Here is a 144,179-nt window from a genome sequence, read left to right as displayed (position 1 = left end):
TTATTTTCTGTATTTATTTATATTTTTTGAGAAATGGTAAGTTGGTGATCCGTTTCTGTATTTAAAAGAAATACATGATTTTCAGTTTGAGAAATGGTCAAACTTATCCAAATATGCTATTTTTATGGAGAACAGTGCAGCTGCAACAGATGGCACTTTAGTGATAATTTTCTGTAATTTTATTTAAAGAAATATGCTATTTGATTTACTACTACAAGCAGTGTAATGTCAACAGTACTAAGCCATTTAGACCTGAAACACCTGTTAATAATGCATTATATAGCCTGCATATACACACAAATGTGTTTCCCGGTTTCTTAAATAAACATTATTTTGAAAGCAAGCACTTTTGTCATCATTGTAGCAAAAAAGACAGGACCGGAAAAGTCTTTATCGTATGTAGGGGTGCCCTGGAATATTGTATTGAACACAGGGGTGCCTTGGCAGCAGAAAGGTTGAGAACCCCTGATTGAGACCATCATAAAAATAAACGGCAACGACTTCCCAGACTGCTCAGACAAAATTGCCTAGATTGCAGTTCCATATCCTCAAAATAAAATACATGCATTCATGCCTAGGGATGACCCCCGGACCCCGGTTCTAAACGGGAACCGGTACTATATTAGAAAAGACCAGAGTATTTATAAGCTCCGACGTCATCGGTACTGCTATCGATACTCTAGAGAAATTATTATTATTATTATTATTTAAAAGTTGCGAACGATCTCTCCTCTCTCTGTCTCTGCATGAGAAGCGAGCCGCAGCGAGCCATTATTATTACACAAACTCCTCGCGAGTCGCGATAGTCATACACATACGGGTACTTCTTAACTTAAGGAAGGTGCTGTCTCCGTGCTGGTGCGACACAGACAGCTCTGCCTCTGCATGCACTCGTGATGGCGGATAGAGCGAAGCGATCGAAAGTATGGATATACTTTACAAGAGTCGATGCCGACAACCCACGTTGCCACAAGTGCAACAAAACATTTGCCAGTAAGGGTGGCAATACGAGCAATTTATCAAAACATCTGTTGGCAAAACATGATATTAGTGTGCAGAAATGCGCGTATTCGACTGCCTTGCACGCAGTGTTCCATCTGCATCCACGTCCACTGCAGCCGGTAAGCCAAGATACGGAGTTGCCTAGGCTAATAACGAATTATTACAAATAGGCTAATAAACAAAATAATTGTTTAGCTACAAATACAATCTAAAAACTTTGTATAGATCGTCAAGCTGAGGCGTCAGCCACCATGTCCCAGCCCAGTGAGCCCAGGGCCACCACACATCCTCCCTCTACCTCCCTCCACCACCCAAAGTCCTTTCTCCCTAGCAGGAAGGATGACAGAGGATAGGGTGAACGAGTGTCACAGTTCTGTTAGCCTTTTGCATTTGTTGTTTATTATAAAAAAAAGTCTATAATTCAGAGTCAGACACATTTAAAACATTGTTGCTGAAGAAATTATATTCATTTATTATATTTATTTATAAAGTTATATAAAAGAACATTGCTGCTGCTGTTGCTGAAGAAATTATATTTATTTATAATACTTATTTATAAAGTTGTATAAATAATAAAGCAATGTCGATTCTGTTCTTAATTAATTGTCTTTTTTTCTTGCAAAAAAATAATCAAAAAGAACCGATAAGAGTATCGATAAAGTACCGAACCGTTAAGCAGTATCGATAAGAGTAGTAGTATCGATAAAATCCGAACGATACCCATCCCTATTCATGCCAGATGCGTACGAATATATTAAGTGCTCTTAACTCGAACGCCAAAAACGAGTATACTCTGTTTTTTTTTGGTTGATATTATTATGATATTATTATACTAAACAGTCAGGCGGACCTTGGTGTGTGATGAAGCTGAAGCTCTGAGGGAATTGGAATTGAAATGACGACCGATAGGTGGCAGACTGGCAGTATCGCCTTCCTTTTGAACTGGGCTAGTTTAGTGTGGGGGGCTCACACGCCGGCGTTGAGAGCACTCGAGCAGTGGTAGAGAGGTACCAATGGCGATCGCAAACTTTGAGATTATTATGAATAGGACAAAACGATCACACTTATGGGTGATAACGTGCGTTTTCACCAGACTACATTGGACTCAGCACTTCTGGTAAATCATAAAAATACTATAGTCAAACCGGCCGAGGAGGTAACATATTCTGTTCAACGCTCGTGGTATAGTCGCCGCCGGGATAGCACTCCAGAGGCAACTGGTACCGGCAATGGTGACCGCAAACTAGGGGTGGACGGTATAAACGGTATACGGTATAAACGGTATTAATTTGCTCTACGCCTTCTACGGTATGGATTTTGACTATACCGTGTAACCGGTACAGCAGCTCTAAAATAGCAATGACGTCATGTAACCACAGCGCGACTATTTCAATCGCATTTGCCCCTAAAAATAGATAGAATTAGTCATAGATAATAGATATGTGCAAACTGGAAAAAGTTATTTAGGAGGCTTCGCGCAGTGGGCGTGTCAACACGCAATTGTCATTTCATAATAAACACATATCACTGCGGCGCACAGCAAGTTTCAATTTCAGTTCCTGGCATTTTTAACCAGTGGAGAAAGGTAAGAGATGTCCCTATCGTTTTTCTTATATGAATTATTCTACGTTAATAAAACATACCTGGTGATCAACTACAGTTTGCTGTAAACATTACGATATGTGTGTAGTGTTATGATAACGACGGCAGCAGCGGGAGCCGGGAGGACGGCTGCAGCAGTGGATTTGCGAATAGCATGCAGCTGCAGAGCCGCAGAGCCAGGGGCTCTTTCAGGTCTGGTCACAGGCCCGTCAAACAGCGCCCCCCCATCACCATTTTGTGTGTCAATTTGTTGACACATGTGTCAATTTGTTGACACATGTGTCAATTTGTTGACACAATTGTCAATTCTTAAAGCTGAGGATGAGTGGCACCTTTGTCTCAATTCGTATTCAATTCAATTCGCTCTGCGGCTCTGCAGCTACATATGCTTCTAGCAAAATCCAGCCCCGCTGTTTGCAATGGGAGCAGGAGTCTCGACTCGGGACTTATTTTATTTGGAATATAATGACTTTATACGCAAAAGTAGCCTAGTTTTAAGTTAAAATATTATAAATCTACATGCCTTGAGGATGTCATTCTTTATATAGCCTGCCTATCAGGCAAAAAAAATGATTCTAACAGAAACACTGATACCGTGATATATACCGTTACCGTCTATGCTTCAAATTATACCGTGATATCAATTTTAGACCATACCGTCCACCCCTACCGCAAACTATTGGAGATTATTATGAAGAGGACAATATGATCACACTTGTGGATGATAAGGACTATGTTGGATTCTAGTATTTTCAAACAGGCTGTTTGGATGTAACGTTATCTATTCTGGATGTAACGTTACCCTGGCGCTGCCAGGGCCAACTAATGTTTTTTATTTTTTATCCGCTTTTTCTCCTATTTTTAAATGTTTCTCCCATCCCAATTCCGCTGTGCCAATTCTTCCCTCCCCTGTCTTGAACGTTGCTTGCATATGCCCCCCACTGGCCGGTTGTAGGGAGGATAGAAGCCTTGCATCACATGTCCCCTCCGGTACACGAGGAGGCAGCCCGTCACATCTTTTCACCTGCCAGCGCGGACTCTCATTGGCGAGGTGTAACGTGTGGGAGGCTCACACTACCCCCGCCATTTCCTGTCTCTGCTGTGCAGGCGTCCCCAACCGACCTGTAGGAGTCGCTGTCCACAATGTCCAGATTACCAACCATCGACTTCCACCCGCTAACTCTGCCAATTGAGTTAGTATGAGGGCTGGCCCAAGCCGGAGGCAACGCTGACAGCCGGAGTCAAACCCGGTGTCTCTTGCGTTGGTGACGAGTGCAATGTCCGCTGCGCCACCCAGCCGCCCCCAGGGCCAACTAATGTTATATTTATTGTTCCTGTTCTGATCCAAGACACTTGGAGCAAGAGTGGACAGGGTTTTGGTGGACCTGCTGACAAAGGTAACGTCTATTTTACCGAACCCCATCATAAAACATGCCTTTGTAATGATCCCAGCGTTGGAAAGCGAGTCTTGGGAGGGACCCCCCCCTTGGTGGCTTTTGTGAGGTCCCTCCCTTGGTGGCTTTTGTGAATAGAAACATTCTATATATGGTCGTGTTTACCTTTGACCTGGAAATAATATAGTCATCAGGCGGGCAACCCGCACAAAATGCGCATGCTGCACAACACACGTCATATCTTGCGTTCCAGAAAACGAGACTGGATTATTTTGAAATGGGACGGGTTTTAGCCTGGGATTGCGCAGGAACGAAGGTATGTATAAATAAACATTGTGGAGTATAAATATTGCCTGTCAAATGAGCCATACTATTGTCTCCATAGCTATAATATAGAATATACGATGGGTCTGCAAACATCGTGAAAATGGTCAAAAACGCTGGCGCCAGGGAGTAAAGATGGAAAAACAGCGTGGCAGTCAAAGAGTTAACAGCTTCCAAGTCTCTCCCTGGATGCACAACACAGAGTGCTTTTAATGACAGATCTAGTATTTCCCGGCAAAGCCTGAGAGTCGACTAGCTACACCGTCCTCACGGCCTAGTTCTGAGTCTCATGTGCGAGGACTGAAGTCCATTCAGATTTCCATCAGAGATTCCTCACTGAAGCTCTTGTTGCCAGCTTAGCACTTGTGAGCCCCTTCTCCAGGGGACAGACTCCAACTCAGTTTTAAACGACATACTGGTGAGAACTCACCCCACCCCTGTCAGGAGCCCAGAGAGGGCAGAGGGGAAAAACCAAATACTGAATGAATCAAAACAGGGTGAACCCACTCCACCCTCGCAGCCTTGCTGGAGGCCAACACACACATGGGCACAGGAACACACACACACAGACACAGATAGTAACAAATTTATTACCACCAATAGTCTAGTAGAAAGAGGGGGGTATCATGCAGCCCCCGGAAATATACTTCTAACCAGACTTTCTAGATTGGAAAAAAAGTGAAAAAAATTATAGGCTATGTTAACAAGTTGTCAGAGTGTCCCATGTATCATTTATGTGTGTGTGTGTGTGTGTGTGTGTGTGTGTCTGTGTCTGTGTGTGTGTGTGTGTGTCTAAACTGTATATATTGGGGATGTACTGATGTCACTGAGTCCTAGACCTTTAGTAGAGGCCCATACAGAGCATCAATCTAATCAAATTAGACTATTAGTAATCCACTACCTTTACTGAACAGCATAGGCTTAGCCAGACCATTAGTAATCCACTACCTTTACTGAACAGTAGGCTTGGGCGGTATCATGGTATTATGACGGTATGACTTTCATTTTCATCAGCGGGAGGGGCGGAGCTAACAATATACTTATCACCATACATAACGCTTATATTGAAACACGTTGACATTAGGGCCGTTCTTTCAACCTAAAAGTGCACTTTCTTCAACCTCGAACCTAAATTCCTTAGCAACCCGTGTTACCAAGTAAACAAATCACGGAACGATAGCCAGTTAGCCCGCACCAGCCTAGTACTACCAACGTTAGCTCCCAGAACGATCGCCAGTTAGCCAGCACCAGCCTAGTACTACTAACGTTAGCTCCCAGAACGATAGCCAGTTAGCCCGCACCAGCCTAGTACTACTAGTTAGCTCCCAGAACGATAGCCAGTTAGCCAGCACCAGCCTAGTACTACTAACGTTAGCTCCCAGAACAATAGCCAGTTAGCCCGCACCAGTCTAGTACTACTAACGTTAGCTCCCAGAACGATAGCCAGTTAGCCAGCACCAGCCTAGTACTACTAACGTTAGCTCCCAGAATGATAGCCAGTTAGCCAGCACCAGCCTAGTACTACTAACGTTAGCTCCCAGAACGATAGCCAGTTAGCCTGCACCAGCCTAGTACTACTAACGTTAGCTCCCAGAACGATAGCCAGTTAGCCCGCACCAGCCTAGTACTACTAACGTTAGCTCCCAGAACGATAGCCAGTTAGCCCGCACCAGCCTAGTACTACTAACGTTAGCTCCCGGAACGATAGCTACGTAACCCTCTGCTGGCGCGTGCTGTGCACTACAATCAACTCTGTGTCAGTGTAATAGCAGTCTGTGACGTCACGGTATTGAGAATCATACCGGCGGGATTTCGAAATATCCTGGTATACCGTAATACCGTCATACCGCCCAAGCCTACTGAACAGCATAGGCTTAGCCAGACCATTAGAAATCCACTACTTTTACTAAACAGCATAGACTTAGCCAGACCATTAGTAATGTACTGAACAGCATAGACTTAGCCAGACCATTAGTAATTTCATTGTGCCAACTTTGCATGTTACACAGAGCTCTTGGTATCAGATGTTATTTGGGGAAATTCTCTGATATCAATACCCTGTTTTTAGGCTGGTATCAGCCCCAGTGTCCAGTACCAGTATTGGTGCATCCTGTGTGTGAGCCCTCATGAACAAAAAATAATCTTGTGTCATGAAGAGAGCAGAAAGAACAGAGGAAGTGAGAGTATGTGACAAACAGACAAGATAGACAGACAGACAAGAGTACTCACCGCCACAGCAATCATGGAGTCGTCTGGTTTCCATTCTGCCTGCTGGTAGAAGCCAAACTGGGCCGCCGCCTTTGCAGATTCAATATAGCTGACTATCAAAACACTGGGCTGGAGGGAGAGATCGAGAGAGAGATCGAGAGAGAGATCGAGAGAGATCGAGAGAGAGAGAGAGAGAGAGAGAGAGAGAGAGAGGGAATAAAGCATCATACATTTATAAGAAACTTATTAAAACAGCAACGGGTAAGTTATATTAATTATTGATTGCATAGAATCATAGCAAAAGGTGTGCATAGTTGGCCTCAGTGATGCTAGTTTTAACCCCCTCCCCTCGCATAGCAATAGAGACAAAGAGGTTATGTAATAGAAAGTAGACTTCATTACAAGTACACCTGAAGAACAAATTAGACTGGTCGGACAACACAGAGGCCCTCTATAGGAAGGGACAGAGCAGGCTGTTCTTCCCGAGGAGAATCAGGTCCTTTAAGGTGTGCAATAGACTGCTACAGTCGCTTTACCAGTCTGTAGAAGCCAGCGTCCTCTTCTTTGCCATTGTATGCTGGGGGGGCTACATCAACTCAAGGGACACCAACAAACTGAACAAGCTGGTGAGGAAGGCTAGCTCTGTGGTGGGAGTCGAACTGGTCAGACTAGAGGTGGTGGCAGATAGGAGGTTGAAAAGGAAGCTGGCCACTATCCTGGAGAATCCCTCCCACTCACTCTACGAGGAGCTAGCCAAGATGAGGAGCACGTTCAGTCACATAGTGTTACTTTACTTACTCATAGTACTTTACTTACTCATAGTACATATTCAAATACTAAGTGCTTTATTGCCCATATTTATTGTAAGTGTAACGTATAATTAACAACTGATGGGGCATACAGACCCTCATCTGCACCTTTGATTACACCGTTTACTTGCTCATGTTCTTATATTCAGAGTTAATTATATAGTTTGTTTATTTGTATTGCCTATATTTATGTCTTCTACTATTACCATGCCCATACCTGTACCTCCCCTCCCCCCCATGCTGCTATGACGCCCCGATTTGTCCAAGGGGACCAATAAAATAATATTATATCTCATCTTATCTTACACACTAAGCTTGAGCGATATGACGATGTTACCGTTTATGTATCGTGCAGTGTGCATGTGGCCACGATAATAGCCATCATTGTTTTTCTTAAAGCAATATCATCAGTAGGGGAATTTCAATATCGCCCAAGCCTATTATATACACACACACAGGACTACATTCCGCATGGAAGCACGGTCTCCAGCCTTGTCAGAACATGTTCGGGAGAAGGAGTCATACCTCCATGCAGGGGAGGGAGGTGTCAGGTGTGTGTTTTAATATGATAATAGTCTTTTATAACCCCCCCAAAAAGAAAGGCCTGCAGAGAAAAACAGATTAAAGGTTCCTGCTAGACTGGGGCTGTAGTCCCATTAAACTATATTGCATTATTACACCATCACATTCTGTCCCTCTCACAGCTGGAGTCCAGTAATACATTATTACACCATCACAACTCATTCTGTCCCTCTCACAGCTGGAGTCCAGTAATACATTATTACACCATCACAACTAGGGATGGGTACCGAATTCGGTTCTTTTGAGGTACCGAACCGAAACACGTCGGTACTACCGAGTATCGATTCAAGTGAGATACCGAGAGAGAGAGAGAAAATATATTATTATTATTATTATTATTTTTTGTACACTTTTTTCTTTTCATGTCAACGTTCACACGCACAATATATGCTTACCTCAGGGTTCGAAATTAACGGGGGCTTGGGGCAAAATGCCCTCGAAAATTGACCAAATGCCCCCGAATATCAGTTAAGGGGGGCAAAAAAAGCCCCCGACAGTTTACTAATTATATATATAATTATATATATGCTCTACAGTGCGAGCATTTCCCTCGTATTGCCCCTAATAATATGTGTGTGTGCGAGCCGGAAATCATTTACTTGCAGTGTGCGAGACAGACGAGTGATTGTGAAGAATTACAAAACAGCTCCGCTGTTAATAGTTCAGATTGAAACTGGACTGAAATTCAGTTTTTGGGTGGAATGTTTGTTCCAAGGAGGAGGGAGGCGGGGCCCGCTGCGTGTTACAGGCACTTGAGAGGTGCTGCGAACACAGAGAGGGCGCTCTGCTCTCATCAAGCATTACACTGCTATCTTAACGTTAGCAAGCTAAGCATCTGCATAGCGCGACCTGGCTGTGTAACGTTAAGTAACTTGTGTTCGGCGGGGAAAGACCATTCCATTTGTAACACAACTCCAAAAGAATAACATCCAAATCCGATCCCGATGCGCATTTCCTTCATTCCACAGCGCTGAGCGCGCAACGTATTTCATTGATCGATCTGGCCAGAGCCTATACTCACAAACGTTGCGTGTGTGGGGTTTTTCATCAATTTGAAACAAGCCTCTTGACTGTTGGAATTAGGGATGTTAAAAATAAAATATCTAATAATATTATTCAATATTAGACATTCATTGATCCAGAGGCAACCGGTTATTATATCAAGACAACAACACAACTTGCCCTCACTCAGGGACAATAATATGTAATCTATTTAGATAGAGTATGTATGTATTATTTACAGATAATTGAAGGTACCTCAAAACATGAAACCAAGCCATGATGTCACACATCGTGTGTGTGTGTGTGTGTGTGTTACTTGAACAATTGTCACTGTGCTCCTAAATTTCTGTGTGCTCCTAAATTTGTATTTAGATTTTATTTATTAACATTTTATTTAGGAGCACATGTGCTCCTTGGGAAAAAGGTTAGCGTAGAGCCCTATATATGGAGACATTAACATTACGTTATCAAACATAGGGACGAAGACTGTAAAAAAAAGTGTCAACAATGTTTTATAATCTTTGTTAATTTTCATTATAAAAATGTTGTGCCCCCGAAATACAAAAAAAAGCCCCCGAAAAGCAATTAAGGGGGGCAAAAAAAGCCCTTGAAAAAAAATGTTAATTTCTAACCCTGACTTACCTAGGACTTGACTTGATTCAACAACAAAGCAGTCGGAGCAATGGCAAGCCGAAAACTGTCGAAATTGTAGTTATTTGAAGTTTGGATTATTTTTTTTTCACGACTGAGGTAGGTAAATAAAATTTCTTGAGACTAAAGTACAGAAAAAAGGTACCGTTGGGTACCGGTATCGATTCACAGGTACCAGTACCGGTATCGGTTCAAATGTGAAAGTACTACCCATCCCTAATCACAACTCATTCGGTCCCTCTCACAGCTGGAGTCCAGTATTACATTACATTACACCATCACAACTCATTCTGTCCCTCTCACAGCTGGAGTCCAGTATTACATTACATTACACCATCACAACTCATTCTGTCCCTCTCTCAGCTGGAGTCCAGTATTACATTACATTACACCATCACAACTCATTCTGTCCCTCTCACAGCTGGAGTCCAGTATTACATTACATTACACCATCACAACTCATTCTGTCGCTCTCTCAGCTGGAGTCCAGTATTACATTACATTACACCATCACAACTCATTCTGTCCCTCTCACAGCTGGAGTCCAGTATTACATTACATTACACCATCACAACTCATTCTGTCCCTCTCACAGCTGGAGTCCAGTATTACATTACACCATCACAACTCATTCTGTCCCTCTCACAGCTGGAGTCCAGTATTACATTACATTACACCATCACAACTCATTCGGTCCCTCTCACAGCTGGAGTCCAGTATTACATTACATTACACCATCACAACTCATTCTGTCCCTCTCACAGCTGGAGTCCAGTATTACATTACATTACACCATCACAACTCATTCTGTCCCTCTCACAGCTGGAGTCCAGTATTACATTACATTACACCATCACAACTCATTCTGTCCCTCTCACAGCTGGAGTCTTTGGGATCTGCAGTAACAGAGAGCTTTGGTGTTTTTGTGTGGGCCATATTTCACCCCCCCCCCCCACACACACACACAACATTTTCTCCCACCACTTGAAAGGGGTCAAGAAGTCCCCACTAAAGCTCCCATGTTGGTTGTAAATCTCTAACAGGTCATTTGAGGGTTGAGGGGGAGAGGCTTGGTGGGGCCGCTACATACGTTTCCTGTTCATCTGAGGTAGTTGTGGGCCATATTGCAGATTCAATTTAGAAGGTAAAACCAATGTGGAGACTGGCCGGCATGGATCTCATCTTGCCCTCAAACTGACACTAGGCTATTCGGGTATGAAACAAAGTATCTGACAAACTTAGATTTCTGAGTGCAATGGACCCCGAGTGGCGTGTTATCCAGAGTACATAGACACATGTAGACAACGTCAGGAAACAGTGACATGCCACCAGTGACTCAGTGATAATCAATACAACTGAGGCCAAATTCCACCGCAGGAAGACAAATTATGCAAGCTGTGTTTTTCACAGAAGCTGCCATCTCTAGTTAGGCTAACTGTAGAACTATGCTAACCTTTGGCACTGTTGCATTATATAGTCATCATGCCATGGGAAACAGACAGGGCTGTAGTGAAATTAATATGCTGGTTTTACAAAGCACTGGTAAATACATACTGGTTGGGTACCGAACTCTGTACTTTTAAGTAGGGATGCACGATAATTATCGGGCCGATATCAGCAATTATGACGTCATCCCGATAAACCCGATAACGTTATTAATAGCTGCGATAATATAATATATTTTTTGGTAAAAGAATTATGCGGTGTGGGTGAATTGAGGTGAAGGGCGTTTGTTTTTACTGTAGGCTCCTCCCGTTTTGCCAGTACTGTGGTGCGACTGATAGCGTGTGGCTGTGACGTAGCCACGTACGTTTCTGAAGCAGCGCGGATGTAAACAAAGATGGCGTCGGTAGTGGGAATAGTTTCAGAGGAAAAAAGTTTGCTTGCTATTTGTAACAAAAGCAAAGCAGAAGTTCCACGAGGGAAAAGGGCAACCACTTATAATACATCCAACCTAACAAGTCACCTGCAACATCACCACCGCTACGATGGTGTGTTATTGTGTTAAAAGCCTACGACGACGCGCGAACAGCTAAAGCTGTTGCAAATCTAGCCCCTTTCATGACTGTGATGAAACACTCGGTTGAATACGCAGTCACTTATTGCTCCGTAGTAGCCAGGTTAATTTGCACCACCAAGCACTGCTTAAAAGCTAGCGGCTTGAGCCCTTGGGTCATTTCTGTCAAACTTCTTTAATTTAGCAAACACCTCGTCAATAGGTACAAGCGCCGCGGGTTCCTTTGTAGCTGGCTCTGGATTCACAGCTCGCGCGTCGTCGTAGGCTTTTAACACACACCATCGTAGCGGTGGTGATGTTGCAGGTGACTTGTTAGGTTGGATGTATTATAAGTTATTGACGGATTGTGAATTTTCTGATTCAAATTATATTTATTTGGAAAAATAAATATGGTCACTTTATCAGTCAAAACTGTTGTCTTGGCTTTGTTTTGTTCATAGTAGTAACGCTCATGTCATGATAAATCTGGTTAGGTCAAAACTACAGGAATATACATTTAAAAAAAAAATTATAATACAATAAATATCGGGTATCGATATCTGGCTTGAGGAGCATAAAGTTATCGGTATCGGGGTCAATTACGTCGGTACTACAGAGTATCGATTCACGTTAGGTCAATCGGTTCCACATTTCGGTACCTAAGACCCGCCCAGTTAGAAAATAATCTGAATTCCATTCCAATGACGTGCAATTGTCATTTCATTATAGACCGACCAGCACGGACCTTCACTTCAATGACATGCAATTGTCATTTAATTTCTTTTGGTAGATCTTTTGTTTTTTTGCTACCAGGCAGTCCGGTAGAGAGAGAGAGGGAGAATGGGAGATAGATGGGGGAAGACATTCGGCAAAGTTCAGCAGACCAGCACGAGCAACAGGTCCAATGCTTGGCATCCTCGCCATTCCTTCCACATCACGGTAAACCGGCTAACGTTAGCCGCTAACTAAGGTCGCTTTCACACAGGGGCTGTTTGGTCCGGACTATCGGACCAGAATTCGATAGTCCGGTTTTTCGGGTTTGTGTGAATGCGTGTCGAACTTGGTCCGCGGACCAAACACACAAACTCTGGTTCGACCAAAAACATAGGTCTCGGTTCGCTTCATCGGACCAAACGCGGACCAAATATAGGAAGTGCTTATTATTATTACCACTGCGCGCGGCATTCACTGCAAAACAAGCACACTGCATCTATCTATCTATCTATCTATCTATCTATCTATAATCTAACTGTGCATCTTGGGTAGAAGGAAGAAAAAACGCTGCTTATTATTATAATTATTATTATTACCGAGGCGCGCGGCATTCACTGCAAAACAAGCACACTGTACACATATGGGCAGAAGACCAAATAAAACAGCTACTTATGGGCACTCATAAAAACAATGCGGTGTACAAGTTGTTTAGCGAGAGGATGGTGGTAATGGGCTTCAATAGAACAATGGATCAATGTCACGTCAAAATAAAGAAACTCCGCCTCCGCTGATCTGGAGGGCTTGCAGTCCACACACAGACACACAGACACACACGCGCGCGCACACACAGGCTCGCAGCCACACACACACACACATTTCCACTCTCTATTGTCCAATAGACGAGCGCCATTTTCGACCGCGTGACATTGTTCAGAAGTTTTGGTGCGCCTGACAAATTGCTGTGTGAATGCAGACGAACTAAATGATGAATGCAACAATGTTGCAACTTCACCACCAGAACCGCACAGAGTCCACCAAAACTATATGTGAAAGCACCCTAAGTTAGCCGCTAACTAAGCTAAGCTAACTAACGTTAGCCATTAACCCTGGAAACGCTTACAGCGGAGTGACTCCACAACACCAGTTCCATTAGTGAGGAAAGGGGGGGGGGGGGGGGGGGGGGGGGTAATATTGACGAGGCTTGACAACTGAGGTTCAAAGATAACTTCACATTTATTGGCTGTTTCTATTATTGCTTCATGCATCGGGCTGCTCCAGGTTCCAACTCTGTGTGTTGACTTCAACTACGGCACAAAGACGCTCAAACTCAAACCTAATACATCACGGGGGAGGGCGAGTCTCTCTCACTCTCTACGTTCAATGATTTAAAGTAGCCGAACGTTACACTATAAATACTAACTGGATAGTTGATGATATAAACATTTAATTTCATTATCTGAAATATTCTAAAATCATTAAGTCTGCTATAAGCCATTATCCCTTTGGTGTGTGTGCACGCGTCCCATCTCTGGTCTTTGGAAATACCAGATGAGGTCAGAGGAGTATTTACTGAGGATGGCCAGATAATGTTGATATTTAAACTTAAAAAATAATACATAATAAATGTATACATGATCATGCAACATTAAAAAATCATTGTAATCATTGTAGGAACAGTTTGGGAGAGGTAGGTACTAGGTAGGGAGGCCGAGGGGTTTTAGTTGGTGTGGTGTGATAATAATGTTGAAATTGAGAAGTTTAGACTTTAGTTTAGTTTTACAACAGAAATAATTGTTTTGTTATAATGAAAGTACCGGGGGGGGGGGGGGGGGAAAGGTACCATCGGATACCGGTGTTGATTCCCAGGTACCGGTATCGGTTCAAATGTGAACGGTACCCAACCCTAATACATACCACACTAGCCAGAGACCACTAGCAGTCATTTCCTACTCAGACAGACACAGCAGTGCTTGCCTCAAGTCCCGGTTCACACAGGAAGAGGTAACTGTGGATCACAGAGGAAATCAGCGCCATCAGTTGAATCCAATCATCTCATATGACACTGCTAAGCCTAATACAAATCTAGTCTACGTCCGTCCGTCCGTCCGTCCGTCCGTCCGTCCGTCTACTCCTGGCCATTGGAAACTAGAACTAAGTGAACCTGCTGCCTAATGAGACCTTAATAGGAGAGATGATTACTAATTAATTAGTTAGTTACTGAAAGGATATCTCCTGTTCATCATGTATTCATTTAGCTCTGTAGAGTACCATCAGGTCAAAGAGCCAGCTAAATATCACGTGAAAAAACACAGAAATGACCCTTCAATGCCGCTAATGCTGTTATATGACAATATATATATATATATATATCATGGGATGAGAGAAAAATGTCTATTGATAGAGATTTTCCTTGTTTCCTTGTATTGTTGCAACAAAACAAAAAAAAGCCATAACACATTTTTGTCAAATGTGGTGACTTTCTTCAGTTCATGGTGGTGTTTAAGACACATTTTGAGATACACTGGAAGCAAATGGATGTGGTGAATATCTAACAATTTTTATGATAAAAGAAGGGCACCTCGATTTCAAGGCATTGAACCCATATTTCAAAAAGACTGATTTACGCACTCAAGCACGGGCCAGGAGGTGAGCTAGCCCTTCCTCCTCTTAACACAATGGCCAACCACGTGATTGGGAGCCAGCGCTTGATGGCCAACCACGTATATATACGTGTTAAACTCGGTTTTGCTTTTATTCCATTTTAATATCCTACTCAATGTCACAGAGCTGTATTTTGGCTGGAAAAGGCATATTAGGACTCCGAAAGTGCAGTACCGGCCAGATCCTGGTATTGGTATTGCCGTCTCGAGAATGCAGTTTCCCCTGTTGCAGACAGGGTGTCACTTTTTTTTCGCTCCGGGTTAGCTTTTCTGTTAGCCTACAGCTATGGCTTCACCAGATCGCCTGGAATACTTTTTGCGACGCCGAATTCAGTATGCAGTAAAGGAATATAGCATCGGCCAATGGACATATCAATCTACCAGATGGCAATCAAATAACTGGGAAATTATTTTTGGAATCAAACCGGCCACAGGTAAGAGCGATTTGACGTAAATTTCAGCCTTGTTCTCATAGCCATCCACCCGGTCAGCGTATGATGATGCAATAACGAATGCTGTTATTAGTAATCAATAATCAGAAATGATTTCCCCTGCCCGCCCCCTTTCATGCATTCATGGTGGAACATGATACCAATCATATGCATTTAGATTTTTAACTCTAGCTTGTGTAGGGCCAAAACGCCAATCGATTTAACTAGGGGTGCACCGATATATCGGTCGGGTATCGGTATCGGCCGATAAGTGCCTTGTTGACTGCTATCGGCCGATAAGCTCAAATGTGCCGATAGCAGTCGCCGATAAATAACCATCAATTTGTGTAGCGTCAAAAGGCAAAAAAAAAATGTTCACTCGCGACATACCTGCACAACGCCCGCCGTCCCCCACACACACACACACACACAAGCTACTGCATCAAAGTTACTACTTATGATTAACAAGGCATTCGTTTTGTGGCATTAACGTTATATAGTTAGTGTTACACAGACAATAACATCAGCATATTATTATTACTGGTGAAAATGTGATTTACGTTGGAATACTCCTTTGCCAACTTGCTGTACTTTGCTTGCAGGTCTGCAGCCATTATTGCTGGATTATGAATAGCCCCAACTTTAGCCAACGTTATGGCTAAACCTTTAACATTAGTTAACGCTAGCTTTCGGTTAGCTGTTCAATGCTAATAACACAACCAAGCGAACCCATCAGAGCTCCCCATCAACACCGCTCTGTCGGGAGGATGGCATTTAAGAAAGTATCTGCTGTTAAAATGACACAAACATTCGTTTTGTGGCATTAACGTTATATAGTTAGTTACACGTTCAATTACATCAGCATAGTATTTACCCGAAGATAGCAAGCAAGCCGTTCATAGCTCGGTTCCATTCCGTACCCAACTACCCATTCTGCAATCTGTTAATAAAGTTTTCAACCAGACAAATGTATAGAAAGGCTTTGTTTTATTATAACATTTGTTGCAGTACTAAAATCATTGTGTCTCGTTTGGCAATCCTGTGGAGCGCGCTGGTCGGCGGGCACTGCCGGGCAGCTAACGTATTAGCTTGTTGTGGTTCTGAGTTTGACTCGCAAGCAGATCAATGGCGGCATGCCCCGAAGTAGAAAATGAATAAACGCTTGCCGATTGGTGGTAAGAACAGCAGAAGGTGGGTGCTAGCGGTGTGGCGTAATTGGCCGAATCGACTGTCAATCAAAATGGTTCCATTGCATTGGTTGAAAGCTCTGGTTGAGAGAATAGTATCCCGCTGCAGGCCGCCAGAATGGTTCCATTGCATTGGTTGAAAGCTCTGGTTGAGAAAATAGTATCCCTCTGCAGGCCGCCAGACGATACTGGGAGAGGGATAGTGATACCATAAACATATTTCTTGATGTTTCCTTTTTTTAAGTAAGTAAAGAGGCCTACAAATACAAACATACACATACAAATATACAGTAGTTTCATTTAAAAAATTTAAAAAAAAATATTAAAAAAAATTACAAATACTTATTTTTTGCCACAAGTATCGGTATCGGCCGATTGTGTTAGTTGAACAATCGGTATCGGTGGCCAATTTTCATATCGGTGCATCCCTAGATTTAACGTTATTAGCTAGCGCCCTATAACTAGCTTTGCAGGAATTACCCCAGACCATTCCGATATAACTTTCATATTCACGAGTCACACCGGTATAAAACGGGAACGTATTGATGGGAAAAAAATGTATGGCATATTGAAGGGGAAGGTTTATACTGTCAATTGACAATGACAATGGACACATAGCAATAATATAAAATATAGATTTAGCTCTACAAACAACCTCACGCACAGTGAAAACTAGAGAAAAAAAGATAGCGTGTCTAATCCCAATGGCCCTGAATGTGTTAAAGCGAGGAATATCCTCCAATTTTTCAACAACATATGAAACCGGTCTGAAGATTATTTGAAAAGTAGGACATTTTGGCGGTACTTTTGGGTAGCAATTCTTAAGACATACAATTTTGAGCCGGGTTACACCTCCCCCATCATTGCAACTTGATAGCGGATCTACAGTAATTCCACCCTGTGGAAGAATCCTTTACCCTACAATTACAACTTTACACTGCCAAGGAAACTGGTGTGTTGGTGAGACTGGCTCAGAGGGAAGAAGAACCCTGAGCTCAATGACAGAGAAACAGTCTCTGCATCAGACAAGGTCAACACTCTGGAAGACAGATGCAAGTTGCAACCCCTTCATGATAAGGTAGTGAGAGGGGCCAGACTCAAAATCACATGAGATGAGGTTATATGATTAAGCTCACCTAAAAGAGTAACATTCACAATTGGATCTATGCTGCAATACAAGACGTCATAATATCAATACCATCATTCCTCTGCACTGGAACATTTTCTGCCTTGAATACATGCTTGGTTTGGTCTGGTTAAGCGAGAGAGAGAGAGAGAGCGAGAGAGCGAGGATATCATATCCGGCAGGTTGGAAAGAGAGGATGGAGAAGGCAACAATAGAGAAATCATCACCACATCCAATTCTACGGTTGTGAATGGTCTCTTAAATCTGCACATTTCCCGTAAGTAAAAAATAAAGGGGTTCTCTCCTTCTCTGGAGACTGTGTGTTCTGCCCCTACTTTAGACCAACCATTTCGTTTGGCCAAATAGCAAACATTATAAATACTTCAGCGTTGCCTAACTAACACAATCTTTGTTGTGTAACTAAAAGATATGCTGGAATAATTATTTGAAATTTCATGCATGGCATGTTGTAGAGAGAGAGAGGGGGGGGGGGGGTTAGCGATGTGACTGGGCAGCCTGTCGCACACTATTACTGTAACGATGCCTGACTAAGACTGGATAGAGGGAGACACAAAATTATTCTACTATAATAAGCTAACCAATGGTAGAGTGGGAGATGTGGGAGGGTAAACAAGGTTCTACATGGGAGGGGGTTGGGATGGTTACACCCTCCCCCACCTTGACCATGAATTTCAGAGTCAACACTGACACAAAACTTGGGCATTAATGATGCTAATTAGAACAATGCCAGAGGGCTCACGCTGGGGGGAAAACATTCCTAGTCCTGGATTTTCATACATGAGGAACTCTGAGCATGCTTTTCAGACAGACATAGGAAAGCAATCAGATGCCAAGGCTGTTTCCGAATTCATTGCATAAAGTATGTCCATGTCATGATACTACATACTGTTCAGTATGGAGTATCTGCCCGCACACCCAGGTGGAAGTGGCCGTTCATAATACCAGAAGAACAAAATTCAGGGCGCTTTCACATATAGTTTTGGCGGACTCGGTGCGGACTCTGTGCGGTTCGGGGGGGTGAAGTTGCAACATTGTTGCATTCTTCATTTGGTTCGTCTGCATTCACACTGCAATTTGTCAAGCGCACCAAACTTTCTGAACAATGTCACGCGGTCAAAAAGGGCGCTAGTCTATTGGACACAATAGAGAGTGGAAATGCGTGTGCGTAACTGCGAGCCCAACGTGTGTGCACACGTGTGTGTGTTTGTGAGCCGGAGGCGGTGCTGGTGATGCCTTCTGATGGGTAGGCCTGTCGCGATAAGCAATAAATCAATTTATCGCCCGATAATTAAAATGAATGCAATGATTTTGACGGGCGCGATTAATTGCTATTTGCGTGTTTGTTTTAATGAGGCGGAACCAGTACCTCTCGTCAGTCACTCTCCCGTGTGGGGAGGCGGGCCGCTGGCATTACTAGAGTACAGCACAGGAGCTCCTGTGAGCACCATGCGTATGTTGGGCAGTAGCAACGCTACATAGCTTAACTACATTTCTCAATAGCGTTGCTCCTTTTGAACCAAGTAGCGTTCTTTGTAGTGTAGCTATTTTTAGACCCAAGTAGTTACTCGCTACTGCCCGGAGAAACTGGACTGCTAAATAAAGATTAAAGATCTAGCTTTGCTATTCAATGCTATCAACATTAGCTAAATAGCTAACCAACGAAATACAATGTATAACATAGCTACAACACACAATAACGTTAATACAATTGCATGCATCATTGTTTACAATGAACTGGAAGTCAAAGGACTGGACACAGGGACAAGTTAAACATGAATTAATTTATTATAACAGGTAGATTCGAGTTGCGATGTCGTGCCTACGCATTAAGGGCTATTCTATTGATTGCCTGTAGTAGCTGCATCTAACGTTAGTAGCTAACGTTAAAACTAACCTAAAGTTAGTTGTTCACCAACAATCTCAACATTTGTTTCATCATTAGCTCAAAAACACAGAACCGGACAAGACAAGTTGTCCGCTCATAGGTTCTGCTAGGATAATAACAATACTTCCGCTCCGGTCGGTTTCAAAATAAAAGTCTAAAACACCGGAAAAGACGTTTATTAGTACATCATGTGATCAATCGATCTGGATTATTTTTGCCCATCCCTAGTTTATCCTGTGCTGAAAAGTCTCCATTCCAATAGAGATGGTATATATTTTGGTGTTTATTTGATTATGGTTTCACTGCCTTTTATTTATTACGTTTCCACAGTTTTTTCCTCACTTTATTAACATTTTGTACATGGTACCGCAAGGTACATTAATAATACAAGTACATGTTAAAAAGATGACACAAAAAGCCAGACAGAGGGCTTGTTTCCAGTTTCAGTTTGTTTTATAATAAACAATCAAACTGAGAATTTTTTGCCTGCCTATTTTTTTGGTGGAAACTTGATCATGAAGTTGATAAAAAAAAAAAGTAGTGCCGATGTAGCTAGCTATTTTTGCCATGTTGCTTGTAGTGTAGCTTGCTAAATTTCTCTGGGGATACCTATTGTTGTAGTTGAGCTATATTTAAATCGAGAGTAACTGGTAGTGTAACAAGGCTTGCATCACAGTCACGAAAGGGGCTAGCCTATGACTGCCTTAAATTAGCACACAAATCATCTCCAACTAACGTTATTTATTTAAATTGTTCCTGTTCATAATTTTTAATAGACCGGTCTATCTCTCTCTCTTGATAGACCGTCTATCCCACATTACGAGCAACCAATGAGTCTATCTGACAGCCACGGATAATAAACTATAGATTTAGATTCAATGTCAACGTCTTTTAAATATAATCAACACGTTCCCGCATTTCTGTCCGCTTTATCGTTTTATGACAGACATCCGATAGTGTATGCGCCAATAATAACGATAATAGTGTGTTTTGCCTATATTAAATAGTCTAATTGTTTTTTCAGCCGGTTAGTGTTATTCGTTTTAACTTTCAGCCTGTTAATAAATATGTCGTTAATTCAGTATTTAACTTCTTGAATTCATATTTATTTAGGCTATGCTAATTAAAAACAAATGTTATGGACATCTAATTTAATTCTCTGCTTATTTATTAATATATTGCTGACGCAGTTTGTGGCATTGATCCATTGTTCTATTGAAAACATTACCACCATCCTCTCGCTAAACAACTTGTACACCGCGTTGAGTGCCCACAAGTAGCACAAAATTCTGGTCCGATAGTCCGGACCAAACAGCTCTGGTGTGAAAGCACCCTCAGTCATAGTTGTTTCCATTTGCTAGTAATGCCATCAGGAGGACATATCGCCAGTTTTGCCCAAAAAATACACAAAGTATGCTTCAGTGGCCAGTATGTTTTTTATTCAGAAAACTCACTGGAACCAAAAATGGCACTGGAAATTACCTGGCGCAAAATATTGTGGGATTGAAATTACTGTGAAGCAACCGGGTGGGAATCACCAGTTTCATCACGATACGATATCGGTTCTTTGGACAACGATACGATATTTGCCGATATCACAAAGTCTGCCACGATACAATACAATACGATTCGATTCAGGTGCCTGCGATCGAGTCTATGAGACAATATTATATGCCATTGCCCATTTAACACAATCAGTAACGTTTAGATAAACTCAAAAAAGGCAACGGAAATATCATTTGACATATTTTTTTTTAGCTCTTCCAGACATTTAAATGACAAACAATTAGGGATGGCCGATATTATCGGCCGACCGATATTATCGGCCGATATCGGCAGTAAAATGTGATATCGGAAAATATCGGTATCGGTTAAAAAAAATAACAATATTGCATCCAGTGAAATTATTAGTTACCTGAAATTATTCAGTTTTTTTGGGGGGGAAACCCTGCATATATCGGTATCGGTTGATATCGGTTGATATCGGTATCGGAAATTAAGAGTTGGACAATATCGGAATATCGGTATCGGTAAAAAAGCCAATATCGAGCATCCCTACAAACAATCTATTGTTTTTAATACAATAGACATCATGTTGACTGTAAAGTGCCACATTTTGATATATTGAGCTTTAAACTTTAAGTAAAAAAGTTTGGAACTCACAACATGCAACCTAAAACCCCTTCCTCTCCCAAACCGTTCCTACAATTGTTTTATGTTGCATGATGATCATGAATACATTTATTATGTATTGTATTTTTTATGTATAAATATCAACATTATCTGTCCATCCTCAGTAAATTTACTATCAATATAATATACTCCTGACTTCATCTGGTCTTTCCAAACGTGCACACACACACAGAAAGGGAGAATGCCACTCCCCCCCCTTCCCCAGTCCCCACTAATGGACCTCTGCTGTTCCCTCTATGGCTCTGATCAGCGTTAGCTTAGTTAGCTTACGCTAACGTACCGTTAATTTCGGTCTTTAACGCGATGTGGGCATAAAGGAATGGCGAGGATGCAAAGCATGTTAGATGCATTTGACCCGTTGCGGGAAAAAACAGCATTGACTTATTTTGGGTCGCAAAATAGGCACACATGGCATTTCAAATGAGACTGCTGTGCTGCTGGGCGGATACGACTTGCCACGGGATTTTCAAATAAGAGTATCGCAATATGAACCGATCTTTTTACGTTGCATCGATCCTATTGGATCATTGATAATAGATCGATATATCTATCTGGATCGATGTATCGTCCCACCCCTCTGCAACCATCCGCTCCATACTTCAAATGTTGGTACTTTCGGTTTGCATACAAATCTCTGTTTCATACATTATTTGTAGGGCTGTCCCCGACTAAGCATTTGGATAGTCGACTATGATTGGCCAAAATGAGCCGATAAAAGTCATAAAAATCATTCCATTTGGGCTGTGGGGGTGCTTAATGTCTGACGGAAGGCTTATTGTCCTCTGCAAAAGCATGCAATTGGTCCACTGATGGATACATCTTGATATTTGTCTAGTCTAGTGTGTTCATTAGATGGGTGAAATCATTTCAGTGCCTCTGTGCCTGTTTTCTTAGGCAGTTAGCCTTTTCTTTTGGAAAGAATGATAAAAAGAAATTAAACTATATATATATAATATTCTCTTTTTTTTTTCGGCTAAGGTTGGCGGCAGTCGACTACGGCTCCTTTCGATCGATTAGTCGACTATTCGACTAGGGGTCAGCCCTAATTATTTGCAACTGAAAATTGCATACAATATAGTATGGAGAATTCTGAAGCGGCACATGTCACATCTGATTAAAGGGGAGATGAAGCATTGAACAATGTGATCCTAGTTTGTTTGTTGTGTACCTTGTGTAAGACAGGGTCCTATAATCAAATGTGAAATCCTGCTTATTTGTCTGAAAGCAAAACTTGGGGTCATAGTCCCGGGTCAACAAACACGGGATGGTCCAGTTGTACCGACAGCTGACGAGGTTATTCCTGGGTAACTGTGTTGGGTGTAAAAAAACAAAACAAAAAGTTATAGACTATATGACTGCCGTTACCTCAAGTGACCTTACTGAGACAGGATTATAATTGATGGCTAAAGAGGAAACAGATATTTGACACCAAGGAAAAGAGCCGCCCTCTAAATAGTCCCTATACACAAGCTCTATAACAGCCACATCCTCAGTCAGTGTAACTAAAGAAATCCCACGGGTGCTCAGGATTATTACACACACGCACAAGTACGCACACACAAACACAGACACTGTGGATCACACATACACACTCACAGTTCCTTGATATCCCCAGCAGTGTCCCAGCCACCCACGTCGGCGTGACAGAGTGGCAGTACAGAGCGACTAGGAGGCTAAGCTGCTCCTTTACACGGACACAGCGTAGCCATTACCACCTCGCCTGACACTAGCCAGGACGGGACTGGCCGGCGTGTCCGAGCAGAGATGGGGATTAAGAGTGAGGAGACGATGGATGGCCTGATAAAACACGGGAGGAAAAGGAGGAGGGAGAGTTAATCACCTACAATCACACACAGTAAAATGGAGTGCAAGCAGGGAGCGAAATTTACTTTTTGACTCACCGGCCAGTGGCTGGTAGATGAGAAAAATCTATCCGCCAAGCATATTTCTTACCAGCCAATTTTTTTTATTTTTCTTTTTTTTTATAAAATATATATATTATATAATCATACTTGTAGTTGTATTATCTGCGAGACATCGCCACCACGCAACAAGTCAAAATGCTCGCTATCTGCAAACGTTCACCGTCTGTGTGTATACTCGAGTAGCCTCCAGCTCCAGCAAGGATTCTCCAGTGCTGCAGCTGGACCCTATACTGTAGCCTCCAGCTCCAGCAAGGATTCTCCAGCGCTGCAGCTGGACCCTACTGGAGCTAACGTGTACTAGGTAGCTACCTATCCAACGGAGGTATTATGCACTACTAGACTTGCTGGAGCATTTGTTGATATCGGGAGCTATCAGTAGCTAGCCGGCTAGATAACGGACAATGCCTCAGTATTAAACTAAAAGTGAATAGTTGACTGGGTCATTTTGTAACGGTAGCTAACGTTAGACTCTAGCCTCTGTTTACATGGGGTTGGGAGGGGCTGGAGGAGGGAGGAGCAGCGCGTTGCATGTCTGTGTGCTTGACAGCGAGTGAGAACTCCGCTAAGAATTGGATCATGTTATTCGATCGGTTTTCACATGACTGTTTCGTTGCCCGCCACATAGCGGACAGACCTCTCAGTCCCACCCGCCAAACGTAAAATCTGCCCGCCAATGGCGCTTGGCGGGCTTTAATTTCGCTCCCTGAGTGCAAGGCACAAATGGAAACTCAAAGAGTCAAGGAATGATGAAAATGTAAACAAGGACAGTGTCTTTGTCATATCGCTGCAATAGGGGGTTTTAAGTGTTGGTTCACTTAATAACAATAGTCCTAAAAACGTGCTACATCTTCAAAATATCTCTGTTTTGTTATCATGTAACATTTCTTCAGCTAAACAAATACTATCGCTTTGACATAGGGCTGTACCGAATGCCATTTTTTAACATTCAAAGCTTCTATTGAAGTATTCGAACGAAGCTTCGAATGTCTGTCAAAAAGAAATGTATTAAAAAAATAAAAATAAAAAGATTCTCAAACTAAATACTCAATTTGAATAAAATGATTAATCTGATTAAATGAGTATTTTTTTTATTAAATCAACTTTCTTTAATGAATATAACTAATCAGTTTCGTCAACAAATAATCCAATAAGGGCACAGTTGGTACGAAAGTGATTGTGACGTCTTATAGTATAATACTATAATATTAGTGTAGCCTAAACTTTATCTGCAACTGTGAAGAAAAACCCCATTGATTTTAACAGATTGAATAGACATACAAAAAAGATTAAAAATATATATATATTTAAAAATGTATTAAAAATTCTAATGTTGATTTAGAATTTGAATGTCAACATTATGATCGAAGCTTCGAAGCATTCGGTACAGCCCTTGACATAACAAGAACTCTTTGTTTATTTTTTTGTCATTCTGGTGCTCATATCGAGAATCCTGTGCCAACTGCCAAGTAATAGACGGATTAAGATACATTTTTGGACATTAAGTTGTATGAAATACTGGATGTAAAGCGATTAGCTTACTTACAGAGTCCAGTGGTCAAGAGTTCTGGCCGGTTTCCAAGCGAACTGGAACAGGGGCTTGAAACCAAAACGTTTCAAACCCACACCACAACATGGTGGCTAAAAAGTTAGCCTACCTATTTCTAACACAAAATCATTGTCCTCCAGCACTTCGGATTCTGCTATCACTTAGCACAAATCTTTTCCTTAGAAAGAGCTGGTATATTACTATGTGCGGGAGCCGTTTCACAGGTAACGCGGCAACAGGGAACAAAATTAACTTTGACTTAACAGCCATTTGGCTGGTAGATTTAAAAAACTACCAGCCAGGCAGATTTTTTACCAGCCAAAAATTATAAATAGCTTTTTAGTATATCGCCATGTGTTATTATTACTATATAATACTCTCATATGCTATTTTCAATTAATATCATAAACAACATAAGGAATATTAGCATAATTTTGAGTGGACTGAAGGAATGAGTCAGCGTTAATAGTTTTAAATGCAAATAATTTATTGAAACATAGAAGTGGGGTCAGGACACACACACACTGTTTCAACTCACCACCCCTGCATCATATTGTAGTCTAGTCCGTCTTCAAACTTCCACTTAGGCCTGCCGCGATAAGCAATAAATCGATTAATTGCAGCGATAATTAAAATGAATGCAATGATTTTGACGGGCGCGATTAATTGCTATTTGCGCGTTTGTTTTAATGAGGCGGACCCAGTGCCCCTTGTCAGTCACTGTCCGTGTTGGGAGGCGGGCCGCTGGCTTTACTACAGAGCACAGCACAGGAGTCTTGTGTCTATTCTACTAGCATTAACGTTACTCATACAAACAGAGTAAACACAGTTTTCAATCAATCAATAACAACATTAACGAGACCCTCGTTGTGTCTATTCTGCTAACGCTAACGTTACCTCTCATTGTGTCTATTCTACAAGCGTTAACGTTAGCTAGGCTGTCTATGCTAACGTTAACGAGCATTAGGCTAACAAGCTGTAACGTTACCAGTCGCGTCTATTTGCTAACGTTAGCATTAGGTAATAACCGGTTTAAAATGGATGGTGATTACCTCACGTTGTGTCTATTCTACTAGCATTAACGTTACTCATACAAACAATCAATAGCGAGTTATATTGATCACGCTATGTACGATAGCCATGCTAAAACGCTAGCACAACATTAGCACCTAACCTAACAACAAGCCTTAACAAGTCAGCGATCTTTTTGCGAGACTAAACTCTCCGCTCGGTGGCAAATTGTGTTGATGTCGGTTTTGTTTAATCAATAAATGAGGCAGAATACACAGTGACTGTATCCTTTGTTTATTGCACTTGTGCCTGCTGCAAACATAATGATTATGAAATCCTAGAGACGCGTCTCTATTCAGTGGTCTGCAGTGTTTCACGTGACTTTTCTGGTACCCAAAAAGTACCTATAATCACAACAATACTTCCGGTCCGGTCGGTGGGCTTCAAAATAAAAGTCTTAAACACCGGAAAAGACGGAGCGGTGGGCTTCAAAATAAAAGTTTTGGGAAATAAATTTCTCCAAAAAAAAAATTCTCTAACCGGTCGCAATAATATCGCTTATCGCGATATTTTCGGGGGCAATTAATCGCCCAGCAAAATGTGTTATCGTGGCAGGCCTACTTCCACTCCTCTCGAAACTTTTTTATATTTGAATATCAACATTATCTGTCCATCCTCAGTAATCCTCAGTTTACTATAATATACTCCTGTCCTGAGTCGTGACTAGTGACTTCATCGTCTTTCCAAACGCACACACACAGAGAGATGGAGAGTGCCCCCCCCCATTTCCCTTTCCCCAGTCCACACTGTCTTCTGTTCTCTATGGCTCTGCCGCTGATCAGGATTAGCTTGTTAGCTTACGCTAACGTAACGTTAATTGGGCGATGTGGGCATAAAGGAATGGCGACGATGCAAAGCATGTTAGATGCATTTGACCCGTTGTGAGAAGGAAAAAACACCACACTTATTTTGGGTCGCAAAATAGGTGCACTGCTGTGTAGCCAGGGAACAAAATAAGTACCAGCCAACCGCCAATGGCTGGTAAAAAATCTGCCTGGCTGGTCGTTTTTAAAATCTACCAGCCAAATGGCTGGTAAGTCAAAAAGTTAAGTTTGTTCCCTGAGAGCAGAGCTACACAGCAGTGCGCCTATTTTGCGAGCCGAAATAAGTCTGTGGTTTTTTCTTCTTCTCACAACGGGTCAAATGCATCTAACATGCATTGCATCGTCGCCATTCCTTTATGCCCACATCGCCCGAAATGAACGTTATGTTAGCGTAAGCTAACAAGCTAATCTTGATCAGCGGCAGAGCCATAGAGAACAGCAGACAGTGTGGACTGGGGAAAGGGAAATGGGGGGGGGGCACTCTCCCTTTCTCTGTGTGTGTGCGTGCGTTTGGAAAGACGATGAAGTCACTAGTCAGGACTCAGGAGAGGAGTATATTGTAGTAAACTCAGGATTACTGAGGATGCACAGATAATGTTGATATTCAAATATAAAAAGGTTTCGAGAGGAGTGGAAGTTTGAAGACAGACTAGACTACAATATGATGCAGGGGTGGTGAGTTGAAACAGTGTGTGTGTCCCCGACCCCACTTCTATGTTTCAATAAATTATTTGCATTTAAAACTATTAATGCTGACTCATTCCTTCAGTCCACTCAAAATTATGCTAATATTCCTTATGTTGTTTATGATATTAATTGAAAATAGCATATGAGAGTATTATATAGTAATAATAACACATGGCGATATACTAAAAAGCTATTTTAAATTTTTGGCTGGTAAAAAATCTGCCTGGCTGGTAGTTTTTAAAATCTACCAGTCAAATGGCTGGTAAGTCAAAAAGTTAAGTTTGTTCCCTGTGTGTAGCCCTGCTCCTCTGCTTGACCGCCCTGCGCCACACAGACATTAGTACGGACTGGGCGGATATGACCTCGTCGAGTTGCCACGGGGTTTTTCAAAATAAGAGTATCGATATGAACCGAACGTTGCTAGCTGCCGGAGCCATAGATATTATGACTGGAGCTGCGCTTGGGGCAGAAATGAGACCCGGCACAGGATTTTCAAAATAAGAGTATCGATATGAACTATTTTGTTACACGCCAGGTGGCAGGCAGACCTCTCATTGTTACTCGCCAAACCTTAAATCTGCCCGCCATTGGCGGTTGGCGGGTACTTGTTTTGTTCCCTGGCGGCCTATGAGCCATTTCACAATTCTGGGGGATGATGATTTTGTGTTAGAAATAACCCTTTTACCGCCATGTAAAAAAAAATCTGCCCGTCTAAAGCTTCCCAGTTCCCTCGGAACTCGGCCAGAACTCCCGGCCACTGGACTCTGTAAGTAAGCCAATAGCTTTGCTTCTGGCAAGTATTTCATACAACTTAAAATGTCCAAAACTCCAAACTATCGCTTTAAATCGTACACGCCTACTGAGCCCTATCCTCCAACCCAAACAGGTCCAAATTAGATGCTAATTTACTGAAGGGATGGGGTGAAAGGGATGCCCCGATCACGTTTTTTGCCACCGATACCGATCACCGATCGTCTATGAGCCATATCGGCCGATACCGATCGTTTTTGGTTTTATAAATTATATATTTTTTTATATTATAAAAATATTATATAATTATACTTGTAGTTTTTAATCTGAGAGACATCGCCACCACGCAACAAGTCAAAATGCTTGCTATCTGCAAACAGCTCCACTGTCTGTGTGTATACTCTGCTTTGGTCAAACCACATTCAGCATGCCCTCAGCGTCCCCAGTCAGAGCGATAGTTCAACTTGACTAACAGGGTCTGAAACGTATAAGATGTTTGCAGTGTTCAGTTATGAAGCATGATAGCTAATTAGCCAACAGCTGCAAAAACTAATAATGTCAATTATGTTATAAGACATTGATATCAGGAGCTATCTGTAGCTACTGCTAGCCGGCTAGATAACGTTAGACAACGCCTCATTAAACTAAAGTGAACTATTTAGTTTACTGGGTCATTTCATTTAAACAGTGAGCCAACGTGAGCTAACGTTAGCTACCTAGCTAACGGAGGTCTCATGCACTAGACCAGGGGTCTCAAACTCGCGGCCCGAGGGATGATATTTTGCGGCCCCCTACTTGACATCAAAGTGTAGTGTTAATGCGGCCCGCGCGCCAGGGTTTCCGTTAGAAAAAATTGTTGCCGGCCTCAGTGTCCGGTAGATTTCAATCTACCGGTCAAATGAGAGAAATTCCGGTCAACGCAACGGTTGTTTAGGTTAGATTTGGGGGACATGTACGCAACGTCCAAGCAACACAGTCTACAAGACCCTCTAAAACAACCGCGCTGAAATCGCGCCGATGTTGTGTTGCAGTTGCTCTGAAGTTTCTGTAGCATGCAGGCGTCGGTTACACCTTTCGTATAATTTTCGTATCGTCGTCATATGCGTTTCGCCGCGACGTCGTGCGCCTCGAGTCACACTTTCGTTTTTTTTTTTTTTTTTTGTCACCCGAGCACACTGATGTAGTACACTGCCAAAGCAGTAGGTGGCAGTAGGTGGCAAACATGAAGGCAATTTCAACCAATCAGAACTTGAATGTGCCTGCAAAGCAAATGTCAACAAGGCGGCCACCATCTTTTGCCTAGTTACCCAATGCAGCAATTATTTTTCAGCAAAGCCTAATAAAAGTGCAATAAACAAAACGGATACATTCACTGTGTGTTCTGCCTGTCATTTGTTGATGAAACAAAACTAACATCAACACAAGTGACCACCAAGAGCGGATAGTTTAGTCTAAAAAAAGATCGGTAGCATTGTTAGCTGCATGCTAACGTCAATGGAGTATGCCATTATAACAATATAGCATTGTGGCTAGAAGCTAACGTTAGCTCACACTACTTAGCCAGCACCAAACTGATGATATCGCGAGCTATCAGTAGTTAGATAACATTAGAGACAACGCTGTGTGTATTAAACAAAGGTGAATAGATGACTGGGCCATTTTGTTTAATGCTTGTTAAGTTGAAAGAGGAGCTCTGAGCTAACAGGGTCTGAATCCTGATAACTCACGTTAGCCAGCTGCTCATGCAATCGGTAATGCTAGCAGAATGAATGGATGTAAACTTTATTTAACATATTGCATATGGGTACAATACAATACGGCTCAATAAAAACAATTGTTAAGGGAATGCAGACTGTTGTAGCTTGGACTGGGGTCCTTATAACAATAACTTGACAACACATGGTAGCTGAAGCTATTTGGGACACGGAGCTATGTCCCAAACACAAACACACACACACTGTTGTCACCGGAAGGGCACGCAGATGGTATCTACTGCGCATGGGCGTTTTCGCAACAACGGCTCTGTGCAAACTACACGCTGTTGTCGGCGCGTTTTTTAGCGTATCTCCAAAACGCAAACACAATTTTGCGTTTCAGCCGTATCCACAAAAAAACGCCAAAAAACGCATTTCTGTGTAATAGGGACATGAAACGTATTCAAAAACTTATAAAAAAACGCCAGGAATACACTAGTCTAACCATGGCCGCAGAGGCCTTTAGGCTGCATCTGTTTTTCTCTAACATTACTCATTGCCCAGACTCTACTACAGTACACTGGCTTGAAGTGAACTGCTGTGAACTGCCACCCCCACTCCCAAGGCAGAGGGAAAAAAGCTGCCTTTGAGGCATGCAAGGATTTCACAGCTACATTCCACAAGGACTAGACCCTATTTGCATGTATGAACTTCAAGCCACAGGGCACTGCTGGGGTAGTAGGCACTGCATCACATCAATAGGCATGGTTGTGCCTTTGTGGATGTGGTTCAGGAGGACACAGTGTAGAATATAGCCCAGATCAAGTAAGTCTAAAGTCTTCACCTGGAAACAAACTTACTTAAAATGGTATGACGTGACTGCTTTTATACCAGCCCCAGATGATTCATACTAATTATATGAATTGTTTAATTAATTGTTAGCCTATAACAGCCCATGCAGTTATAGTACCAGAAAAAGTACTCAAACCTCTACTCTCTTTAGCGATGAATGAACACAATAATCTAACTTACCATCTTTAGATAAAAGTTTGAAAACATTTTTCCTCTGAAAACGTCAAACGGACTTATATCGTTCTTCATCTGAGGCAGCATAATCTAAATGACTAGGCCTAAAAAACACATTCATAATATTAAATCTCAAAGAAATGGGCAAAAAAATTCTACCTTTAAGATTAAGATTTTCTGAACATACTTTGAATAGGCTATCTTTAATGTCTGTGTAAAGGGAATTCAGATATTTGTTTCTGAACACATTATACATGTTAGAAAATAATTTCTGAAAACATGTGAAAAGACTTGTCTATGTAGTACTGAATTATGGAGTTAGACCGTTAAAGGGATATTTCACTTTAGTAGAACATGTCAAAATTCAGTAGTCTTACCCCCATCTGAGGTCATGACCACTACTGTCCTTGTCAACAACACTGCTATTACTCTCAGGTGTCAGGATCCTACTTCACTTCCATTTATTGGACCAAGTTTAAATTTCATACTTCTGAAACAAAGAAACTAGGGATACACCACCGAAAATAGCTATTAATAACACATCTGGTGCCAACGTCAGCAGTACGTACCGTCGTACCCTGCAATACGTTTAAGTTACCCTTGTGCTTATGTTATAATAAATATATATATATAAATATATTAGTAGGTAGTCCAGAGTAACTACTGAATTGTGTAGGAGATGCAACCCCCTAACATAATTTTACAACATGTAACCTAGCATAATTTTCACACAGCTAAGGTTAGTGGACGTGATATTATATTGGCCTCGTTCCCCGAGCGGAATCCATAGGAAAATACACTGCTAATCCGCAACAGATGGGTAATCTTTTATGTGCATCAATATAGCCATGACAAGGAATTATATGTAGGGATTTTACGTTTTTACCAAAAACGTAAAATCTCGCCTTCCCGAGAGGGTGTAGAATGAATGACCCAATGTTAGCATCCACCACCTGCCAAATGTGCTTTGCTTTGGCATGTAGAATTACTGAACCACATTGGCAGATCGTTTATAATAGGGTTCCGTAAAAAAATTACTGTATGGGAGTAGGGGTGTAAAGGCAGTGTTTCCCCTACCATTGCCTCCAGAAAAAAAATAAAAAATAAAATGTATTTAAAGAAGAAACACGTTTTTTCTTTTCTTTTTTAAGTTTGCTTTAAATCACAGTAACGTTGGCGAGCTAGCTAAATTATACATAAATCGGTTTTCATATAAATCAATCTTCACTAAGACTTTAAAACAGTGGTGGGGCACAGTCTACGGAAACACAGAAAAAAAGCTACCAAATCCATTCCGAGACTGTAGCGTCGCACGTAACAAGTCTGTGTCTCTCTCCCTCTCCTTCAAGTAACCAAACGTTACACTATAAAAACGAACTGGATAGTTAATGTAAGTTGATATATCAACTGGATAGTTCATATAAGCCATTCTCCCTTTCTGTGGTTGTAAATAGTTATGAGTGTTGTATGTGCCTCCCTGTAAATAGTTCATATGCGTGTTGTCACTACTGTATGTATAATTGTAAATAAGTAAATGTATGTGCAATAGTTTCATTTCAGCTCAGTGTAGAGAAATGCACAGATACTAACAACCGCCTTACTGCGTGCGTCTATGACGACTAGGGATGGGTACCGAATTCGGTACTTTTGAGGTACCAAACCGAAACACGTCGGTACTACCGAGTATCGATTCAAGTGAGATACAGAGATAAAAAAAAAAAAAAATTTCTTTTTTACTTTTTTTTTTTTTCATGTCAACGTTCACACGCACAATATATGCTTACCTAGGATTTGACTTGATTCAACAACAAAGCAGTCGGAGCAATGGCAAGCCGAAAACTGTCGAAATTGTAGTTATTTGAAGTTTGGATTTTTTTTCACGACTGAGGTAGGTAAATAAAATGTCTTGAGACTAAAGTACCGAAAAAAGGTACCGTTGGGTACCGGTATCGATTCACAGGTACCGGTATAAATGTGAAAGGTACCCATCCCTAATGACGACACTGTTGACACCACGTATCCGTGACACGCGCGCCCTGCGACAACACTAGTCGTTTTAGGGGCCTACCACCCCCCCTGAAAAAAATCCTAGGGGAAACACTGAAAGGTACACGTATCCGTACCGAACCGTTTCAGTGTGTACCGTACCGAACGGCTGTGTAGTGTACCGAACGAATACAGCGGTATGTTAACCATTAACTCTTTCAGTGCCACTCACGAGATTTCTCGTGTTTTTTTATAGGTGGTTGCTAGCCACTCACGAGATTTCTCGGAATTATTATTATTATTATTTTTTTTGCGATCTGAAAAATTATTGCATCACCCGAGCCTACCCGAGTATTGCCGAGCTGCGCCGGTGATCACTGTGGAAAAAAGCGCCCCCTGTCGTCTCCCATATGACATAAGTGATTTTGGAATGGACTCAATGAAAATGAATGGGGAAAAAAATCCGGTACTCCACATTTTCCAGTTCACTGATCCAGCCGGGGTTACTAGAGTTCATTCTGGAGCCTCAGATCCCCGCGGATCATGGAGATCCACTGTGTCGCGTTGGATCCATACACGTATCGATTTTTTCGGATGGTGATCAGGAATTGGAATATACCAGTTGGATACCCTCTGATGTCAGGTAAGGACTCTATGTTATCAGTGGTAGGATAATCAGAGTAAGTTTGATGAAGTTATAAGCTGTTTTGTGAAATGTCTTCTTTCGGTTTCAATGTAAAACTCCGAGAGGAAATCAACGAGGCGATTATCCGCGCGCGGCCGTAATGTGCGTGCGTGCACGTATAATATTGATCATCTAGCGTTTATTTGAAAACGATTCATAAAAAGGCAGACGAATATCAACGTTGTGGAATATTCTACTAAAAGACGATTTTCATAGAATGCTCCAGAATGAGCTGTTTTTTATATCAAAACGGGGGCTTTTCTAACTGCTCTGAAACGGCAACAACGCGATAAAAAAACAATCTGCCTTCACAGCACTGTCTGGAAAATAGTCTTTGATAATGCGATGGGCAGATTAGACACATAGCCATAATCTAAAACATAGATTAGGCGATATTAACGTTAACATTGGCGCGGATGGTGGCATTCAAGCGGTAAAATGGAAAACCAGGCGTGGCACTGAAAGAGTTAACGACCGCCCACCGGGGGGCTGTTTTTCCCACAATCTAATATTATTATTATTTTTTTTTTTTTTACAAGTCGATTATTAATTTCAATATAGAATATTCGTTGACAGCCCTACAAGTACAATTAGTTAGTTACTGCACACTACATCACCCCTGAGTGGAACATGGAAAGCCAAACTTTCCCCCACTGTACCGAAAACCCGTACCGTGGTTTTTGTGTACCCCTATATGAGAGCAACAGCCACAAAGTGACGAAAATGTCCCGTATCTACAGTGTGCATTGTTTCACTGAGGTAAGAAATTATTATTGAGACAGAGAGAGAAAGACATGAGAAAAAAGGGCTGTACAAGTCCAATAGAGCTGCTAGATGGAGCATCCATTGTTCAGGTCAGTGTTATTTGACACTTGCAGCTGTAACTTTCTCACGATTGGGCGTGGTTCCATCGCCTTCAGTGGACACGCCTCCAGCATCTCAGAGCAGAGAATACTGCTTATTTTTTCACCATTTTGAAAAACCTTTATATTACGTGATTTCTTTTTTTTTAAACAATTCAAATTTGTGTGGTTAATAAGATTTTTCTGTGGTGTGACAAAATCAGAACACATTTATTATTGCTTTAGACTGACTTTAAAACAATCCACAGAATGAACCAAGCAAGCTTGCCTTAGTCAAGTGCACAATCCAAATCGTTCCATCATAAGCATGTAGCTTGCTAGCTCGAGTGCTTGTCGTCGTTATGCATAGACCTATTTGCTGTGTATACAAACATACCGTGTTCGAGCCAAACAGCTGGATGTAATTTTGCCAAATCAGCATGGCTGTGAGTCTTTCACCTTTTACATAGCTAGCTTTGGCATGGATTGATTGTTTATATCGCTAGCATGGCTAACAAATGCAAATATATTGTAGTCTGCCCCATTGTTCTGACCAGGATTATGTTCCTTTTGCCCCCTTGATGCACGCGACGTGGAGCGAACAAGTCTATAGAGAAAGGATTTTATGATGGCAACACACAGAGCGGAGGGGAGACAAGAATTAGCCAGAAGGAAGCTTGTAAATAGTCAGCCAATGGGAGCCTTATATGCACAGTCCATATCCTTTCAGTCAGACTAGCTATGCTGTGACAAAGAGCTGCTTGACCACCCTGCTTGGCTGCTTGCACCAATAAAACCATTTCAGTGTGCCTGGAGGTCCCAGGGCTAAGAAACAGACCTAGATGTAGACATGATCACAGTATGGGTTGCAATATGAGCCTGTTTGGTATACTGTGGACTGAGCCTGGGTAGCAGTGTGGCTGGAGTGTGGACTATCACGGATATAAAAAACGAATTGGAGGAATACAAGAATAAAGTGGAGAAAGAAATAAAAGCAAGGAAAGTGTGGAAATTCCAAAGAGATGCAAAAGATTATGAAAAGAATGAAGTTTATATGTGGAGAATCCCAAAGGACAAGAAAGAAGAATATATTCGCACTGCCAATGACGTGATTCACTCCTCCACTACAGATCTTGACACAACTTCAGAGACCAGCGGACCCACATCAAACAGGGCCGCTTTTTTAGAACGAGGCGCCGGTCAGAACCGAGGAGGCCAGACACGACGAGGACGAGGAAGAAATGCCGCAGGGGGCAGAGGAAGAGCCGGAGGCCAGAGGACGTACTACAACACCCGGAGCTCCACGAGATAATCAACATCATGAACCTGAGTGACAAACCCCTCTCTACTGCATGTGAGTCAGCCCTGAAAAAAGGCCTATCTTTTGTGCCAACAACTGACTGTAATGAATTCAACACAATCATTGACTTTCACAAATTCTTTCGATCTATAAGACTACGAGAATTTTTTAAGAGTAATAAGGATGATGGACCAACTGCAATGGATTCAACAATTAGTGAAATTAAAACACCAGAGAACTCTAGTAAATTTCGTGGAAAATCCACTTTTATTCCACCGAAACATAGAAATGCATCCGTTGACACCTATTGCAGATTGGTAGAACAAGACGTCAGAAATACTCTTAAGAACAGAAAAGAATATAAGGTGTACAACAATCTATCAAAGGAAGAAAGGGAAGCATTAAACAAACTTTCTAAAGATACTACTTTGATTGTGAAAAATGCAGACAAAGGAGGGGCTATTGTTGTTCAAAATAGGAGTGATTATGAGAAGGAAGTGCACCGTCAGTTAGGAGATGCTAAGAATTACAGAAAACTTTCTGGAAATCCAACAGCTATTTTCAAAAATGAGATTCATCATCAATTAAAGAATTGGTTGGACAATGACCTCTTGACCAAAAAAGAATATGCCTTTCTGAAGATAGATCATCCAATGACTCCAGTGTTCTATTGCCTGCCAAAAGTGCATAAAGATCCTGTTCAACCTAAAGGTAGACCAATAGTGGCAGCAATTGGATCTCTCACTGAAAACATCTCTTCCTATGTGGACTTCTTCCTACAACCAATTGTGAAATCTCTCCCATCCTTCACACAGGATTCAACAGACCTACTGAAGACTTTGAAGTCCGTCCAGGATCCGACCACTGTGACCTACATGGCCTGTTTGGACATCGAATCCTTGTACACTTCAGTACCCCATACAGGGGCTCTAGAAGCCCTGACACTGTTCCTGAATCAACGTCCACCGGATTCAACACCAGAAACACACGTTCTTATAGAACTGACAGAGACTCTACTCACGCATAACTACTTCATGTTCCAAGATGAGAACTATCTACAAAATCAAGGGCGTGAGTATGGGAAGCAAAGCCAGCCCATCCATAGCCAATATTTATATGGGTCTTTTTGAGCAGAATTATGTATTCAATTCCTCAGAAAATGTGTTTTTACCATACATTAAGATGTGGAAAAGATATATAGATGATATTTGCATACTGTGGACAGGGGATGAAATGACACTGATACAATTCTTTAATTTCCTCAATGCCAAAAATGAACATCTAAAGTTTACTATGGAGTATGACCAACACCAAGTGAATTTCTTAGATATTATAATCAAAAAAGACAATGGTACATTCCAAACGGATGTATACAGAAAACCTTGTTACAGAAATTCTCTGTTGAGAAGTGATTCATTTCATCCTACTCCGCTAAAAAACAGTTTACCTATCAGCCAGTTCTACAGGATCCGTAGAATCTGTAGTACAGATGAATGTTTTCAGGAACAGACAGATACTTTAAAAACGATGTTTAAAACCAGAGGGTACACACAAGACATTGTAGAAAAAGCAGCTTTGAAAGTGGGTCATAAAACCCAAGAAGATTGCTTACAATCTACAAGAAACAAAACTACCTCTGGACAACCTATACAGTGTATTACACAATACTCGCCTCTAGGCAACCTTTTTAAACATACTATTAAAAAACATTGGCATCTTCTCAGTTCTGATCCAACATTGGATAAATCTTTTCAGATCCCCCCTAGACTAGTCTACAGGAGAGCACATAACATCAGAGACATTGTGGTTAAATCAGACCTGCCTCCTAAGAAAACACACAATTTTTTAGATGACTTACCAGATGGAAACCGACGTTGTGGTTCGTGTGCTCAATGTCACTTCACAGAAAAATGCACTGTTTTCTATCACCCAACAACTGGGAAAGAGATAAAAATAAGAGGCAAAATAACATGTACAACTACCAATGTAATCTATATGCTTAAGTGCCCATGTGGTAAGGCATATGTCGGTAAGACAACACGTGCTTTAAAAACACGCATTGCTGAACACAGGAGTACGATACGGAATGGGGATGAAAAAAGCCCAGTAGCTTTACATTTTAAAAAGGCACACCACAATGTCTCATCATTAAGATACCTTGGAATAGAGAGAGTGCATCTTCCAAGACGAGGGGGAGATATAGATAATCTCCTACTGAGGAGAGAAGTATGGTGGATCCATTATCTTAAAACGATGGCACCAACAGGACTTAATGAGGACTTTGACATTAGACCTTATTTGTAAATTTAACTTATAGAGGGAGACAGTCAATGGACTTTGTTTTTGTTTTTTGTTTGTGTTTTTTTCATTTTTGTTTTCAGTGACTAACACTGCTGCCTATCTGTAAATGTCTTAATGTTGTGTTTAACATAGATATTTCTCAAATCTTCTAAAAAATGTCAAATGAAAAGAAATTGTTACTTAATTATGTATAGAATGTATCATGCAAATATTGGGACCGCCCCTGATCACCAGGTGGGGCTGATAATCAATTTAGTTCACTTCCTGTATAAAAAGATGTCAGTGTGTTGTTGTCTTCATGCTTGAAGAAGACCAGAAGGGTCGAAACGTCGCATCTGCCTTTTTTTGTCAAATAAAACACCTTGGAACTACGACTGAGTTGCGAGCCCTGCTTTATCTTTTGGAGTGTGGACTGAGCCTGGGTAGCAGTGGGGCTGGAGTGTGGATGGGCCTGGGTAGCAGTGTGGCTGGAGTGTGGATGGGCCTGGGTAGCAGTGTGGCTGGAGTGTGGATGGGCCTGGCCGCCTGGGTAGCAGTGGGGCTGGAGTGTGGATGGGCCTGGGTAATGAGTGCAGCAGATGTGGCGGTGTACAGCAGAGGAAAGGACCTAGCCTATTTTCTTGCACATTCCTAAGAGGAACCTCTTCCTGGACAGCTAGTTGGATCTCCCAGGCATAAAGGCTAGTTTCTCAAGGGGGGGTAGAATGAGGGGAAGCAAAGCCTCTTCCGGCATGGGCTTTAGGGAAATAAACAATGACCCCAATTCACAATGACTGTTTGCACTATTTCTGCACTACAGAAAAATATACACGCTATGTAGAAATAGGCTGCTGCACACAATGTGCCTCAATCATGGGTTATCAAATCAAACAGCCCCCCTCCATATCATACCCGCAAGATAAGTAATCCTTAGTAGAGTAATAGATATAGGTTTTTTTCTGTGGACTAACAGATTAGACAAATTTTAAATTGTGTTTCCTACATTATTGGCTTTCTGCAAATTAATATGATCATGCAGAAGGACTTCTTCAAATCTAATCAGTGCCAAAACGAATTTGTGAACAGTGACACCATTGGTTGCTTATTTTACTCTGTATGGAATACCTTGACCCTGATTTCATTTCATACCTTTTTTTAACTCTGAAAAACTTAAGGTTGCCCTGATTTGCAAGATGTCAAGTTTACATGCCAGTTAGATACATATTTGAAATGGTAAATGGTGCATTTATACAGCGCTTTATCCAAAGCGCTTTACAATTAGTTCCTCACCTTTTACCCATTCACTCACACATTCACACACCGATGGCCGAGGCAACCATGCAAAGTGCCAAATTCTAGAGATGTTCCGAAACTTCCGATCCAATTTTTTCCTTCCCGATCCGATTCCGATACCTAAGCTTTGGATATCGGCCGATACCGATACTGATCAGATACCAGTGCATACATTAAAAAAAAAATGTAATTATAAAATTGTTTTTTTAGTAATAACTATAAAGTAATGGTATTTATTAAACAACAGGTGATTGTATAGATTAGTATTAGTATCATTAATTGACAACTATGCTCAATGAGTTCACCCACGGAAAGGTTGTTGGGACATTGATTCCGCACGGACGTTATACGTTGTTGCACTTGCTACCAGAAGGCTCCGGTTCAGTTAGCTAGTAGGAGAGGCTCTGTTGTGATTTTTGCACAATAAATATTCAACATTCCCCTTTGAGACTCATTTGGCACTAAAAGCTAAACATTGACATTGCTAAACCCAGTGGTGCAGTCGTGGTCACACGCGGTTACACGCCGTGTTACCAGATCACTGAGGCAGAAGTACGCGCGATCGCGCACGGATGTGTACTCGCACACAAAAATGCGCTGTATCCATTCGTTGTGACAAAACCCGGCCACCGTTTTACATAACAAAAAGCGCAGGTAGACTAAGTGTCTGGGTGTTGGCTATCTGAATGCATCTCCCCCTTCATTCTGTGTGACACAGGCAGTGGAGGTGAATACTAATGTGGCTCGGAATTCGTGATGGGGTCTACCTGCTTATGATATTGAATCAAGCGTCTGTGCTGCGCGCCAGCTTTCCACGCGCACATTCACACAAATAGAGAGCAAGAAGAGCTTGTATGATAGAAAGATTGCACTTGCGTATATGCGCTTGTGTGTGTGTGTGCGTGCGTGTGTATAAATCAGTTCTGTGCGCATGCACGTACCCGCGCGCGCGTGCACGTGGCGTGGCGTGTTACCAGTTCCCATATTACGACTGCACCACTGGCTAAACCGGTATGGCTGTCCGCATTATGTCATTAATTGCGTGCATGTGTGGGAGAGGTCGATCAGCCACGTTAGCGTGAGCTAGGTCAGCCAGTTAACGTGAGCTAACGTTAGATGGAAACAAGACAATGTAACGTTACTGGTGAAAAAGTTATTTACCTTGGAATACTCCTTTGCCAACTTGCTGTACTTTGCTTGCAGGTCTGCAGCCATTATTGCTGGATTATGAATAGTACCAACTTTAGCCAAGGTAACGTTAACACTTTGAGTGCGAGCCACGAGAAATCTTGTTAGTTCATGCCATGCGTTGAGTGCCAACCGACGAGAAATCTCGTTTTTAATCGTTATTTTTCATCAATCTAGCCTCACGTTACCAGTGGGGATCTGTCTGAGCTCGAACAGAGAAAATACCGCCCCCTATCGTCTCTCCGGATGGTATTGCACATTGGACTGCTCTACCTCCTGAGCTCCTGTCGCCCCCCCTTATTATGATCTTCCATTCACAGGCAAGGGAGGTAGGTTACTTTTCCCTTCATGCGGCGTGCGCCAATGCACCATGCCCTCACTCTACCTAGGTGCCAGCCCCTTTCTAAACCAAGTTCATGTTTGAAAGAGGCTACTGATGGTAGAGAAGACACGTTTGGGGACGTTCACTTTAGATCCGACACATTGCTGCTGGGTGGTGCATTTGTGTGGATGGGAGACATGATGTGGTGAGCTTTTTACCCCCCCCCCCCCCCCCCCCATTCAAAAGAAATGGAAAACTGAAGTGAATGTGCCCTTCCTCCTTGCGCCTGATTGAGAGGTGGAAGTGGGGGCATGAACATAATACTATGCATGCCTCGCACATGCAGCAGCATGATTGGTTCCTTAGATTAAGGATAACATTGACTGATTCTGATTAGTTTGCAGAGATTAGGGCAATTGGGGCCAACTCTGATATGAATATATAGGAAAAATGCAAAAAATGAATGAACAGCGGTGCAACCTGAGGCCTTGGATTAAAAGACAAACGTGCACAGAACACCGATAGACCCTGGGCTAAAGGTCGACCTTCAAGTCGTAGATCAAATTAAACTGCCCTCTTCTCTTCACTAATCACAGTCAGAGAGACAAGGCATTCAACAGGTAGGTAGACACCATCGCTATGCTGTTGGATGCGAGCCATAAAGCCTTTGTTACGATGAATGAGGGAGATGAGAAGAATGGTGCAGATGAAAAGGCCTTCACTCAGTAGGCGTTTGTATATTATTCACACACTTACATAGATGGATATTCTAAATAGAAAGAGTGCACTACAATGCTGCCTTCCTTCCGGCCCTTTAAATGCCCGCGGGCGTCATGCCCTTTTATGATAGTCATCACTCACAGTTTGTTAAATTAGTCACTTGATATCCTGTAACATTTACATATGCAAAATAAGCTAACTTAGCAATGCAACGCTGTCTAAACCAACTAGGATCTAACTAGGATCTAGAGATCATGGATGTGTGTACACTACACTCATGGATAGGGAAGGCAGTGCCACGCAGTGATATGAGGTGACGCAGCAGCGAGTACAGTTTAGCACACACACACGTAGAGATGGCATGCCACGCATTCTTTTTTTAGGACAACTAAACCCAACATACAGTATAATCTAGCAACTCGTCGCAGCGTTGATTACTTACCCGACTGAACCAGACGCTGAGTTGTGTCTCCGACAACACGGCGAAGTAGAACCTGTGGGCGCTGGGCTGGATGTGAAAGGGCTCCTCTTCACTCCTCAGCGGGCAGAGGAGCCTCCGAGGCCAGCCGGTTAGAAAATACATGTCGGCCACTCAAGTCTCTCCGACTCTCTACAGTGTGTGTCGCAATGCCAGATCAACGGCACGTATTCCCCCCCAACCAGTGTTGTTTAGCCCGCGTGGTTCATGAACAGCTGGTGGTGTAAAAAAAATACTTTGAGCCGATCAAATGCAATCCGATGTCGAGAGACTGGTGCAGCTAACAAGCCATCAAATCCAAAACAACGGTCCAAGCTGCCGACAAAGCTAACCAGGCTAACGTTTAGCCAACTTGGAGCTGACGAGCTGTCCTCCGAGGCGAGGGGCGCTCCTCCGCTCGAAAACAACGTCTTCTGCAAGTCGTGAACACAGCGAAACGATGTCCGTCAACCAGCAGTTGGTCGCTCTTGAAGTCACTAACGAGACAAACCTTTAGTTATCTCAAATAACAATGCGTGTTTTGAAGAACGCTAAAGGACTCAGTTTTCACCACAGTGGGTCGACCCGTCGCCATCTTTGCCGAGTATGTTGAGCTCACATCTGATTGGCTCTCCCTGCTGGGGAGTTTGCGTCGAACGAGGTGTTGACATCCGACGTAATTACCCCCCCGCCCCCATGAACTTGAAATCAGAATGTTGCTGACATCTGATCTGATTATGAAATTTCTGAGGAAAAAGAAAGCACATTTGGGTGAGTGATGCCATAATTATGTGGCATATAATAATAACAATTGACAGTGCGACACCTGCTGGTCAGTTTCTGTAAACAGTTTTAGATGGTATGTTTTTCCACACTTTACTGTAGTGTCTACATGTATGTATTTACACACAGTTAACAAAGTCCATGTCATATTTTACTGCACGTTAGAATACACAGAAGTAACGATGGACATATACTAATGCGCCAAAATACCTACATTATATGTAGTTACGATTATTTTGCTGTTGATCAAATAAAAAGCCTGCCTACTGCAAATCAATATGATTTGTCGACTATGTCACAGCTTATTGATCCATTCAACAATCGAGGTTGTAGTGTAGGCTACACGGACCACACAGGCTATTTCCATATTAGGCTATTACTTCACATAAAATATAATGTCTAAATGAAATGCACAAAACAAAAAATGTATGTATCATAACGTTACCCTGGTATAGATCTGTATGCATGTATTTATTCATAACGTTATCCATATTTGTTAACGTTAGATCGTGTAGACACGGACCACACAGGCTATTTCCATATTAGGCTATTACTTCACATAAAATATCATGTCTAAATGAAATGCACAAAACAAAAAATGTATGTATCATAACGTTACTCTGGTATAGATCTGTATGCATGTATTTATGTATTTATTCATAACATTATATTTGTTAACGTTAGATCGTGCATGGCAAATCTTTCCATGCACTCATTCAAGGGTACTACGACTATGCTTGCACCTCATGGTACCAAAGCACCTCAAAGGCGCTAAAAACAAAATTACAAACATCTCAAAACAAACTGGTCAGACTACTGCTTGACCTTACTCCTAGAACCCACCTCACCTCTGCCCACTTTGACAACCTAGGATGGCTTAGAGACAGAGTACAGCAACTTGCAATGGGCCTGGTCTACAAGATACACTACACCACTAAGGTACCCATGTACATGTCAAAATACTTCGCAAAGATCAGTGAATACCACGATCACAGCTCCACAAATCATGTTAAACCCAGATTCGGCTCAAACAAGGGACTAAACACGTTTCGCAATTATGCCACATCAATGTGGAACGCCCTACCCAAAGCTGTAAAGGAATGTGAATCACTACCCACTTTCAAAACTACTCTCAAAGAACACCTACGGGAGACTGCAATTCGAAACTGGCCCCTGTAAATGTCCTAACCCAACCCCCTCCAATGTACAGTAAATGACCAAGTATGGTTGTCAATATTCCAATGTACAGTTTTGCTTGTACAGTTGTACAGTGTGGTTTCAAACGGAAATAGGAAAACACCTTGTATCTCAGTTTTTTTTCTTTTTTTCGTATATCCGTTTGAAACGAAAAACGAACTATCAAGACGTACACGGAAAAAACGGGGAAAAACAGAAATACAGAGCTGTTTTTCGTATTTTGGTGTCAGAATCAAATACAAATAAAAATAAAAAGGAGTAAATAATGGGCCGATTTTGGTTTTTGACAATTCTTTATTTCGTTATTCCTTTTTGATGTGAAGAATGGAGAACGTAACCACGTGACAAGTACATTTTTCAATGTAAAAGCCATGCACAATCTAACGTTAACACATTGGTCGCCATAAACGACTTACGCAGTTTTTGAAATCAATATTAAATTTTTTCGCCATGGCATTCATAATTCATCCAGCCAACCTCCGGTGCTGCAGCGGGACCCTGAATGAGATTGCAACGCCTCAATACCGCCGCCTGGTGGATGGTCGGGCGAGTTACACTCTCAAAACCGGAAGTTGTGATCGGTGCGTCGAGGAAATCCCTCCGGCAGTCATATCTTGTTACGTGGGTCCAGACAAACACTGGCGTGCATATGGATCGCTCCATAACGCAATAATCGATATGATTTCGGTGTTTATTGCACCATACAAACCGGAAATGGATCTAGGCGATCAGCGTCAAATAATTGGGATATCGGTAAGAGGACAGTAACGTTATTTTCAGCCCGATTGAGCGTTTCTTTGTTTGCAAACAATCTGATCAATATATCAACCCATACTACATAAAGCCGTTACTGACGATAAAGGAATTATAGACGACCCCGCCCCCCCTTTCCTCCACGCATGATGAAGCATAATGTATACCGATCATATACATTTGAATTTTTTTATATAGCGTGTATAGGAAAGAAACGGCAATCGATAATCTATCATATGCGTTTGGGCCTATAACTAGCGTTTTTGGAATTACAGCAGAAAAGCTTATAAACATACTTATATTCAAGACGGTATTAACACAACAATGTATGAATGAAAAAATATAACGTTCCCACATCCGGAATGATAGCTAATCGATGTTGAATGGGCCATAGTAATGTCAATATAGCAATACAATTTAAAAAGTTATAGCCCTGCAAAGAAGGTAAACATCTCCATAGGCTTTCAACGGTGGCAGACTGGCTATATTGATGGATATAATAAATACATAAATACATGCATACAGATCTATACCAGGGTAACGTTATGATACATACATTTTTTGTTTTGTGCATTTCATTTAGACATGATATTTTATGTGAAGTAATAGCCTAATATGGAAATAGCCTGTGTGGTCTGTCCCAAATAGTGTTGTCTAAACGCACGTTACCCAACAGATATCCTAGTTCAGTGGTCGGCCGAAATAGGTCCGCCAGCAATAATATCTGCCCGTCAGATTATTTTGAGAATATGATTTGTGATGAAGATTCGCTTTATTGTATCGGAATCGAGAGACTTAGGTAAAGTTAGAAAGATATTCACAGAATCGAATTGCCGCTGTCAATAATTCTTTACTAATATTCACTACAACCCAGTTGGGGGGCTCTTGCAGCAGCCCAGGGGGGGCCACACATTGGTGCGTGCGTGTGTGTGTGTGTGTGTGTGTGTGTGTGTGTGTGTGTGTGTGTGTGTGTGTGTGTGTGTGTGTGTGTGTGTGTGTGTGTGTGTGTGCAAGTTTACAAAAGATCATTCACATGGAGATCATTCTCATACTGTATCTCTTCATGGAGATATACGGCATGTTATTTGCTTAGACAGTATTCATAAATGATGTTCTCTTTGTTTTAATAAACACACACAGTGTGTCGACGGTTTTTAGACGACTGACCCTCTGGAGAACCTGTGCTTGTCTGCTCCGCCCCCTGGTGGCTGCTTTGCTACCGCCGGCTTCTCAGTTACAGTGGGTGACAATATTGTCACAAGGAAAGATGAAATTACATACCTAGGTTCCATCCTAGAGGCAAATCTTTCCTGTGACAAAATGGCATCCAATGTAATAAAAAAAAGTCAACCAACGAACTCTATTCTTGTACCAGATCTCCTCTCTGGTAAACAAGAATACCCTGAAGACTCTGGCAGGAGCACTCATTCAAGGGTACTACGACTAAATTCATTGTAGTCATGTACATATTACAGTAAAACACATTGAACCTGTTGTGGAATATTTTAAATGAGCCAAACAGTGAAACTGTAGAAATTCAGATGAGTCAAATTGTATCAAAAATAGAATATAGTTTATTATCTGTTTTCTATGGCCATAGAACCATTATGCACAGTTTTAAATTTGACAAATTAAGATGACAAATTAATAACAGATAATGACAAGAAAGGTAAACAAAGATGAGATTATGGGTTTTGTCGTATCCGTCACAAGATTGATATGAAGACAAAGAGAAAAAGAACAAGATGTGATTTACTTGGACATGTCATATCTAAGTCAAGCTGGCCTGACCTTTAAGTTGTTGTCTGAGCTGTATACTAGTTAAACTATATGAACTAGTCAACCTTTTTCTTCTCCTGTCTGTGTCTTTTGGGAAGCCAAAAGACATACATCCGAATCCCTTTCTCGGACCGATTGGTGCATCCAAATGCTGCACAGCCAACCATGGTAAGATGTCGATCTATAAAAGTTAGATGTTATGATTAAGCAAGCAAAATATGTATACTAAAATACCAAGTTTCCCACAGCAGAAACTGGTGGGTGAACTCTAAACCCTCTAAAATATTGAAATCAAATCGAGTTTTATTGTCACATACACAATCATACACCTCTTGAAGCAGGATGCTTGCATGCTGTGGAATGGAAATGTTAGAGATGAGAAGAGATACAAGATGTGTGTTGTTGTAGAGTGCATGAGCAACTCCATAACTCTCTATCTCCCTAGGGGCGGCTACGTGGCGTAGTGGGCAAGGCGCTCACCACGAATGACAGAGACGCTGGGCTTGCCTGTTCGAGCCCAGCGCTCCACATTGCTTTCAGTTTAGCTGGTCGTTCATACTAATACACATTGGCCGTATTAGGGGGTGGGAAACTGATGGGTGGGGATCGGGCGTTGTGGACAGCGACTCCTACAGGTCGGTTGGTGTGCCTGCGCAGTAGAATCAGGAAGTGTCGGGGGCAGCGTGAGCCTCCCACGCGTTACTCCTCGCCACTGAGAGATCGAGCTGCGCAGGTGAAAAGATGCGACTGCTGTTACCTCAAGTACCGGAGGGGACTTGTGCTATGTATGACTTAGTCCACATTGCAGCCGGCTTGTGGGAGGCAAGAAACAGCGTTCGTGACAGGGGAGGGTTGAATTGGATGATACGAAATTGGGATGGGAGAAAATATAGAAAATGGGAGAAAAAGTGGATAAAAAAAAAACCTCTCTATCTCCCTGTTTTGTTTTCTAGGATAAATTACCACTATAATGACGTGCGTGCGTGTGTCCAGTCTGAGGTTTGTGAGCAGCAGTCGTGACAGCAAGGCCCGAATCTAGCACTACCAACAACTGGAGTGGAAGACTGGACCTCTACCTGGACATATTATAGGCCTGTAATAATAAAAAAAATTGTGGAATGCAATTGTTTGCCTTGTATTTTTTCTACTGTTGACCAAACTTCTTTCTTGGCTTAATTGAGTAGTTTCTGGCATGATTGATATTTAGATTAGATTAGATTCAACTTTATTGTCATTTGCACAGACTACAAGTACTGAGACAAGGAAATGCAGTTTAACATCGAACCAGAAGTGCAAAAGAACCAGTAAAGTGCAGTGTAATTTAACGTACATATTATGTATAATATATAAAGAGAAGGAGACTCGTGTGACTTGTGTGACTTGGAGACTTGTGTGACTGGGAGACTTGTGTAACTGCGAGACTCGTGTGACTTGGAGACTTGTGTGACTGGGAGACTTGTGTGACTTGTGTGACTGGGTGACTTGTGTGTCTGGGAGACTTGTGTGTCTGGGAGACTTGTGTGACTGGGACTTGTGTGACTGGGAGACTCGTGTGACTTGTGTGACTGGGAGACTTGTGTGACTTGTGTGACTGGGAGACGTGGTAAATACACAGGTCACAACATGTTTACAGGAATGTTTGGGAGTTGTATTTTGATTGTATTTGGAGTATATTTCCTGACTGTAGTGAACTAGGCTAGATGTCTGCCCCACTTCCAGTGATGAAGCTAAGCTAGGCTAACGGTCCAGGCGTTCCCTAAGCCCAATGCATGCAGAGACACGAAAAAGGTATGTATCTTCTTGTCTAACTCCAGGGAAGATGTTAAATAAGCTAATTTCCCAAAATGTTGGAGTTTTCCTTTAACATCTTCCCTGGAGTTAGATACACCTTTTTCATCTCTCTGCATACATACGGTGGGGAGGAGACTCTCTATTATTTAGGAGGGGGTGGGGGGTTTGGACATTTACGTGGCCAGTTTAGAATAGCAGCCTCCCGTAGGTGCTCTTTAAGAGCGGTTTTGAATGTGGGTAGGGATTCACATCTTTTTACGGCTGTGGGTAGGGCGTTCCACATTGTTGTGGCATAATTGCAATGTGTTTAGTCCCTTGTTTGTGCCAAATCTGGGTTTCACATGATTTGTGGAACTCCCTCTGGTGTTGTGGGCGTGGTATTCACTGACCTTTGGGAAGTATTTCGACATGTACATGGGTACCTGTGTGGTGTAGTGTATCTTGTAGACCAGGCCCATTGCAAGTTGCTGTACTCTGTCGTCTCTAAGCCATCCTAGGTAGTCAAAGTGGGCAGGGGTGAGGTGGGTTCTAGGAGTAAGGTCAAGTAGTAGTCTGACAAGTTTGTTTTGTGATGTTTGTAATCTTGTTTTTAGCGCCTTTGAGGTGCTTTGGTACCATGAGGTGCAAGCATAGTCGTAGTACCCTTGAATGAGTGCTCCTGCCAGAGTCTTCAGGGTATTCTTGTTTACCAGAGAGGAGATCCGGTACAAGAATCTAGTTCTTTGGTTGACTTTTTTTATTACATTGGATGCCATTTGTCACAGGAAAGATTTGCCTCTAGGATGGAACCCAGGTATGTATTGTCACCCACTGTAACTGAGAAGCCGTCGGTCTTGCTGAGTTTGTTATTTGATCCGAAGAGAATGGACTCTGTTTTAGCCAGGTGTAATGATGTTATCAGCAAGCCAGGTGCATATTCTGCAGAGTTCTGAGCTGAGGGTTTTTTTCAACCTGTAACTTGTTCTTGTCAGAGACCAGCAGGGCTGAGTCGTCCGTGAACAAGAACAAGTTGCAGTCACAAGCTGACGACATGTCATTTGCATAAATTAGGAACAGTAACGGTCCTAGTATGCTTCCTTGTGGAACACCACAGCTCACTGTGAGGGGGGGGGGGGGGGGGGGGGGGTAGAGTACCGTTTACCTCCACCATCTGTTCTCTCCCCTCCAGGTAGGATTGCATCCAGCTCACTGATAGACTATCAAAACCAATTGCTTTTAGCTTGTCAATCAGAATGGAGTGATTGACAGTGTCGAAGGCCTTTTGTAGGTCCAGCATGACCATGCCGCAGTATTTGCCTGCGTCCACCTCTTGTTTGATGTGGTCGTTCAAATAGAGAAGGCATGTGTCAGTGGAGTGGGATGTTCCGAAGCCAGATTGGAATTCGTAGATTAGATATTTTTTTCGCTAGGTACTTTTCGACCTGTTCGTAGACAATTTTTTCCATGACTTTCGAGATGGAGGCACGAATAGAAACAGGGCGGTAGTTGCCTGGGTCTAATTTGCTGCCCTTTTTGTGCAGGGGGGTCACTCTCGCTATTTTGAAGTCCTTGGGGATGTGTCCCTGTTTTATGGAGAGGTTTATTATGTGTGTGATGACTAGGGTGATGCGGCTGCTGAGTCTCTGAGGAATTTGGAGGGGATGTTGTCATGGCCAGTGGCCTTGTTAGGTTGGAGGGCGCTCAATTTTTTGAGTACCTCATCTGTTGTTGCCATTTCCAGTTTGAAGTCGTCTTTGCGGACCCCTAGGTTTTTGTAGTATGCTACTATGTGTTCTACCCCATAATGCCCTGAGTGGGAGGGTAGTTTATTAACCAGTGTTGTGGCTATGTTTGTAAAGAATATGTTTAGGTATTTGGCCACATCCAGTTTGTCTGTGATGAGTATTTTCTGTCTTTATGTTTATGTTTGTAAATCTTGTTTTTAGTTTTTTGCTGCAGCCTAGTTGGTTGTTGAGTAATTTCCAAAGTTCGCAGGGTTTGTGAGTTTTGTCATTGATGAGATTTTTTTTTGCGGTTTTGATCATGGTGTTTATGTCATTTCTTAGTCTGTTTCTTTGAATTTTTTGTTCAACCACGTGGGCTTGGAGTTCACTGTCCGAGCATTCTTTGTCTCTGGTTTTCACAGCGGTCAGTATTTCAGTGTGCATCCATGGCTCAGCGCGATTTTTAACCCTGGTGGTTCTTAGGGGTGCCATGTTGTTAAGTATTGTTGTGAATTTGGTTTTGAATCCAAGCCATGTTTCTTCAACCAGTGTACCACTCAGCTCATCTGACCAGTCCATGCTCTGGATGGATTTTCTTTGAGACCCAATGAATAAGGAGGAGCCGTTTGCCTTTTTGACATCAACGATCAAAGGGTTCAACTGGCCACCAGACAAAGCTGTATTGTCTTCTGTTAGCATCATGGACTGTTGCAATCATAAGGAGGCAAACACCAGGATGGTGGTTCATGTATGGCATGCACTGGAACAAGGAGCAAGCAGGGTCCTCGTGTGTACTGTGGACACTGATGTCATTGTGATCTTTGCAGGCGTATTCCATGATTTAGTTGAGATTCGACATTTGAATGACATCTCGGGCGGCTTTTGGCATGGGCAAAAAAATACAGATTTGACCACATCAACAACATATGTAAAAGTCTAGGGGAGCAAAAGTCTTGAGCACTGCCTATGTTTCATTCATATTCAGGTTGCAACACAACATCTGCATTCAATGGTAAGGGTAAGAAGTCAGCTTGGCAGGCCTATGATGATGCAACAGAAATATTTGTTCATCTGGCCAAACATCCCTTCCAGCTGTTGGATCTCGACTGTCAGCAGTTCCAGAAGCTTGAGACTGATTGTTATCCTGTACAACAAATCCAGTCCTTTGAGCTCAATCAACCAGACGAAAAAATATTCTTCTGTTCTGTCATGAGAATAGGGTGATGGAGAAACTGCCACCCACCCAGGATGCACTCATACAGCATATTAGACGAGCAGTGTATCAAGCAGGAATCTGGGTGACCAGCACAAAAACACAGCAAGTTATTCCTTCTCCACAGGACTATGGATGGACCAAGAAATTAGGGTCATGGGTGCCAGTTTGGTCAACAATTACTGAGGTCTCCAGAGCCATGCAGAGAGCTGATCAAATGTTCTTGTAAGGAGGACAAATCCCATGTTTTTCTCCTGTGCCTTCAGATGACCTGCCTGCCACCTGCCTCTCCTCTGGACCCCTGTCTCTCCTCTGGACCCCTGCCCCAGCCTGCTTTGGCCCCACTCTCCCTGAACCCTCTAGTCTAGCCCTTCCTCTCAGCACAGTCTTTTCCCCTGGCTCCCCTCACACCGAGACCCCCTCGGCCTGGACATTATATTAAATGTACCCAGTATTGGGTTTGACCTTTTGCCTCCCTGTCTGTCTCTGTGTTCTGAACCTGGGATCCCTATACTAGAGCTAGTATATAGAGCTAAGTCCATTTTAGCTCTATGGGGCCACCTAGGGCCAGCAATGCTAGAAATATGCACTGAATTGTAATGTGCCTTTATCAACCAACAATTATCATAGGAATAATAGAATGTAAATTACATTTGAACTGATAAACCAAACTTATAGCGGATTGTTTTAATTAAGCAGTTGCTGTATTACAACATAATGCATAACAATGCACTATGCCTGTAATTATATATATATAAAATGTATGATACAGGGGACTGGTACAATGTTGCGAAGGACACAGCAAGACATGAATATGAACTTATTTCTCTCCAGAAATACACAAATGATTGGAAGACCATAAATCCCTTTATGCCATTCAGAATAGGTTTAATATGATAAAGGTCTGATCAAATATTTGACATTTAACATTAATATTTCAATATTATATAATATTCTGTTATCAAAGTATAATAGGTCACAACATTGCAGGGCTGCCATGCTGGGTCAATGTGGTCTTAGTTGACCAAGAAGTTGTTAGTTGCTTAGTCAAGTGGTTTTCAATACTTTCTTCTATGCTGAACAATGATGCTCTGGTAAGCACTACATTTAAAGAGGTCATTCTTGGATTCATCGATTAGCTAACTAAATCCTATGATTATTACTAGACTTACTTACTAGAAGAATTGAGGACAGCCCTAAACATACATAATTCTGTTAATTTTTTATAGAATCCAACCATATCTTTGAGTTCTGGTACATAATGATTTACTAGGGTGCATTGCATTTCATCCTTTGTACTTGTCAGTTGTCAGACAATGTCCACCCCCCCAACAGGAGTTTACAGACAAGTCATCATTATCACAAGCATAGAGAGACATTCCAGTTGCAAAACCTAGATCAAAGTGCTTCTAGTAGTGTGCGACATCACAATATAATGTGGACGACATGGGTGCAAAAGTGTGGATTCTACTCCTCTGTTCATCCATCCTTCCATGAGTGGAATTAGGAAAGGTCCTCGTTGGGACGGCTTTGACTGGATAGCATTTCATCTTTAGAAACTGTCCACACTTTCTCTCCTGCAACATGGGGGGAAATAAGTGTTCAAGTGTTATTGCTCAAAATTATGCTCATATGCCTGCAGATTAGCCATAGAATTTTTATCTAATTCTAACCAAATAATTTTGAATTCAATCTGTATTCCCTTTTTTAGGATTAACATTCACATGAAACCACAACACATATTAAAAGGATTACCTGATAATCCTGTAGCCGACCTCACCTTTGAGGGGCAACAGCAGACAACTATCCAGTCAGCTAGGTTGGATAGTCCTGAGGAGAGATAGTTTGAATCATATTTATGGCTATACCTCTTTTATATGTTTACACACAGTATAGGCATCACTACCCTCCAGTGTTTTCAAACTGCATGTTGTGCCAGCCAGGGTCAGGTACAAGTCAGGTAGCCTGATACTGTTACAGGTAACACAACACCACTCCTATCAGGTTTTCAACATTACATTTCAGACATAATCCTATTGTAAGTTTGTTGTTTCTTTTTGTCTTTATTCCATTAAAACAATATGACTCTTATTTGTATTATTATTATTATTATTATTATTATTATAATATATCAAATACTAGACGAAGTGTTTAAACCAAGTCTACATATCAACACATAAAACCGGTCTCATTCTTTACCTTATATTCATATAAATAATGTTTTAGGAAATGTAGGTTAGACAAAACTGTTTAGATATTTCAGGTTGTTTTAATACTTACCACTGAATATTAGTCACAACATAACCTCAGTTCATGGCGCGGTTTTGTCCTCCTCAGATGTCTTGAAGTGCAAGACAGTCTCCAGCCATCAAGTCACTGTTGTGTCAGTGTCAGTGATGATGCACCGAGACAAGCCAATGAGAGCACAGCTGTGGCTTACGGGTCCACTGCATGTGCTGAAACATGGATGTAAAATATCTTCATGATACATCTCCTGGACTTTCTGTATGTTGGAATAAGTGCTAGAATAAATGTATGCCTATATGTCAAATTAATGGATTATTTCAGGCAGCATATGAAGCCATTCTGGAGTGTTGGGATTTTATACATTTTCCTGTATAATAGTGTAATGTGTAACCATAATCATTATTATGTATGTGAGACAAAACCAGAGATACAGTCATTAAAAAAGTCCAACCTCTGGACAGTCACAAAACCAAAGCCTATGCTCTTTCAGGCATGACTAATGGATGTGCTGCACTGGAGACGTCTATTCTTATCCTAACGGATTTATGCTTCCGCGTTCGCGTTTTGCGAATCTGATTGGCCACTGACGTTTCTGGTGCGATCTGATTGGCCACTGACGTTTCTGGTCATGTGACATGTGCGCCCAATCGCGTGACGCGCCCATTTCCGCCTCGAACAGCAGCAAACTACCTAACGCCTAGTTACTCCAATAGGGTCCTCAGTTTATCACTGGTTAAGCTTAGGCGACTCTTTCGAAGTTGGTTAAGGTTAGAGTTTATAGACGCGGCCCGGAGGCGTAAAGATTTCCCTAACGCACTTTCACTTCTGCGTTCGGGTTCCGCGATCTGATTGGCCACTGACGGAGCGACCATCCTTGTATCTGCTTATATGGGCTTGTTGCTTCGCCGGTGGGGGAAGATTGTTGTTGTACACATTTTTTTTTGCTGGCTAGCCCTCTTAGCTACCCAGTAACATTTCTCTCCAACATATTCTCGACTGGCAGGTTGGTCTCAGTGTATGTTTATTAGTTACAAGATTCCACGTAGCAAAGTTAATTAACTCATGCAAAATGAAAAGTACCAATTTCTGGAAAATGTGTTGTCAAAATCAATAGTCGTCCAACGTCCAAATTAGGAGGCGAATGACAGCTAGAGTTAGCTTAGCTTGATAGGCAGAGCTTAGCTGCCCAAGCTGTCACCAACCGTGCTGCTACAGCGAGTTAGCTTAACTGGCTTACTGGCGCTAGCTACTGTGTAGTTCACTTCCTACTTACTTATAGTCGGTAATTTTTGTCTATGTCAACTATATTAATGTCAACTAATTGCATCAATATAGAAGCGAGTGGACTTAACCAACACAAGTTACTGCACTCATACATTTTCTTTTATAATTAAGACCCGTACCCTAAGACGTTGGTTAGCCCCACCGCCCGCTGTGACACATTCTGACACACTTCACTACTAAGGGTTGGCCGCTTGTTATTTATTAGCTTGAGATGGTTTCAGAATATGGGAGAATGCTTGTATCTTGGCTTTTGTATAAGGCGCTGAATAACGTTATTATATCCTTTATAATATCATTTTGAGTTGCTGGGTGCACTAGTAGCAGGTATACCGATGTTTTTTTACCACCATGGTTGGTTAGATCTGCATGCAGCGTGGCGTCGTGGTCACCCCCGGCCGTAACACATACATTACAACTGTCAACTGTCAGGCCCAAATTAGAATCGGTGTATGTGGGAGGGTGGGATTATTTGTGGGCGAAGGGGCCCTGAAAGACACCAGATATTGACATATGCTAATTCATTCATCTCAGGATTTTACTTGATGTAGACTATTATTTCTGTGTATTGAAATATGTATCAGTTAGCCCCTTTCGTGACTTTAGGCTTGCAAACCGAAAGTCACGAAAGGGGCTATGTATCAGTATGCTGTTATGACCAACATCTACGGTTTGTCAGTCAAGGAGCGTACAAGTACAAATTCTTAATTTCAAATTTTTATTAATACATATGTGCCCATGTCACTCCAATGAACTGTCTGTACATGACTGCATAAGTCATTGGCCACATGACTTGGCCACAAAAAGATCAAACCAAAAAAAGTTGAGTACGGTATATCCTACAATATGATGGTAGTGAATCGGTCAGCAGTAATTGTATGTTACAGCTAGGTTCACAGCATTATGTTAATACACAATATAGATTTAGCCTATAGAATACATAACCTGATGCACCAGATTTGAGTTTGTTACTCGAGATCCCGCAAATCCAGCTGCCTCGCAAGGTAATAGAATACCTTCTATTACACTTCTACAGATCTTTGTGGTTTGATTTTCATAGTCACATTTATTTCACATTTCAGATTTACTATAACCCTACAATGCACCCATCCAACATTGTTTTCTGTGTATGTGTTGTCCAGGATGTCAGGATGGAGTGTGGCCCAGCCCTGCCAGACAGCCTGGTGCTGGAGATCTTCCTGCGTCTACCCCATGAGGCCGTGCTGAGTGCTGGCCTGGCCTGCATACAGTGGCTGGCCGTCTCCAGAGATGAGTTCCTATGGAGGGAGCTGTTCTATAGCTACTACCGCATCCCCCGCTCTGTGCCCCGCCACCCAGGTACACCTAGCTGGGACTCAGTAAAAGGATAGTACCTCATCCCATGTGATTTGTCTGACACTGACCCAGCGTCAGTGACCCAGGTACACCTCGCTGGGACTCAGTAAAAGGATAGTACCTCATCCCATGTGATTTGTCTGATACTGACCCAGCGTCAGTGACCCAGGTACACCTCGCTGGGACTCAGTAAAAGTATAGTACCTCATCCCATGTGATTTGTCTGATACTGACCCAGGTACACCTAGCTTGGACTCCGTAAAGGGATAGTACCTCATCTAGGGCTGGGCAATTAATCGGAAAAAAATCGCGATCTCGATTCATAGACCTATGCAATCTCACTTTTAAATTATGACAATTTTTTTTATAAAAAAAGAAAGAAAAAGGAAATTTATTTAAAAAAAAAATATTTTTACGTTTTACTTTACTTTTTTAAATGATGACGATTCTGACTTGAGTTATTTTGAGACTTTACAAGAGACTTTTAAGTTTAAGTGAAGCACTTTCATATGTTATGTTTAAGTTTAAGTCAAGCACTTTGATATATGTTATGTTGTCTGTTTAAGAAAGAGTGCAATAAATGATTTTATTGAAAAAATAAGAATCGTGATCTCAATTCTTAGAGAGAAAAATCGTGATTCACATTTTAGCAAGAATCGCCCAGCCCTAACCTCATCCCATGTACTAGTTATCTTGACCCAATCACTAGTATCCCCATGTACACGAGTAAATGGAATACTGCAAGCCATGGAAACGGAACTCACGCATATGAGCTTATTTTGCTAAACAAAACAAGATGGCCACTATGTCTGCCTCCTCCCCCCTGTGCAGCGGCGGTGTCGTGGTACCGGGAGTTCAAGCGTCTGTTCGACTGCATCCCCTGCGTGGAGGTCCAGACGCTGAGGGAGCACCATGACCAGGTCCTCCACCTGGCCTTCTCACACCGCGGACACCGCTTCTCCTCCTGCTCCAAGGACTGCACCGTCAAGGTAGGGGTATTTGGTATTTGTGTTGGATTTGTGGGATTTTAGATGACGCACATTCATGAGGTGCTCGGAACGGAACAGCTCTATAATCACTGCTGTGGGAGGTTATTCGTTGGTCGGTCGGTCATGCCTGCATGTGTGTTTATGCATTTGCTCAATCGCTTCCTCACTCACACAGATGGCCAAGCTGCGGCAGATTTGCCCCCATACTCAACAACTCGGCAACCTTTTGAGCACTATAACGCACTATGAAGCACTAGTGCACATATTCTTGATTTGATTTTGTCTTGAGTTTAGTACAAAGTAATCTGCTCTGAGTGAAAAGGAACAATGTTTTGAAATGTATGGTAAATCTGATTTACCTGGCGGGCCACTTGAGAACACTTGAACACCACCTCCAGAGGGAAATATTGATGGTCTGAAATTAACTAGTAGCTTGTAGGATAGACTAGTGTTTACCATTAAACACAATTCCCATTTCTTGTGACAGTGAAGGACAGCCTAGTCAAGCTTACACCTTTTTGGGTTGTCTGTACAATGTTGTCTGTACAATACTGTGAACACACAAATGTAGGATTTGAGTTCTGTTGTGATTTAAACATCATTACACCCGGGGTTGGAAATGTAGAAAGATCAGGAGCCGATCTTACCTCTGGTGACCCATTTCCAAGGACATTTAATGAAATTCTGGGGCAAGTTGATTTTTCATGAAATAATCACGTTGCTGCGCCTACTACTATTGAAATACCTTTCTGACATGTTTGATAAGTATCTTCACTTTCAGCACATCTATGTATGCATGCGTGTGTGTGCTGAAAATCAGTCAGGGGGCACTCAGTTTTTTGGGTCACACATCTGTCCTTACAGGTTTTGGGTTTGTGACTGTTGATGTGTTGCTTCAAATATTTTGAGGTCGGCACCAAGAAGACTTGGAGGCCTGTAGCTACTGAATCTCGGTCATTAAAGAACCCAGGCCTATCGCAAAGAGTAGGGGGTTCCCCAACGTTCCTAGCCAAATTCCCAATCAGGTCTCTGACATCAAGGCCACCTAATCATCCCTTCCCCTTAACTCAGTGCTTCTCAAACTTTTTCTGTCAGGCCCCCCTTTGGCGGACCAAAATATTTTGGCCCCCCCCCCCCCCCTCGCCCCAACAAAATAGTCATGAAATGGGCCATGTTTAAATTTATTGAAATAACACCAATATCGTGACCTTTCAAATTGACAACACCTTCCCTCGCGAGAGCCACCTTGCCTCGCTGTGAAACAGCACTGCAGAATGGTCAGCTCCCATCTCCTCACACAGCGCAGAAAACAGGCGCGCTTTCAGGGGTCGGGTTTTGATGAAATTTACCACGTTTATAACTTCTGTCAAAACCTCATTCAGCTCAGGGCTAAGCTGTCTTGACGCTAGCGCCTCTCTGTGAATTTACAGTGCGTCCATTGCGCGTTTGGTGAGACCCTGTAGCCCCCTCCTTTTCCCTGCCATGGCCTGCGCACCGTCAGAGCAAAAGCCCACACAGTTCTCCCATTTCAGTCCAAGTTCAGTCGGGTAACTGTCAATAATTTTGAAGAGCTCATCAGCTGTCGCTCTGTTTTTGACATATTTGCAAAACAGCAGATCTTCACTCAGTGACTGGGAATTTACAAAGCGAACATAGGAAATAAGCAAACAGTCTTTATTGCTGTCAGTCTTTGACAAGGCAACACGCATGTCATCCTCAAGGCTCAACTTGGCCCTATATTTTGTTTTCAGAGCTGTCATGGATGAAAAGCCAGCTTCACACAGATATGTGGTGCTGAATGGTATCAAACCTTAACTGCTGCATCATGAGATACTTGGTACTCAGCACCACACTCTGAAACTAGCTCTCCAGGTGGTATCAGATGAGATTTCAATGAGTTCTTCCAAGAGTTTGGATGGAGATGTGTCAGGAAGCTTTGTCTCAATGTTGTCTGTAAAAATCTTTTTTATCCAGAGTAACTTGGTGATCCTTTTGTGTTTTATTAAATAATGATTTTCAGATTTTGAGAAATGGTCAAACTTATCCACATATGGTATTTTCATGGAGAACAGTGCAGCTGCAACAGATAGCACTTTAGTGATAATTTTCTGTAATACATTTTTATTTTTTATTTTTTATTTTTTTAAATCCCCTGTCATGCCTCTGCGCCCCACACTTTGAGAAACACTGCCTTAACTCAATCAGCGCCAGACCCGAGGATAGTCGGGTTATCTCGCCATGTGTTGAGCGCCAGGACCCCCGAAAACCCGAGTATAGTCGGGTTTTCATCGTTATTTCTTTTATTCGATATTTCTATTCATTACAGGCACACGGACTCGGGGTTAACATGGGGAATCATCCTGAGAATGCCAAAGTGCAATACCGGCCGCATCCTCCCAGGTGGCAGTATCGAGCAACCTTTGCAACCTTATATCTTGGCCTGTGCAACGTTCAAATGTCTCCGGGCGCAGTTTTCTTTGTCAGGCGAGTCGAGCGGGTATCCCGATCGCATTGAGAAGCGTCAAATGCCCCAGATGCATCTGTTTTTTTATCCACTTTTCTATTTTTCTCCCATCCCAATTTCGTATATCCAATTCTTCCCTCCCCTGTCTTGAACGTTGCTTAGAGCGTTGGCGTGGTAGTAACAAACTATGCTCAAGTCCGTGGCATCCAATGAGTTAATTGGCTGATATCAATCCCTGTCTCCTGAGCCGTTCAGCCATTGTGTAGTGTGATGTGTGCCTGGTGCCAGTGTATGGCAGCCATTGAGCCTGCGTAGCCCAAGGGTGGGTCTTGTAAACAAGATGAAAGTCTTTCTCTGGTCTGCATCCCCTTAACAATTGTGTGTATTGAGCTGTACTGTACTGTACCCATTCTGCAATCTGTTAATAAAGTTTTCAATCAATCAAACCAGTGGTGGTGAAGGAGGCAATTCCCACCCTACATTGTGGGGAGCGCTTTGAGTGTCTAGAAAAGCGCTATATAAATGTAATGAATGAAAGGCAAGAGCCAGAAATAGTCACAGGATTTGGAAAAAGTGGGAGAGCATGAGACGGGAGTACAAACTGAACCTGCCTGCTCTCTCTCCATCATCCGCATAATTTGATGGCTCCACATACCTTATCATCATTCTTCTCCTCTTTTTTTTTTTAAATGCAATAATCACCTATATACCGCTTCATTTTGGCACTCAAATGGGCAGTAGTCTTCAGAATGAATGAGTTGTTTCTAGGGATGTTCCGATATTGATATCGGATATCAGCCCCGATATCACTAAAATAGCTGGGTATTGGTACAAAAATTTATAATAATAAGCTTTATTTTATTTTATAATTTGTATTTGTTATATAATAAATTAATAAATCAATAAGAAATAACAATTCAGTACATATGACATATGTGTTAATTTGTTACATTTAGTTTCACTAAGTTAGGAAAGTAATGTTTTAAGTCAAGCCTGATGTTGCCTTGCACAAAAGAATGATGCCAGTCTCTTCCACACAGTGAGGCATACAGTTTATTAATTGAACAATGGGTATTTACATTTACATGTAGTCATTTAGCTGACTCTTTTATCCAAAGCGACTTACAAGTTCTGTACGACAAGTCATCAGGAAGGGCACAACTCTATCAGCTGAGTAACAATGTTCATCAAAGTGTTGAGTGCTACAGTGTAGGTTAGTATTAGGACAAACTGCATGACAGTAAGGTTAGTTAGGGTTAGATTTTTTTTATTATTATTTTTATTTTTTTAGATAACGGTATGGGTATCGGCCGATACCCAAAGCCAGGTATCAGTATCGGGACTGAAAAAGTCGGATCGGTGCATCCCTAGTTGTTTCAGCTCTGATCTGCGAGTTCTGTTTCCTCCAAGTTACCAGTAGCCTACTCCAATCATAGATGGTTGCAATGTCATTTTAAGCTGTAGACATGTCTGGCATGTAATGGAAAGATGAGCAATACTTGAGTAATTACATAACTGTTTTAATGAACCATTCTATTCCCCCCCCACTCACAATAATGTGACCACTTCAAAAGTAAAAGGTTGCATATGTGAACATCTTGGTCACAGTTTTGAGTCTTCCTGCATTTAATATGCTGTATTATTATTATTATTATTATTATTATTATTATTATTATTATTATTATTATTATTATTATTATTATTATTATTATTATTATTATTATTATTATTATTATTATTATTATTGTTGTTGGAATACTGTATTGTATGGAACATTGTATGGCAGGTGATGTTTAATTAGCAAGAAATGACTGAAATCAGACAAGTGTAAGTATTTGATTCATGGGGACAAGTTTGCCCATTGACCCTGTATATCCTATACTGATTATTTTGTCTCCTTTATTTCCTCCGTGACTAACCCCCTCCCCTAACAACACCCATCCCCATGATGGTTACCCCTCCTCCGCTGCGCTGGTCAGCTATGGGACACGGAGCGCTTGGACGGGAGCATTGCCCTGGTCCACAGCTCCAGCATGCGTCAGTTCAACTGGGGCTACACCCAGTTCTCCCAGTTCAACGCCGACGACAGCCTGCTGCTGGTGTCGGGGGTCTATCTGGGTCCCCACGACTCCTCCTCTGGGGAGATCGCCGTCATCAGCCTGGGTAGGCACCACACACACACACACTCACACACACTCGCGCACAATAATCAGATGGCAAACCTATGGGCTTGGGTTGAAAAATATTGTTGCAAAATACTGTAAATAGTTGTTTACCAGTTGTTAAACAGTTGTTTATTAGAAATGTCTTGTCTCTAGTCAGGATTAACACTTTGATCGCCATGGGTTAAATTCATAATTTACCATCCCTCGCCAGCTCTATTTGTCTATGGAGAAGTTCCCCTTCTTTGCAGGGCTATAACTTTTTAAATTCTATTGCTACATTGCCATTATTATGGCCCATTCAATGTCCTATATGTATTGTTCAGGGTGTAGCAACGTTAAACTTTTTCATTCACATATTTATACTAAAATATGGTCTAAAGTATAAGTATGTTTTTATCGTTTTCTGCAGCTTTCTTCAGAACGTGATTTATAGCCCTAAATGCATTATATTGATGATCAAATACAGTTTGGTAGGAATCTGTGCGAGATAAAAAGTTTCAACTGGACGTGGTTCTAGACGTTTCTACGCATCATCTGATGATGACCGGATGGGCGGGGGATCGTTTATAATTCCGTGGGCAGCGTTAGATGATTCATCCAGAGTGGGTCATATATGTTCATCAGATCAGTTAGTATAGAATAGGTTAGAAAATAACGCTGAATCTTACCGTGGCTTCCTCGCGCCGCTGGCAGATGAGCGTGGAACAGATTTTTTTCTATTATGGGATGTAGAAATGCCCGATCCATTTCCAGGTTGTATAATAGTATATACGTCCAAATAACGTTGTCTATTGAGTTAGGGCGAGCGATCTATTATCCAGTGTTTCAAGATGGAGTCGCGGGAGCTATAGCGAGTGGCCGGACCACATTTGGATGAGTACTACCGGTTCAAAGGTTAATATCCGGTTGGCGATCTGCCGATCGGCCACCAGATGGCGCTCTTGAACCGCTAGAGAGTTGAGAGGAGATCAGCACTGTGTCTCAGGGCTCCGGAAAGGAAATATGATTTCGATGACAGATTTTTGAAATATTGACATCAAAGACGAGTTACGGCGTCTTTGGCAGAATGAGCATGGCTCTGAATGACGTGAAAACTCGTTCCCGGCGATCATAGTGTTAATGTTAGTCGGCTAATGAAAAGTTGCATCGCTCTGGCTCCGCTGCGGTTTGGACAGAATATGTTTTCTTTTGGGTCAGATCAAGCTCTAACACACACACACACACACACACACACACACACACACACACACACACACACACACACACACACACACACACACACACACACACACACACACACACACACACACACACACACACACACACACACACACACACACACACACACACACACACACACACACACACTTTCTCCTTGTCCCCCTCTGTCTGGAATTTGAGTCACATGGTCGTAAATTAAATCAGGCTAATAACATTATGTCAGATTGGGTCTCACATTAGGGCTGTTTTTGGATGCTCAGTACTTGCGACACAGACTGGGGAACATTTGATTTTAAATGTAAAGATTTTCTACGATTTAAAATATATTCACAAATTCCAATTTGTTTTAGTTTTTTTCAGTTTTAACACATTCCTCTCCTAAAACGAGTTTACTCGTTATTGGCCGCCAATCGAATAACGGCAATAACGAGTTTACTCGTTTTTGGGATCGTTATATCGTTTATTCGCTATATCTATTCATAATTCATAGCTGCAGCGTCTGGTATAGTCTTCAGACCCTGTCTGAGCTGGCAGACGGTCAACACCGCCCTCTACTGCCAGGCGGAGCTATTGCATCTCATTGAAAATGGGCTTGTGTCTTTTAGGAGGTGATCTGAGCCGGGCGGGCGGGGTTTAAATATTCAGGCGAGTGGGCGGCTACGTGGCGTAGTGGGCAAGGCGCTCGCCACGAATGACGGAGACGCTGGGCTTGCCTGTTCGAGCCCAGCGCTCCACATTGCTTTCAGTTTAGCTGGTCGTTCATACTAATACACATTGGCCGTATTAGGGGGTGGGAAACTGATGGGTGGGGATCGGGCGTTGTGGACAGCGACTCCTACAGGTCGGTTGGTGCGCCTTCACAGTAGAATCAGGAAGTGTCGGGGGCAGCGTGAGCCTCCCACGCGTTACTCCTCGCCACTGAGAGATCGAGCTGCGCAGGTGAAAAGATGCGACTGCTGTTACCTCAAGTACCGGAGGGGACTTGTGCTATGTATGACTTAGTCCACATTGCAGCCGGCTTGTGGGAGGCAAGAAACAGCGTTCGTGACAGGGGAGGGTTGAATTGGATGATACGAAATTGGGATGGGAGAAAATATGGAAAAATGGGAGAAAAGTGGATAAAAAAAAAATATTCAGGCGAGCCACTTTTTATTTTACATTTTTTTCCTCCTTTTTCCGTTTTTCTCCCCTCCCAATGTTAGTCGTTATGCCAATTCCCAATCCCCTTCTTGGTCGTTGCGTACTCTACCCCCTACTGTCAATCTGGGAGGGCGGAGACTATCACATGCTTCCTCCGACACATGTGTACCCAGCCCACCACTTCTTTTCACCTGGCAGCGCGGACTCTCACTGAGAGAGTGTAACGTGTGGAAGGTCACACTACCTCTCTCAGATCCTTCCCTCGCTGTGTAGGCGCCCCGACCGAACTGTAGGAGTCGCTGTCTACAACGACCCAGACCCACCCACCGGCTTCCCTCCTGCTGACTCTGCCAATCGAGCCAGTATGACGGCTGGCCAAGCCGGAAGCAACGCTGACATCTGGATTCGATACCAGTGTCTCTTGTGTTGGTGACGAGCACCTTTGTCGCTGCACCACCCAGCCGCCCACAGGCAAGCCACTTCTATACAACGATGGCATCAGTAACTCCGCCCGCCCGTCATTGTGAAACAGTCGGTAGTGTGGTGCGGACCTCCACGAGCATTATTTGGAATTGCGATAAGATATTTGGATTATCTCTTTTGCATTACATCAGATACAAGGTAAGAACATCATATATGAATTTGATCGTTGATCGGACATTTATTTCTACCCCGATCACAGCTATCTGTGTGGACCGTGTATGTCTGTTTACCGTTAGCTGCGGTGGGGGTGGGGGGGGGAGCGCCCCGCTACGACGGTAATTTCATGTATGGACGAGGAGACATAATAGTGATAATCTAGTGTTGATTTCAGGATGATTAGATAATCAGCCGAAAAATTACAACGTGATGACTGGATTACAGTAAAATGCATTTTGCTCGCCTTTTCCTGGAATTACTGAAAAACACCCAAACCATATTCTATTCAAAACGGTATAAAACGGAAATGTACCAATGAAATGTTGATTAGAAGCAGCTCACTGAGACTCGACAGCGTTATTAGATCCATCCAGATATAATATAAGATATATTTTAAGCACTCGCAAATGTCACAGTCTTAAACTATATCCATTGAATAAAGACCTGGCAATGAATGGGGTATCAGCGCCCCCTGCTGTGGCGGTCAATGTGTTAAGTCCTGTGATATTGTTTTTCACTTTCTCATGTCCTTAGAACTATATGCTAAATCCTACACATCACCAAGATTAGCCAATCAGAGAGACTGTATATAAGCTTTGTAACACGATGGTTAAAGGACAGGGTTTCTTTTAACCCATGCCCTATTTAAACATTGTCTGGCATGACGACGACTACTTCAAACACCATGATACGTGTCCTTTACCAAAACAGGAAGCTCACAGTATAACTACTGAGGAAATGGTTGCAAAATATCAGGAATCTGTCATGTTTGCGTGTGTATATATGTATCATCTCTGTTGTTTGTATCTCCATCCACCCCCCCCCCCCCCCCCCCACAGACAACTACACCCTCCTGTCGCGGGTGAGGAACAAACCTTATGACGTGTTTGGCTGCTGGTTGAATGAGACCCACCTGATCTCTGGGAACCTGCACTGGATCGGCAACATGACCTCCTGCTCCGTTCTCTGGCTCAACAAGGCCTTCCAGGTCAGAACCACAGTTAGGCCAGATCACCGGAGTTTCCCACATTATGCAGTCGGGGGCGGGGGGGTCCAGGAAAATCTGATCCATCTTAAACATAGCTTGATCATCTAGTTAAATTGTTGCTTAAAGTTAGGAGGCTAGTTAGGCTATACCTAAACCTAGCTTACTGTCCTCTCCACAGTCAGACAAGAAGATGGATACCAATTTGTTCTCTGTGCATTCAGTAGAAAGCTATCCGACTGCAAGCTAGCCTAGCTTTCTACTGAATGCACAGAGAGGAAATTATTATCTATCTTCTTGCCTGACTCTGGAGAAGACGGTAAGCACATAATGTTGGCGTGTTCCTTTAGGCTAAATAAAGGACAACATCAATATATGGTAGGTATTTTGCATGGCTACAAGTGGGAGGCTCCTCTTGCATCTTGACTCTGACATGAGCCCCGCCCACACCTCAGTTACAAATGTGTTAAGAATGTGTAAAAAAAAATTCTATGATGTTATTGTTTTCCGTGCCACACATAATTGGCAGTATGTTCTAGTACAATTTAAAGTTCTCAGCACATTTTTATTTACTACCAAGGTAATACTGGATATCAAGATAATTGTGGCCCAGATAATCATACCATAAGATTTTCATATTGACATAGCTTAACCTAGACTGGCATAGACAATCATTTGCATCAATTGTCTAATAACAATTAATTCACCATCATTCCACATTCACCACTATTTTCTCATCTCTCTCTCTCTCTTTCTCTCTTTCTCTTTCTCTCTTCCTTTTTCTCTCTTCCTCCCTTCCAACAGGACATTGAGTCGGAAAATATCAACGTGGTCAAGCGCCTCTTCAAGATCCAGAACATCAACGCCAGCACCATCCGCACGGTGATGGTTGCCCACTGCCGACAACACGACACCCCGGACCTGCTGCTGGACTATGAAGCCCAGTCGCAGGCCCGGGCCCAGGCCAACATCCAGAAGGACCAGCAGAACCACCAGCCCCTGCTCTTCGACCTGGGAGCCAGCGACAGTGAGGAGGAAGAGGAGGGCGGGGGGGAGGAGGAGGAGGAGGAGCGGCGGCAGCAGAAAGAGATGAGGCTGAAGGCCCGCATTCCCATACCCACTGCCTCTGGCCTGGAGCACATCATCCATGTGAGGAGAACAGTATACAGCTGCACATGGTGGTGTACAGGGGCTGTCTAATTAGATTAGATTAGATTAGATTAAAATGTAATATCATTATACAGCACAAGTACAGTACAACGAAAATAAGTGAATCCAACCATAGTGCAAAAGTAACAGTAAAGTGCAACAGTAATATACAATGTACATGTGATTAAACTGAGTATAACATATATAAATGAGTACTACTGGTTGTAGTGCTAATCAGATGTACAGAGTTGTAATAGTAATATGTGCAGCGTAACTAGTAAGAGTAGGTTAGGGATATGTACAGATATAGATATAGCATCTACACATAATGGTAAGCTGTCCCTTGGCGTTTGAATGCAGTGTATAACATGGATAGACAACTGGATTGCGGTGGGTAGTACAACACTCATTTGAGATTTGCCTGACCTCTCGATCTGGTCCTTCCTCATCCTCCCCTCTCCTATCAGGGTCGTCAAAGTGTGGGGATTAGGGAGCGGTTGATTGAATCCAGGGTGGCCAGGATGCTGAGCAAAGCCCACACCAAAGCCCCAGAGCCAGGCCTCATCGGCCCCTCTGCTCCCAGCGAGGGAGAGGACAAGACCTACCTGCTGTTCACCACCGGCAGCCTTACCTACTCCCCTCACCAGATAGGTAGGACAGCCTTACATACTCCCTTCACCAGATAGGTAGGACAGCCTTATCTACCTACTCCCCTCACCAGATAGGTAGGACAGCCTTACCTACCTACTCCCCTCACCAGATAGGTAGGACAGCCTTACCTACCTACTCCCCTCACCAGATAGGTACATTACATTTAGTCATTTAGCTGACGCTTTTATCCAAAGCGACTTACAAGTTCTGTACGACAGATCATCAGGAAGGGTACAACTCTTATCAGCTGAGTAACAATATTCATCAAAGTGTTGCGTGTTACAGTGTAGGTTAGTTTATTAGGACAAGTAAGGTTAGTTAGGGTTAGATTTAATTTATTTATTTTTATTTTTCTATTATTATTATTTCAGATAATGGTTGAAGAAGTGCGTCTTTAGTCGACGGCGAAAGATTGGACGGGATTCGGCTGTTCTAACTGGGGTGGGTAGTTCATTCCACCATTGTGGGGCAAGGACTGAGAATAGGCGGCTTCTCTTTGATGACCCTCCCGGAGCTTGGATAGGAGTAGGTCTGAGGCGGCCAGAAGATGCAGAGCGTAGGGGTCTTGAGGGTGTGTAGTTAGAGACCATTGACCGGAGGTAGGCGGGAGCGGTTCCCTTTGCCGCACGGTATGCTAGGTCGAGGGCCTTGAAGCGGATACGTGCAGCAATGATTTATAATTTTCTTTCTTTTTTTCTTAATTTTGAGTTAATTTTCATAACGCGATAACGCGTTATTCTCTCCCTTCCAGGCATCAAGCGGATCATGCCTGACCAGATGACGACTTGTGGGCCTGTTCTGGGGGAGGAGCGGAGCTCAGAGGAGTTCTTTGATTCGCTGGACCACGTGATTGACATCCACGGCCACATCATTGGCATGGGCCTCTCTCCAGACCACAGGTAGGCCGATGAGGAAACTGATTACACACAGTAAATATGGCATATTTTATTTTGTACCCTCTTAACACTTTGAGCGCCACGCCTGGTTTTCCTTTTTACCGGCTGAATGCCACCATCGGCGCCAATGTTAACGTTAATATCGCCTAATCTATGTTTTAAATTATGGCTATGTGTCTAATCTGCCCATCGCATTATCAAAGACTATTTTCCAGTCAGTGCTGTCAAGGCAGATTGTTTTTTTATCGCGTCGTTTCCGTTTCAGAGCAGTTAGAAAAGCCCCCGTTTTGATATAAAAAACAGCTCATTCTGGAGCATTCTATGAAAATCGTCTTTTAGTGGAATATTCCACAACGTTGATATTCGTCGGCCTTTTTATGAATCGTTTTCAAATAAACGCTAGATGATCAATATTATACGTGCACGCAAGCACATTACGGCCGCGCACGGATAATCGCCTTGTTGATTTCATCTCTGACTTTTACAGTGAAACCGAAAGAAGACATTTCACAAAACAGCCTATATCTTCATCAAACTTACTCTGATTATCCTAACACTGATAACATAGAGTCCTTACCTGACATCAGATGGTATCCAACTGGTATATTCCAATTACTGATCACCATTCGAAAAAATCGATACGTGTATGGATCCAACGCGATACTATAGAACTCCATGATCAGCGGGGATCTGAGGTTTCAGAATGAACTGTGGTAACCCCGGCTGGATCAGTGGACTGGAAAATGTGGAGTACCGAATTTTTTTCCCTTCATTTTCATTGAGTCCATTCCAAAATCACTTATGTCATCTGGGAGACGACAGGGGGTGCTTTTTTCCACAGTGATCGCCGGCGCCGCTCGGCTATACTCGGGTAGGCTCGGGTGATGCAATAATTTTTCAGATCGCTAAAAAAAAATTCCGAGAAATCTCGTGAGTCGCATTCAACGTCACTATTAAAAACCCGAGATATCTCGTGAGTGGCACTCAAAGTGTTAACACTTTGGATGTCATGCCGTGTTTTCCTATTTACCCCCTTGATGCCCAAACCCACTCCAATGTTAATTTAATATCGCCTAATCTACGTTTTAAATTATGGCTGTGTCTAATCTGCCCGTCGCTTATCAAAGACTCATTTTCCAGTCAACATTGTCAAGGCAGATTGTTTTTTTTATCGCTTCATTTCCGTTTGATAGCATTTTGAAAATCACTCGTTTTCGCGGAAAAAACAACCCTATGATGATAATAGTCTTTTACTGGAATATTCCAGAACGTTGTCATTTGTCGGCCTATTTATGAATCGTTTTCAAATAAACGCTAGATGATCGATAGTATATGTGTGCGCACGCACGCTCGTGCCGCGCGCTGATAGTCGCTGCTCTTATTTCCTGATGGCTTTTACAGTCAAAACAGCTATATCACATATAGTGGAAACGCTTATATCTCAGTGAAAACGAGTCTGATTATCCTAAGACTGATAACATAGATTCCTTACCTAAGGTCAGATGGTATCCAAATGGTTTATTCCAATTTCCGATCGCCATTCGAAAAAATCGATAATTGTATTGATCCACCGTGTGTACAGTAGAACAGGGGTTCCCAAACTTTTCAGGCCAGGACCCAGAAAATAAGGCGTCAGAGAGCAGCGGCCCAATGCACATCGTCAGGCTTTTTTTTTTTTTTTTTTTTTTTTTTGCCAGGCGACTGATTTTTTAAGCCAAATATCACTTCAATCCTATTAAGTTAGTTCAAGTTAGTTATTCATTTATATGTGCTATTTATGAGAGGGCTAACTTGTTGCAAAATAATAATGATAATAATAATAGCCTCATTAAAATACTATTGTTGCTTCGGTTGTTTTCAGCGTTTTATGTGCATAATCTGTTATTTAGTTTGAAATGTTTGTTGAAATAAGTAGATTTTTCGTTTTTGTTTATTTATTAAGTTAATATAAAACCGGAAATCATCTCGCGGCCCACCCGTGGCTGCTCGCGGCCCACCTTTGGGTCGCGACCCCGACTTAGGGAACCACTGCAGTAGAACACATATTCGCCGTGGCACCAAGGTTCCAGAATGAACTCTGGTAGACCCCGGTTACATCAGTGAGAAGTAAAATGTGGAGTCAGAAATCCGTTCTCCCATTCACTTTCATTGAGTCCAATCCAAAAGGGTGATTTACCATCTGGGAGACGATAGGGGGCGTATTACTTAAGGTAACTAACTTGCGTTCAGCGTTTCGTTCAGCGTTTCTCTGATTGGCCACGACGCCCACGTGACCGCGCGCTAGCACGCCCCCTTATACGCGCCCGCGGCAGAGGCGCCCTCCTTCGTGAATACGCTCATTCGACGTGAGGTCGCATAGGTAATATTAATAGGTTGCCGCGGCATTATGCATTCGTAATCCCCCCTACATAATAACCACGCAGGTTAATCAAGCAACGCTCGCACAATACCTAGCTTAATAATAAGTAGGCAATTGGCACAAGTGTAAATTATACATTCGTCACTCAGTTTTAACATCGACGGTTAGCTCAACTTGTTCGTCAGCTTGCTGTGGAGCCTATGGTTAGTTGGTGACAAGTTCGAATCACTTCAATTTTTATTTTTTTTTATTTTTACGTTTAATTAATTTATCATCTCTCTATATAAACGTAACTAGCTATTCATATCAATCGAAATAACGTTCATCTCCGATATTTAAACATGGTCCCCAAAATGAATGGAAGCGAATGAGGAGCCTGACACCTGGGAGGAATGGGGGTGTTGCAGCGTTGGGGATGTTTAAAAAATATAATTTTATATATAATATAATATAATAATTTGTGCTTCACCTAAAAATTTGGTCAGCAGCCTCCACTGATGTACAGTGATTCAAACCCCCTCAATGTGCAGTTTCTGACAGCTGTGCTGTGTTGTCACGCGAAATAACCTTGTAATGTAGTTAATCAATCAATCATGTAACCTACTGTACCTGTGCTTTTACTGTACCTCTGCTTTGGCCTACAGCACAGCAGGTAATGTAGTTAATCAATCAATCATGTAACCTACTGTACCTCTGCTTTGGCTGGCCTACAGCACAGCAGGTAATGTAGTTAATCAATCAATCATGTAACCTACTGTACCTCTGCGCTGGCTTGCACGTTGTAATGTAGTTAATCAATCAAACATGTAACCTACTGTACCTGTGCTTTTACTGTACCTCTGCTTTGGCCTACAGCACAGCAGGTAATGTAGTTAATCAGTCAGCAGCCTCCACTGATGTACAGTGATTCAAACCCCCTCAATGTGCAGTTTCTGACAGCTGTGCTTTGTGTTGTCACGCGAAATAACGTTATGAAAACCCCCCGCGAAATAACATTATATAACGTTGCATTATATAACGTTACAATGTACAGTTATTTTTTTATCCACTTTTTCTCCCATTTTTTTCTATATTTTTTCTCCCATCCCAATTTCGTATCATCCAATTCAACCCTCCCCTGTCACGGATGCTGTTTCTTGCCTCCCACAAGCCGGCTGCAATGTGGACTAAGTCATACATAGCACAAGTCCCCTCCGGTACTTGAGGTAACAGCAGTGGCATCTTTTCACCTGCGCAGCTCGATCTCTCAGTGGCGAGGAGTAACGCGTGGGAGGCTCACGCTGCCCCCGACACTTCCTGATTCTACTGCGCAGGCGCACCAACCGACCTGTAGGAGTCGCTGTCCACAACGCCCGATCCCCACCCTTCAGTTTCCCTCCCCGTAATACGGCCAATGTGTATTACTGTGGACGACCAGCTAAACTGAAAGCAAATCTGGAGCGCTGGGCTCGAACTGACGAGCCCAGCGTCTCCAGCATTTTGTGGCGAGTACCACTACCTTGCCCACTACGCCACGTAGCCGCCCCCACGTTACAATGTACAGTTTCTAGTTAATCAGTCAGCAGCCTCCACTGATGTACAGTGATTCAAACCCCCTCAATGTGCAGTTTCTGACAGCTGTGCTGTGTTGTCACGCGAAATAACGTTATGAATAAAAACGCGAAATAACATTATATAACGTTGCGTTATATAACGTTACAATGTACAGTTTCTGACAGCTGGGCTGTGTTGTCACGCGAAATAACGTTATGAGTGAATCTGGTAGTTGTTTTGATAAATATGTTGTGTATTCTAGCGATTCGAACTAGGGCTGGGCGATATGGAAAAAAATCATATCGCGATAACGATATGATAATGTTATCATATTTCTCGATATCGATAATTATCGAATTGTTATAAGTATAGAAACAAGTTTTTTTTTTTTTAACCCTTTGATCGCCGGGGTTAAATTCATAATTTACCATCCCTCGCCAGCCCTATTTAACATGGAGAAGTTCCCCTTCTTTGCAGGGCTATAACTTTTTAAATTGTATTGCTAAATTGACATTATTATGGCCCATTCAACGTCTTATATCTATTGTTCAGGGTGTAGCAACGTTATACTTTTTCATTCACATATTCATACGGTCTAAAGTATAAGTATGTTTTTATCGTTTTCTGCAGCTTTCTCCAGAGCTTGATTTATAGCCCTAAATGCATTATATTGATGATCAAATACAGTTTGGTAGGAATCTGTGCGAGATAAAAAATTTCAACTGGACGTGCTTCTAGAAGTTACTACGTATGATCTGATGATGACCGGATGGGCGGGGGGTCGTTTATAATTCCGTGGGCAACGTTATATCATTCATCTAGTGTGGGTCATATGATCATCAGAGCAGTTAGTATAGAAGACATTAGAAAATAACGCTGAAACTCACCGTACCTTCCTCGCGGCGTTGGGAGATGAGCGTGGAACAGAATTTTTTCTATTATGGGATGTCGAAATATCCGATCCATTTCCAGGTTGTATAATAGTATATACGTCCAAATCATGTTGTTTATCGAGTTATTTGCACCGATCGGTGTTCACTGTGTCAAGATGGAGTCCTGCTAACGATCGCGAGTGCCCGAACGAAATATGGGTGAGCACTTCCTGTTTGGCGCGTCACTTCCTGTTGGGCGATCTGCCGATCGGCCACCAGATGGCGGTCTTGAACTGTTAGAGAGTTGAGAGGGACTCACCAGTACATATAATGTCTCCGGGGGAAAAATATGATTTCGATCACAGATTTTTTAAATATTGATATCAAAGACGTGTTACGGCGTCTTCGGCAGAATGAGCATGGCGGGGAATGACGAGTTTCGGCGTCTTCGGCAATCAAAGGGTTAACAACAGATGTATGTTTATTTTGCAGCAATTCTTTGTCATTGCCGCCATCTTTAGTGTTACATCCCCTCACACTCCAGTTCTCAGGCTGCAGCTGGTTTAAAAGCTAAAGTAAACCGGCTTCTCTGCTGGCTGTGGCTCCAGGGGAGTTGAACAGTTCTGGCTCTGCTAGTTTATTTTCGATCTTTTGGCGCTTTTTTGGTGGACAAACCACCGCACATGTGCACTGTGACTCGTGACTGGAGTCTAGTTCTGCTAGCACACATAGCCTACTGTGTACAGACAGTTTCAAATTGTATTTTAAATTAGAAAGCAAACAAAATAAATGGACAAGAGAAAAATAAATCTCAATTTGGTCAGTATTGTCATTTGGACAAGCAAAGCCATTACTTTACGTTGCAGGCAAGAAAGACAAGTCTGTCCACTGTCTCTGGTTTTAAAACTGCCCTGTTGCAGGTCACAAAAAAAAAAAAAAATCGATTTTTTTTAATTTCGATATTGATTATTAAAATATATCGCGATATTTATCGTTATCGTTATATCGCCCAGCCCTAATTCGAACATAACATTACATTTTTTTTTTTTTTTTTTATTGGTCTTTTTCCCCCTCCATTTTCCTCCGATTTTCTCCCATCCCAATGTTAGTCGTATGCCAATTCCCAGTCCCTTCCTGGTCGCTGCGCTTTACCCCCCACAGTCAGATCATCTGGGAGAGTGGAGGCTACCACGTGCTTCCTCCGACACACGTCCAGCCAATCACCGCTTCTTTTCACCTGGCAGCGCGGATTCTCATTGAGAGGGCGTAGCGTGTGGGAGGACCACACTATCCCCCTCACGTCCAATCCGCGCTTAGCAGGCGCCCCGACCGAACTGTAGGAGTCGCTGTTTACAACGACCCGGACCCACCCCGCCAGCTTCTCCCACCCTCTGATACAGCCAATTGTATCAGTGCAGACGGCCAGCCAAGCTGGTGACAACCCCGGAGCTGTGAGCTGGATTCGAACAGGCGAACCAAGCTCACAGCTCCGGGGCTGGTGACGAACGCAATCTCCGCTCGACCACCTAACCGCCTTATAACATTACATTTCTATAACCTTTATTTACCCAGGCAAGCAAGTAAGAACAAATTCTGATTTTATTTATTGTCAAAAGTATGCATAATGTTGTGTTAATTCCACAACAAGAGATATGTAATGTTAATTACCTGAAATTATAACATTTTTGGGGGGGGGGGGGGAACCCTGCATATATCGGTATCGGTTGATATCGGTATCGGAAATTAAGAGTTGGACAATATCGGTATATCGGTATCGGTAAAGAAGCCAATATCGAGCATCCCTAAAATGTATATATAAAGTGGTAGTGTTAAAATGCAGATATTTTAATTATGGCCACTCAAAAGTAAACCTCTGACCTCATCTGGTCTTTCCAAAGACCAGAGATGGGACGGGCACTCGCGCATGCGCACACACATATTTACGCTTATAGCAGACTTAATGATTTTATAATATTTCAGCTAATGAAGTTAAATCAAGTATCCAGTTTGTTTTTATAGTGTAACATTTGGCTACTTAAGAGGGAGAGAGACTCTTGTTACGCACAATGCGGGTCAGTCTGACTTGCAGAGCGCGCACTGGACTTAATCTATGCGCACTGCCAGTCAGGCTTTTTCCACGGACCACCTGCAATACCATGCTGGCCTGGTCCTGCCAGAACCTTCTCTCCTGTGTCTCCCTCCTGTGTCTCCCTCTCACCCTTCCTGCTGAAAACATTCTAAGGGAAGTGGACTAGCCAAAAAGAGAAGAAAAAGAAGAACAACCATCCACGTGTCACATGCTAAATACAAACCCAAGTTTGACCAGAATATTGACTCTGCTAAATAACATGCAGACAATATGTCAATACTTACTTCTAGCTCTCGGTCACTCACCACCGGCGGTCAGTATTCACACCTCTGTGTGGGTTAATGTTACACAAGACCTGACCTCTCTTCCCCTCCTTGCCTGCCATCGCCCAGGTACCTGTACGTGAACAGCCGGGCGTGGCCGGCGGGCTGTGTGATCTCCGACCCTATGTCCCCGCCCCCCATCGCCGAGGAGATTGACCTGCACGTCATTGACCTGAAGAGCCTGAGGGAGGAGAGGCGGAGCCTGCGTGCCCACCGAGCCTTCACACCCAACGACGAGTGTTTCTTCATCTTCCTGGATGTCAGCCGGGACTTTGTCGCCAGGTGGGTCACCGGTCTTCAGTGAGAACACATCATACATACCCTTGTATCTAGAGACAAAAACTAAAAGGAAACTTTTCCAAAACTGTTTGATATGACTGTTTGGTGCTGACAATTGCTGACAGCAGTGTTGCACAAAGAGCAACAGGCAATATCTGGCAGCACAACAAACCTTTGCTTCCTGGCCCATTTAGTGAGAATGTGTCGGAGACATTCTGGGGTGTAACACAAAAGTACAGGTGGTGACAAATAAAGTAATTTGGTACTGTTAAGAAAAGTAATTGATTAGTTTATTTAATCAACACTTCTGTAAAATTGTGTTTCCCACACACAATCATGAAAATTAATATAGTGCTTAACAGAGATGTTCTGATAGTTTAAAATATAGTGCTTAACAGAGATGTTCTCATCGTTTAAAATATAGTGCTTACCAGAGATGTTCTTATCATTTAAAATATAGTGCTTACCAGATATGTTCTTATTGTTTTTCAGGAAATAAATAACTCATTCAGCATGGGAAAAAAATACTACCGACTACAACAAGGTTTTGGTTGACTAAGATCTGACAAATTGACTAAGAAGGGACAGCCAATAATACATTATTTTCCTCAAATTAAATCCAACTAAAAGGGGGATCTGTCGTTATGGGAAACGTGCATTCGCTGGCCAACAAGTGAATACAAGGAAGCTAGCTTAATGTGCTTCACGGAGTCTTGGTTGAACGATAATATCCCGGATAGCACTATTGAACAGGAGGGCTTCACGGTGGTGCACGCAGACAGGTATAAGCAAAGCGGCAAGAGAAGAGGGACGGAGGGCTTGTTGTCTTTCGCTGCTGTCGGGACAAAACCTCATAACTCCATTTTTTGAATTTTTTTTTTATTATATAAATCAACTCCGTAGATCATCCTCCATATGCGTGTGTGGGTTTTACAAAGTTTAAACAATGGGAAAGCATTAAACCGATCATCTGTCTAAACCTCCTAACTCTATTCACCCTCAAATCTGTGTTAGTTTTTTTCATCTGCTGAAAAGTTGGGTTTTTGGAGTTATGAGGTTTTGTCCCGACAGCAGCGCTTTGTTAATTCCAGCTGGGCACATCACTGTTAAAGAATGCATCTGTTCCCCTGACATTGAACTATTGGCACTAAGTCTGAGGCCGCATTATCTACTGCGAGAGCGAACACATTTGCTACTATTGACTGTTTACATCCCACCAAGCGCATCCACTCTTTTTTATGACTTTTTAATTAATTTATTTATTTTTACTTCGTTTGCTCATACTACAGTGTTATTCATCTCTCTCTCCCCCCCCCCCCTCCCCCCTCCCCAGTGGTGCGGAGGACAAGCATGGCTACATCTGGGACCGCCACTACAACATCTGCCTGGCTCGCCTGGCGCATGATGACGTGGTCAACTCCGTGGCCTTCAGCCCCGCTGACCAGGAGCTGCTGCTCTCCGCCAGCGACGACTCCACCATCAAGGTGTGGCGCTCGCCGCGCATGGTCCGCATGGCACAGGCCTCCGCCCGGCCAACACGGCCCCGCAACCTCCTCTCCTCCTGGCTGGGCCGCAACATGGCCGCCGCCTCCTCCTCCTCCTCTACTCCGGCCAATGGAGTCGACAGGAAACCCTGATTCAGTGGGCTAGACAAGAGAGGAGGTGGGAGAGGAAGACCGTGTCTCGCTCCCCTTCTAGCGTGAATATACACACACACTCCATGATATACGGTGTGGGAACACGGCACATGGCTTTACCTTGAACCCGCGTTCCAAATGGCCCTCCGCTGCAATGGTCTGGTGTCTGGCTGTGGCCACCGGGACTCTCCTGGTGGGGGAAGGGGATTGGACACAAGAGGGCGCTGTCGCAACAGCAAACTCTAAATAGACTTTCTGTGGTGGAGCTGAACATGACATTAGGGCTAAGACATAGTGATGTGCAGACTCCTGAATGTGCGTGAGAGACATTCAGGACGGTTCTACACATGTGGGTAACATATTGTGTAATTTTGTTCCTTAACAGGGCCCCCAGGCTAGGTGGGCTGTCCACATTTATAAGGTCTGACTGATGCAGACCCCGCCCCCTTCAGGCGTAATGTAACTGCATCATAGGAGACATGGCTCCTTGTCCCCTATGATGAAGGCTATCATTCTGTAGAGCTCTTCTGAAAGGACCTGTAGGCGACAGTGATGAAAGAGTGCTGGACAGTAATATATAGTCAAATATCTTGTGTGTGTGTCTCTGGTTTTTAAGTCTTCATTGGCGTGTGCATGTATGCACGAGTGTTTGTATATACGCTATCACGTTTGTTTATGTTTATTTTGTCGTTTTTGTTCATGTTTGTTTATATATTTTTTTATGTCTAGATAAACCTGTAACATCGGTGATGTGTATGAGGAGTTGTAAGATAAGCAGGGCAAATGTAATATTTCTCTGTTTTACTCTGTTTTTAGGCCAAGGACATTCCATTAGGACAAGGGTACTAATGATGAAGGGTGGAGATACAATGTAATCAACAATGTAGATAGGCAACAAAATTTGTCCTCCCATATAGTTGCCCTATAGTGATGATGGAGTCACAGAAGGTATGGGTTCCATTGATGTTTTAAGTCCTTGGACCCCCGTCATCAAATCATATTTCATCAAAAAAAAATTGCCATTTTTCCTAATTGATATCGGTTTGAATTTTACCATTGAGCAGTTTCCCATATTTCCTTTTGCAATTATGAAGTAATTTCTGGAATATTATGGATTTGCCACAACCGTCGCTGCATCCAGCACTGCATCATTCGTGTTTTTTTAGTTAGTTGTTTTAAGTTTCCCCTTTGATTTTGGTGACCCTATGAAATCTTTGGACGCCGTCTTCTCATCCGTTAGTCATACAGTCTCAAAACTGCTGCGGCTCCTTATGGACAACAGATTTACCATAAGGACCTGTGATATCTGCCATATTGGATTTTCTGCCAATTTCCCCTTTGCCGTCGACCCCTGACATAAGCCGTGTTCCTGAGGTGACCAGTTAATGAAAGAGGGTGATTTTCTTTTGGTTTTCCAGATACATGCAAGTCATAACTGGCCCAGGTTTCCCAATATCAGCTCAGCTCGGGAGTTCAGAGTTCAACCTGTCATTGACTCGCAGTGGAGCTACAATGGCATGTTGCAAACCAAGCCCATGTACATCTCTATGCTGTATCAGAGTGACCTTCTGTATTAAATGGTACAAACCCTTCAGGTCTGTAAATGATCTGACACCGTTACATCTTACATTGTTACATTACATGTTACATTGTATGATAAAATGATAACACAAATCCTCCTATATATTATTAAGCATACATTTGAAATGCTACATACCGTTTCAACACACAATCAGTTTGACGTTAACATTGACATCGTCGCCCAGTTGGGTAGATGTTGACTAACCCGTGGTTTTATCAATAGATTGATTGCCCAGTCCTGATAGGTTGCCTCGACTTGTGCAAAGTGAGTTTTGTAAGCAAACACGCACCGGCAGTCTTGGCTAATGTTGGGAAATTCAGGTTTTAGAAACAGGATCTTAACTGGCGAAATGCATGATTTATATTTATAAAAAAAATGCCATTTTAATGTTTCTAAATAAGCCCCCAGGCTTAAAAGGGTCTGAGTCTTAGGATGGAAGAGCTTGCTGGCAGCTAACCTAGTCTGAATATGCTTAACATTGAATATTTCCCAAAGCCATTACTGATAAAACATCAATATCAATAGCACCACAGACTGTGTGTTTAAATACCATCTGTATTGTGAACCCCTCCATCTAAGCCTGAAGCTGGTCTCATCTCCCAGACCTCCACATGCATCCTTGTGTATAGAAGTGTTGTAAAATGTACACATCTCAAGCCTTGTCCTACCTTCTTGATCCTCCAATCACAACTGTTGCGTCCCTCGAAGCAACGGTTGTGATTGGAGGATTGAGAAAAGAGGAAGGGGCTTGATATGTATTTTAAATGTCTGGCCTGTTTTTGATTTGGTTCCCCCTCTGATATTATCACTGGCCTCTGAGGTTCTACATTCTGTCAGCTTTGAGTTAACTGAATAAAAAACATCATTTTGCTTTGGTTTGGTCCATTTACATTAGAAATAACTGATCACCTACTGTTGCGCCACAACACTCCTAACTTCAACCCCCCTCTAGGGATCCTTGAGGAGGTGGTTCCAGGGGCTTAATTAAACATTATTTAATTTCACTATCTCATTCAATAGAAGTCAGCCCAATGAGAGAATATATGACTGACTACTCTAATCAGGTTTCATTCTCTCGAATGTTATCTCCCAACCTCTAGTATAGAGTTATATAGTCTGTATCAAGTCATATCTAACAAATATCTTCAGATGGGGGTCTCGGAGACAAAACCTGATTAAATGGGGATCCGTGGCCTAATGTGTGTCAATGTGGAGGTCCTTGACGTGAAAAAGGTTGAAGACCACCATCTGAGAGAATTATGATATAATAGAATGTACAGCAGAAAGTGCCAACTTCCGATGGACAGGAGCTTCCATGTATCCAGTTTGTTTACCACAGAGGTCAATAAAACCGTGCAATGTAACAATGAGAAGATTCACATGCATCACATTAGACAAGCTTTGCAAAACTGTCTCAGAATGTAACTCCTCCACCTCAGACATTGATCCTGTACCTACAGCATTTTTTAAACAGGTGTTTAATGGTGTTTCAAGCCCTGTGCTAGATATCAACACTTCCCTTAGGACTGGTATTTTCCCAGATGCCTTTAAAACAGCAGTTGTAAAACCCTTATTAAAAAAAAAAAACTTAGATAGTAATGCACTGGCAAACTATAGACTGACATCCAACCTCCCGTTCATTAAAGTACTTGAAAAGATAGTTTCAGTTCAAATAAATTCCTTTCTTGAAGAAAACATCTTAGAATAATTTCAGTCAGGGTTCAGAAAATATAGCACTGAAACTGCCCTCACCAAAATAATCAGCAACCTCAGACTAAACTGATGAGAATAAGGTCTCCATCCATATCCTGCTAGATCTCAGTGCAGCATTCGATACAATTGATCATGATATTCTAATCAATTGTCTTGAAAACCTTGTCAGTTTCTCAGACTGTGTTAAACTGGTCAGAGGGAGGACATTCTATGTTAAACTAGGAGGCCATATGTCTGAGATATGACAACAGCTATGGGGTTGCACAAGGGAGTTGCCTAGGTCCTTTACTCTTTTCCCTTTACTGGGTGATATCAGAGAACATAAGGTTTCCACAGCTATGCAGATGATACACAATTGTACATATCTGCTGAACCAAATGATACAGCTATTAACTCCATTACAGACTGCTTATTGGCAATACATAAATGGATGAGTAAAAACTTCCTGAAACTAAATGTGAACAAAACTGAAATTCTAATGATCTGCCCCAAAACAAAAATATAAACATTAATTAAGAACCTGGGAGGATTAACCCCTTGGATCAAATCTGAGGTCACAAGTCTTGGGGTTATCATAGATTCAGAACTGAACTTCAATTCCCATATTAACAAAGTGACCAAAACATAATTCTTTCATCTCAGAAACATAGCAAAGGTACGACCATTTATTAATCAAAACGATGCTGAACATCTAATTCATGCATTCATATCTAGCCGGTTAGACTACTGTAATGCACTTTTCACAGGTCTCCCTAAGAAAACCACAGAGGCTTCAGCTCATCCAAAACTCTGCAGCCCGACTGCTAACTAGAACCAAAAGGAGAGAGCACATTAGTCCAGTCTTAACTGCTTTACGCTGGCTTCCTGTAACGTTTAGAATTTACTTCAAGGTCCTTCTCCTTACAAAGCCCTAAATGAACAGGGACCTAGCTACATTGCCAACACAACATCTCTTTGCTCAGGCATTTAAATGAGATATCATGGAGGCTTGATATCTTTATCTTAAGACAAATTTTTTATTCTGCCTACTTCTATGCACTTCCTGTCAAATCTGTCAGTTCTATGCCAATTTTATCTTACGTATTGAGCTGTACTGTATTGTACCCTTCTGCAATCTGTTAATAAAATTATCAATAAATCAAACCAGTACTGTAATTTAGAACTCAAAATTAGAACTGAACTGAAATCCCATATTTCTGATTATATGACTTGAGTGATAGTGGTTTCGAGTCCCATGATCAATAGATCATGAAAGCAACAAATAGTGGTTTAAAGTCCTGTGATCAATAGATCACTAAAGCAAGAAATAGTGGTTTCAACAAATAGATAATGGGTTCAAGTCCTTGCGATTGGTAAATCACTAAAGCAAAATGTATGTGCATTCACTTCATGTGTTAATTTGTGACTACTGTTTTTAATGGGGATGTGGGTGATTTAAGGTTTACTGTGTGGATATCAAACAGGAAAGAAAGTGGGTAAAGACGTTAAGTTGAGCTTAACGTCTTTACCCAATTACTGTTAAACAGTAATTCAGCATTATTCTATTGTTTAAACTTTAGAGCGATACGCCACTCTGTTGTGCCACCTATTAATTACATCAACACTGATTATTTTACTCTTTTTATTGTCTGCCATAGAATCAAACCATAAACAAGGTGGCCTGTTGAGCCTAATGTGAAAAACTGATTTTTATGTCTGCACTTTATGTGCCCATTTTGTACATCTTTTTTTGCTGCTGTGAAGCACTTTAAGCTGCAATTCTTGTATGAAAGGTGCTATACAAATAAAGTTATTATAATAAAAGGGTTACACTGGTCGTCTCTGGACAGGTCCCATGTGACATTGGGTGGATTTCAGTCAGTCAAGGATAGTTGCAGGGTATTTTGCAGTAGTTGTGAAATAATGTTGAAAAAACATGTGGTAGATAAAGCAAAACACAACAATGGGTGTGAGGGGGAACAAACACATTTAATGAAAACGTTTAAGAAAAGTGATAAAAAAATACATCATGCATAACTAGGATAAATTGAATTTATTAGTTACAATAAAATAGTCTACACAATACCTTACAGTAAAATAGAAACGTACACTCGTTACACACTATTAAGAACTTGCACTGCTGTAGCTGTCATTCTTTTCTGATTTTGTATTTATAATTTTTCAACAAGGCAAGAGCTCGCAAAGTAGCTGCGTTTAGAGAATAGTGTGTTCATATTTAATTTGACAAGTAAGCCAACTTGACATCAGCCTCACCTGGCATAAGAGATGGCAAATCTATCGGTAGATAGTAGTCCTGAAACCACAGTATATACTATACCCTCCAATGTGGTAAATGGCTGCATTTATATAGCGCTTTTATCCAAAGCGCTTTACAATTTGTTCCTCACATTTTACCCATTCACACACACATTACCTCACCGGCGGCAGAGGCAACCATGCAAGGTGCCAACCTGCTCATCAGGAGCAATTAGGGGTTAAGTGTCTTACTCAAGGACACTTCGACATGCTGCCCAGGAATCGAACCGGGAACCTCCGGATTACCAGACGACTGCTCTACCTCCTGAGCCACTGTCACCCTTTGTGTTCTCATTTATAATACATTAGAAATATCCTAGAATAACTGGCATCCATAGTAGAGATGAAATGCATTATATACACTACCGTACACAGTGAAATTGAACACCAGGGTTAGGCAAACCTTACACTGCTGTAGCTACATTTATGGATATAAAATAATTTTATTTTCCGCAGATATTGTATATAGAGTTCAGTCTGTATTTTGAGAGTATTTATTTCACTTGACATGCCTAGGAAGTAAGTGCACTAACATAACACTAGAATCACCATAATCTCATATGACATACCCATGACACACAAGAGTAAAGATTTCCTGAAACTAAATTAGAAAAAAAAAAAAATGAAATTCGAATTATCGGCCCCAAAACAAACAAATAAACTAACGTTAATTAAGAACCTGGGAGGATTAACGCCTTGGATCAAACCTGAGGTCACAAGCTTTGGGGTTAACATAGATTCAGAACTTAACTTCAATTCCCATATTAACAAAGTGACCAAAACATCATTCTTTCATCTCAGAAACATAGCAACGGTACGACTATTTATGAATCAAAACGATGCTGAAAAGCTAATTCATGCATTCATATCTAGCCGGTTAGACTACTGTAATGCACTTTTCACAAGTCTCCCTAAGAAAACCACAGAGAGGCTTCAGCTCATCCAAAACTCTGCAGCCCGACTGCTAACCAAAACCAAAAGAAATAGCACATTAGTCCAGTCTTAGCTGGCTTCCTGTCACGTTTAGAATTTACTTCAAGGTCCTTCTCCTTACATACAAAGCCCTAAATGGACAGAGACCTAGCTACATTGCCAACACTCTAATAAAGTACATCTCTTTGCTCAGGCATTTAAATTAAATATCAGAATTTACATCTTGGTATCTTTATCTAATAATGCTAATTGCATGTTATTTATAAAATCAAATAGCTCTAATTATCCATATTTAATATATAACTATATTTTATATGGCATGAGCTCACCTCATATAGCAATTAAATACATGCGAAATGCATTTTAGGTATAATAGTACATCGTATCATCAAGGCAGTACTATGACAATACTATGTATATACATTTGAATAGGTTCATTTGAACGTTATTACTATTCAGACACTTAAGACTTAATGTCAAAATATATATGAAAATAGTGAATATTCACCAGATCAGTGTCAAATGGGGTTCATAACTCATCCCATTGCACACCGATTGGGAAAGGTGTATTAGAGACGTTTGCCTGTAATAAAAGAAAGCTCAAACGGGTGCTATCGTTTCCCCTCCTCCTCCGCCCGGGCTTGGGACCGGCTAGAAAGGTTTTTTAGGAAGTGTCTAGGCGGAGTTTCCTTTGAGCCAGCTAGACTTCACCAATAAGCAAGTTCTAAATTAGCAATTTCCCAGTTAACGTGCAATGAGATTAGGGCTGCAACTAGCGACTATTTTGATTAATTTATGAATTATTGAAACGATTAAATGGACAAAAAGAAAAAAACTAAAATGTATGCAAAAAAACTAAACATTATTGCCCATCTTGTACAATGCTGTTTCAAACAACTTGTAAATTGACGGTTATAAAACAAAAAGCAAATGTAAATGTATGCTATACATCAAGAGTGCAAAAATATCATACATTTTTTTCTTTTCTTACTGAAACTGGTTTAAGTCTTCAGTTTGAAAGGAGCTAAACGGTTTAAATAATAATAATAAAGAAAAACGTAAAACACAAATTTAAATGTTAACAGGCTTTGCTATACAACCAATGGCAAGAACAGGTCATGGTGGTGCAGCATAACATATTGCCTATTTAAATTTTCTTGTATTTTTATATAGTTTGTGATTTTATATCTATTAGTTGTCGATTAGTTGTTGCAGCCCTAAATGAGATAATCTGTTAGCTAGTTGAGATGCTTTCTCGTTGTCCTTCAAAAAACATCTGGACATGCTCCAGATATAATATATATAATATATAGTCTAGGTATAATTTAAAGTGACAATTTGTAACAAAATGATCACTTTAAAAAGGGGAACTATGCCCAATTTCAGAATTCACACGTTATTCCTGTGGTCTAAAAAAATATATATTTGTGAAAATGAGCAAGTATGAAGCTGCTCCATAGATAATGAATTGGGAAGGATTTTTATAGATGACACAGAGCACCCGGGGGTTCATAGGTACATGTTCAGTTTCAGAACGGAGAACACTACTATAGAATAAAGCTTGTTTGGATATAAAAAAGAAAACAAACATTCTGTGGATCCAGAAAGTCTCCCATTCATTGTCAATGAAGCAGCTCCAGACTTTATAACTGATGACATCATAAGTTTGATTCTTACTTCTCTGGTGTTTGAGAGTGTAGCTCATGTTCATAAATATTTATTGAACCGTCTTAGGCCATGGAAATAATATGTTTAATTGTTTTATTTGAGTGGTGTTCCCCTGTAATAGTATTATTGATATAGAATAAATAATAGTTATATTTATATGAATATGATATATTGGATGGCTATAAGTATATAGTAGGAGAATATAATTTTTTTACGTATGTAAATACTTCCACAGTATTTACTGTAAAGGCTTATAAGCCTGTGAGGTCTACGATGGCCTTGATAAAAATCGTGTCTTCTCTCAGATAGGAACTCTTGCCAGCCAGTTTGGCCAACGGACAGAAGAGTGGGCAACCACTGGCGATGTTCATCTCGCTGATTGGCCGCTGAAAGGAGGTGGAGGTGACGTCAGGACGGAAGGCATCAATGATGTGTTCCCTGTTGTTCTGATCCAGGAGCATGAGAGTCACCTGGAGAGAGAGACGCACACATCAGGGGGTGAGGAAGTTGTTAGACTGGGTTTAGAGGTGCAAATTCTATTTTTGTGGACCACCAACAAGTACAACTACTTCATAATGAGCATTCACTGATACCAAGTACAGAGTACTTAATATTGGCAATTTTGGAAAATTACTTAAAAAGGTGCTATAGATATCATTCCGCCACTAGGTGTCGCACTAGAGCACCTGCATGATTACAATAAATTATTATTTGTTGCCATAAATCTGCAGAATACCCCATAATGTCAAGAAAAGTTAAACACTTTTAAACAACTGCCTCTTTGAACTGCTGCGGTGAGGCAGGCGATACCGGAGTCTCATGGCAAGCACAGAGAGACTCAGAAGGAGCTTCTATCCCCAGGCCATCAGGATGCTCAACAAACAACCATCAAATGCACTCACAACACACATCCACACTCACTTTAAACAAACAACTCACTGCAGCACCCACTTTACACACTTTAGAACACCTAAACACACTTTATATTATTGGTAAAGAATTTGCACTACAACCCATACCTCATTACACCTTACTGTAAATTGTACCTAAATTGTACCTCATCCCATTTCTGCTTTGCACTGTATAGTATATTGTAACTCAGTTACTTCTACTCTGCATTGAACATTGTACATAAGTACATACTGAACACTTGTGTCTACGTACGTGACTTCTATTTTTTACTTGCTATACTTATTTTATTTTATACTTACCGGTATCTATTTTTGTCTAGCACAGTCTCTGGAGCGTAACAGAAAGAAGCATTTTGTATAAAAGTATTTTGTACTTGTGGGCGGCTAGGTGGTGTAGTGGGCAAGGCACTCGCAACCAGTGTGGAGACGCTAGGATTCGCGTGTTCGAATCCAGCTCTCCACATTGTTTTCAGTTTAGCTGGTCGTCCGCAGTAATACACATTGGCCGTATTACGGGGAGGGAAAACTGAAGGGTGGGGATCGAACGCTGTGAACAAGCGACTCCTACAAGTCGGTTGGTGCGCCTGCGCAGTAGAATCAGGAAGTGTCGGGGGCAGCGTGAGCCTCCCACGCGTTACTCCTCGCCACTGAGAGATCGAGCTGCGCAGGTGAAAAGATGCGACTGCTGTTACCTCAAGTACCGGAGGGGACTTGTGCTATGTATGACTTAGTCCACATTGCAGCCGGCTTGTGGGAGGCAAGAAACAGCGTTCGTGACAGGGGAGGGTTGAATTGGATGATACGAAATTGGGATGGGAGAAAATATAGAAAAATGGGAGAAAAAGTGGATAAAAAAAAAGTATTTTGTACTTCTGTATGAAAACTAATAAAGAAACTTGAAACTTGAACACTTTTACAATTGAAATACAGAAATTCCAAAAAATAACACCTTTGTACTGCATGCAAAAGACCTGCATGGTTTTGGCTCAAACCGACTAACAAACTGCTGTAAGGAGGAGACTCTTGTGGTTCCACTGAACCCCTTTTCATTCCGATATCTTGAGGTAAGATTTGAAATAAGTATTTATTATTTATTTTGAAATAAGTATTTATTGTCATAATAGATTCGATTAAAATGTATTGTCATCATACAGCACAAGTACAGTACAACGAAAAGAAGTTGGCTTCTAACCAGAGTGCAAATGTAACGGTAAGGTGCAATAACAATATACAAGTGATTCAACTGGAATATATATATATATAAATGAGTACTACTGAGTAATAATGCTAATCTGATGCAATACAATTACACTATTATTAGGTACATACTGGTATAACTAGTAGGAGTAGGTAAGGGATATACAAATATAGTATATACAGGTATGTAAAGAGGAATATATGTAGGTATATATTCAGACAGGTGTGGATAGAAATATAGAATCTAGTAGGCTATCATACAGAAATAACACTCGTACCTTCTGACTGAACGGCCATTTGAGCAGAGCGTCACACTTGCCCCTCATCACCACGAAGAAAAGCGAGAGGTGTGTCCCTCGACCCGTCCCGTCCCCGTTCAGATAGAGCCTCAGGCACATCTTGTAGCCGTATTTACTGGAGTAGAACGCTGGGGAGGAGGAGAGGAGGGCAAGTCAGACAAACAAGCCCAAACATGGCGGGAAATGCGGACTGTGTGCAAGTCGTGTGGGGGGACATGAGTGGAATAGGAGTGAAGTATGTAATATGCTGGAAGCTTTTATCTAAAGCACATTACAGCAACATGAGTGAATACATTTTAGTGTGAGTGGCCCCATTGAGAATAGAGCCATTGAGCTACACAGGAAGTGGAACCCCCAATCCTGGCCAGTGTTAGTGCCATGCTCTCCCCATTGAGCTACACAGAACCTTCAGGGCATCAAGTCTAACAAGCATGCCAATCAAATGATCTCATCTCATTTTACTATTCAAAACCAGTCATTTCCATTGCAAATACACATCATCATACAGCCCTTCCACATGGACACTATACAGTATATACCACCGCCATTGTCAAATCAGGGTACTATATATTAAAACATTTTTGATTGAATAGTTTATTGATTTGAATGGATAACACATATACAATTGAACAGGTATACATATCGGCCCACCATTTACCAATAGGATAAAAAGAAAACACAATAAAGCCATAGGCTTTATACAGGGTAACATACAGTTTAGGCAAATATTAATAAGGTATTATTAAAAAATGTATTGTTAACTAAGTTCATCTTTTCAATATAAGTCTAGTAATGTATGAATTAGTAAATATAATAGTATGTTCTGATGAGTAAATAGGGGTGGGATTAAATAAGTGTATGCTTCTTCCCACTCCTTTTCAAATATGTAAAAGAAAAATAATAATAAAGAATTATACTTTTGTTTGTTCTGTCATTTTAATTTTTTTTAAATATACATTTATTATTTGAACGGCTTAAGGCTATATCTGTACTTGATGTTTGTTTGTTATGTTCCATTTTTTTTATCTACCTTTTCTCCCCATTTTCTATTTTTCTCCCATCCCCAATTTCGTACTACCCTCCCCTGTCTCGAACGTTGTTAGGCCATGCCTCCCACAAGCCGGCTGCAATGTGGACGAAGCCTTACATCACGTGTCCCCTCCGGTACTCGAGGAAGCAGCCGTCGCATCTTTTCACCTGCACAGCGCGATCTCTCAGCTGCGAGAGTCTGCGTGGGAGGGACACGCCGCCCCAGTTGCTTCCTGATTCTACTGTGCAGGCGCACCAATCGACCTGTAGGAGTCGCTGTCCACAACGTCCGATCCCCACCCACCAGCTTCCCACCCCCTAACACTGCCAATTGTATTAGTATGAACGACCAGCCAAGCTGGTAGCAACGCCGAGAGCTGGGCCGCCCCCGTTATGTTCCATATTTGAAATAAACTTCAATCAATCAATCAATCAAAAGAAATCTATCTCTGATGTTACCTGGTGAGAACATGGCTGGCGTGCGCCCGGCTACAGAGTCCTGTCTGCGGCGTGCAAATTCAGAGATCTTCCAGACAAAGATGCCGTCGTAGGTGCAGAACTGGAGCTCCTTCAGGAGCTGGTCTGTCTCCGCCAGCTGCAGGTCTCTCATGGTCAGAGTTCTCTCCAGCTGACGCACCTTGTTGCCCAGGTTCTCGATCTTCTCCTGGTCCAAGCGGTGTTGACGTGAGAAGGCCTCCACGGTGACCGAGCTCCTCTCCACCTCACGGTTCAAGACGCAGACTATGTTCTGCAGAGCGTTCACCTGCAGGGGGACACAGCACGACACGAGAACACGGTTGATTCTTCAGATCAGAATAATCTAGTTTGTGATTTAGGTAGCCAATATGTGTTCAATTAGTTTATATATAGCTAGTCGAGATGCTTTCCCGTCATCCTTCAAAGAACATCTAGACATATATACTTATTTATTTATTCATTCAGTTTATTTTTTTTATTATTTTTTGTTTGTTTCATACCCCTGAATAAGCAACGTTTTGAATTTGAGAAAGTCACAGGTAACATACATAAGCCTTGTTGAACCCACAACAAAGACCTGTCCCGGTTACAAGGAGGCTCACCTTTTTGTCCAGATCCAAGGAATGAGTGGAGGCTGCAGCCCCAGCCCCAGTCGTGGCTCCCTCCTCAGGGGCCCTGTAAAGACCGAGGCCAGAGTCCTCCTGAAACTCCCCAGGGGCTGGGGCATCCCCGCGCATCCGGGGCACAGACAGGACCATGGACAGGAGGAGGCGCAGGTGCTCTATGGTGCTGACCTGCTCGTGCTCACTGTGCTTCCCATTCTCAATCTGAGGAGAGAGGTCTTTCATTTAAAGTCATGACCAGATAAGATTGAGTTCACCATTATTCCCATTTAGAACATAAATAATATATATATATATATAATATTTATATCATAGTATGTAGAGTAGAGTAGTCAGAACCCCTTAGTTTAAAGATCCCACAGAAATAAAAAATGTTTACTCCATTTTACACCCCACTCGTCACCAATCAATCAATCAACCTTCAACCGCCACCCCAAAAATGTTGCATTTGGAAATACATCAAATAGCAGAAGCTGGCGATGCCTCAAATGACATCTCTAAGGATCTTTAAAAGGACCCCGTCCCTTGTTCTGAAAACATATTACTGACGTAGGATGTGATCACCAAACCCTCTGTTATTGTTACCATGTCTGTTATGTCTGTGTAGAAACAATGGGACTACATTTAAACAGCAGAAACCTGCCAGTAGCAGCTTTGTCACATGGCCCATGGTGAGCATCACCTCCAAAATAGCTTTATACAAATGAAAGGGGATTTTCTTTTTTTGCTCTTGTAATTTTGGGTGTAAATGTTTTGGCGGAAAGAAATGTGGGTTCCACCTACGTTGATAAAATGATTCAGAGAGGAAAATAAGTCAAAAGTCATAAGACCTACTGATGACAAGCGGCTGTCTTGCAGAAATTACGATTTCAAAGATAATATCGAGGTTTGTGGTGTCTTCAGTGTGTAGGACTTGCGCGAGAGGAAGCCGATAGTGAGATAGGAGTAGGTTACGAAAGAATTGTAAAGATGTTTGATATCAAATCATATATATTATATAAAGAACTATGATTATATCGCTCGTCACCAACGCAAGAGACACCGGTCTCGAATCCGGCTGTCAGCGTTGCCTCCGGCTTGGGCCGGCCGCCATACTGACTCAATCGGAGTCAGCGGGAGGGGAATCGATGGGTGGTAATCTGGTCTTTGTAAACAGCTACTCCTACAGGTCGGTCAGGGCGCCGGCACAGCAAAGACAGGAGATGGCGGGGGCAGTGTGAGCCTCCCACACGTTACACCTCGCCAATGAGAGTCCGCGCTGGCAGGTGAAAAGAAGTGACTGGCTGCCTCCACATGTATCGGAGGGGATACATGCTTCTATTCTCCCTACGACCGGCCAGTGGGGGGCACATGCGAGCAACGATCAGGACAGGGGAGGGAGAATTGGCATGAGAGGAAATTGGGATGGGAGAAAAATCACAGAAAAAGGAGGAGAAAAGTTGGTAAAAAAAAAAGAAAAAAAACTACGATTATATTATTGTACCTTGAATTGAAAGGCACACTGGTATTCTTGCTTCTTCACTTTATGGTGATGCCCTGAAGAAGGTCTGTTGACCGAAACATTGGTATGAATTATTTCTACATAAAGTGAAGAATACCAGTATGCTCGAGTATACCTTTCAATTCAAGATTAATTTCCTACTCCGAGAACCTGGAGAAAATGAATGCGTGCAAACTTTGGGAATGAGTTGAAGTTGCATTATTACTGTACTTTGGGAATGAGTTGAAGTTGCATTATTACTGTACTTTGGGAATGAGTTGAAGTTGCATTATTACTGTACCTACCACAGATTTACAGCCGACCTCACTGAAAGCACAAGCACTCTTTGACTTCGCGCAGGACAGGCGGTGGTCATTGAACTGTGTAGGGAAAGAGAAACGTCAGACCATGAAAGCACCCTGCATCATTTCAAAAGTGAAAGTGCAAGCATGTCACAGGATGTTTAGTCAGAAAGGAATGACCCGCCTGTTAAACATGATCAGAGTAGACGCCGTGTACTTGGCACAGACGTGTTCCTGCTCTAGGCTTCCTCTAAAACGAAACACTATGCCCTTGTTAGGAGAAGGAACAGTCTGGCTCCAGCAAAGACGAGAGAAAGACAAGACTTCGGCTCTCTGCGTTAAATCGTAGAAAAGGGACATTTAGCGATTTTCGAAAGAACAAACCTTTTCCCGTAGGATCTTCTTCTTACCACAGTCCTTGCACTGCAGGGGGAACTTCTGGCAGATTTCATCATGGGCCTAAAATACATGGGGATGGGGGAGTTAGTATGAGAGATTCATATTTTGTACCCATTATAGACTGAAAAAGTGAAGGACTGCTGCGCTCCAGATAAGGCATGCAAACTCACCTTGATGTCTTTGAAGTTGAAGGATGATTTGCAGTATTTACAGTTCAAGGCTCTCTCTTCACACTCCCTCTCGCCGTGCTTCTCTTTCTCTGTGCGAAGAATAGATTTTCTGCAGGCCTCACATTGTACTTGCTCGTACTCGCAGCGACCTTCATGCTCGGCCTAGAAATGGAAATTAAATATATTATGCGCGTGTGTGTGTATGTATTTGTAGAAACATTGGACCTCATTCATTAACATTCTCGCAAGTTTCCTCGTAAGAAGTTCGTAAGAGGAAACAATACAAGTCCTCCTCCGGATTCCTGAATGTGTGGAGAGGTGCTCTCAAGTTGCCAAAATGGTCGCAACTGAATGAAGAATGTCGCTAATTTTTTAACTGAAAGCGTATTCTCGTACACCTGAATTTGCATACAGAAACACCTCACCAGCTCCTTATAAGGGCATGAAGGACCATGTACAAACTGATTCAACAGCTCCTTGAGGCTGAGCATTGCATCTGGGTTGTGCCGACCCCCATATTCAACAGGTAGCCCGAAAGTGATTTGCGACTGATCAAAATTAGATTTAATTAGATTAAAATATAGTCATTATATACAGCACAATAGTACAAAAATGCCCCGAAAAGCTTGTACGTGGAGTTACGATGAAAGTAGCTTTTCTCGTAAGTCCGTTCGTAAATGGTACATTTATATAGCGCTTTTGTCCAAAGCGCTTTACAATTTGTTCCTCACATTTGACCCATTCACTCACACATTCATGCACCAATGGCAGAGGCAACCATGCAAGGTGCCGACCTGCTCATCGGGAGCAGTTAGGGGTTAAGTGTCTTGCTCAAGGACACTTCGACACGCTGCCCGGGAGGAGCGGAAATCGAACCGGGAACCTCCGGATCACCAGACGACTGCTCTACCTCCTGAGCCACTGTCGGCCGTCGCCCCTCGTGAATGAGGACCACTGTCTTGCTTATGCTCACAAATTTACATTTTCTTGTCAGTTGTGTTATCAGGGGAGTCACAGTTACATGCTTTATTAGTGCAAAGCATAGAGGTTTAAATGACTGCAGAACCATGAAGCTGGAAAACGTAGCAGATAAAACAGATAAGACATTTATTAGCCAGTCATTGTGTGGAGCGCCCCTCACCATAGTAACGCATTGTTGGAACGGTTTTACCATCTGGTAGGTTACAGTTTAACCGCCTACTGTATTGAGAAATAGATCGTTGTGGCAGTTATGGGTGTGTGGTAACGACGAGATGCATCTTAAGAACATCATTTGTTGGGTGTAGCAGAGAATGTGCTGGCAGCCAGCATGGAAAAGCAAGCATGCTGTTGGGTGGGTGTGCTGCTGCAGGTAAAGCGTTTGCATAAGATATCAGCTTATGTTAATAGAACTGTCCAAACATAGTCTTTCCCCCGAGTGAACTTTGCAATGCACGGCATGATTTAGCTTGCAAGTGCATTTACTATCTTATCTATAATACATTTTCATGTCAACATCCAAAGTAAGGCATTTCCCACCACAGATTCAGCAGAATGACAAACCAGAAATGTTTCACTCCAGATGAGATGTTATATGACACGTTATATATTATATAATTAGCTATTCTCAGCATTTTCATTTTGAAGGGCAGGTCAGAAGGCTCTGATGCCAACAGTCACCGTGATCGTTGCCCAGGAGCCATAAATCCCAGAACCACAGGTAGGTTTGCATGTTTTACTGACCTAAAACACGCACCCTGCCTCATAATTAGCATCGAAGATAGATAGGACAATATCCTCAAGTCTGCATTTAGTTTCATTTTCTCCACTTTGCAACAAGGATTCGGTACAGTTATCGTCGGCCTAGTTGGCTAGAGATAGTCCCGATTAGCCCTTTCCACTCAACAATGATAAACACAGCAGAACACACAATCTTGTTTACTGATAAAACATTGACATGTTCCACACACACCCTCTTTTTTTAACTTCATTTTTTAGCGTTTATCGCTTTTCTGGTCAAGCATGACCGACAGAAACAGGTTGAATAGGATGTAGAGTAGGGGAAGACACTGTGAGAAAATACGGCGGGTCCGGGAATCGAACTTGTGTACCCCAGATCCGTGACGAGCACGGTTGTCCCCGACGCCGAAATAGCACGAGATACGCGGTGAGCTACGGGAGCTCCCTCCACACACATCCTCTTGACACAAATGTCATGCAAACCCGCAAAAAAACAACCAGCTATCTTGCTTCAACCGCACGATAACCCAGTCAGATAGACGCATTCAAAAATAACTTCATGCATCAGCTTCCCAGCTGTTATTTTCACATAGCCTACCACTTCCCATGTGAAACACATGTTTGTTCTCTAGAGAAGGGATACCGCTTCCCATGTGAAACACATGTTTGTTCTCTAGAGAAGGGATGCGCCACAAGCAAGACTACAGAAAGTTTACCCCCACCAAGCAGAATTAGCATAGCCAAGTCATCATGACCATCTCAACTAGTCTAACTAGTAGAATAGCAACCAAACCCTAAACAACATTCGTCACACTGCAGAAAACACAAATTAAATGCAAAGAGGGAGAAGGGTTTTAGGAACACATTTTCTACTCCACTTCCCTTTTCCTGACAGCACACAAAGCACGCTTACACAATACATGGCAAAGTTCCATGTTCAAACCCCCCCCCCCGTTCCGGTTTTGGCAAGAGACTGACAGAGAGTGAGACAATATATCCCTTGTGAACCAGTCTAAGACAAACACAGTCACAGCAGTTTCAGTACTGCTTCGTTATAACTACTGCATTTGCACTTGTGTAGCCTTGAATAGCACTAACCTTTCATCAGTAATCTAAATGGTAAATCTAGTTTGTCTAAATCTAATCTAGCAGGGCTGTTTTTATTTTTTTCCCTCCACCTGGTATTTTTCCACTGTGGTCACCCAGAGCTGGGAACTTCGGTACTTTCCAGGCCACGAGTTCAAGTTTCATGCCCTTCCCTTACGGCAATAGCTCTGCTATTGGATAACAAAAAGCACTTGAAGTAGCCAATGGCAGTGCAAAGTCAAGCGGCGGGCAATTCAAATGTGCAGCTACTGTGAACGCGACATGACTTTCAACAACAACATGTAGAAAGGGAGGGAGAGAGAGACTGGATCAGTGGGTCAGAGCCTTCAGAGTGAGCAGAGACAGAGAGAGAACAAGCGGGGGAGGGGAACTGAGGGCTTGGAGTAGAGGACAGAAGACTTATTATGTCAAATAAATGGGATAGTATAATCTCACTGTACATTAGTTAAATATGACCTTTATATTGTGTTAAATACAATGAGAGAGATAAAAACCCTTGGGCCTAAGCCCAATTTGTTATATTAAAATACTCTTATTTGTACAAAAAAATACTCACAGTATTGAGAGTCCAATATGACTTTGAGTTTACGCAAAGTTCAAACGAGTCAAAACAGATTATACCTGACCTAGTCCTCCAGACCAATCATTACTACCCCAAATTACAACCAACAGTTGAACATACAATCATATTCATACGTTTGAGCGAGCTCCTCCTCTTCCTATGAGGTGCAACTATCTTACTTACTTACTTATCCCCATTACGCCGGCTGGCGCATAGGGCAGCAACAAACTTGCATCTGTAACTACCGGTATGCAACTATCTACAGTGAATGAAATGCCACGTTGACCCTTTGGGATTTACCATCTGCTACCTTCTCAAGACACTATCTTGTTTGCCTAGACGTAAGACAAGCTCCAAACTTTGAAACGGGCCGCATCTATGTCCTTAATCATTAACACATTTTTACGCTGACTCTACTGAATGGTTGTATTAATGATAACTGAACTAATTAATGTGTTTGTTTACATGTACGCTAGTTCAAAATGATATGCCACAAGAGGGAGAGAGAAAGAGAGACATTGGAAAGATTGTGATTAGAAGCAACATGAGGTGTGACTGGAATGTCTTAAAAGGGGAATGCCAACCGTTTTAAACATCCACACATGTCAATCCTGCCCCCCAGAGAATCTTCAGTCAAGATGTGTGAACAGGAACCACACTCTCTCTCTCTCTCTTAAAGCTTCAATGAATCTGGCTCCGATTCTGTTGCGTGAGCTCTTACAATCAAGACCGGTTGGCATTAAAAAAATAGTCTAAACCTCATGAGAACAACATTTTAGGGCAAAGTCTGAAGTCAAAAAAACAAAGTCATTGCTCCATTCACAGTGGAGGTAAAAGAATAAAATACGTTAATTATCATCATTATTACGGCCAAAGAAAGTAGCGTCAGTACATGTTTTTATTGTTTTATTATATTCAGTCAGGATGGCAGAGCGGTCTAATAAGGCGCCGTGTTCAGGTCGAGTTCGAATCCCACTTCTGACAAACATTTTAACCGCGTGTTCGGCTGTTAACCGAAAGGTTGCTGGTTTGAATATTTAAATAAAAAAAGGCCAGTGCTGTACCTCGTACTCTTTGATGGAGCCCGTCCAACCGCAGCCCTCGTTCAGACACCTGGCGGGCAGGCCGGCTATTTCTCGACCAGCTGCGTTGTCTGGAAAAGCCTGGGGGGGAAACAGAGGAACAGTGAGCAACTGAAGTCACTACAGTGATGAGCTTAGCCACAGGGGGGTGCAGCAGGGTCTACACATGACATCTTTCTACTTGCAGACAATAGAGGTTTCTTCCCCACGGAAACAATGTCTGTGTGCTGAAAGTCATCTTGGTCATCAGGATAATAGTAATAATAGCTTGTGTATTATTGATGTTAACCCTTTCACTACCACACTGCAAAAGGGTTGTGCCTCTCAGCTGTGTGATGATGTGCTCCAGCACATATTCTATTATGAGCCTGAGGCTGCAGAAAGTCCCGACATTGTGGAAAACCTCCTGTGTGGTCCCTGTCCCTAAGTGCTCGCATCCCAGCACGTCCAAGGACTACAGGCCGGTGGCTCCAACCTCTCATATAATGAAGACCATGGAGAGGTTAGTTCTGGTCCTGGAGCAACTCCGCCCGGTGATTAAACCTCACCTAGACCCACTCCAGTTCACCTACCATCCCGACAGGGGGTAGAGGATGCCGTCATCTACCTGCTGAACCGAGCCTACACTCACCTAGACAAGCCGGGGAGCACTGTGAGAGTCATGTTTTTTTTTTACTTCTCCAGTGCTTTTTGACACCATACGGCCTGGGCTGCTGGGTGAGAAGCAGTGGTGCAGTGCTGGGCAACCGCGGTCAAACGGCGTTTGGGCTTCGAAGTGCGCGCATCCTATTATTATGCAAAGTCTAGGTGATAAGTGCCTAGACTTTGCATAATAATAGGATACCGTTTGGCCTCCGCCCATATTACGACTGCACCCCTGGTGAGAAGTTGGAGGCGATGCAGGTGGAGGCCCCCCTGGTGTCCTGGGTTCTGACGGGCAGACCACAGTATGCAAGCCTACAGAGCTGTGTGTCGGACAGACTGGTCAGCAACACCGGGTCCCCACAGGGGACAGTCCTCTCTCTCCCTTCCATCAGGGGAGTCGATGTGGACATGGTTTAGGATTACAAATACCTCAGAGTTCACATCGACAACAAACTGAACGGGTCAAAACACGCAGAGGCACTCTACAAGAAGGGCCAGAGCCGACTCTACTTCCTCAGAAGGTTGAGATCCTGTACAAGGTCTGTACAAGGATGTTCTACGAGTCGGTGGTGGCGGGCGCCTACTTGTACGCTGTGACCTGCTGGGGCAGCGGACTGAGAGTGGGGGACGCAAACAGGCTGGATAAGCTGGTCAGGAAGGCCAGTAGCGGGGTTGGGGTGTAGCTGGACTCCCTAGCGAAGGTGGCGGAGAGGAGGAGCCTTGCTAAGCTCCAGACCATCAGGGAAAACCCCTCCCACCCACTATACACAGACTTGGCTGACAGGAGGAGCATGTTCAGTGCTAGACTAACACTCCCAAAATGTAGCACTGAACGGCACAGGAAGGTCCTTCATTCCGACAGCCATCAGACTTTACAATGAATCTCTGTGCCTCACTGCATCACTGAGCAGAGTGACAGTACCATCTTCCTGGACTTTTACATTTAAAACAACATTGTCAATATTACACTTACTGTAGATCTCTGTATTTTCTACTGTATATTTTATATTAGATTGTACATACATAACAGAGGAAATGTGAATGTGAATCCCGGACCGTAGTTTATTATTATGTTATTCTTAGGCTTATTTTATTCCTTATTCTTATGCAATTTTTTGTTATTCTTATTGGTGATTTGTTTTGTCTACCTAAATGTTTACTGCGAGCGATTTGTAGTGCCAAATTTCCCTCGGGATGATTAAAGTATTTCTATTCTATTAACGCTTTCACAACCACACTACATAAGGTTAACCCTTTCACTACAACACTACAGAAGGTTAACCCTTTAGACTTAAAAAGCGCTATATAAATGCACCATTTACCACACCACAGACGGTTAACAGTCTAGTAGTAGATAGTGTGGTTGTGAAAGGGTTAAGAACAGTGGGAACACAGAAAGTAGAACTAGAGACAATCTGAGTTTGTACGGTATGAGGATGTGGTTACTGGTTAGATGTGGCTTATTGAGAAAACAGACAAACAAACTTCTGCCTGAAAGATATACATGTACTGTGTATAGGGGAAGATATGCATGTGTGTGTATAGGGGAAGATATGCATGCGTGTATAGGGGAAGGGGACTTTCCACCCAGACCTGACTCACAACAGGACACAATGAGAGAAGAGGACTCATGACTCACCTCATTGCTATTAAGAATGGACGTGGGCTCCTCAAATATATCCTCTTGGCGGCAGGCTTCGCAAGGTTTTGGCCCAGAACTGATAAATAAAACATGTTGTGGGTCATTTTACTGTAAGAGGAATCAATTGCTGAATTTCCCCAAGGGGATCAATAAAGGAATATCTTATCTCATCTCAGACAGAGAGTACAGGCAGTTTACCATTATCCTCACCTGATCCATTACTGGAACAGCTGCTATAAACACCATGGATCAGGCCTGGACTACACAGATGATTAATCAGCAATCAATGTACTGATGTCCTCTAGGGGTGGGACGATACATCGATCCAGATCGATACATCGATGTAATTATCAACGATCGAATCGGATCGATGCAATGTAATAAGATCGATTCATATTGATACTCTTATTTTGAAAATCCTGTGGCGAGTCTCATATCCGCCCAAGAACAACAGCAGTAGCTCCGTGTGTGTAGACGTTACAGCATAGCATTCTCCCTTTCTGTGTGTGTGTGTGTGCGCGTGTCTTTGGAAAGACCAGATGAGGTCAGGAGTTTGATGTTTAAATGTTATTTAAACATAAACAATATAATACATAATAAATGTAGGCCTATACATGATCATGCAACATCAACAAATTGTTGTAGGAACAGTTTGGGAGAGGGAGGTAGGGAGGGGTTTTAGGTTGTGAGTTTTGAGTTCCAAAAAATGGAGCTTAAAGTTTAAAGCTCAATATATCAAAACGTGGCACTTTACAGTGAACAGGAGGTCTATTTGTATTAAAAACAATAGATTGATTTTCCTTTAAATGTCTGGAAGAGCTCAAAAATACAAATGTCAAATGATATTTTCGTTACCTTTTTTTAGTTGATCTAAATGTTACTGATTGTGTTAAATGGGCATATGATATCATCTCATATCGATTGCAGGCACCTGAATCTAATCTAATCGTATTGTATCGTGAGAGACTTTGTGATATCGGCAAATATCGTATCGTTGTCCAAAGAATCGATATCGTATCATGATGAAACTGGTGATTCCCACCCCTAATGTCCTCCTCAGAAAACATCTACAATAACAAGATTTTCCATCACATGTTTTTGCAATGGCGTGCACAGAGGGGGCTGCCCGAGTGCCCTCAAGACAGACAAATCTAAATAAAATGTTGCACTACGTGTGTATTTCCTGACTGAAGAAGTACCAGTATCCTAAAAATTAATTTTCAATGTGTAATTAAAGCAAGAAACCATACCTAAGGGACACTTTCACCAGAGAACATACATGGACCAGACCTGGATGCACCGAGCAAAGATCATGCTTGGTCCGCTGCGGCCTGTCCCATAGATCATAGACATAATGCAGTATAGAACTGACATAGACAATATATGTAGTATGGAACTCCTGTTATATTTTAAGTACCCTTTCTGTGCACACCAGTGTTGCAAAGTAACCTAGATAAGCCATAGGGATTACAGAGTCAGACAGTGCAATAATAGGTGTGCACACTGTAATAACTAAGCATCAACAGCACAACAGATAGGCAAGGTTCAAGCAAAAGCCACCAATTAAAACAAACTTGATAGGGTGGAGAGAGGATTCAAAGTGATGACGAGGCCAGGTGTAAATTAAAGAGTTACTGGGATGAGGTGTTACTGGGTTATAGGCGATGGTATAATCATGGCAAGAAATACACTTCACATGCCGATACATTAATTTGAGTGAATTAGATTTCCTGTCAATTACAAGAAATGCAGTTTCCGTTACTCTCTCCAATCTCTCATGAACTGCAATTCCAATTAGAATTTTCATCACAGTATCTTCCAAGAAGTCTTGCAACACTCCTATTGTAGTAATAGGTTACTTGGAAAATGTCCTTTTCCATTTCAAAGTATACATGTATGCCTCTGAGTAGGACTGGGCGATATGCCCATGTTTTAACAGTATACTGTATGTTTTTCAGTAGGAATTGCAATGTAACATGACATTTTTTTTACATCTTTGTCATACAAATGTCATGGTGCTATTTCATTCAATATGGTCTATTTTATAAACTTTTTTAATACTGTTGCAAGAAAAAATGTATTGACAGTATGTAATCAAACAGTATGTATATATTTTGTATATACTACATAGTAGTATAGTAATGGACAACTGTATTTAAAAAATCTATACCTTCATATTCAGAATACCTCCCAGCCCTACTTCTGAGAAATATGAATTGTTGTACTACCGTTAATATAATATGTTTACAGTTTACTAATTATTTATATTGTATTCTTGTCATAATATTGCACTCCCCCCACACAAAACTTTGGACCTCCACTGGATATTTTTTCTTAAAACCAGTACTTTTTTGGGTCAGTCTAGTAATACACATACCACATACTTTACAATGTGTGCTACAGGGACCTTTTCTCTCCATATTTCCCTCTCATCCTTCCTCATGTTTCAAAATAAAATTAAATCAGAAATGGAGAACTTAAGAGTATGGGAAAAGTATATATATAAAAAAAAAATGTAAACTATAAAGAAAATTTGCGAAAGCTTCCTGTGTGGAGAACACACCAACGTATTAACCAATACACCAATGTATTAGTAATAAACTCACAATACATTCATGTATTAAAAAGCAACTAACACGTCAGCATTAAAAAGAAGCTTGACGCAATGTCAGAAAAAGACAAGATGTCTCTGGAATGAATCAGCGTGGGGTGTGTCCAATGATTCATTGCCTTTTGCAAAACGGATCCATTCCAGGCAAGACTGACGCTGCATTAACTGATTGATGACCTGTCACAGCCTCATCCATCAGAAACCAGCAGAGGTAAGGTAATAGAGGTGATACTGATGGGAGTCAGGCAAGCAAACACAACAGCCTCACAGACCACAGGGAGATGCTGCTATTCTACAAGGGCTGGGTGGGTTCAAGCATGCCCAGCAGGGGGCTTAGAGGGAGGAGGGTGAGGGCAGGGTTGCACTGCACACCGAAGGAGGTGGTCTGGTCTCCGTTTCTACCTGGTAAGCAGTCTGAAGCAAAGGACACAGAAGCGGTGGCCACACTGTGCCTGGACAGGTTTCCTGAGGACTTGAACACACTGCTGACATTTGTATTTATCCTCCATAGGCACCGACAGCACACTGAGGGGGATCCCTGGCAGGGAGTCGTAGCAGGAGTCTAATGAGATGCGGGCCATTCCTCTCCATCAACCTCTGGTGCTGCATCCTGTGGACAGACACACACATATCACATTATGAGTCAACTGCACCTACATCCAACAGCTTTCACAAGCCTGCTCAAACCATGGCAAAGACAGGCACACGCAGTGTAATGTTGAGATATAAGAAATGTTAACTATGCGTTACAGCCCTCAACGTAATTAGCTACACATATTTACTAAAGGGACCACACAGTGAGTGCAGCATTGTGTACTAGCAGCACATTCTAAAGTGAACGTTAGAAATGCTCTACCTCCTCATCGGTACAGTGCTGCCAATGTGGTTTTTGTCAGTCAGATGGGAGGAAGGGGCGAGGTGATTTCCTCTGACTGATGGTGGAGACAGACTGCACAGCAGAAAGCTTTTAATCCATTTAGAGGATTGTCCAGATTGAACACTGCTTCTTGGCAAGACGAAGGGAGAATATGACTCCTCCACAATGGAACCTTTGAACAAAAGCACTGCAGTGTTGCAGTGGTCTACAGACTACTGTAGGCTGCCTGAAGGAGACAATAGGGGCATGCATCACGTTTCCAGATCCTTTAGTCCACAATGTTATACTGATACATTATGCCCAGCAGCAACAACGTGCAATTTTTCACAGTACCTTTTCCCTGCTTTTACTGAACAACCATATTTATTATAGTGTACAATATCAACCTTGAAGCAAAATACATTTACTCCGTTTAATTCCCCCCCCCCCCTATAGATTACTACAAATTCTAATGTCTCTGTGCAGATTTCTAAAATATTGAGATCATAACAGCACAATATATTACTGTGTTAATAGTATCAGAATAAATTGCAGTATATTGAATCGTAACCCCTGTATCTTGAGTCTTGCCAATACACACATTCACACCCCTACTGAACACAGCATGCACGTGCTTGATGATATTGGCTGTTCATGGGAAACAAAACTTGAGCACTGGAGACTATAAACGAAGCCTAAAAACAACAGCCGCAAAGAGGTAGAGTACCACAGGTGAATAGTTTCATATACCCTTCCCACACTAAGGAATGACTGAATATATATTTGAAAAGAATATATATACAGTTTATTATTTATTTCATGTATTTCCATAAATATAACTATATTTGATTAAATATTTGCTCATTTGTTCCTTACAAAAACACTCTTGTAGCTTACTAACTAATTAACGAACTAGCTAAGTGTTTTGATTGGTTAGGCTAAAAACAATGTACCGGTATGCATAATGGCTCATAAAATGTAAATGACGAAAGAGATGCAACGGACCAAAGCGCACTTCATTCTCGCTCAGCAGCGCCTCCAGTGGCCGGGGAAGAGCATGCCTACCCTCACAACGCAGTTGACATGTTGACCATGTTGATTGGCCTCCCGAATTACATGCATTGGGGGAATAGTCTCCTGGAAAACTATTTTTAAGCATGACTGGAAATGTTTTCCAAGACACACACAGGAAGCTATGGGTATGGGGTGTAATCAAGTTGGTTGATCTGCATGCGAGTCCACACACACAGTCAAAGGAAAGGCTATCCACATGATCACTTGCCCATGGCAGTCTTATGCCTGAAGCATGACTAAGCATGAGACTGCAATTAAATTGCATGACTGAACAAGACACAGAGAATATGATAGTGGAAGGTAGGCCTATCGGAAGTCAAATAAAGCCAAGCAGGTTGCCTGGATGTGGATACCTAACAAAGTCATTATCATGTCCACGTCGTCACACTGACCTTTCCTTTCCAGGGCAATAGTGTTTGTTCCAACAACAAACACGGTTTCTCTTATAAAACTGAAAATGAAATCTGTACCAAATCCCGTTTCTGCAGTTCAGCTGAGACAATAACGCCCCCCACTGAAACAAGCCATTTTGAATTGACTTGCTCTGTGACGTGAATAGGCGCTGATCTGCCACCGCCCGCCCACAATCAACTGCGATTGGAGGAGTTAGCATAACGGTGAAAGTATGAGCAAAACGGGCAAGCAGCGAGTGGAAATAAAGTGGAAGCGGTTTCGACGGCAGAGCTGCCACCTTCAGCTGTTCCACTGTCAGCACTACCTCAAAAGTGTTTGACAGTGTTCCTAATAGTTTCCTAATGATATTGTGCTCCACAAGCAATGAGCCAGGGCAGTGGCAGTTTTTGGGCTACACGCTGTTGATCAGGAGACTCAGCCGCGGCTGAGATGAGACTCTTGCTTTACTGGCAGCGCTTCTCTCCTCTCGTCTCAGACACACACACTCGCCCAACTTACATCACGTACACACTAGGGCTGGGCGATATGGCCAAAGATGATATCACGATATGATGTTATCATATCACTCGATAATTAATCGATACGTTTAAAAAATATATAAAATTAAACGTTTTTTTTTTTTTTTTAAACAACAGATGTATGTTTATTTTGCAGCAATTCTTTGTCGTTGCCGCCATCTTTAGTGTTACAGCCCCTCACACTCAGTTCTCAGGCTGCAGCTGGTTTGAAAGCGAAAGTAAACAGGCTTCTCTGCTGGCTGTGGCTCCAGGGGAGTTGAATAGTTCTGGCTCTGCTAGTTTCTTATCTATCTTTTGGCGCTTGGTGGACAAACCACTGCACGCGTGCTCCGTGACTGGAGACGGTTTCAAACTGTATTTTAAATTAGAAAGCAAGAAAAATATATCTCAATTTGGTCAGTATTGTCATTTGGACAAGCAAAGCTATTACTTTAAGTTGCAGGCAAGAAAGACAAGTCTGTCCACTGTTTTAAAACTGCCCTGTTGCAGGTCACACAAAATAAATCGATTTTTATATCGATCGATATCGATTGTAATTATCGTTATCGTTTTATCGCCCAGCCCTAGTACACACACATACACACCCAGAGACGGAGCGGGTGTGCGTGCGCTTTGAAAAGATTCCTCCATCCTAGTGTATGAGTACCGAGTACCGACCGAATCACGTCGGTACTACTGAGTACCGATTTTAATAAAACTTTTTTTTTGAGTCCGATGACGTCAACGTTTTGTTTACCGCAAAACGAAACCTATGAAGTGTGCCCCACGTTCATGTCAACGTTCACACGCACAATACACGCTTACCTAGGATTTGACTTGATTCAACAACAAAGCAGTCGGGGCAATGGCAAGCCAAAAACAGTCGCAAGTGTTGTTACACTTTGCAGACAATGCTCGCTGCAATATTATATACAGTATATATTAACAGATTGTTCTAAATAAATGATAATGATAATAAATAATTTGAAGTTTGGATTTTTTACAACTGAGGTAGGTAGATTACATTTTCTGAGACTAAAGTACAGAAAAAGGGTACTGTTGGGTACCGGTATCGATTCACAGGTACCGGTACCAGTATCGGTTCAAATGTGAAAGGTATCCAACCCTAATGGCGGAGCCCAGCCAAAAACAGCTTGTACTTTGAAAGGGGAGAAAGTGGTGCACCAAAGTACTGGATTAAAAATACAAAACAATGAATTTTATTGGGAAAAAAAACATAGATACTCACAGGAATTGTGTAAAACAAATAGTGAACAATTGTGGACCTTTAAGTAGTCCAGGGGATAGGGGCCCAAATAGCCTATATCCAAACTGTGCACTGCCTGATACAGGCATACATATTTTCACATGGATACAACAAGTTACTACTGAGTAGGGGTGTAACGATATATTGTGCATGATTCATCACGATACTAAAATGGGCCGATATGGACCGTGGACTGTGACGATAGTATTGTGCAATGTTTTACTTTTTGGCCTAGTTTGTTTAGCTTGGTTGTGACTTGATAATTATATATAATTTGTCATGCGTCTGTCTCTCTACAGTGTGATGGCTACATTGATTGCTGATTGATGGCTTATGGCAAGGACTGAGGGCTATAACTGACTACAAAGTCAGCGCCCCCTCAATGGGGAGCGACGACGCCGCCCTTGCGGACCAGCTCAACACCTTCTACGCGCGGTTTGGTGCTAGCTCAACGGCTAGTGACGTCACCGGTGCGCCGGCTGTTGTGGGGGGGGGGGGGGGCATCCGCGGGGGGGCGGGGACGCTCTCTCATTGACGGTACACAGTGTGAGAAGAGCATTTATGCAGGTGAACACCAGGAAGGCGGCTGGCCCAGATGGAATAACAGGACGCATACTCAAGTCCTGTGCTAACCAGCTAGCCCCTGTGTTCACCACCATTTTTAATCGATCCCTGAAGGAGTCAGTGGTCCCTGCCTGCTTCAAGATGTCTACCCTTATCCCGGTACCAAAGAAACCCTCCCCAGCAGGTCTCAATGACTACAGACCGGTGGCACTCACCTCTGTGGCCATGAAATGTTTCGAGAGGCTGGTCAAGGATCACATTTGTGCCTCCCTCCCCAGCGATATGGACCCTATGCAATTTGCATACAGGCCAAACAGGTCCACTGACGATGCGGTCTCCCAAGTACTGCACAGCACCCTCTCTCACCTGGACCGTCAGAAGGGGGGCTATGTGAGACTGTTGTTCATTGAATACAGCTCAGCGTTCAACACCATAGTCCCCACCAGACTGGTGGACAAGCTGATCGAGCTGGGTCTGAGCTCCGCTCTGAGCGCCTGGGTACTGGACTTTCTGAGTGAAAGACCCCAGGCGGTCAGGGTGGGGGGTCAGACCTCCAACACCATCACCCTGAGCATCGGGTCCCCCCAGGGCTGTGTTCTGAGCCCCCTGCTGTACTCACTATACACACACGACTGTGTGGCCAAGTTCAGCTCCAACTCCATAGTGAAGTTCGCTGACGACACGGTGGTGGTGGGGCTGATCTCGGACAACGACGATAAGGCCTACCGGGACGCGTGTACCGGTTCCGCAACAGTAAGTGACTTCCGGGTAGGCCTGATTGGCCCCGACAGGCACGTGACGCGGCAAACTCAGGACGCGCAACGAGGCTGCTGAGAGCTGTCGCGCGGAGGCTGCTGAGAGCTGTCGCGCGGAAATAGGCTGTCTATTGCCAAACCCTGGTCCGGGAGGAGGTTGAGGTACTGGAACGCTGGTGCCAGGACAACAGCCTGCTCCTGAACATTGGTAAAACCAAGGCGCTGATCGTGGATTATAGGAGAGGACAGCAGGAGACACACACACCACTGATGATTAACGGGGCTACCGTGGACAGGGTGAGCAGCTTTAAGTACCTGGGGGTCCACATCTCAGAGGATCTGACATGGTCAACACACATAGACACAGTGGTAAAGAAGGCGAAGCAGCGCCTCTACCACCTGAGACAGTTAAGGAAGTTCAGAGTATCGGGGAAGATACTCCAGTCCTTCTACTCAGGAGCTGTAGAGAGCATCTTGACCGGAAACATCACTGCCTGGTATGGAAACAGCACGGCACAGGACAAGAAGGCCCTACAGAGAGTGGTGCACTCAGCCGAGCGTACCACGGGTATTGCACTACCTCCCCTGCAGGTTCTATACAACAAGAGGTGCAAATCCAGAGCCTGCAGAATAATGAAAGACCCCCACCACCCCAATAACAGCCTGTTCCAGCTGCTGAGGTCAGGCAGACGCCTGCGAACCCCAGCTACTAGGACAGAGAGGCTTAGGCTCAGCTTCTTCCCCCAGGCCATCAGAGCCTTGAACAATGAACATTGAGTGCCACAGAACACTGAACTATCCACACACAAGCACACATGAGCACACACACGACACGCACGCTGTGCACGCTCACACACTAGCAGCCACTTTAACACTTTAACATGAGCGGGCACACACTCATGCCGCACACACCCACTTATGGCCAAAAGGAAAGGCCACTTTAAATTAGTATAACAACAGTAACAGTGTATTGCACTACCAAAGCTACCTAGCATGTCCTATATGCTCTGTAAATAACTATGTACAGATACCGAGATGTCACACCATGTTACCTGTTTATTTAATGTTGTTTTATTGGATTCTATTATATGTTGTACCACTGTATTGCACATCGTTGCGGGCAAGACCATTCTGACCACCCGCATTTCATTGTATACTTGTATGCCGTGACAAATAAAACTCTTGACTTGACTTGATTGTGGGTGAATCTAGGCCTACAGTGTGTATTGTTTGTGCATGATGGCTTCCAGGCTAGTGTGTGTTGGTAGCCAACGTTAGGAGTTGGTGTGTTTTGTTTACACATAGTAGTTATCCAGCCCTTTCGCTAGTTTCTGATTTACATTCTTTGTTTATGTAACACGGTAGCTATCCAGCCCTTTCGTTAGTTGTGAGCTGAATACTGAAGGAGACCGAAAAAGCCATCTCTCCTCCAAGTTGAAATAGTGGAGAGGGCTACCAAAGAAGCCCTCTCGCCTCCAAGGTGGAATACCAAAGAGACACCAAGATTCTCTCTCTCCCTGGCATAATATGCCTATTTATTATCACCCTCTCCTTTGCTTATCTCCCTTTCTGACAACTTAAAAGTTCAACACAACCTTGGTTCTCCTAGATTCGTTCCCCCTGCGAGACGCCATCTGGATACCTATCTAGTCTAGCTAGCTGACACGTAATATCAGGTCAAAAATAAGAATATACTGTTCTTTTCATATAAAGTAAACACTTTCTCGGACGTACTGTATTGTACCCATTCTGCAATCTGTTAACGGCTCAATACACACAATTGTTAAGGGGATGCACCGATGCAGACCAGAGAAAGACTTTTGTCTTGTTTACATCAGGTTCATTCATTCTCCTCCCGATGTGTTCGTTCAACTCGCGTCTCTGCGACCAGCCTCTCTATCGGAGATAGGATCACATTGTGTCATGTTTTGCTAGAGGGGCGTATATGTTTATTATTCCCAATAGATCTACACAGGATTATAGCCTATAATACGTGACATTTGAAGCAGGCACCACTGCTGTTGTAATTGTCTGGTAATAGCTGTTTCGAGTGTTTATTATTAATTTGCGGCTCGTATAGACCACCGTAACACTTCCGGGATTCTGAAATCAGGGAGGAGATTGCGGGGGGTGCATATGAATGAATGTGGACGAGAGCCGTGATGTAAGTGGTTGCCGATACGGCTGTGGGGGTGCTGGAGACATGATCGAATAGACGTTTATGCGCCTCGCTCTCCTGAACACGGCGTGACCCATAACTAATCGATCAGAACTAAATCGGCAGAGAAAAAGCCCATTTTAAAGCACCTATTCCGCTTGGACATGCGCAGAGTGCCCATGGAGTCTGGACGACGCGAGATGACGCTCGAATGAATGTGGACCGTTCTATCAGAGGGGGGAGCTTCGGTGGCCAGCCGAACAGGATAATGAAAAAATGATCCCACTAAATGGCCAGACGTGTCTTATGGCGACATCTACAATTACCTCATTGAGTCTCCAGGTAGACTAATGTTTATATTTAAGTGCAGCGGTCTGTAGCCACTTACATGACCATCGAAGCTCCCCCCTCTGATAGAACGGTCCACATTCATTCGCGCGTCGTCCAGACTCCATGGGCACTCTGCGCATGTCCAAGCGGAATAGGTGCTTTAAAATGGGCTTTTTCTCTGCCGATTTAGTTCTGATCGATTAGTTATGGGTCACGCCGTGTTCAGGAGAGCGAGGCGCATAAACGTCTATTCGATCATGTCTCTAGCACCCCCACAGCCGTATCGGCAACCACTTCCATCACGGCTCTCGTCCACATCCATTCATTTGACCCCCCCGCAATCTCCTCCTTGATTTCAATGTAACGCGGAAGTGTAGTGGTCTATGGTAGCGCCTTCCTATACCCAGTTAAATCTGTCTTCATATCTCACGCCCCAAAGGCGATAGCGAGGGGGGGCGTACGTACGCGTGTAGGTCAGTGGCCAATCAGAGCGCAAAACGGGAACCAGGAAACACAACTGCGTTGGTAAAAGCATACACGCGTCCCGGTCATGTAGTAAATTCTTCAGGCAAAGCCGTTGCAGTGGCTTAAACGAGGAAATATTGTGCACTTCACACGTTTCGAGAATTGTTTTGTCGAAACCGGAAAGCCTGTACTTCCGTTTTCACACTTTAGGAGGCATAGCTTTACCACGTGATTTTTTTCCGTAGCCGCATTTCTCGGAGACGCTCTCTGATTGGCCACTGACGCGTTTGCCCAATCGCATGACGAGCTGTGTCTTTGCCCATTTCCACGTCAAACAGCCTGCAAACTACCTGGCGTTCTCTAACCAACTTCGAAAGAGTGCATAAGCTTAACCAGTGTAGAAACAGGTGTCGACCAATCAGAGAGCGTCTCCGAGAAATGCGGCTACGGAAAGAAATCACGCAGCTTTACCCATAGATATATATAGAACACATATCTATGGCTTTTACCCATAGATATATCTATGGCTTTACCAGCCTAGATAAGATAGACGTCTCATAACTTCCTTGTGGGTGGTGACAACTTTTCTGAGCCAATTGGCGCTTTGCGCAAACCAGAGACCATAGATTTCAGACCATAGATATATGAAATATTATGAGTCGGACGACATTCTAACCAGCATGCAACGCGCTTGGCAAGGCGGTAGTCAGAACGGCGCAGGCCTCAAACAAAACAAGCCTCTCTCTCTCACACTCCGGTCACGCATCCACTCAACTCGTAGAAAATACAGCAGTAAAGGCTATTATTCTAAAAGTATCGATACTAATACAATTGCGTATTGAACCGTTTTAACAAGTGTGTATCGCGACTGGAAGAAAGAGAACTACACTAATAGTTTGGACTATCCTAGACCATAGGAACAACATCAATTCAGAAAATGGGCATAGTTCCCCTTTAAGTTTGGAATGTGCTTCTTTGTACTGTAGATGTAGTGGAAAGCAGCAAAACAGAGATCCAGTTTCCCTCTTGTAACAGTTAATTGCAGTTCTAAAGATGGGCCTATATATCATCAACTTTGTGACTTTTCAGAGGTTAACATTTCTATCACAAAACTACAGACCCTAACCCCTTTAGCTGACACTTTTATCCAAAGCGACTTACAAGTTCTGTACGACAAGTCAGCAGGAAGGGTACAGCTCTAGTTACAACCGAGTAACAATGTTCATCAAACAGTGTTGGAACTGAAACGTGGGTGCTGCAGTGTTGAGTGCATAGTAGTAAATACTATAGTATAGTAGGAAGAGTGCATGATAGTATAACTTAAGACAGAAAGAAGGTTCGTTCGTATGCCACGTTCTAAATGTACAGACAACAAGACAAGAAAGTGAACTGTGGGTTAGCAGCAAAACTACATCCATACCAGTACCAGCTACCTCCACGCTGTGGTAAATAACACAAATTAATTAATGTAACAAATGTAAACTACAAATGAAATTACTCACCAAGTGCTGTAGGAATGGGAGACTGGTCTGGTAGGAGCTGTTTGCGTCATTTAGCACTTATGCTGCTAGGGTTAACACTAGCCCCTCCCCCCTATGTGCACACAAAAGGCAATGTTGATAGAAGATTATACGGCACCTCAATCTAATCTGGCCAATATATACCACCCCCCGAATTAGTTATTAGTACCTCAAACACATCTTTCTGTGGGGGGGGGGAGCAATTGGAAGACAATTTTGGCAGGTAGGTCTCTACCGCCCCTTCTTCGGTTTCTACAACGTCTCTTTTCCATCTAATAAAACGAACCGATTTGCCATTGACAATGATCTTTCGTGAATAATTTGAAACGCCTGACTTTGTGACTAGAGAAACAATCTAATAAAGACAAAGTCAGACGTTTAGAAACATACTGTCTTCTTGGTGAAACCAGAGCCTTATCGTTTAGAAGGCTCTGGGTGAAACTACTCCTGACTCACGCATGCGCTCTGCAATGCATCAGGCACTACTTTCTGGTTCGACAATATGCTGCTGCGCCCGCCTTGTTGTAGTACACTGGTCTTCAGAAACTGGAAAGGTATGCATTTTGAACCATACGATAACTAACGTTAGCTAAATAATTTATGAATAAATGTGCGTCATATGCTATATTGCTCGTACATATTCCTATAATGTCAGCTACCCATGATGCGCCTAGCAAACGTACATTTTCTAATATCAAGGTCAGGTGGTAAAGATCGATTGGCTAGGTCGTACTTTTTAAAATGCCGTGCAATGTTATGGTCTGTACACAGAGTATACGCGTGAGCAAATGCTTGTAACTGACCTCTAGTGTGTCCCAGTTGGCAATTATGTTCATCAAACCAATGGTGTTGAGTTAAAAAGATAACGCATTCAAAGCAGCGCCAGTGGTGTGTAAATAGAGCTGTCTCTGGTCTCCTGCGTGGACCCTGTCGCTATCCCTATTCGTCCACAGGTCTCCTCCGCTGTTTTGGGGGGCAGTAAACCAGCCAATGCCGCGCCGTTACTAGCTCACGTGATGCATTACAGGAAATGACTGAGTTGCGATGTCTCCTTTCTGAATAGTCTCTGTCAATTGATTGATTGATTGAAAACTTTATTAACAGATTGCAGAATGGGTACAATACAGTACAGCTCAATACACACAATTGTTATGGGGATGCAGACCAGAGAAAGACTTTCGTCTTGTTTACATCAGGGTCCCGGTCCCCCATTTCAAGGCTAATAATCTCCGATGGGGGTATGCATGCTCAGTCGAGTCAAGTGTTCTTTTATTAATCCCCTTGGGTAGTGATCGACTGAATAAACTGGACTTTATTTCTGTATCTTTATCTTTGTCTTTAAGTCTATATTTAATGCTTACCATGACTTGCTGTACACGTTAGCATACATACCTGGGTTCTTCCATCCTAGAGGCAAATCTTTCCTGTGACAAAATGGCATCCAATGTAATAAAAAAAAAGTCAACCAACAAACTAGATTCTTGTACCGGATCTCCTCTCTGGTAAACAAGAAGACCCTGAAGACTCTGGCAGGAGCACTCATTCAAGGGTACTACGACTATGCTTGCACCTCATGGTACCAAAGCACCTCAAAGGCGCTAAAAACAAGATTACATACATCACAAAACAAACTGGTCAGACTACTACTTGACCTTACTCCTAGAACCCACCTCACCCCTGCCCACTTTGACAACCTAGGATGGCTTAGAGTAGACGACAGATGGAGTACAGCAACTTGCAATGGGCCTGGTCTACAAGATACACTACACCACCCAGGTACCCAGGCATGTACATGTCGAAATACTTCCCAAAGGTCAGTGAGTACCACGCCCACAACACCAGAGGGAGTTCCACAAATCATGTGCAACCCAGATTCGGCACAAACAAGGGACTAAACACATTTTGCAATTATGCCACAACAATGTGGAACGCCCTACATTTCTTTACGGCCCACAGCCATAAAAAGATGTGAATCCCTACCCACATTCAAAACCGCTCTTAACACATTCTGTGCCACGCAGTTTGCCCATCTTATACCACTCTCTGCCAGTGCTGTAAGCCTATGGAGTCGCTCACCTTCTTTGCAGGGCTATAACTTTTTAAATATTATAGCTATATCGACATTACTATGGCCCATTCAACATCGGATATCTATCGTTCCGGATGTTTTTCCATTGGGTTTATCTCTTTTTCTGTGAAATCCAAACTCCACACAGAAATTCCTGAGAGATACCCCACCTGGGTACCTGGCAACCCAGTCCCCAAGCAGGAATCGAACCCAGGACCTTCTTGCTGTGAGGTGACAGTGTTAACCACTGCTCCACTGATAATAGTGGAATGGCAGTATATCCTATTAATAATAATAGTATAAATGGTATATAGTAGTGGCACACTGCGCCAGAGTCCATGCAGTGTTTAGTAATTAAGAGTCAGACAGTCACAAATCAAATCAAATGTATTTGTATAGCCCGCAAAATCACATGGAATTTCCCCCATGGCCTTTACAAGTCAAGAAGAACAAAAAACACCATAAAATCCACATAAGCAACACGGTTGTGGAGCCTGATGGCTACTGGCACGAAGGACTGGTCGAGGCAATTAGGGGGGGGGGGGGGGGGGCTCTTCATCTTCTTGACTAGCTCCTCATAGAGGGGTGGAAGGAGTTTTCCATTATAGCATCCAGCTTTATCCTCATCCTCCTCTCTGCCACCACCTCTATTTTGACCAGTTCAACTTCCACTACAGAGCTAGCCTTCCTCACCAGCTTGGTCAATTTGTTAGTGTCTCATGAGTTGATGTTACCCCCCCAGCATACCACAGCGAAGAAGAGGATGCTGGCCACTGCAGGCTGGTAAAACTACTGCAGCAGCCTATTACACATGTTGAAAGACCAACATTCTGCTCTGTCCTGCCTTGGTGTTGTCCAACCAGAGTCCAGTCCAACCAGTCCAGTACTGTTCAAGCGTACTCCCAGGAACTTGTAGGTCTCCACCATCTCCACCTCATCCCCCTCGGATAGTGATAGGGTACCTCCTCCCCTGGGATAGTGATAGGGTACCTCCTCCCCTGGGATACCTGGGATAGTGATAGGGTACTTCCTCCCCTGGGATAGTGATAGGGTACCTCTTCTTGCTTTGCTGGTGATAGTCCATTATGAGCCCCTTCGTCTTGCTGATGTTGGTTTGGAGGTGGTTGGTGATGGGGCTGCACGATTAATAATAAAAAAAATTGCGATCTTGATGCATAGACCTATGCGATCTCATTTCTAAATTATGACGATAAAAATAATAATAATTTTTTTTAACTTTTTACTTTACTTTTTTAAATGATGACGAAAAATAAGAATTGTGTGAGAGAATCGTGATCTCAATTCTTAGAGAGAAAAATCGTGATTCACAATTTAGCAAGAATCGTGCAGCCCTAGTTGGTGAGGTCATCAGTGATCCATGTTCCAGTCACATCTCCCTGAGCTTCTCCGCTAGCTCAAACAGGATCGACTTCCGTACAAATAGGGTCCCATAGTGGTTAGCATATGGGGAGGGACTTGGCCTCTATAGAGAGTTTGAGATACATCTTAGAATGGTTCCCTTATATTCAGTATTATATTTTCAGCATTATCATATGTTCAGCAGAATTCATGAACACTACAACGTGTAGCTAAAAGTAACTAAATCGTCTGGTAAACAGTCTTTATCAATATCATCTCTCTGCTCCCCAGCCCTGTGTGTCCGTCAGCAGCGTGGTAGCAGTCAATCAGCAGATGGTCACTATGACAGGCTGTACCCCGGCCACATACCAACCAGCGCCACCCAGAAAGCCCTGCTGGCTGTCGGGTCAGGTGTGGCCGCCCTGCAGAACCCCTACAGGCATGGTGAGAGACTCATAGCTGACATGGTCATGTTGCAAAAACCACAAACTGCCTCTCATAAAGTTCCTTCTCCATTATTGGCAGCAGGTGCATTGATTATTTGTTAGTTATATAAATGTTTGAAGCTTACATCTTCATAAGTGTAATATCAAAAGGTTTCTGTGTGTGTGGTCACTAGCACTGAGCACTTTATTTTTCCCAAGTTAGGTAAATAAATACCATGAAAAGCATCATACAGTAGAGGCTATATTCTAGTAGTGTGTGTGGATGCCCTCTGTGTCCTGAATTAGTTTGACACTATAATTGAGTACCTCAGACAACGAACCATATGAGTCCGTTTTAAGTTTTCAGAGGAACAATGTTTTCAAACATTATCTCTAAAGATGGTAAGTTAGTGTTCAGTCATAGTTAAAGACAGTCAAGGTTGAGTAGTTTCTTGTGATATATCACATTCACACTCTATTTCAGAACAGACTTATATGGTTCTTCAGTGAAAGGGTTCTATTGTTGTTGCTGTGTACAGTATGAAGCTCATTATTTCCTTAACACTTTCAGTGCCAGCCATGCGGAACCCCGTTGCCACCACCCACTTCAATGATAGAGCTCTCATATTTGAAACTATATCTTAAATTATGGCTATGTGTATAATATGGCCGTCGCTTATCAATGACTTGTTTGCAGTCAACATTGTCGAAACGGATTGTTTTTTTAATCGGTTCATTTCCGTTTTATACCATTTTGAAAAACACTGGTTTTATGAATGTTCCAGAAAATGTCAGAAGATTCTGTGATAATCGCCCTTTACTGGAATACACAAAAAACGTTGTCATTTTTCTGCCTATTTATGAATCGTTTTCAAATAAACGCTTGATTATCGATAGTATGTGTACTTATGCATGCTATAGAAGCGGGCTGAAAAATCTATTATCCATTTCCTGATCAGCACACACACACACACACACGCACACACAGGGCCCACGTTGATATATCTGTGAAAAAAGCTCTGATTATCCCAAGACTGGTCAAATAGATTCCTTACCTCAGATCAGATGTTCTCCAAAAAGATTATTGGTACTGGAAACACACATTCTCCGCTGTTCTGCGGCTCGGCAATGACTTTGATCGTCTCGGGTTACTTGTCTGACAAGTAAAATGTGGAAGCAGGACTTTTTTTTCTCCTTCCGTTTCATTCAATCCAATCCAAAGGGGTGCAGTACCATCCGGAGAGACGATAGGGGGCGGTATTTTCCCAATGGAGCTCAGAGAGAGTTCCAGTGGTAACGTGAGGCTAGATTGATGAAATATGAATGGAAATCGCTAATAAAAAAAATCCGATCAATAACGAGATCTCTCGTCTCTCTGGCACTGAACGGTTGGCATGAACTAACGATAAATCTCGTCGTTGGCACTCAAAGTGTTAATGGGGCACTTAGCCAATTTTCAACCGTAATCCCTATCATTCTGCTGTGAGGAGGACGTGTGATAATTGGACATATAATTCACCAACGCATTCTGTGTCTCGAGAGCTCACCCGCATCGGCGCCCAGAGAGAAAATCCTCTGGGTGAGGTCACAGAGAGGAGAGCAGAGCTCTAGCGAACTGCAGACACTATTTCCTCAACTATTTTCAACTGTAGTAGAGCCCAACTCAAGTGAAGTTGAAGAAATGGTTGAGGAAATAGTGTCTGCAGTTCGCTAGAAGTCTGCACTCCTCGATAACATCACCTGGAGGAATTTCTCTGTGGGGTGATGTGGCTGAGCTTTCGAGACACAGAACACATTGATTGATTGATTGATTGATTGATTGAAAACTTTATTAACAGATTGCAGAATGGGTACAACAATACAGTACGGCTCAATACAAACAACTGTTAAGAGGATGCAGACCAGAAAAAGACATTCGTCTTGTTTACATCAGGGTCCCCCATTTTCAATTCATCAATTGGTGTGTTACATGTCCGATTATCCCATTTATCACATGTCCTCTCACAACAGAATGATAGGATTAAGGTTGAAAATTGGCTAAGTGCCCATTTAAGTCTATTAGTTTATATCATACAACAATTGTCATCCATATATTTACATTTTATAATATGCTGCCAAAATTAAGATGCAAAATTAAGCCCCACGTTTGCAGATATTAAAAATAAAATGGTAGTGGTATATTATTATCATCATCCAGCTGAAACAACATTCACTTGTCCTGTTGGCTTGTAGTTCTGACTCCAGTTAAAACTCCTTGAGGCTGTAACTAATACTAGTCTATAACTGGTTTTGGAGTGCTCACTATTAGATCAAGCCTGCTAGTCCAATGTGGTTATGATTACGATACTGTCTTTCAGTTTCAAGGAATGGAAAGTTAAGCCTTCAGAATAGTTATGTCTTTCATTTCTCTGTAAAACGATACCGTTAGGGGATCTTTCTGAAAGTGGCTCTCGGAAAGAAACACAAAACTGTAGCGAGTCATTCACAAACTGGAGGTATGCAAATATAGTTGTAAAAGGTTACAGATAATAAAGTTGACTTTTTTAAAGAACAGATAGACATCATGAAACTAGTGATTTACAGCCCATCATTTATTTTCACAAGAAACAGTAATTGTCCTTTATACCTTTTAATTCCATGTTTACTATACAGACATGGTAGCTGTGCTGGGAGAGACCACTGGACACCTGGCCTTGATGAATCTGAGGGACAGGATGAGAAATGACCCTGAAGGCTATGCCATATTAACGTTAGTGATTATGCTCATTGTCCTTCTGTCTGTCCCACTCACTGCAATAGAAAGAAGAAAAGAAAAGGTCCTTTTCAACGAGTCATTTAACATTACACAGACCTCTCATGGGTAACATATCTTCTGGCTTCTCCAGAGTCTTCAGTCTTTGCTGCAACTATAGGAAAATGAATGGACTATTAATAGATTGCTCTATCTGTGGTCCCATGAACAAAGCCTTCTAATATACATTTCTATCTCTGATAAGGCAGGGGATTTTAAATTTTAAGCAGCAGTTTAAAAAAAGGGGAAAACTAAACTAGCTTAGCATCACAGATCAGGTCACCCAACGTCACCAGCATCAGTGCATTTTCTGCAACATGCGGTCATTTAGCAGCATGTTTATGTTTATGTTTATTAAAGGATCCCCATTAGAGACATGAAAGAGCCTCTAGTCTTCCTGGGGTCCTATACATACCATATACCATGGCGAAGAAGAGGGCATTAGCGACGACAGACTGCAGCAGAAGGACCCAAGCCTTCTCAGGAAGAATAGTCTGCTCTGTCCCTTCCTGTAGAGTGTGGTCGGTCCAGTCCAATTTATTGTACATAAGCACTCCCAAGAAGTTGTAGTTCTCTGCCATCTGTTTACTTTTGTCAAGAAAGGTGACATTTTAAAACTCAATGCGATAATAAATTAGACTTAACATAGATTTGTTTTTGCATTGCACTCATCCATGATTAATTAATGCTACGTGGGTACAAGCCGAAACTTGATCGATCCCATGGGGTGGTGGGGGTCACCTGATGTTTCCTAGTACATCATTAGATCACTAAACTGACTTGCTTTATAATTGTTTATCACAGAGAAAGGCCGAGGATCAGGCTCTCTACACTGGACCTGACAAAGATGGCTTTATTACCAGATGGCTCTTTTGGGAGAGAGTACCTCCGTTTTCTGGAGGATAATGTGAGTTTGGGGGGGGGGGGAGGGGGGGGGGTGGGGTTAGAAGTTCTTTCCTTCTAATTTCATTCTAACTACTTTCTCTTTCTATTTAATTTTCACTTTTGTTTTCACTTGACCTTTTTTCCCTATTAGATTGTTGTTGAGGGCACAGTACAATTTACTACTAACTATACTTTCACTTTCATTTTAACTTTTTGTTTTCACTTTTAAGATGGAAGCACCTCTAGGACCGTCAATGTCACTAACTCACTCACACACTCACTCACTCATTCACTCACTCACACTTAGCCGCTCTGCCCCCTAGTGGTGTCCCACAAGCATTAGGTTGACGTAAATGTCAATCACACTTCCATGCAACATCGACACAGATTACCCAGACCACAGTATGAACGCTCCTGGTAGGAAAACAAGATTAGGTTGAACACCATTATATATATCTTTTTTAACTTACATTTCTATTGACATTTATAGACATACAACACTTAGACAATACTTAAAATGACATCAAACACATAACAATACACTGACATGGGTCCTTTGAATTCCTATGATATATGGCTGCGTTCAGCAGCCCAGACCCCCATAAGAGGGACCCACCCGCCATCCACCCAGAGAAATAGGACTCCCCAACCATCCCAGGTCCGCCCCACGCGGGGCCGAGCACCTAGCGACACGGGTCCCTTGAATTAAATTGGGCTAGGTTCAGTAGAGGAGAGAGGAGAGGGTACTCCCCCCCCCCCCCCCCCCCCCCCCCCCCCCCACCTAGCCAAGCCCGCTACCTCCCATGTCACCAAGATCCCCACCCCACGCACACTGACCTCACAACACACAAGACCCCACTGGGCAAAGCTTAGCCACTCTGACCCCCATAAGAGAAACCCCTCCCTCCTGCCATCCTCCCCGAGAGACAGAACACCCCCATATCCCAGGTCCACCACTCGCGGAGCCGAGCACCCAGAGCCCCCACCCGTCCCCGCCCGACCGCCAGGCCCACGGCCCACGGGAACCCCAAGCCCAGGCCCGCAGAAGGCCAAAGCACCACGCCTCAATGGCCCCCAGACCCCCCGCGACCCCAAGCCCGGTTTCCCCCCGGCCCGGCGACCAGACCGCCCAGCGGCCGAGGGGCCCAAGGAACCCCACCCCACCCGTACCGACCCCACAACACGCAAGGCCCCCCCCTCCCGGGTCGAACTGCCGGAACAATGGCCCCTCCCCCCGACATTCCCCCCCACTGAACAAAGCCCGCCCATTTCTGTACCTCCCATGTCACTGATATCACCATGTACATTTATAGCAAACGCTATTCTAACATGACTTACAAAATAAAACTGAAAACAAAATAGGCCATATAATTAGCACTTCCCAGTTTTTGCCCCCGTTGGAGGGGAATCTGCTCTCCTGGGGAGAGGTCCCCCCCCCCTAGTGACGGAGTTATCCCCAATGGAGATTCTCCCAAGTCCCTATTATTGTCCAAATCTTTTTGAATTTTTGTCCTTCACAAATGATCATGTGCACATTCAAAGCAACTGCTATTCTAACATAACTCAAAGAAAAAAGACAACATTTGGTGCTCCCATGGTGTTAGAGGATCTTAATCGTAATGTTGTGGAAAATGTGTATGGGGTGGACTAGTTTAATATAGGTCAACTAGCAGTGCTGAAAGACGGTCTGGCTGACGTTCTTAAAACAACTTGGACAGATGGACATTTCAGTACGGCACGTTGTGTGCTTGTAATCTCGTACATCGTATCGCTTTCATATCTTGTTCTTTTCTCTCTTTCATACATACACAGCACACACACACAGACACAGCACACACACACAGACACACGGACACACACATACACAGCACACACACACAGACACAGCACACACACACAGACACACGGACACACACATACACAGCACACACACACAGACACAGCACACACACACAGACACACAGACACACACAGTCACACAGACACACACACACACACACACAGACACACACAGTCGCACAGACATACACACCGACACACACACACACACACACATTCCCTGTGACACAATACACACATACAATACACATACGTCTGTACGCAGACGCACACACACACAGACACACACACACATACACACACACACACACACACACACACACACACATCTCACTCTCTCTTCAATGTTCTTAATGTTTTACATCATATCGTGTGTGTACATCATATCTTGTTTATCTCTCTTCATGTTCTTAATGTTCTTATCTCTCTCCGATGTTAAATCTACGTATCATCTTAATGTACGTCATGTCAGATCTGACATGATATGATACGTCATCATATCTGTCATGGGGGGGCAGGACTGAGAGGGGATTTAGGGGACAAGCAGAGGGATTGAGAGTTAGAGTGTTTTTTGTTCAAGCTGTGGTGATCCTCTGCTCGATCCATAGCTTTTGCTGTTAAGAACTTCTTTTCCTAAATAAATTACCTACTTGTTACAATTGGAAATATCGTCTCCTGCTGTGTTAAACAACCATCAGCCACAACAGTATCCCTCTGTTCCCTGTTGGAAGGGTGAGGAGTAATGGCTCTCCTAGTGAGAGGGCTCCCCCTAGTGGCGAAGTGCGCACTATATAAGTCCAACATTTGTTCTGTGAACGGCCTCAGAGCTCCCGGTCAATTCTCTGAATTTGTTGTGTTCATTTGTATTGTGTGTCACGTGTAATCCTGTAGTTCCTTCATACCAGTCCATTGTGTATTATTCCCCAATATGTTTCCTAATCAGCGTGTCCCTTTAAAAAAAAATATATATATATATATATCAAATTGTTTGTCTAACGTGTGTATTGTAAATCATAGTGTTAATTATTCTAAATTCTGGTTTTATAGTTTTCTTATACTTCTTGGGGTAACTGTTCAATAATCTTTCCTCTGTTGCATCTATTCTCATCCCCAGGTCCCCCATGTGTATGTTTGTATTGGGTACTCTTCCGCGTTGATTTAGTCTTGTATCCTTCCTTGGATCACTGTGGCCCTTTACTTCTCTTCTCCTCCATGTCCCTTTCTCGTGTCCTTTTGTTGTTCTTCATAGTTGATCTGCTTTGAATCGGTTCAGGTCCCCTCTTTTCCTCTTTCCGTCCTCCTCTCCTCGCCCTCGTCTCTTGGTTCTGGTCCACCTGCGCGCCCTCTCCATCCTCTGCGTCAGCGTAGGCCTCTCTCCTTCCCCTCCCGGCACCTTCCATCCTCTCCGCGCCATGTCCCTCGTCACCTCCTGCACGTTGTTGGGACCTGGTTCCTTTCTTTTTCTGAATTTTCTTTATTTCTACATAGCTCCGACGCTTCATTGCCACCTCTGTTGGATTTTCAGTGTTACATTGTATGCTCCGCATTGCTCCTAATCCAATCTGCGTGGTGGCCTGGTTAGCCTCTATGTTAGCTTGTAAGCTAGTTTGTATGTTACCCTGTAGCTTCTCTGCACTGACATTCAGCGTCCCGCTAGCTTGTTGTTCTACCTGTTGCATCATTGCCTCGCGTTGAGTCTTTTCCGTCTGTGTATTTACTTCATCTGGGGTTGCTTTTCTTTCATTTGTCCTCGTGTTCATTCTTCCTTCTTTCTTTTGTCCTCGAATCTTCACTTTTTATTTCGTTTTGAATTGTTTTACTTCCTTTTTTTGATATTCATTGACCGGGAGCTCTTTTATGTGGCTGCTCACCAGAACGTCGCGAAACCGGAAGCCCGAACACCATTATATTTGACTGACATTCTGGGCCATGATTATAGTGTAGCACGTTTTTTCAATTTGTCCAAAACCAGGGTCGATGCTAAGTATTATGTTACTGACATTCTGAGCCATATTTATACTGTAGCTACGTTAGCTAAGTATTTGGAGGAGAGAAAAAGAGAGAAAGGGCTCAGCGTCTCGCACACCTAGGGCATGTGCATTTGGTTGTTACTTGGAGCCTGGCTTAGCACAAATTAATTACCACTAGCCTAGCTGTTGGCCAAATACACCTCTCCCGGAGTTTGAAGCTAGGCTAGTGGTCCGTATCCGCTTCCATTCATTTGTGCTGAATTAGTTTGCAGCCGGATAGCTTTCTACTGAAGGCACAGAGAGTAAATTGTATCATACTAGCGTGTTTCCCATAATGTTGGCATGTTCCTTTTTAAGTCCTCACAACAAAACACAAAATGAGCTTTGGCTTTTTCTTTTTCTATGTCTTTCTTACTGTTTCTGTTTCTCTCAGCGGGTGACCCCAGACTCCAGGGCCGATGTGAAGTTTGTAGACAATGAGGAGCTGGCGTACGTCATGCAGAGATACAGGGAGGTCCATGATCTATTGCACACCTTATTAGGGATGCCCACTAACATGTTAGGTGAGTCTGCGCCATAGGATTTGAAGTTAGCTAGCTAAACATAATATATCTGTGATCACCATGTAGAGCTGGGTGATGTGTTCAAAATATCACATCACAATATGTTTCTTATTTTTGATGGTATAACAATATTTTACGGTTGTCTTTTTTTGTTACAGAATTGTCTGTGTTATTCCTTTCAAACTGTGTTTTCATCCAGTTTTTCACCCCAAAGTCTTTATAATCCTAGACAAAAAAAACGTATGTAGTGGGGGAAATAAGTATTGAACACATTCTGTCCAGTAAATGTATTTCCAATGAGCCTATTCAAGTGAAATTTGCACCAGACTTTGGTATTAACAAAAACAATACAGACATAAAATCTAAACATTAACACTTTGATTACCAGCAATGCGGTGCGCCTTACCCCCGTTGAATGCCAGCACCCACTTCAATGATAGCGCTGTGAACGCATAATCTATGTCTTAAATTATGGCTATGTGTCTAATCTGCCCGTCGCTTATCAATGACTTGTTTGCAGTCAACATTGTCGAAACGGATTGTTTTTTAATCGGTTCATTTCCGTTTTATAGCATTTTGAAAAGCCCTTGTTTTCTTAAGTTTCAGGAAAATATAACTTTTCCGTGATAAACGACATTTACTGGAATATTCTGGAATACACTAAAAACGTTGTAATTTTTCTGCCTATTTATGAATCGTTTTCAAATAAACGCTAGATTATCGATAGTATATGTGTACTTATGCACGCTAGAGAAGCGAGCTGAAAAATCAATTCTCATTTCCTGATCAGCGCACACACACACACACACACACACATGGGGAGAACGCTGATATCTTTGTGAAAACAGATCCGATTACCCCAAGACTGGTAAAATAGATTCCTTACCTCAGATCAGATGTTCTCCAAAAAGATAATTATTTCCGGAAAATTGAAAGATTCCCCCATAAACGGCATTTATTGGAATACACTAGACACGTTGTCATTTGTTGGCCTATTTATGAATCGTTTTCAAATAAACGCTAGATTATCGATAGTATATGTGTACTTATGCACGCTATAGAAGCGGGCTGAAAAATCTATTCTCTCATTTCCTCAACATCACACACACACACACACACATACACACACACGGCACATGCTGATATCTCAGTGAATACAGCTCTGATTATCCTAAAACTGGTAACATAGACTCCTTACCTTAGATCAGATGTTCTCCAAAAAGATTATTCCAATTCCTGATCGCCATTCCAAATATCGATCGTGTTTATTGATTGATTATTGGCTGCTGTAAATATATATTCCACGCTGCTTTCCAACTCGCGATCACTTCCATGTTCATCAGACGGCTTGCCAGCACAGTGGACTTACGCATGGATTGTGGATGTGAATTACAAAGAATCTGAATCTGTGGATTGTTTAATTGTATCACTGTCACATGTTATTGTGATATTGTAACTGGGATTAAAAAGGCTGAGGCCTGGTTAAATTGGTCGGCTCTCGCAGGGCGAAGCTGGGTGTGTTGACTAGGTGCAAGAATCAGTTGGATGCGCTGTTTGACGGACTTGATGACGTGGACGTGGGAAAAGTGAATGGGCAATTGCAAGCCTTTGATGTTTTGATGAATGCATTTAAGAAAATGCATCAATCTGTTCAAGCACTGTTATCTGATGATGAAAAAGAGGGCGATGAACATGACTGGTATAAACCAAAGGTTAATCAATTGAATGCATTTATGGATGATGTCCGAAACAGATTAAAACCTGATTAATGGCGGTCAGGTGGCGTAGCGGAGATTGCGTTCGTCACCAAACACCGGAGCGCTGGATTCGCCTGTTCGAATCCAGCTCACAGCTCCGGCGTTGTCACCAGGTTGGCTGGCCGTTCACACTAATACAATTGGCAGTATTAGAGGGTGGGAAAAGCTGGAGGGGTGGGTCCGGGTCGTTGTAAACAGCGACTCCTACAGTTCGGTCGGGGCGCCTGCTCAGCGCAGATAGGATCTAAGGGGGGTAGTGTGATCCTTACACACGTTACACCCTCTCAGTGAGAGTCCGTGCTGCCAGGTGAAAAGAAGCGGTTGATTGGCTAGACGTGTGTCGGAGGAAGCACGTGATAGCCTCCACTCTCCCAGACCGACTGTGGGGGGTAAGTGCGCAGCGACCAGGAAGGGGATTGGGAATTGGCATAACGACTAACATTGGGATGGGAGAAAATCGGAGGAAAAAGGAGGGGGAAAAAGATCAATAAAAAAAATAAAAAAAAACGGATTAATAGTGAAACTGTTAACCCTTTCTCTGCCACGCTTATGTACATCCTTATACCATCCTCTGCCAGCTCTATTTGTCTATGGAGAAGTTCCCCTTCTTTGCAGGGCTATAACTTTTTAAATTGTATTGCTAAATTGACATTACTATGGCCCATTCAACATCAATTATCTATCGTTCAGGATGTAGGAACGTTTTACTTTTTCATTCACATATTCATACTAAAATACGGTCTAAAGTATAAATATGTTTTTATCGTTTTCTGCAGCATTCTGCAGAACGTGATTTATAGCCCTAAATGCATTATATTGATGATCAAATACAGTTTGATAGCGATCGGCGCCAGATAAAAAAATTCAAATGTACGTGCTTCTAGAAGTTACTACTGATCATCTGATGTTGACCGGATGGGGGGGGGTCGTTCATAATTCCGTGGCCAACGTTAGATGATTCATGTAGTGTGGGTGATATGATCATCAGATCAGTTTGTATCGAACACGGTAATAATAAACGCTGAAACTTACCCCAGTCTCCTCGGGCCGTTGGGCGATGAGCGTGGAGCAAAAAGATTGCTATTATGGGATGTTGAAATATGCAATCCATCTCCAGGTTGTACAATAGTATATACGTCCAAATCATGTTTTTTATCGAGTTATTGGTAACGGATCGCTATCCATTGTGTCGAGCTCGAGTCCCGGGAGCTATAGCGAGTGGTCGGACCAAATTTGGATGAGCACCAGTTTCTGTTTCCGGTTTGCTGTTTGGGCGATCCGCCGATCGGCCACCAGATGGCGCTCTTGAACCGTTGGAGAGTTGAGAGGGGATCAACAGTAGATCTCAAGTCTCCGCGGGAGAAATATGATTGCCATCACAGATTTTTGAAATATTGATCTCAATGACGTGTTACGGCGTCATTGGCAGATTAAGCATGGCGAGCAATGACGTGTTACGGCGTCCTTGGCGATTAAAGGGTTAATAGCCTCCAAGCCTCTCTGACACCGTTATTTCGGGGGTCGCTCCTTGAAAACTTTGGGAACCATGTATTTATATAGTACATGATACCTAAGTGCATACAGTACAGATATCCTCATATGTATCTATTAATTTGTATCAATTAGATACTCTGTTGTGGCTTGTTTTTATCTACTTATTCTGAAAGAGTTGAAATAATTATTTTCGCTAGCAAGATCTCATTAGATTATTCATTCCATTAAGCCTACTGCCAGCAGGCACATTTAAATAAATATAATCTGATTGATTGGGGTGATGAGGGACTTAAAATTTGCTTATAGATATGCATTTAACTTGTCTGCGATATCTTCCCGTTAAAAAATCATGGTTTTCAGGGATCGACACCTCCCCCTTTTCAGGTAAGACGGCCACGCGCAATTATCCTGATTACTGAAGTCTGGTTCGAACTTCGAATTAACGAGATTGTTTGAGACCAAATCAGCCTTCGAGAAACTGAGACAGTCTGACTTCAATCATCGGGTTAATTTAAGCTGTGTGTAATAATGATAAAACAGTCTCTTTGGCGTTCATTCACGTTTGTGCTGGGGACGACCGGCAGTGAGGACAAACACTTGCAATAGAGCATGTTTTCCGTATACAAAGTTCTTATCAACCGGCATGTCATGATGCATGCTCCAGGAGACTAACTGTTTTTAAAAACTGTCCCGAATCAATACAATTTAGCATAAATCCAAATGCTAAAAGTGCAAGCAGAGCGCCTGCCACACCCGTCTTCGATTCTATGTTTTCCTAGCCTAGCTTTCACTCCCGAGTAGTTCTCAAAATTAACGGCAGGCAAATAAGGAAATATTCATGCTGCTTTATTGCACTAAGTTTTAGTTTGCCACATTTTGTCTGACTGTTGATAGTCGTTTTGTTTTTGCTTCCATTTTGAGTAATGTGTGTGTCTCTCTCTCTACCTCTCAGGTGAGGTGGCAGTGAAGTGGTTTGAAGCCGCCCAGACGGGTCTGCCCATGTGCATTCTGGGAGCAGTGCTGGGACCTCTTCGTCTGTCTACAAGGTGCTGGCCCTCTCTCCATGGTTGTGAGATCACCACTTCATCACTGACTCCATTTTAAATGTTACTTGTCCTTTCGGACAAGTTATGTTTTTGTAGGTTTTTATTGATTTTAGCTACCGAGCAGTCCGGTAGAGAGAGAGAGGAGGAATGGGAGATAGACCGGGGAAGACATTCGGCAAAGATCACCGGGTCCGGGAGTCGAACCAGGGTCGGCCGTGTTGCACCATAGTGCTGTATGCGGTGCGCCACTCGGGCGCCCCCACTGACTCCATTTTGCATCATCTCACCACATTCCCGTTAGGTATTCATCTTCTTCTTGTCTATTTCCGGCGGACTACGTGTCTAGGCGTATTGCCGCTCTCCACAGGACGGTGGGAGTGCCGAGCCTTGTTGGAGAACATACCCACGAAAGCTAGCAGGGTGTTCCCAGCTACAATTACAACACTTAGGAACATCCGCTTTGCACTCCCTGATGTCATGACACTCACCACACTTCATGCACCTTCGCTTACCCCTACAAGATCCAGCACTGTGACCAAACCTTTGGCAATTGTAGCACCGTAGGGGAGGCCTAATATACTCTCTGACCCTATAGGACATGCTGCCAATAGTTACTCTCTCCGGCAGGGCACTGTCAGAAAAAATCAGCAGTACAGGGGAATCACCCCCACCCCCCTCCCTGGGCTTAAATCGCACCACTTCAGTCACCTACCCACCCCTCACATTTGACAAAATCTCTTTGTTTGTAAGGCCCTTATATACTCCAAAAATCATCCCCTTCAACCCCAGTTCCTGACTACGCATGGCTGACACCTTCACCTTTGCATCTGCCTCCTTGGTCACCTTAATAACGGCTGCATCAAACTGCTTTTGGTCAATGCATACCAGCTTAAGCTGACCATTTGACCTCACTGTAGCCTGAAAGCCCTTTCCTACCTTACCCTCCATTGAGGCCGAGACCCGCAGCAGGGTGAAGAGTCTTAAACCCTCCATCCTCCAGGCCCTGGCCTCTAACTTTCATCAGCACAGCTAACCTTCCTCACCTTCCTGATATCCCCTGGCAGAGGACTAGACGCTAAGCACTTACCCCCCTTGCCCCCCAGCCCTCCACGACCCCCTCCTCCTCATCCTCCATACCCTCCTGCGCTGAACTCATAAAACTTCTGCAAAGTTAACGTAGAGCAAGTCCTGAAAATACTAGCTACGATAGCTGACGAAGGAAAACAGACTGAAAATAGAAAACACAGAGCAAGAAAAGTCAAGAAAGAAAGACCTCGAGAAAACCACCAACTGCCAGACCAACCTCCTGTAATCTGCTCATTCGCCTGCGTTTGTTTGTATCTCCCAACCTGTCTCTAAGTTCTCAACCTAGTGTGTTAGCTGCTAGCAGAGCTAGCTGTCAACAAACTGCATCTACCAGCCCCCCCCCCCCCCCGTTAGGTCGACTTCATTTGGCTCATTTAACCCTTTCACTGCCACACGGCAAAGGGTTAACCCTTTCACAACCACACTACAGAAGGTTAACCCTTTCACTACCACACTACAGATGGTTAACCTTCTGTAGTGTGGTAGTGAAAGGTTAACTGTCTGTAGTCTGGTAGTGAAAGGTTAACCTGTAGTGTGGTAGTGAAAGGTTAACCGTCTGTAGTGTGGTAGTGAAAGGTTAACCTTCTGTAGTGTGGTAGTGAAAGGTTAACCTTCTGTAGTGTGGTAGTGAAAGGTTAACCTTCTGTAGTGTGGTAGTGAAAGGTTAACCTTCTGTAGTGTGGTAGTGAAAGGTTAACCTTCTGTAGCAGTGGTGCAGTGCTCATGGGACGCGGTAGCACGCCGTTCCACCTCCTTTCTGAGCAGAAGCATGCACACGCACATGCACGGATGTGCACGTGTGTGCACGCGCACACAAGAATGCGTTCAACTCGACTTGTGTGCTAAGTACCCACCCAAGTGCATAACAATAGCACTGAAGTGTCTCTTGCTGTGTGCTGCCTTGTTCCTCTTTATCTGTGGTCTTTCTACCGTTTGTTTCGTCTACTCTCACTTCTAAGCTTTTTTGTTCTTCTTCTCTCTTCTTCCCCCCTCTGTCTCTTTTCCCCTCGTTCTCTTTATCCTTGCTGCTTTATCCCTGCTACCTTTTTCAGCTTCTCTCATTTTCAAGGCAATATTTACAAAAACTAAACAAAAACGAGTCATTTCCTATACAAACATGTTTCCTACTATTTATGCACATAATAATCATGCTTTCAGTACTGTATTGTTTGCACTTTACGGTACATTTGCACTCTGGTTAGATGACAAACTTATTTTCGCTGTACTGATGATACATTTGTATTTAATCTAATCTAATAAGTAAGGCAATTGAAATTTCTTTATATATTGAAGGCTACATCCTGTGCGCATGCGAGGGAACATTTATGCGCATGCCCGGGAGCGCGCGTGCACGTGACGTCATTAAAACACAGTGCACCCCCTTATGAAATCACCACTGCACCACTGTTCTGTAGTGTTGTAGTGAAAGGGTTCATTTCCACTGAGTCCCAGCAGTCCCTTATCTTTCCTCTTCTGTTTTGCTTTTGGTTTGTTCTTTTGGTTTTGTTTTTAGATATGGTGGTCCTTACATTAGGTTACAACGTTGTTGTAACGTTCAAGCGTTTGCTGCTGGTCCACCAAAAGTTTTAAAAATATATAATAATAATAAAAATTATTAAAAAAAAAACTCTGCTCAGCTGAGACAACCATATAACTGCAACAGTGGCTCAGGAGGTAGAGCGGTCTGGTAATAGGCTTGAGCAAGGCACTTGACCCCTAATTGCTCCCGATGAGCAGGTTGGCACCTTGCATGATTGCCTCCGCCATCTGTGTGAATGTGAGGAACAAATTGTAAAGCGCTTTGGTTAAAAGCACTATATACCGGTAAATGCAGTCTATTTATAACCAGTGACAACCAATGGAGTAGATGCTTTTCTCAATGCAACCACTGACCTATATGCAGCGGGGGACAACAGGTCATTGAACTGTCATCTTTACCTGCACGTGTGCTCCTAAATTATCTTTCCGGTTCGCACACATCTATTTTGGTCGCAAATGCGAGTGAAACGCTCGCACTGTCGAGCCCTGGAATGTACTGTATGATAAGAATGTTCACAGGCAGCATCCAACCTTGTCTTGTACAGATCCAACAGCATTTCAATCTATTCAACTGATATGATTATGGTCTACTGGTGTCGGAAGCCCTGAGACAGGAGCTCCACACCTCTCACTGTCAGCGCCACAAGCCAAGGGAGTGCCACAGACTCATGATTCAATGGGAGAGAGGCCAGAGATGTGTTGTCACAATCACAGAATCCTGGGGGGCCCGATACAGAATCGAAGGGTTTAGAGATTCAGTACAAATCATGTTTTTCAATCTTGTTGCATTTTATTACAGAATGTATGTTGATTTAAAATATTAGATCTGTTGTGAAAATGATGACTAAAGCCCATTGATATCTGTCCCCCTGGACATCAACAAAATCGAGCCATTTCAGATGGCTATATAGAAATAGAAATATAATTTTGGCCCATCAGTCACATCTAGCTGCTCTCATAAGTCACATTTACAGTACATCTACATCCTTGTACTGGATTTTTAAAGGTAGAAGCAGAGACATGCCTATAAATCACATCATCATAATCCAAAACGTCTTCAGCAGTTGTCTATATGATATTGCATATATGATATATGTGAATTCTATTATCTAGCTAGCCAAATATCAAGATATTTACGTATTGTCCCTCAATATTAATATGATACTGGCTTCATGCTAACTGTTACGAAGGATCAGATTGAACCGAATATATATATTTATTTATTGATATATATTGAATAGTATTTGTATATCGTTTGATATCCCTTGTATATTCCTTGTACATATACACGGAATATCCCTTTAGTCCAGCCCATGATAGTTCGTTCTCCTGTTGGACAGCGGTCCACCGGCGCCAGGGACCGGCCCCCGGAGCCAAGTTCAAAGTCACCGACACGACATGTCTGTACTTGCCCCGGCCCTGCCCAGGGATACGGCGACAGAAATGAGAGTGGCACTATTTGTGCACCGTGCGTATAAATACGGCGCAGGTGAATGTAGAAGACCCTTAGCCCCTTACCTCCGTACCCTTCGTGCACTTAGCATGTTACCGATAAGTTGAAGCCTCACCCACGATACAACGTGCGGTGAAGTATGGCCTGTTTGGCCTCAGAATAGAGTATCGAGACCGCGTGCGAATTAATAACTGAATTGTCAGAGTTTGGCACTATACCGTCGAGTGCGACATATTTCTATTGAGTCTTTAATAGTCTATTTGTGTATAGTGTATCGTGCGGTTAGAATTCTATAGTGACCAGCATCTCCAACGCTTTCTCGTATTAGCTAGAGTTCTTATCCAGGCTGGGCCGACCGCATGGCGCCTTCACCCGAGGAGACCTAGGCGAGAACCGTATGGACATGTACACTGGATTAATCTACCCGACGACTACATAGCCTTTGCGGCTGGAATATATTTGCTTTGGTCCTATGATTTATGGAGCGGAGAACCAGCCAACGCTGCACGTGTTGGATTTACCCCGAGAGGAGTCAAGTCGAGTCGGCGCTCAGAGAGCCTGAGGCCGCCTAGCTTTCTTCACTGTAGAGCTACAGTCTACCAGAGAATCAAGCTGTATTCGTCTGTGGATCAAGAGACTACTGCACCGGCTTCTGTACCTGAAGTCTCCCTAGTCATCGTTGACCAGACGTCCTACTACCGACAGATCTTCTACCCCCTTGCTGGCTTACAACCAGTGGGAACCCTTTCCAGTATCTCCCGCTATCACTAGTGTACCATAGATATAATTCCCTAAGATTCAGGTTGTATAATTACCTCCTGCGTAACCAGAGAATGGACATTCGTTATTGATTTGCCTACGCATACTCCTTTGCCTTACAAGTGCATTCAAAGAATAATGTAAAGTATCCTATGTACCTTTTGCTCCATTAAATACTTGATTAATACCTTTGACTGGAACCGATTTCATTGTGGGAAGTGTTCATAATATTCATATATCGTGTACTGTATGGCCAGTAATTAAAGTACATAAAGCGGTAGTGGTTTAATGATACCATACTTATCAATACAGTCAGGGAATTGTACCCCTCAGTTACACTAACCCCTAAATAAGATTTCAAATGGCCAAATCCATACAAATACTAGGCAAAACCTCTTGACTACTAAAGTAATTATAATATCTCAAAAACTACAGTTATATCACAACACTTGGATTGTGGTTGGTCTGTTTTGTATCCCATTATAGAAATCTTTACATTTCTGATGGGAAACATCATTTCTGTGTTTTTATTTTGCACACTTGTGACATGGCATTTCCCCCCTCTCTTAGCAATAGCCACATGATACGCACCATCTGTCTTGATTATCTGTTGTTATAATATAAGGAAGATTCCCCTTGGGCTAGATACTGTGTACACATGACATACTCCAGAAAGAACTTGATATTGTTGTGGAGATCTTGTGATGGAGACGAGGTGTTGATATGCCAAAACATTGCCTCATACAAACTCTTGACAACACCCACTGTCCCTGTACTGCAGAAATGTTTCATTAGTAAATGGGAATCCTCATCAGTGCCTGTTGTCACTAAAGCAACTAAGGGCAGAAATACAATACATTCTGGGCTTTCAGTGAATTCCTCATACCAGGAGGCAAATGATAATGAATACATCACCAGTGTGGTTTTCGTAGTAACTCCTTTGAGCACCTTTTTTGCGAGTTGGTGAGCGGTAATTGACACAGCTTCATTCTTTGTGCTTTTATGATTTGAAAGGAACAGGTCTGACCATAGAAACCGCATCAGGTAGTTTCCTTCTGCTCTCATTTACTGACAGAACAGTGTGTTTCCTTTAAAGACAATGAAACGCCTTCCCCAGGTGAAAGGAAATACATCCTGTGAATGGCTTGTTCTTATGTTTTGTCTGTCTCAATACCAGGAAGAGAGACTATTGTCTGAGAGCTGGTTATTTTTTGCTGTTACTAATTCCTCTTTTGTAACTAAATTACCAAAGGCTTTATTTATTTTGCTGAGGAATGACCCTCTGGTGTATTTAAAGTGTCTAAGCTCTCATTTCTGGCCGTTAAGGTTATGAGAGTTTAATCTAGTCATTGTGCTTTGTTGACAGATTCCAATCCACTATTCCCCTATTGATCTTCAGCATAAGCTGAAAGTCCATTCTCTTTTATCAGTTTATCTTAAACCTCCTTGATACATTGTTTAATTGTTGTAACCAATTTTCTTTTGTATCTATGTTTCTATCTGTGTTTTGCTTGTGTTTTATTATTTTTTATTGTGTTATCAATGCCTAATTCTATCGATTGTGTAATTGTTTACTTTTGCAATCTTTTCTACAATGTTTTTCGTACCTTTTATATTCATCTACGCTGCAAGCAGCAATACCGGGAGCCAAGCACTGGCATGTGTTCCGAATGGACACGCGCTCCGAACGGCCACACCCCAAACGGGCACACCCCAAACGGGCACTGCACCACTAGTCTTGATGAATTGTAATCTTGACACAGTTGAAAATGAGGACAACCTCAATTTGTCTTTGAGAAGGAAATAAAGGTTTGAATGAATATCTTCTTTTTGTGTCTCCCCCCCCCCCCCCCCCAGCCGTATTCAGCCACTGGTGACATCCCTGGGTCCATGGGCGGTCCGGAATGGCCGCCAGGCCCGCTGCGTGCTCAGCGTGTTCTACGAGAGGCGTTGGGAACAGAGCCTCGAAGACCTGAGACAGGAGCTCCACATAGAGCCACCGCCTCTCACTGTCGGCGCCACAAGCCAAGGGAGTGCCGCAGACTCATGATTCAATGAGGACTTTCAGTGGGAGAGAGGCCAGAGATGTGTTGTCACCATGACCATGTGGTGTCAGTCACCATGACCTGCAGTGCAGTGTTGTTGTGACAGTTCTAGGTCACGCGTCCTCCACAGACCAGATGGAAAAGGTCAATAGAGAGAGGGGACTTCCTGTAGTCACTAGGGGGCGGCATGGGGAGGGGGAAAACCCATACTGGAGTTGTCCCTAATTGATCTACCCTAAAAGGCTCTTCTCTTCTCTCTTGTAATTCAGTGGCACATGGTTCAAATGACTAGAGGTCTACTGTGGTGAGCCATTTGGTGTTTAGTCACCATCTATTGCTGCTGCTTTTCATCAGATGAGCATGTTTCATACATAGCTCATCGGTTTCAGGAGGATGTTTGGTTGACTCACTGTGCAATATGGTTTTTATCTCAACACACTCAACCACCTGGCCTAGTCTGGTTTCTGTGTGCACAGTTGTACGCATTGCGTGGGAATAGAGGAACATTGTGTACTTTGGTTATATATGTCCGGTAATGAGGTCCCAATCATGCTACAAATGTCAGGTGCATGTCATAAACTGTGTTCATCTTCAATAAATGCTGCCTGCACTCGAGTCTGAGTTATAAGGATACCATATAAATGTATAATGGAAGTTGCTTAAGTTGCAGTTGGCTAAGCTATGGGGAGATTAATTATCTCCTTTAACAAGAACTGATCAAACAGAGATTGGAGATTTTTATTTGTTACAAGATGAGGAAGCTGTGTGGATTTTTCAAATGAAGCATTGCAGGCTGAGTAGTCATGCTGGACTATTCTGGTATCTCCCCTGCAATTTTTATGGGAAGGAAGTTATGTTTAGCCTCTGTCGCCTTGTAAGTAAACTTCCATAACCTTGTACGGCAGCTGGCTTCGTGAGATAACGTGAGAATCCGTCTGGTCAGGCTTCAAGTTCAGATGTAATCCTGTTTACTCTAAAATCTGTCCATCGTCACTTAGAGCACCACATTAACCGCCCTATGTCATTAGACAACCAAACTATTCACTAATAGCCACAACCCAAATCGTGTAAATATGCTCTTCAAAGACACTGTCAAATCCAGTTCCTATAGTAGTCCATTCTATTCTATAATTCTCATTCTATAATAGTACATTTAACATCATCTTGGTGTGTGTTGTACTCTTGTACTCTTATAGAGTCAAATGTACTCTTATAGAGTCAAATGCACACAGGTTTTAGACAGGAGATGGTATCACCTTCTTGCTCAAAGCCTTAGCCTTAGCTACTCCCTCTGCAGTCTTCAACCTTCACAAAATCTACCATGTCTGCACCCTCTAGTGGCTGCAGTAGCTACTACCTGCATCCATTTAAAAAGGGTGCTGGTCTGACTATTACATCTACAAAGGGACCCATGGTTCAGCTCTACACTCCAGCTCGAACATGCTGCAGCTACTGTGAGCGAAACCCAAGCATTGTTCTTAGCTCCCAAACGATGGGACAATCTTACCACCTCTGTCAGGACTGTAGTCATCCTGTGTCATAGACTGCACACAGAACTGGAATCAAAACGGTGTGTGTCCACTTCACGCCGATGGACAAAAGGAGTTCTTATGGCTCATTCGTAATGCCTGAATGAGACGTTCATAACAGCTTCATAACACATTGAACAATGCTGACTTGCCTATTCAACTGGTTTGACAGCTTTCTGCACAGTCATGTAATAGTCTATAATGTAATTTGCATTGCAAACATGTTCAAAATGAACATGGATCAAATTTTAATGAACTTTGAATATCTGAAAGAGGTGGAACAAACATGTCTACCCTAGCTCTTCACAAACCTCTACCTGCACTTAGATGTATTCTTACTCTGAGACAATGCTTTTATAGTTCTAAGGATTATATTGTTACTCCTTGCTTCTTTTATTCCCTAGACCTACTACTTGCAATAATGGAAGTGCTTATTTTACTGTTGCTGACTGATTGCTGGTCTGAGGTCAGTGTAGACACTGCATGCTAAGGTAGCCATTTTTTTTGGCCAGTATGCGCTCTACACTTTGCAGGGCCTTGGTTGCACCAGAGCATATATCACGTCACATATCCAAGACACATCACTGGCAGGGAGCCTTTTGGATTTATCTCTTCAGTACGTAGCTATGAATGGCAGCCAAGGATATAATAAATGATACCAAATCAATATATAATTAATTATTATTAACAGCTAACAAACAAGTAAATAGATAAATACTATGCAATCACCATATCCCAAGGGCCTATTCCCTGTATAACAGTAAAGTAGCGTAACTCAATGATAATCTAGCCCATGCATACTGTAACACCGGGACTCCATACACTCCTCACCTGTTTTTCCTCACTCAGTGCAGGGAAAGCCTTCAGGTGGTTTCGGTTCATGAAGAGCCTCAACCTTAGTGTGAAAGAAGGGAAATAAATGTAGTTTTGGGGTGGATTGTCTTTTCCTGTAATGGTGCCCTCTTGCATACATAACTAGCTGCCCACACCCCGATTGCCCATGGTCCTGATAATAACTATAGCTGTCCATGGTCCTGATAATAACTATAGCTGTCCATGGCCCTGATAATAACTATAGCTGTCCATGGTCCTGATAACTATAACTGTCCATGGCCCTGCTAATCTCCCAGATATTCTCCAGTACTCTTTAATCCATCATAACGACTTGATATAAAAAGGTACAAACCTACTGTCATTGACTCAAGTGCCACAGAAACATGTGTGGGGCGACAGTGGCTCAGGAGGTAGAGCAGTCGTCTGGCAATCCGGAGGTTCCCGGTTCGATTCCAGCTCCTCCCGGGCAGCGTGTCGATGTGTCCTTGAGCAAGACACTTAACCCCTAATTGCTCCCGATGAGCAGGTTGGCACCTTGCATGGTTGCCTCCGCCGTCGGTGTGTGAATGTGTGAGTGAATGGGTCAAATGTGAGTAACAAATTGTAAAGCGCTTTGGATAAAAGCGCTATATAAAAAAGCAGCCATTTACCATTTACCATACTATCACAACCGATACACTTTTAGGAATTTCCTGCTCATCCTCTTGATTGTAAAATCTTAAATCAATTTGACACTGCTGCCCTCAGGTGGTATTCTCCAGTATTCTGATTCAACAGCTGTTCATAGGACAGCCCCGTTTACCAAGGTTGAAATACTGCCACCTGTTGTTCATATTATGACTTGCAAGCCATAATGACTGAACCAATACAATCTCAAGGGCTGTGTGTAAAGACAGTTTGTTTGGCTCATCTGCATGGTCTACATCACATCATCATACAAGGATATTTTCAGTTGGAGATCCGCCCAAGGAGGGACACTCCTGGCACTATGTGAACTCAAGCATCGGTCTGAATTGGTAGAACTTGGTGGTTTCTTCTTTGAACAAATACCATATTCCATACCAATTCCATATTGTGGACATGATATCAAATAGAGTAAGACTAAATAATACAAAGCACTAAAAGGTCTTTGTTATTTCATCATGGAACAGGTTAAAAGTATTTGTTAGTTCATCATGGAACAGATGAAAAGTATTTGTTATTTCATCATGGAACAGATACAAAGTATTTGTTAGTTGATTGATTGATTTTAATTTAGTACATACAATTTATACAAAAGTATAAAAACAAGGGGTACAAGGATAACATGTGAAAGTCTGTCGACTTGTTTCGAACATGGTCCCAAGAAGAATACAATACATCACAAAGAGAGAGTTAAGAATATAAGATAGATAATACAAGTAGATAAAATAGAAAATTTTCTGAAAGATGTCATGTTCCTGTTCTTCAAGAGTGGTGGCCAAGCACCCACTGCAACCTATTGTTGCAGATGTCGCTTCACACCCCTCTTGAAGACAGCAATAGAGGGGGAGTTTTGGATGGCCCTGGGCAGAGAGTTCCACAGCCGGCAGGCTGTCGACAGAAAGACATTCTGTGAATAGGAACCCTTTCTAGGCTCATAAACTGAGAGCTGCCCAGACCATAACTGTCGTCCGTGGACCTGGCTATGCAGGACAATGCGAGAGCATAAATAACTTGGGGCAGATCCATTTAACATTCTATACATATGTCCCAGTTTCAGAAAGGAGACCCTCTGCTCCACAGCGAGCCATCCCACCTCATTGAAGTGACATGGCTCAATATGGGTTCGAGGTGGCAGATTTAGGACCAATCGTATGGTCTTATTTTGGCATGTGTTTACTTTCCACTGAAACACCACTATACCAGTACGTACATGCATAATCATATTGGCTGAGGATCATGCAGTTGGCAAGCAATTTCATAGTTCTGTATCGTATGGCTCCGCTCGGCATCACTACTGCACTGTACCTCGCTCGTGCACGCGCACTGAATAAAAAATTCCACAATGTACCTTTACATCCCAACATCCGTCTGGCCACACCCCTATCAGCTTACCTACATAAGCAGGGGTGGGGCCACATACTCGCCTCCTTCTTCGCTTTCACCACAAGGAAGTGCCTTCGGTAGATCCCCACTTGACGAGGTTGTTAGTAGAAGAAAGTTGGAAAACAAGAGATACGTTGACATCATATCTTTATTTTCTCTCTCACTATTTTCGAGAAAATACGGCGATATTGTCTTCGTTACTGGAGTGTCTGGAAGATGATGATCATTCTACACCTCCACCGTTTTTTTCGTATTAGGAGTTCACGCCGCTGACATGCCTCCCAACTACAATCCTCCTTGCTGCGGCTGGATGGGGTAAGACCCTCCAGCAACACAGCTGGACTGTAGGACGCACCGACTGTTGTGAGAAGCGGTGGGTTCCAGGTTTGGTGAGTAATGTTTGCTTGCGAGCACCACTTGTCTGTTAGTGCTATGGGGGCTAGCTGACAATGTTTACGAAAACCGGCCCCAGATTAGGGTCCTTCTGTGCAGCCTTTTAGGCGACGGCGGAGGATCTTGGTTTGAAGCCCATTATAGTCAACTAGTGGGCCACGACCAGTAACTGGTGATCCCAGGATTCTCTGGACGAGTGGATGCTTCTCTGTCACCGTGTAGGCCCCATCTTTCATATACAAATGAGAGTATACCCTAACGAGGAAATGTGGGCATGGATGTTCGTTATCGGGAGATCCATGTTCAAGTCAGCTACAGCCCAGATGGGACTTGTGCTGGCTCCGCCGGATGTCTGGTAAAATCACTGTTGTAAACTGTGTTGACATCTCTTTTTCTCTTCTCTCTTATAAGGTGAGGAGGGTTTCAGAACGGCGGCCTGTCTGAAGTGTGGCTTGTTATATCGTTTGTGTACAAGTTCAGGTGGTAGCTGCTTAGCAGATAGCTGCTTAGCTTGCGTGCTAGTTGTGGCCTACTGTGTTAGCCAGTCAGCTGTTAGCTGCGCAGCTGTTAGCTGCGGTATTAGCTCGCTGTGTTTACCAGGCTAGTACACGTTAGCTTGCTGCTATCAGCCGAACGCCTGTTAGCTTAATGCTACACTGTTGAACGTTTTCTGTGACTATAACATGCCTTAAACACTCTGACTACAACGTCATCTTTGACAGAGGATGTTAGTCGAACCTACCCGGAGCCGGCCGGCGAGGACTGCGTCAACAAGGAGAACCGTAGCGGCGGGGAGCAGCGACGCTGCCCGTGTCGTCAACACAGGATGCTGTGTTTACTATCGGTGCCCTGTTAGAGACTGCAGTTCGCTTGATCTGCGCTCTCGGTAGGAAGGTCCTGACCAGACCTTAAAACGCGTCTTCTTCCTTCCCTTCTAAATGTTTTGTAAATAACGATGTTTTCCAAAACGAGTGTTGCTGCACTACATTTAGGATACGACGCGAGTTGTGTGTGAATTGTCTTGTCACTGGTATTAGCTTCTCCATGCAAATCGGGTTGTTTGTTGCAGATGTAAAAATGATCTGGTTTGTTGTGTTGAGAAACATCATGTGTGTTCATGTACCGTGTACTCACAACTAAGGGGGTTAAACTAACCTATAAAGCTATGCTTAGTGACATGAGTGAAGAATGAATTCTTTTCTCAGCCTGTAATGACAATGAACAGTGTGTTCACATATTAACAGGTTTACCTGTTCAACTGGCCGTATTAAGGGTAAGGTAGGAGGGGTGTTCCCCCCGGTTCCCTGGGGACTTCCTCACCCTCCTCTCAGACATGTTGTTTACAATATATTGTGTCACTGTGTGGTGGGATACGGTGTAACCCTTGGCTTGATTGCTGGGGTTGTGCTAAAACTGCTTGAGAAACTGTATTTTCCTAAAAGAAAAGATTGTTTGGTCACTTTTCGTGTGTGCTTAGCAAGGCCTGTGGCCGATACTAATCGAGAATTGTGTATTCTCTCATTATGAAAAATGGCGTTCCTCTGTAGAGTGTATTGCCATTTTTTGTGGTGGTAAAGGGTTGTGTGTATCTTGTGATCTACAACTGGGTTGGGTTGGCCACAGAAGCACATGTGTATGTCTGGTACCGGGGCTCTTCTATTCTGTGTTTTTTCCTTAGTAAAAATCAGATAGCAGGTTAGCACATGAGCTGTGTGAAGCTGTTAGACGCTTCATGTAGCTGACTATGACTGTGTCATACTCTTTTTTGTCGTTACATCGTATCATGGGTGTGGGGTCGTAAAGGGGTGAACTGGTAATCCTTTCCTCCCCTTCTTTGATGGGCAGGGTTTAAGACCTCCTGTCCTTCAAGGTTCCTGTCACGTTGCTGTTCGGCACGTTACAGGGTAAGAGGGGGGGGGGGAGTTTCCTGATCCCACGCCCTGGAATATTGGGCGTGTGCACCGCAGAAATTCCCCCGCCACAGAGTACGTCACTGTGCGCGTCTCTGTTGGTAAGACTTCCGCGAGCTGTTCAGGTCCATATGATGGATCTGTTTCAGGGAGGGGTCAGGGCTCCTCCTCACGAAGCTCCTACTCGGGCCTTCTGTGAGTTAGGACTCTCCTTCCATGTGAGGGAGCCTCCTCAGAGTGCAGAGCCTCCTCCTCAGATTGTCAAGGTGAGTAGAACTCCAAAAAGGAGTCCTGCTCTATTGTGTGTGTATTCGATTCAATTCGATTATTGAGTGTGTATGGGTTCAGTGCCTCCTCCTCGCAGAGCCCTAATCCAAGATTTTACATGGCTCAATGTTGCAATATATTCTTTTCAATCTATACAGCTCGTGTGGGAAGTCTCTCTGGAGATTTCCGCCTCCTCCCTATGGGAGGGTGGTGGGATGTAAAAATGTTAAAAAAAAATTACCCTCAGCCTGCGTCACGAGGGATTCATGTCAGTCTGTGTCAGTCTTTTTTGGATAAAAAGAGGAAGGTACATGAAGCACGACGGCTCCGTGTCGTTCTCCCAGGCGACTTGGAGGAACAATGTTTGGTGTCTTGCTAGACTATCCATTGATGTGTTTGGGTCTCGACGCATACATAGTGCTGGCTCGGTGTGTTTCTGTTACAGGATCACACAGGGGCTAAGTGCGCCTTGGTTGCTTGTTAAAACAGCGTTTTTATAGGGCAACTGGAATGGGGTTTTGTCTCTTCCGAGCGCCAGTTTACTAGGTTGTCTCGATGAATTCTCGTTCATATCTGGGGGATGTTAACGGAATAGATCTGAACATAGGTAGAGGGGTCTCATGCCCTTGGGGTGGGCCACTGAGCACGGTCTAAATGAGGACCGTCTGGGTGGCGCCCTCTTTTCATGTTTTAGATCGACACGCATACCTACCCCCTCTCCTGGAGTGGGCATGTCGGCGTGGTTAGGACACGGGACTGGTCTGGTCACGCTGGTCCAGGTCAGTTAACCCGTTGTCCGCCGGGGATGCAGATCTGCTGTTCTGATACCCTGAGGGACTTGTGCTTTTTTCGGGGGGAAAAATGCCAGGTCGGTCCGGGTGTCACAGGGTTGGGCGCTATGGAGACCCTTGTTGGGTACATATTGTACTCTGCACTGTCGTAATGGCTTACGGCCATGCCAACCTGTACACGCCCGATCTCGTCCGATCTCGGCCGCTAAGCACGTTTGGTCCTGGTTAGTACTTGGTTGGGAGACCGCCTGGGAATACCAAGTGCGGTGTGCTTGGGGCTGGTTCTCCATTCTTTTCGCTCCTCTCTCACGCGTGGCGAAGAGGGGGCTGTTGGGGTGGTCTTGGACCTCCTCTGGAACCCTGTGCTTCCCGTGCCGCCGGGCCCGGTCCGAAGTAATGTTTCATCGACCCGTAGGCCTGGAATAACCCTTTTTTGAAAACTGAAACACTTGTACTGCGGTATAGCCGGTGTATACCCGCAGGTGTGTTTTGGAGTTTTTTCTTGAGGGGTTATAGGAACAACCACCGCATAGGGTAACGACAAGGTGGTTGATTCCCTGGTGTGTTGGAGCAGTGTCAACTCCCGGGTTACCCGGTTGAGTGTGCCCCTGCACGTTCATGATGTCTGCCAATCATGTCAGCCTTCTCTGCCTCAACCCCTCTGGGTGTTTTTTTTTTAATGGAGGCTTGGTCATGCAACAACGCCAGCATACGCCCCTTCCGCCGGGGGGGGGCTGTTCTCAGCTAACTCCTTTGGCGCCTGTCTCGTCCGCAGTGCTCCAGGCTCAGGTTACAGCCTGTTGCCTGGTTTCCCCGGTGCGCTGCCTGCTTCCGTTGGTTAACCTTTTTTGTGTGCTTACGGCCATGCTGACTGCCTGTTCTGCAGGGTCAGTGTGCCAGGCGGTGTGCTATTGGGGGAAAGGGCCCGCTCTTGGAGGGGCCTTATCCGAATACGCTGGCGATGTGGGGGGCGGTGTCACTAAGTGACCGCCTGGTGGGGTCTTGATGCCTGGCGTCATTGACCTCTCCGGGCCCCCGTTTTCCAGGGGATCCAGTCCGTTCAGTGGGTCTGGGTCTTCCTTCGCGCTCCGCTGCTACGGCCTTGCC

At 42.9% G+C, this 144,179-nt stretch overlaps 4 protein-coding genes across 7 annotated transcripts in view; 2 read left to right on the top strand and 2 right to left on the bottom strand.

Annotated features, from left to right (window-relative positions):
• ric1 (RIC1 homolog, RAB6A GEF complex partner 1) overlaps nt 1–42,965 on the bottom strand; it is a 146,757-nt gene extending 103,792 nt beyond the window's left edge. The window contains exons 1-2 of the mRNA XM_084324223.1: nt 42,369–42,965; nt 6,552–6,659 (exon numbers count right to left, since the gene is read on the bottom strand). Of these exons, the coding sequence (XP_084180349.1) occupies nt 6,552–6,659; nt 42,369–42,509 (249 nt within the window). The 5' untranslated portion in view covers nt 42,510–42,965. The remainder of the gene's footprint in view (nt 1–6,551; nt 6,660–42,368) is intronic.
• An 11,588-nt stretch (nt 42,966–54,553) lies between these two features.
• On the top strand, nt 54,554–80,308 carry fbxw5 (F-box and WD repeat domain containing 5). 2 transcript variants are annotated; one of them, XM_084324668.1, is made up of 10 exons: nt 54,554–54,852; nt 56,273–56,468; nt 57,297–57,454; nt 61,898–62,081; nt 65,923–66,071; nt 66,873–67,217; nt 67,685–67,868; nt 68,620–68,767; nt 76,010–76,222; nt 77,553–80,308. In XM_084324668.1, exons 2-10 carry the CDS (start codon nt 56,282–56,284, stop codon nt 77,854–77,856), a joined length of 1,872 nt encoding a protein of 623 aa, XP_084180794.1. In that variant the 5' UTR covers nt 54,554–54,852; nt 56,273–56,281; the 3' UTR covers nt 77,857–80,308. The 2 variants fall into 2 exon arrangements, with proteins under 2 accessions (XP_084180794.1, XP_084180795.1); XM_084324669.1 differs by having other exon boundaries at nt 54,554–54,864.
• Nucleotides 80,309–83,098: 2,790 nt separating this feature from the next.
• Nucleotides 83,099–113,140, bottom strand: traf2b (Tnf receptor-associated factor 2b). 3 transcript variants are annotated; one of them, XM_084325248.1, is made up of 12 exons: nt 113,006–113,029; nt 112,185–112,275; nt 102,705–102,912; nt 99,689–99,767; nt 97,387–97,485; nt 92,935–93,096; nt 92,750–92,824; nt 92,369–92,443; nt 90,563–90,787; nt 89,943–90,246; nt 88,434–88,582; nt 83,099–86,517 (listed from the first exon to the last, which is right to left on the bottom strand). In XM_084325248.1, exons 3-12 carry the CDS (start codon nt 102,881–102,883, stop codon nt 86,299–86,301), a joined length of 1,566 nt encoding a protein of 521 aa, XP_084181374.1. In that variant the 5' UTR covers nt 102,884–102,912; nt 112,185–112,275; nt 113,006–113,029; the 3' UTR covers nt 83,099–86,298. The 3 variants fall into 3 exon arrangements, with proteins under 3 accessions (XP_084181374.1, XP_084181376.1, XP_084181375.1); XM_084325250.1 differs by lacking the exon at nt 112,185–112,275 and having other exon boundaries at nt 113,006–113,140; XM_084325249.1 differs by lacking the exon at nt 113,006–113,029 and having other exon boundaries at nt 112,185–112,356.
• coq4 (coenzyme Q4 homolog) lies at nt 112,654–135,888 on the top strand. The gene is made up of 7 exons (XM_084325252.1): nt 112,654–112,756; nt 115,921–116,073; nt 118,707–118,803; nt 119,650–119,752; nt 123,973–124,102; nt 128,306–128,399; nt 135,094–135,888. Exons 1-7 carry the CDS (start codon nt 112,705–112,707, stop codon nt 135,284–135,286), a joined length of 822 nt encoding a protein of 273 aa, XP_084181378.1. The 5' UTR covers nt 112,654–112,704; the 3' UTR covers nt 135,287–135,888.
• Nucleotides 135,889–144,179: the final 8,291 nt, after the last annotated feature.

Source organism: Notolepis coatsorum (genome assembly GCF_963971535.1).
Source record: "Notolepis coatsorum genome assembly, chromosome: 11".
NCBI classification, from domain to species: domain Eukaryota; kingdom Metazoa; phylum Chordata; class Actinopteri; order Aulopiformes; family Paralepididae; genus Notolepis; species Notolepis coatsorum.
The sequence above is the reverse complement of the archived record's forward strand: the minus strand, read 5'-3'. Positions and strand labels throughout refer to the sequence as shown.

Bases quoted from the DNA above. Each gene is read 5' to 3' on its own strand.
- coq4 (XM_084325252.1), top strand. From the start codon at position 112,705: ATGCTGCTGCGCCCGCCTTGTTGTAGTACACTGGTCTTCAGAAACTGG. The intron at 112,757-115,920 runs GTATGCATTTTG...TCTGCTCCCCAG, and splicing joins GGTCTTCAGAAACTGGAAAG to CCCTGTGTGTCCGTCAGCAG. The intron at 124,103-128,305 runs GTGAGTCTGCGC...TCTACCTCTCAG, and splicing joins GATGCCCACTAACATGTTAG to GTGAGGTGGCAGTGAAGTGG.
- traf2b (XM_084325250.1), bottom strand. From the start codon at position 102,883: ATGGCCCGCATCTCATTAGACTCCTGCTACGACTCCCTGCCAGGGATC. The intron at 90,788-92,368 runs GTAGGTACAGTA...CTCTCTCCTCAG, and splicing joins AGGTCGGCTGTAAATCTGTG to ATTGAGAATGGGAAGCACAG. The intron at 88,583-89,942 runs GTAACATCAGAG...CCTCCTCCCCAG, and splicing joins GCCAGCCATGTTCTCACCAG to CGTTCTACTCCAGTAAATAC.
- fbxw5 (XM_084324668.1), top strand. From the start codon at position 56,282: ATGGAGTGTGGCCCAGCCCTGCCAGACAGCCTGGTGCTGGAGATCTTC. The intron at 57,455-61,897 runs GTAGGGGTATTT...TGCGCTGGTCAG, and splicing joins CCAAGGACTGCACCGTCAAG to CTATGGGACACGGAGCGCTT. The intron at 67,869-68,619 runs GTAGGACAGCCT...TCTCCCTTCCAG, and splicing joins CTACTCCCCTCACCAGATAG to GCATCAAGCGGATCATGCCT.